The sequence below is a fragment of the Esox lucius genome, chromosome 7 (assembly GCF_011004845.1).
Source record: "Esox lucius isolate fEsoLuc1 chromosome 7, fEsoLuc1.pri, whole genome shotgun sequence".
Lineage (NCBI taxonomy): Eukaryota > Metazoa > Chordata > Actinopteri > Esociformes > Esocidae > Esox > Esox lucius.
Genome location: NC_047575.1, coordinates 4,577,123 through 4,721,301, shown reverse-complemented (window position 1 = coordinate 4,721,301; position 144,179 = coordinate 4,577,123). Strand labels below are relative to the sequence as shown.

General features: G+C 43.0%; 6 protein-coding genes and 1 long non-coding RNA gene across 18 annotated transcripts in view; 4 read left to right on the top strand and 3 right to left on the bottom strand.

Annotated features, from left to right (window-relative positions):
* LOC105008750 (odorant receptor 131-2-like) overlaps positions 1–947 on the top strand; it is a 1,646-nt gene extending 699 nt beyond the window's left edge. Inside the window, exons 2-4 of the mRNA XM_034293367.1 lie at positions 1–6; positions 338–415; positions 569–947. The exon at positions 1–6 is cut by the window's left edge and continues 163 nt beyond it. Of these exons, the coding sequence (XP_034149258.1) occupies positions 1–6; positions 338–415; positions 569–947 (463 nt within the window). The remainder of the gene's footprint in view (positions 7–337; positions 416–568) is intronic.
* Positions 948–26,866: 25,919 nt separating this feature from the next.
* LOC105008749 (transmembrane gamma-carboxyglutamic acid protein 3) lies at positions 26,867–33,847 on the bottom strand. Its single transcript, XM_010868106.4, has 4 exons — positions 33,724–33,847; positions 31,095–31,140; positions 28,947–29,107; positions 26,867–28,851 (listed from the first exon to the last, which is right to left on the bottom strand). The coding sequence occupies exons 2-4, from the start codon at positions 31,102–31,104 to the stop codon at positions 28,261–28,263; spliced, it is 762 nt and encodes a 253-aa protein (XP_010866408.1). The 5' UTR covers positions 31,105–31,140; positions 33,724–33,847; the 3' UTR covers positions 26,867–28,260.
* Positions 33,848–47,172: 13,325 nt separating this feature from the next.
* On the top strand, positions 47,173–47,524 carry LOC117594708. The gene is made up of 3 exons (XR_004575922.1): positions 47,173–47,203; positions 47,291–47,402; positions 47,489–47,524. It is a non-coding gene; the product is annotated as an uncharacterized LOC117594708 (long non-coding RNA).
* Positions 47,525–56,053: 8,529 nt separating this feature from the next.
* On the bottom strand, positions 56,054–71,043 carry ripply1 (ripply transcriptional repressor 1). 3 transcript variants are annotated; one of them, XM_010864923.5, is made up of 5 exons: positions 61,474–61,558; positions 59,186–59,613; positions 58,734–58,812; positions 57,527–57,615; positions 56,054–57,297 (listed from the first exon to the last, which is right to left on the bottom strand). In XM_010864923.5, the coding sequence occupies exons 2-5, from the start codon at positions 59,275–59,277 to the stop codon at positions 57,096–57,098; spliced, it is 462 nt and encodes a 153-aa protein (XP_010863225.2). In that variant the 5' UTR covers positions 59,278–59,613; positions 61,474–61,558; the 3' UTR covers positions 56,054–57,095. The 3 variants fall into 3 exon arrangements, with proteins under 3 accessions (XP_010863225.2, XP_010863226.2, XP_034149331.1); XM_010864924.5 differs by lacking the exon at positions 61,474–61,558 and adding an exon at positions 60,912–61,074; XM_034293440.1 differs by lacking the exons at positions 59,186–59,613; positions 61,474–61,558 and adding an exon at positions 70,973–71,043.
* A 2,709-nt stretch (positions 71,044–73,752) lies between these two features.
* cldn2 (claudin 2) lies at positions 73,753–75,950 on the top strand. Of its 3 annotated transcripts, XM_034293404.1 has the most exons (3): positions 73,753–73,933; positions 74,069–74,164; positions 74,805–75,950. In XM_034293404.1, the coding sequence occupies exon 3, from the start codon at positions 74,816–74,818 to the stop codon at positions 75,587–75,589; it is 774 nt and encodes a 257-aa protein (XP_034149295.1). In that variant the 5' UTR covers positions 73,753–73,933; positions 74,069–74,164; positions 74,805–74,815; the 3' UTR covers positions 75,590–75,950. The 3 variants fall into 3 exon arrangements, with proteins under 3 accessions (XP_034149295.1, XP_034149294.1, XP_034149293.1); XM_034293403.1 differs by having other exon boundaries at positions 73,754–73,910; positions 74,069–75,950; XM_034293402.1 differs by having other exon boundaries at positions 73,754–73,933; positions 74,069–75,950.
* A 1,822-nt stretch (positions 75,951–77,772) lies between these two features.
* rbm41 (RNA binding motif protein 41) lies at positions 77,773–96,670 on the bottom strand. 3 transcript variants are annotated; one of them, XM_020048237.3, is made up of 7 exons: positions 96,457–96,670; positions 91,609–91,725; positions 85,283–85,484; positions 83,299–83,503; positions 80,912–81,435; positions 79,954–80,101; positions 77,773–79,591 (listed from the first exon to the last, which is right to left on the bottom strand). In XM_020048237.3, the coding sequence occupies exons 2-7, from the start codon at positions 91,722–91,724 to the stop codon at positions 79,383–79,385; spliced, it is 1,404 nt and encodes a 467-aa protein (XP_019903796.2). In that variant the 5' UTR covers position 91,725; positions 96,457–96,670; the 3' UTR covers positions 77,773–79,382. The 3 variants fall into 3 exon arrangements, with proteins under 3 accessions (XP_019903796.2, XP_034149292.1, XP_019903797.2); XM_034293401.1 differs by lacking the exon at positions 96,457–96,670 and adding an exon at positions 94,889–95,064; XM_020048238.2 differs by lacking the exon at positions 96,457–96,670 and adding an exon at positions 92,678–92,769.
* On the top strand, positions 95,667–138,710 carry klf8 (Kruppel-like factor 8). Of its 6 annotated transcripts, none has more exons than XM_010864928.4 (7): positions 95,667–96,237; positions 118,452–118,667; positions 127,579–127,881; positions 128,254–128,491; positions 131,723–131,834; positions 134,379–134,521; positions 134,873–138,710. In XM_010864928.4, exons 1-7 carry the CDS (start codon positions 96,211–96,213, stop codon positions 135,052–135,054), a joined length of 1,221 nt encoding a protein of 406 aa, XP_010863230.1. In that variant the 5' UTR covers positions 95,667–96,210; the 3' UTR covers positions 135,055–138,710. The 6 variants fall into 6 exon arrangements, with proteins under 6 accessions (XP_010863230.1, XP_010863229.1, XP_010863231.1 ...); XM_010864927.4 differs by having other exon boundaries at positions 95,668–96,237; positions 127,576–127,881; XM_010864929.4 differs by having other exon boundaries at positions 95,671–96,237; positions 127,576–127,860.
* Positions 138,711–144,179: the final 5,469 nt, after the last annotated feature.

Sequence of the window (144,179 nt, the reverse complement as noted above, 5' to 3'; positions counted from 1 at the left end):
AGAAAGGTATGTTGGCCATTTTTTTCAAGCAAACAATGATTTAGCTTTAGTTGAAATGGTATTTTATTGTACATGAATTTACAGTTAATGTACACATATACAGTATCACTATAGTATAATTGTTATGCAGAGAGAGATCAAAATACCTCACAGGATAGTGCATTCTATGCAGCTATTTAATTTACATTTTGTTTGATGGCTTGATGTGATATGTATAGTCCTAGAGTCCTGGGATAGATGACCAGTTGCTGAGGGCCACCACACAGAAATAAAATTTTCTGGTGGACCACTAGTGTATTACTTTTGACCTGGACTCATTTCAAATTCTCTTTCCCAGGTATGTGGCTATCTGTTACCCTCTGCGGCACAGCTCTATTATCACCCCCAGGACTACAGGCCTTGTCATCGCTGCAATGTGGGCTTTATCTTTCTTAAACATTATTACCAAGCTTACCATGCTATTGGTTCTCGAGTCTCTGCCCCTTGATCAGGTTATGAATGAATACTGCTCAGGCAATAAGCTATTCAACCTTGGGATTCATAGCCAAGTTGACAATGTCTTGCACAGCATCCTTTTCACAATTGTTGGTTTTATTATCATATACACCTACATCACACTGATGCTGATAGCCAAGTCCGCCTCCACAGATAAGGACTCAAACAACAAGGCTCGCAACACAGTTTTACTGCACTTGATCCAACTATGCCTGAGTCTCTCCTCCACTCTCCATCATAATATAGTATCAGCCTTGAAATCTATGGGCCTTGATAAAGCCTCACAGATAGAGTACATCTTGTTTATCACTGTGATTATCCTGCCCAAGTGTCTGAGTCCTCTGATCTACGGCCTGAGAGACAAGATGTTCAGACACATCCTCATATACCATCTCACCTTTGGTTTCAGACCCATATTCAATTCAAATCTAATTCAAATATATAATCATTAATAACACTATGTTTTATTAAATTTTTATTAACTACAATTATAAAAATGTATTTACTAACAGCAAAAAGAGTTCAAATTTTTTATTGAAAACCGTCTTACATTTTTTTAAATTAATAAAAACAGAAGAATACCTGCACAACACCAATCTCAACGTCAAGAGTGAATAAGTGACTCTGGTATGTTGTCCTTCTAGGTTGCATAGAAAAAGCCATATCTTAGACTGGTCAATAAAAAGAAAAGATTAGATTGGCAAAAGAACACAGACACTGGACAGAGGACGAACTCAGCCTACAAACCCAGCATCCCGAAGTTGCCTCTTCACTGTTGTCGTTTAGACTGGTGTTTTATGGGTACTATTTAATTAAACTGCCATTTGAGGACATGTGAGGCGTCTGTTTCTCAAACCTGACCCTCTAATGTATTTGTCCTCTTGCGCACCAGGGCCTTCCATTCCTCTTTCTATTCTGTTTAGAGCCAGGTTGTGCTGTTCTGTGAAGGGACACATCGTGGTACAAAATATTCATTGTCTTGGCAATTTCTCGCCTTCATTTCTCAGAACAAGAATAGACTGATGAGTTTCAGAAGAACGTTTTTTGTTTCTGTAATTACCTGTAATTGAACCCACAAATGCTGATGCTGAAGATAGTGAACTGGTCTAAAGGCCAGTTTTATTGCTTCTTTCATCAGCAAAACAGTTTTCAGTGGTGCTAACAATTACTAAAGGGTCATTGTCATTGGAACACAGGAGTAATGGTTGCTAATAATGGGCCTCTGTTTGCCTATGTAGATATTCCTTGGAAAACCTGCAATTTCCAGCTACAATAGTCATTTTGAAGTATGGTAGAAGCACACAAATCTTAAAACCAGCAACGTAAATTAAACAAATAATTTTGGCCATATTAGGCTCACTGCTACGGTACTATGGGAAGTTAGATATTTATTGACCCCCACGTCAGCCTCCATATTAGCAACAGTACAATTTATTAGGCATAACGAATTGAGGACGATCATGAGCTCAAGAATTAAAAAAAATATTGTATAATCTGCCATAATCACAAGCCTTTTGGAGTGGGTTCCCAGGCAGGTGCTAATCGCTCTGAATGGGCGATACCCCGAGATAAAAGATCATGCTCCTTGTAGATGAATGTGAATTAACTTAACAATGACCACAAAGAGGTGTACTGTTGATGACAAAGTTGATCAGTGTAAATCACAGCTGCAGGACATTCCAAATAATTAATTTAACCTTTTTTTATTAGTAAAGAAACAAAATCTCAAACATATCATCTGTCAAAATGTAGGACATTTCACTGATCATTTTATCGAACTGCAGAGTGACAATAATCCTGATTCATATGTAATAATCAAATTGTTTACACTAATTATTGGTGAAAGTAAAAAAAACTATATTTTTGACTATGTTTTAGAACTCTTAGATAGTATGTTAGCTTTATTCAAATAGTTCTTTACCTGTATTTCGCCTAGTAATAGATGGACAAAGCACAGTTTCATCTCTTAAGACTTTAACCATGGAGGATTCTCATTTTATAGGTTTTGGAGCCTTACAAACAAATGAAAATGCTATAACTTGTGTTGAAAATGATTTCTTTCATATTATAATGTTTCATAAGATCTTCAGTAAACAAGGAAGCAGACACTCTCGAGATTCAAACCTGGGTTGTCCACATGAAAGGCTGCAACGTTTACCTCTACACCATAGAGCTAAACATTTGCCAGGTGTCAGTATAGTATCTTGACGTTATATAATCTTGTAACGCATTAATGTCAAGCCAAGTTTGAATATTTGTGTTAAACTGAGTAACATTTCTTATTAAGTTTACCTCCACCACAAATAGCATCTATGAACTGTATGGCTTTTGCAACTGGCTGTTTTAACAGCTTATTAGCCGTTCGTGAAGGACATTGATACAATAACTACTGTATCAAAATGGTGACGATAACATACTATTTCGTCTAGTGAAAAGACGAGAGAATTGTGTAACCAGTGAAGTGTTTGTCTATCCTGAAGAAATCCTAAGACATATTTCTAAAATCCATCAGAAATAGTGGCAATATAACCGTAAACAGTTTTATTTTAGTCTTCCCATAATGTAGCTACTAAAACTTAGAGCCAACAAAGTTTTGTCTATCCTGAACAAATCCTATTTTGTCACTGGCTATTTTAACAGCTAATTAGCCATTTGTGAATGACATTGATACAGTATCTGCCAATATAGTTGACGATAAGTGACTTTTTTTGTCAAGTGAAAAGATGAGAGAATCATGTAGCCAAGTCTATCCTGAACAAATCTTAATATCCACCAGAACGGTTTTATTTGAGGCTTCCTTATTACGTAGCTACATATGGTTGTACAGCCAGCAAAGTTTTTGTCTGTCCTGAACCTCAGCCATAATATGTTTTGACGGTTACAGAAGTCGAACACGGGACCTGTTGTTCCGTAGCCCGTGTCTCTAACCACTACACTATTTAACAAGGGACAGTCAGTCAATCAGTGACATTTGCTCTTCTAGGCCGAGTTCATTGTTTTTACACGGTCCGGCAAAAACAATGAAATTCGTCTTCTGAAAGGCCTGGAGTTTCTAGTGTTAACAACTGATTAGGCAAGTAACAGTACCATTGTTAATCTTGTAACAGGTGCAATGGCTCATCTGTCTGTCTCATTAATTTGGAGCAATTAACAGTAATTCAGAAACTTTTGCCTATAACAAAATAAACTGATTTCATTTTTATTATTAATTCATGAAATGCTTAATTATTTACTAGTCAATATATTAATGAAACAATTACGGGTTAAACATGTAGGCTATTGCCCCTATAACAACTGGTGTTATGAAGAATTCAGTACCATACCATACCATCTTCTTCCGCTTATCCGGGGCCGGGTCGCGGGGGCAGCAGTCTAAGCAGGGATGCCCAGACTTCCCTCTCCCCAGACACTTCCTCCAGCTCTTCCGGGGGGACACCGAGGCGTTCCCAGGCCAGCCGGGAGACATAGTCCCTCCAGCGTGTCCTAGGTCTTCCCCGGGGTCTCCTCCCGGTGGGACGGGACCGGAACACCTTCCCTGGAAGGCGTTCCGGAGGCATCCGAAACAGATGCCCAAGCCACCTCAGCTGACCCCTCTCGATGTGGAGGAGCAGCGGCTCTACTCCGAGCTCCTCCCGGGTGACCGAGCTTCTCACCCTATCTCTAAGGGAACGCCCAGCCACCCTGCGGAGAAAGCTCATTTCGGCCGCCTGTATCCGGGATCTTGTCCTTTCGGTCATGACCCAAAGCTCATGACCATAGGTGAGAGTAGGAACGTAGATTGACCGGTAAATCGAGAGCTTCGCCTTGCGGCTCAGCTCTTTCTTCACCACGACAGACCGATACATCGACCGCATTACTGCAGAAGCTGCACCGATCCGTCTGTCAATCTCCCGTTCCATCCTTCCCTCACTCGTGAACAAGACCCCTAGATACTTAAACTCCTCCACTTGAGGCAGGCACTCTCCACCAACCTGAAGTGAGCAAGCCACCCTTTTCCGACTGAGGACCATGGCCTCAGATTTGGAGGTACTGATTCTCATCCCCACCGCTTCACACTCGGCTGCAAACCGTCCCAGCGCATGCTGAAGGTCCTGGTTTGAAGAGGCCAACACGACAACATCATCCGCAAAGAGCAGAGACGAAATCGTGTGGTCCCCAAACCTGACACCCTCCGGCCCCTGGCTGCGCCTAGAAATTCTGTCCATAAAAATTATGAACAGAACCGGTGACAAAGGGCAGCCCTGCCGGAGTCCAACATGCACTGGGAACAAGTCTGACTTACTGCCGGCAATGCGGACCAAGCTCCTGCTTCGGTCGTACAGGGACCTGACAGCCCTTAGCAAAGGACCCAGGACCCCATATTCCCGAAGCACTCTCCACAGGATGCCGCGAGGGACACAGTCGAATGCCTTCTCCAAATCCACAAAACATGTGGATTGGTTGGGCAAACTCCCATGAACCCTCCAACACCCCGTAGAGGGTATAGAGCTGGTCCAGTGTTCCACGGCCCGGACGAAAACCACACTGTTCCTCCTGAATCCGAGGTTCTACTATCGGCCGTATTCTCCAAGAATTCAGTGACCACGCAAATTCAGTGTGCCTCTTGAAAGTACGCAGGCAATACTATCGAATATTCCTTTCTGTCAATGGAAGCTTGTTGCAGCTCATTCTCAACAGTGTCTTCCTTCCAAAAAAGGATTCCAAAAAGTGTGTGGTTACCGAAGCTTCTTTGCTCTGCAACATGAACATTTTGATCTTTGCAATTCTCCATCCATACATTTAAAAAGAAAAAAACTGCAGCAAAAAACAAATATATTTTGTTGTTTTTATGTGTAAGTAGTACTGTTTTGCATTAGCCAGCTCAGCCAGTCAAAGCAACTGTGATTTAATGTCAACAAGCCAATTTAATTTGTTGGACTTCTCTCAATATTAACTAGCTACCCATATGGAAAATAAATGTATTTTAAATATATTATCTGAATACATTTGGTAAATATCTGTTAAAGTGTTGCTATTGGCCACTTAAATATATACATAAAAATGTTTTAGTACAAATGTATGGCTGTGATTCAAACCTGCAACCTTCAGCCATCCAGTCGGGCACCCTATCCACTGCTCCAAACAATAATTTGTATTACAGTAGGAGCTAGTAGTGGTGTTACAAAGATTGCTATGTGTATGAATAAATTTTGGCTGCAGTATATGGAGAAGGAATTGCTTCTAAATTATTGCAAATGTGCAGACCACAATTAAAAAATTTATATTACAATGTGTAAACAGAAAATACAATTTACAAATGAATGTAACATCCACTAACAAATGTCTCATGATCTGCAAATCCAAACATAATCCACAAATATATTTCACTACCCATAAATAAACTCCTTTCTACTTGTATCTCAAAGCAAGGATTTGAATATATGAAGACCTTTTAGCGATTATCCCTCACACCTTTGAACAGTAAATTCACTATTTGCGGATCACATTATATTAGTGTACATGGATGCTATTGACCACTGAACATGTCTGGGGCATGGTTTAGCACATACAGTGGGAAGTATTTGATACACTGCCGAGTTTTCAGGTTTTCCCACTTACAAAGCATGTAAAGGTCTGTAATTTTTATCATAGGTACACTTCAACTGTGAGAGACGGAATCTAAAACAAAAATCCAGAAAATCACATTGTATGATTTGCATTTTATTGCATGACATAAGTATTTGATACATCAGAAAAGCAGAACTTAATATTTGGTACAGAAACCTTTGTTTGCAATTAGTGTGTTACTAATGGTTTTCTTTGAGACTGTGGTCCCAGCTCTCTTCAGGTCATTGACCAGGTCCTGCCGTGTAGTTCTGGGCTGATCCCTCACCTTCCTCATGATCACTGATGCCCCACGAGGTGAGATCTTGCATGGAGCCTCAGACCAAGGGAGATTGACCATCATCTTGAACTTCTTCAATTTTCTAATAATTGTGTGCAGTTAATACTGGTAATGAGTGGAGAACAGGAGGGCTTCTTAAAGAAAAACTAACAGGTCTGTGAGAACCGGAATTCTCACTGGTTGGTAAGTGATCAAATACTTATGTCATGCAATAAAATGCAAATTAATTATTTAAAAATCATACAATGTGATTTAATGGATTTTTGCGATACATGTTGCCTGACAATACAGTGACAGAGAGGTTTTTGGAGTTTGTGGAAGTCAAAGATAAAACTGGACTTGGCCTCTTTAATAGCATCAAGGATGTGCTGAAACCACTGAAGCTGGGAGAAAAGCTGATCGCTCAGACTTATGATGGTGCCTGTAATGAGTGGAAACGTCTGAGGGGTACAGACGCTAATGAGTAAGACATACCCACATGCCCAGTTTGTACACTGCTATGTTCACCAGCTGAACCTGCCCTTGCAGCAACTTTGTTCAGCAAGGATGAGCATCCCGAAGGTGTTTTTTTCAGATTTAACTGCTTTTGCCACCTTTTTCTCTGGTGCTCCAAAACATATTGCAGCACTTGCTGAGGCAACACAGAGACGCATTCCAAGGCCACCCGCTGTACGATGGAACTTTAAAAGTAGAACCATCAATACAGTATGGGAAAACCGCGTTGCACTGCTCCTGTGTATGGAGGACATACACACACACACACAACCAGGATGGGATGAGGCCACCATAAGGTATACGGCCTGTGCAAAAAACATTTATACAACACTCTGCAAAAACGGAGCATCGATGCATCTGGGATTAGCAGTGCACTCACCCGTTTCAAGGAGAATGTCCAGAATATGTGGAAGCATATTCCACGATGGAACAGACGAGCCAGGCCGACGAGTAACCAACACAGCGCCAGTGATGAAGGAGGCATGCAACACAGTCATCTCCCAGGTGGAGCAGAGGTTTTCACAAAGTGACCACCTGATCGCAGCCAAGCTGGTTGACAGCTCGCTCTTCCCACAATTTGTCCTGTCATTCCCTAAATCTGAGCTTGACGTGAAACTATAGCCTCTAGAAAACGAGGAAAGGTTGAAGACTGAGCTGACAACTCTGTACTGCCACACTGAGCTTCACACTGGTAAGTCTTTTGCTGAAACCATCACTGCTGAAAATTATCATAACACCTATGACGACATCTGAGTCAGAGAGTAACTTTTCCACCTTGAAGAGGGTAAAAACCTTTACTCGCAATACCATGGGACAGCCACGACTCAGCGCCATGTTGTCCATCGAAAGCCAGCTGATTCAGCAGCTACATTAATTAATTCCCCAAGTTATTGAACATTTTCCCAGAGGAAGAACCGCCGTGCCACCTTTCTCTTCAAGTTAGCCCTCAGGCTTGGTAAGTGAAAGCATATTTTATCATCCTGCCTTTGTGGTGCTGGTCCGTGCATTGGTCATAATTTTGTGATCGATTGATATAGATGGTCACGAGTGTGTGTCCAAGCTTATCAATTTAGGTTGTTGTCATAGAATGGATCTGTATCCCTAACAAGTTGTCTTTCCGCTTGTTGTGGCCTTCAGTGGTGTTGAGCTCATTGCTGTTCGCGTATGGCCCTGTAGGCACATTGGTTCTGAGCTTGGTTGCATTCCTAATTTAGGTTTGTAAATGTGACAGTGGTAATTTTACATGTGTAGGAGAGAGAAGGAGAGCAATTACACAAGGTCTCTCTCTCTCTCTCTCTCTCTCAATCTCCAGTATGTGTACTACAACACCTGGTAGAAGCAAGCCGCTCTGTCGTTAAGTGTTTTGGGGATCCACGCTATTTGTTGATGTGTTAAATAAACACATCAGTAGCAAGAGGGAGTTTTGTAGCTTTAATGGTATGTATCCTGTGATAGTAATTTTATCGATCAGAACTCTTTAAGAAGAAAGTACAGAGATGAAATACTCTTGGCACAAATTAACAGTTTATTTATTACTTGCAAATAAGAGAGACGCATCAAACGCTTACCAACTTAATCGTCTGAGGAGTCTCTTACTCCATACAGGTCAATCAACAGTATATATCACATAGAAAATGGGTGTGGTTGTTGCCCGTCTGTCTTGTCAATGAAACACATTCCCTCTGTTCTATCACCTGTCCTGGGCTTGACACAAGTCACATGTTGTCCTCCCCCATCTGGTTAACTTTCAAGCCTTGAGGGGAACATAAAGACAACCTACAGATAGATGATTAACCCTATATTCTACTGTGACCAATCAAGAATGCCCCCTAAAACATATACCAGATCCCCCTCTCCTACATTAACAGAAAGGACTGACACCCTTCTTTGTCTAGGCAGGAGGACATGGCCCAAATACCTAATAATACTCTGATATTATACAGACATGTGTGTCCCAATCAAAGTAAAGATTTTCATACCAGCCAATGGAAAGACAGACATTTCTCAAATGCACCTTAATTCAAAATTTCCATAACAATCCTATATTTTGAAATGGTTAGTGCCCCACCAATTTTTTACATATAAAAACGCCGCTGCGTAAGACTAAAGGCACGTGCCTGATTCGCTGGAGCAAATTTGCGAAGAAAGTTTGCGAAGAGATAAGTAGGGAATAGCCACAATAGCCACAATAGCCACATAACCCTATGGTGACATCACTGAAATGGGGACAGATCACTGTGGTCGTTTTGAATGAGGAACATTGAAACTAAAAGGGCGGCAAAAACTGAAGTAGCCAAACACATTCGTAGATCACCTGTGCAGGGTTCTCCTTGGGGTGAGCATTTTCAGTTGTTAACAGACTTAGTAACAAGCTCCAGGAAACACAGTCATGATTATTAGTCGTTTCAGTGGGCAAACAGTGTAACTGGAGCAAATAATTCGGTTTGAGACTTGTTTTTGATTATTTGATATCATATTCTTAGAATCATGGTTAGGGCAGCTATAGGTCATTTGAGGCTTAATGCCATTTGTGGGGAATGTTCCAGCACTTATCCAAAATGATAGGCAAAGGAGACTACTTGAGATGCATTATGTGCAATTTATGTAATGTAAACATAGACAACTTTATCCCAAAGCTTGTTTTTAATTAACCAAGACTAATCTGAGATCATGCAGGAGAACAATGGGGAGACTGTCTTTTAAGACTGCTATTTTACCCATCAACGTGTGCATGATGCAAAACGTAGTGAAACACTTGAAGTATAGATGAAACATTAACATACCCTCCTTGAGAAGTGCTGGATATGATGCTCCCTTTAATTTGATGTACTTTCTTTCTTTGGTATTGCACTTTGAACATCATCTACTACAAAATGACAAATTGGTTAAATGCATTTTTAAATTCTGTGGAATGTCATATAGACTCAACCATTAACAGCGTAATTTAATGCGGGGGTCTGGACTTTGAAATTCTTCAAACATTAATGCATTTGCGTTAGCCAACCAACAATAAATATGTTAGGTCTAAGTAAAAATGTATTTAACCTGCTGATTGGCCAAAGTCACATATTTTCAATAGTCTCACAACAGTAAGCAACGTAACTCTCTGGCATCTGCCAGGTGGCAAACCAGTTAGCACCTAGCTAGCATGGTAACTATTTTTTATGTTCTGGTAAATCGCTCTAATTAACATATTTAACTTAGTTTAGTTATATAAATTCTTTATAAAACATTACATTATTGGACCCAGTGTATTCAGAGGGTTTTGAAGTTCACATACAAATATGAATAAATTAAAGGAGCGAGCAGCGTTTCAGGGGGCCAAGCGGGGCATTGGAAGCATCTCACTGCATGCTCTCACTAGAGAAATGTTTTGCTATTTAAAAATGCCCAATGCTGCTAGTAGTCAGGATGTCCAATCGAAGGAGTGGAAATCAAAACAAAACAAAAAGACCTTGAATCCAGAAAAGGAACCAGGCAATCCTAGTTCAGCCGATTAGGATGGATGAATATTGTTGTGGCTGGCAGGTTTCAATTCCTGGTTTTCTATGTGGCAGACTGTCATTATTCATTACACTATTTAAACAGCATAATGCAACTTTTACCTCAGCCATTACATTTTTGCTGAAATAACATGGACAAAATAACATTTATTAATGGAACTAAAGAGTAGTCTTGCAGAAAGACTATATAGCTAATAGCTATACATCCTACTTATAACGAAAACAATGACTCCAATCACTCCATGGCTGATTTTTGTCTTTGGAAAACAATAACAGTATATAAGGGTCACGTAAAACAATTATTCTAAATATATGAGAATCATGGTATTACAGAGGGTATATATATTGTTGTGCGAAGGCTGAAAAGTACAGAGTGGATATACATTTCTGAAATACAATATTTGGAACATCTCAAAGGGGAATCAAATCTGGGTCAGAATATTGCAGAACAGGGATGTCCCCACTACACTACAGGGGCTACTGGTTGTCCTTACAGCTCTCTATCCCAGTGTCTCCCAACCTTTTTCAGTTACTGTACCCCCAAAATGTTTTTGCACTGCTTTCAGTACCCCTGAAGTACCCCCTCATGTTAATTTCACTAGTAAGTATATGGTGTCATGAGTGTTTTCAAGTCCCCCTGTGGAGAGGCCAAGTACCCCCAGGGGTCCTAGTACCCCTGGTTGGGAACCACTGCTCTATCCTCTCCAAATGTACATTTTACCCCAGCCATTACAATTTGGCTGAGATAAAGTGGGCAACAAAACGTTTGTAACGAAACTAAAGTGTACTGTTGTACAAAGATTATTATAGATGGCTAGCTAATAACTATACATCCTACTTATAACAAAATCAATGACTCCAATCACTCCATGGCTGGTTCCTTTCTTTGGAAAACAATAACAACATAAAAGGGTCACGTAATACAATTATTCTCGCAAATAAATGGCAATCATGGTATTTCAGATATGTATTGTTGTGTGAAGGTTGAAAAGCACCTAGTGGAAAAGCATTTTTGAGATACAGAATTTGAAATGTCTGAGAAGGGAATCGAACAGGGGTCACAATATTGAAGGACCGGGATGTTCTCACTACACCACAGAACCAGCTGGCAGACTGAATTGTCTCATCGGGTTGTGATCTATAATACCCGATATAGCACACAAAGATGCATATTTTGAAAATCCACCAGAAACATTTACAATAATATCACATTAAAAGACAATTGTCCAGTCGTCCTATACACCAATTGTCATTCAAATCCATCCAGCTGTTGAGGAAATGTTGTTTAAGAGTGTTTTTATCAACGGCAAAATCGTGAGAAACATCGGTTATGTTTATAGCGCCCCCAAGCGGTATTTCTGTATGGGAGTTTTCCTGTCATTTCCTAGCAGACACATTTACAAGTATGTTTTGTTTCGTAGCTGTTTGATGTTCCATTTGGGTTTAATGGACATCTAAAGTCATAGACCCGCCCTGCTCAATTTCATTTGCTGATTTCGGCCATATTGTTTGAGATATCAACTTTCCTTAAATAACATTTACAGATAATGGTTCAAAGGTCCTTCTCACCAGACGGCATGCAAATCCGTTCAACAGTCTCGGAGGAGATGTTGTTAGCGAGTTTTTCACAGAAGTCAAAATGGAGGCCATATTGTAGTAAGATATCACCTTTTCTAATATAACTTTTAAAGACAATAGTCCAGTGGTCCTTTACACCAATTGTCAACCAAATCTGTTCTGTGTGTCGTTTAAGTGTGTTTCTATTAACGGCAAAAATGTGAGAAACATCTGTGATGTTTATAGCTTCCCCAAGAGGTATTTCCGTATGGGACTTTTTCTCTCTATACTTGAGAGACACATGTTCTAGTACATTTTGTTTCATAGCTGTTTGATGTTCCATTTGGGATTAACCTTTTCACGCGTGAGTTTCAAATATTCCTTACCGACCCCCCAGCGTGTGTTTTTTTTGCACGTGACTTCAGTACTCTCCAGCATTTGAACTCACGCCAGCATTTGAATAGTCACCTTGCTAGGTAAGGAACACTACATGCATTGCATTGCAAGCTTCTCTCATTGACTCGAATTCTAAGAGCTGCAAAAGTTGGTTGATTTATAACTGTAGCTAGCTAGAAAACGTCAGCTAACCGCTAACAAATGTCAGCTGCCCGCTAGCTAACAAATCGTGACCAGTAATTCAGTGCAGTGAAAATGAATAAACTATATAAAATGCATACAACGGGTAACGTAACTTCTATAAAGTTTTTGCAATGGTTTTGATCGGTAGTAGTTGCTAATATAATTTGTTTTTGTGTATTAGTGTTGGCTGTCTGTTGGTACGTAAGTAACACTTCTTGTCCTGATTTGAATGCTTTCTACCTGGTTAATATCATAGTATGGTCTTGAAACAATTACAATCAGGAAATAAAGTTATAAACACTGTTTGAGCTAAATGTGAGTAAATAACAGTGCGGTCTGACCAGCCATTGTTACGTTACTTGTAGCTAGGCATGCTAATGGTGCGTTCTAAACATGACATTCTAATCACACCGGTGTGATCGTACACTTCAGGGACCACTCTAGCCTGATCACACTGGTGTGATCGTACGCGTCAAACGGTTAATGGATGTCTAAAGTCATAGACCCGCCCAGCTCAATTTCATTCGCTGATTTCGGCTGTACTATTTGAGATATAAACTTTCCTTATATACATTTAAAAGATAATAGTTCAAAGGTCCTTCACACCAAACGGCATACAAATCCGTTCAGCGGTCTCGGAGGAGATGGCGTTAACGTTATCTGGAACTTGGTTGCATGTCTCTACGACATTCGGTTCATGAGATCTGAGCTTCACTTTTTCCATTTTCGACTGAATGCTACAGCGCCACCATGAGGAGTATGGGTACCATGATGGCCAAGGTCTACAATCAGGCAAAGATTGGAGCGTTTTGAACCAGAGGGAACCGAGCTATGGACCTCTGAAAATGGCCCTGGAGAATAATAATAATAATAATAAAACTTACAAACATAAAAGCGTTCCAGCAACTTTGTTGCTTGGCCCCTTAATAATAATAAAACGTACAAACATAAGAAGGTTCCAGAAACTACGTTGCTTGGCCCCCTAAATATATATGACATAAATACTTTGCTACACTGGCGTTGTGTTAGCGTTAGCTAGCTAATGGAAAAACAAAGTAACGTTAGCAAATATTACAGAAAAACTACTAACATTAAGGAATTAACAAATAAAGCTTAATACTCGGGATGGCACCGGGAAACTTTGTCAGCAGTGTTATGGGCATTAGTTCAGTCAAGTTGGTCTGGGTCATTACAGTAAACTAGAGTCTGCAAACAGAACATAGCTATTTTAAAATTATCATATTTGACTTGATGATTTCTTATCTGCATTCTTGCGGAGTAGCTAAACAAATACCGCCTTCTTTCAATGTTCATCCAAACTAACTGCCTGCTGCAGTTGAACTTGACGCATTCAACCCAACCAATGAGAGGACTTTCAGGAGTGTCCAATATGATGTTGAGCAGACGTAGCTACGTGAAAATGCGGACCGGAAAGACTCAACCAACAAACTAAGTCTCAGAGGAGTTCATCACCTCAGAATAAACATTAAACCAAAATGCTACTAAGAAACCACAGAGATGTATTATTCCACCCTGAGAAGTGTACATTTATCAATTATACTCCAAAGTGTATAAAAGTATACTCCGGTCATCACTACTCTGGATTCCTGAGACTTTGGCATTTGCTGTGTGAAGTACATGAGATGATGAGAAATATTTTGAGGTCCGTGACATTGCCCGGTATGGCGCAGCCGGGGCCCCACCCTGGAGCCAGGCCCGGGGTTAGGGCTCGTACGCGAGCGCCTGGTGGCCGGGCCTTTCCCCATGGGGCCCGGCCGGGCTCAGCCCCCCCACAGGAGGGACCATAAGGGGTCGGTGCGGAGAGGATCGGGCGGCAGTCGAAGGCGGGGGCCTAGACAACCCAATCCCTAGACACGGAAACTAGCTCTAGGGACGTGGATCGGCAGTGGGGATGAGAATCAGTACCTCCAAATCCGAGGCCATGGTCCTCAATCTGAAAAGGGTGGCTTGCCCACTTCAGGTTGGTGGAGAGTGCCTGCCTCAAGTGGAGGAGTTTAAGTATCTAGGGGTCTTGTTTACGAGTGAGGGAACGATGGAACGGGAGATTGACAAACGGATCGGTGCAGCTTCTGCAATAATGCGGTCAATGTATCGGTCTGTCGTGGTGAAGAAAGGCGAAGCTCTCGATTTACCGATCAATCTACGTTCCTACTCTCACCTATGGTCATGAGCTTTGGGTCATGACCGAAAGGACAAGATCCCGGATACAGGCGGCCGAAATTAGCTTTCTCCGCAGGGTGGCTGGGCGATCTCTTAGAGAAGGGTGAGAAGCTCGGTCACCCGGGAGGAGCTCAGAGTAGAGCCGCTGCTCCTCCACATCAAGAGGGGTCAGCTGAAGTGGCTTGGGCATCTGTTTTAGATGCCTCCGGAACGCCTTCCTGGGAAGGTGTTCCGATCCCGTCCCACCGGGAGGAGACCCCGGGGAAGACCTAGGACACACTGGAGGGACTATGTCTCCCGGCTGGCCTGGGAACGCCTCGGTGTCCCCCCGGAAGAGCTGGAGGAAGTGTCTAGGGAGAGGGAAGTCTGGGCATCTCTGCTTAGACTGCTGCCCCCTCGACCCGGCCCCGCATAAGCGGAAGATGATGATGATGATAAGTACAGGTGCTGCTTTTCCTTTTTGACCAGGGTTTAAGTGTTCAGGTTCCAGGAGAGGTCCTCAGAGATGTGGACACCCAAGAATTTGAAGCTAGGTGCACGCTCCACCTAAGTGCCATTGATGAGAACTGGGGCCTTTGGACTTCCTGTAATCCACAAAGAGCTCCTTGGTTTTCTTTGCATTGAGGGCCAGGTTATTGTCAGTGAACCATGCCACCAGGCACTTGACCTCCTCCCTGTAGGCTGACTCGTCATTGTCACTGATCAGGCTGACCATGTGGTTTCATCTGCAAACATGATGACAGTGTTGGAACTGTGTACATGAATGCAGTCATAGGTGAAGAGAGAGTACAGGAGGGGGCTCAGCACGCATCCTTCTGGAACACCAGTGTTCAGGATCAGGGTGGAGGAGGTGAAGTTGTCTAACCTGACAAACTGGGGTCTGTTGGTTAGGAAGTCCAAAGTCCAGTTGCAGAGAAAGGGGCTGATCCCTAGATCATGGAGTTTGTTGTCCAGCCAGAGTGGATGACAGTGTTGAATGCTGAGCTGAAGTCTATGAACAGCATTCTCACATAGGTGTTGGTTTTGTCCAGGTGGGTCAGGGCGGAGTGTAAAGCTGTGGAGATGGTGTCCTCTGTAGACCTGTTCAATTGGTAAGCAAACTGGTAGGGATCCAGTGTTGGGGGGAGGCAGGACTTAAGGTAGGCCAAGACCAGTCTTTCGAAGCACTTCGTGATCATGGGGGTGGGTGTAACAGGTTAGTAGTCATTCAGGCTTGATGCAGTCGACTGCTTTGACACTTGTCTGGGGGAGCTCAGCTTTAATGGCTGGATCTTTGTTATGCCTGTTGAAGCGAGCTTAGAACTTGTTTAACTCGTTGATGATGGAGACGTCGCTAGCTGGGACAGTTCTTTGGCCAGTAGTCTCTGATGGCTTGGAAGCCCTGCCACATGCTCCTCAATTCCGCAGTTTATGTTTAGCCATCTTGATGCAAATTTTCAGGTTGGTCCTGGATGAGCTGTAGGCCTCTGCTTCGCTGGATCTGAAAGCAGCGTCACGTGTCTTTAGCAGTTGTCGTACCTCTCTGTTCATCCACAGCTTCTGTTTGGGGAAGGTCTTTAATAGTTTATGGTTGGGGACATTGATGCAGATGTTGATGTAATCCAGAACGGAAGAAGCATATGTTTCAGTGTCTGCATGGGATTCAAGGGCATCCTGAGTGGCAAACAATCTCCAGTCCATCTGTTGAAACTGGTACTCTATTAATGAGTCTGATCCCTCTGGCCACAGTTTGACTGTCCTCACTGATGGTTTCACATATTTACTGAGGGGTAAATACTTGAGGATTAGGAACAGTGAAAGGTGATCAGACTGTCTCAGGCTGGGGAGGGGAATGGCTTTGTAAGCCTCCAGAATGTTTTCATACACGTGGTCTAGTGCACTGGTGGGGCAGGAGACATTTTGGTGGAATTTGGGAAAAACTGTTTCAGATTTGAGTGGTTGAAATCCCCTGCAACAATAAAAGCATTATCCAGATGTGCAGTTTGCTGTTTGCTAATAGCAGCCTGCAGTTCTTTCTGGCATGTACAGTATATGAAGGGAGTGGTGACATCCATTAATGACTAATTATACTGTAAAATACTTCAGAATCTGGGGTGTAAATACAACATTTAGTTTTTTCTTTAGCTCTGTGGATCCTAGGATAATGGAGAAGGAGGTGAAGGTGAGAAGGATACATTTGTATCAGTCTTTTGTTTGTTTATGTACATCCACAGAAAACGGTTTCTCCTCTCTTCTCCCCACTTCTCATATTTTTCATCACCAAGCACTCCATCTTTTCATCCCTCACCTTCCCATTTACCATCAAGTTCTTCAGCCGTAGTTAATGTGATGGGTTGTGAATGGAGGTAGGTAGGTATGGTGCAAAAGTATGTGGTTGTATTATATTTTTGGGGTCACACAAATCAGTGTTATTCAATAAAAACAAATAAACAGAAAGAAAATGAACAAGTCTATGTACCACTGATCCAATATTCTCTTTCATAGGGCTCCACTACTTTCCTCCCATAATGCAGATGATCCCCTTCTCGCAAGTAAATCACAGGTAAGTACTCCGTTCTCCTATTCCATTGGATCCCTGAGTTCTCACTCACTCTCGAGCATGTCCCCCCTAAGGGTGCCGATCTTTCGCAACAGACGTTTTAAATAGGGAAGAGAGGTAAATAGTAATTGGGCACAGCTGGCTTCATTCAGGTAAGTACAGAGGCCTACCCCCAGTAGATGGCGATAGAACTTCATCTCTCTGGCCCGTTACGGCACCAGCGGTCAACGTCATCGGTCTACTAACTGCCACCGCCCTCTTTTACATTATCCAACCCCGGACTGTTATTGTCATGTCATCCCACACACCTGTCCCCTGTCCCATCACTATCATGTGTATATCTGTTCCTTCTGCTTCCCTTGTCTTTGTGCTTTATCGTCTCATGTTGCGTGTTCTTTTTATGTTAGACAACAGACCAGCTGTTGGCTGTCGATCTGTGTCCAGGCTCTGCCTGTTGATCATATTTTGTGTTCAAAGGGCTGCGTTATTATGCAGTGCATGTTACCCGCACTACGTGTTGGAAATTGTGTAATAAAAACACATTTCTTCCTCAAATTCCTGCGACTGGCTCCTTCTCCACCTGCACTCGCAACACACTTCAGATTAGATACACAGTCATATGTGTTAAGTATTGTCATGTAAGTCATCTGAACATCATCCAGGGCCTACCACAACACATACATTCTTGCAGATTCCGGGATGCAATGGTAACCCACAAACTGTATAAAAAGAATTGAACTTCAGTCTGGAATGTACTCAAGATAATCTCCTCACTGACATTTTCCTTTGACATACAAATATGGCCAAGTTCTAGTCATGTTTTGTATAAAAAAATCTATGTTCTATGTACATTTATTAAATATTCCACTTTCTAGTTATAAAATACTTTGTCTCAGATAAAGGGATGACCTCCTAGCGTAGCAGAGTTTGTTTTATCAATGCATTAACAGATGTTGGAATCACTCCTACCACAGCCTGAAGACTTCCATACCTAATATGCCTATGCCTATTTAAGTCAAGTCAGTGTACTCCGTCTGCTGCTCTGCTGGCCTTTTAGCTTACAGTTGCTAAGCTAAGAAATGTTCTTGTCAATGTCCTCCTTGAGCTGTCCTTGCTAAATGTGAGATCCTTGTTGGGAGATGATTCAATGATTATTCCATTGGATCCTATTACAGATAACAATAGGTGTTTGGGGTTATTATCGCGTTGTTGTTTGGCGAACCAATAATTATTTTGATTCAATTTTGGGATATGTCAAGGATCTTGAATGTTTTATGCTCCCAGGAGAAAGTGCTTCCATCTGGTTCTCTCAAAAATGTTTTATTCTTATTACTGCTGGAGTTGAATTAGTTGGATTTGGTGTGTTGTGCAGAGAAACCCTGTAAAGTTTTCATGGTCCTTGTAATCTCCAGATTGATGCCGTACCTGCTGCTTTACAGGACATGAAACCATTCTTAGGTTTCATGACCTTGGGAATTACAACTTTGGATATCTTTGGGTAATGTCAATAAGGTAACTGCTGAGGGAGAACTGCTCTTCACCAAAACTTGAAAGAAGCCCAAATGGTGTGGCACCTCGTTCTGTTCCCTCTCGCATGCATACTGTCCTGTTCAGTGGACGCAAAGGGAGGATCAAGAAACGAAAGCAGGTCAAAGGCCAACATCTGATAGGAATACAGATTCTTAGGCAAGAAGGCCAAGTTAGAAGTCAGGGCCAAAAGCAACGCTGTGATAAAAGACAAAATCCGATCAGGCACCGACTGAAGAGGCTCGAACGGGGCTGAACACAAAAATCAATACTCAGCAATGTCACAGGATCTAAATGATGACAGAGGATGCTGAGCTTAGAATGTCATGCCAAGGGGTCAGAATACTTACATAGAGATTATAAGATATTAAAGTTTTTATTTTCAATACATTACTTTGTCATTATGTGGTTTTGTGTGTAGATCAATGTAAAAAAAAATATTAACTCAACAACATTTTGAGAAAATAGAGGTCCCTGAAAACTTTCTGAAGGCACTATAAACGGTAATCAATAGAAATTATTATAAGTTATTTTCTACCCATGAAAAAAATCAAACACATCCACAGTGGAGCAAAGGCACCTTGTTTGTTGAAGACCTTGCTGAGTGAAGCAGGAAGGCCACCCAACCGGTGTAAAATATATTGTTTTCCCCTGATGTTTGCACCAGATTTTATCCAATGTAACAAATTACATTATTTCATATTACCATTTATTGTGTAAATAAGCACTGCAGATCCTCTGAAATAGCAATATAGTCCATCTGGTCAACATGGTTCCCAGTGCCACAACATCATACTTTGCATTTTTTTATTTGGTTGAGTTTAGGCCAAAACATTACACTATAACTATAATGAGTTACCTAAAGCAACAGTCTGTATGTTTTCCAAAAATACAAATAAAGAAACAAATTAGATTCAGACTGATATTTAATAAAAGGAGTTTTACTTGAGGAACCTCATGATTCCTGAATTTCTTGTAATGCACTTAAAATGTCATCCATTCCAACATTTGGCCACCAGATGGAGTCAATGTGCTGGTTATGCTCTGAATCTAGCGATGCATAATTTAATGTTCACTATCTGTGACACTTTCATGTCAGTGCTAAACCATCCCCTAATCAAATAATTAGATAATCACAAACATTCCAAGGACACAAAAAGAAGAAAGAGACATCGGCACTTATTATGGTAAACAATGTGACTATTGAGTGATGTTATCCACACACTTTGATTAAAAAAAGATATGGGAACAGCATGTGTCCCAAACCATACATATTGATAAAAAAGGAACAGTACATGTGTCCAAAATGGTACCCTAGCCCCTAAGAAGGTGCATTACTTTTTCACAAACCCCCATGAGCCCTGTTCAAAAGTAGTGCATTATAAAGGGAACATAATGCCAGATGGATGCAACTGAACTATCCCATTTCAACATATATAGTGCACAAAGATATGCAGGTAGTGCAACCACATGGTTTATGTTGGAAATTGGGTTAGCAGCAACCTATTTGAACTTAATCGTATTCCATAAAAAGCATCACCAAACTCCACTGGGTCTGTCTTATCATGATACCCGTCCCTACATACAACAGGCTGCTTCGTGTACTGACCTACATTCAATATATTCACCAGAACTGGGTTTTATAAATCTGGTTTACTTAATAAATCAATATGTTGGCTCTCAAAAGTATTCACCCCCCTTGGAATGTATTTATTGTGATAACATAAAATCTAAATTGATTTAATTTATAATATATATAAACAAAATCTACAAATGTTTCTAAATTAATAGACTCCAGAGATATTCAACACCTTGGACATTTTCTTATATGCTATCCCTGATTTGTAAGAACCTTGTTCCTTTGACTTCTTAATGTAGTTTTTGTAATAGTATTAACCAACTATTAGACCTCCTAGAGACAGGTGTATTTAACCTGAAATCAAATGAAACACCTTAATTGACACAGATGGACTCATCTAATTCATCTAATTATATGATTTTGACTTTGGAAAATTGGTTGCACCACAGCTCATTCCAGTCTGTCATAGCACAAGGGATGAATACTTAGGCAAACAATAATTTTTCTGTTTTTTAATTAGCTTTATTTTTCACTTTGACATAATTCCGTTTTTTTATGTTGAGGCAAACACCCTGGATCCATTTTGATTTCATGTTGTAACAATAAAATGTGGAGGGGGATCAATACTTTTGAGAACCACTGTAATATTCCCAAAACTGCAAACCCCACCCACCTGGCACTAAGGAATACTGAAGCAATCACTCTATGCATTTGGAAAATAGAAAGCAAAGGTATCTACAGTATACATTCTTTCTCTGGCCCACACTTCTTCCTGGTCCTTTTCAGACTTGGGTTTTCTGGGAATGATAATAAAGCTATTGTAAAATAAACAGTAAAATTCAAACTGCAGTGAGTAAATGTTAAAACATTTGACAAGAATCAGTGACGGGAGAGGGAATAGACCCATCGTCAGCTTCAAAAAGGTGGCAGAGCAGATCATCTGTACATTCTTCTGATCACTGGGGAAATACAGTGGGACAAAAAAGTATTTAGTCAGCCACCAATTGTGCAAGTTCTCCCACTTAAAAAGATGAGAGAGGCCTGTAATTGCTCCCACAGTTGATTTCTTCACACCAAGCTGCAGATTGCAGATTCAGTCTTCCCAGCCTGGTGCAGGTCTACAATTTTGTTTCTGGTGTCCTTTGACAGCTCTTTGGTCTTGGCCATAGTGGAGTTTGGAGTGTGACTGTTTGAGGTTGTGGACAGGTGTCTTTTATACTGATAACAAGTTCAAACAGGTGCCATTAATACAGGTAATGAGTGGAGGACAGAGGAGCCTCTTAAAGAAGTTACAGGTCTGTGAGAGCCAGAAATCATGCTTGTTTGTAGGTGACCAAATACTTATTTTCCACCATAATTTACCAATAAATTCATAAAAAATCCTACAATGTGATTTTCTGGATTATTTTCTTCATCTTGTCTCTCATAGTTGAAGTGTACCTATGATGAAAATTACAAGCCTCTCTCATCTTTTTAAGTGGGAGAACTTGCACAATTGGTGGCTGACTAAATACTTTTTTGTCCCACAGTAAAAATGTATATAGCAAGTCAGACTATGGTTTATGTTACTGTATGTAAACAAAATGAACATTTTAGGAATTCTGATTTGTCCAAGGTTTATTTTGTCAAATTTAGCCCTACTTATTTGCTATCTACTATACATGAAAAGTCAACATGTACAGTAGATATATTTGGCTGATTAGGACTGATACAGGAAATGTGTTTTCATCCTGCTCATGGTTACATTTAGACTTGGGCTCAGGTCAGGGAGACAATAATTTTTTTGACTGCTTTTTACTGACTGTTTATAGGAGTTAGGATTACACATCTTTGAACAATCTCACCCACCTGCTCAATTGTCAGGATAATGAAAGTAACATTGAGGTGAGGGGGGATTTGTTTTTCATTGGTGAAAGTGAGAGTTGTCTTGAAGTATTTCTTTATTAACATGTTAACTATGGGAGTATGTCTATGTATAATGATGTTGGTCAAAAAGAGGAATAGGATAACATTTGATTGCAGTTATTTCTGAATTGAAGTCAAACCATGTGTTGACTAGCAGTAATTAGCAAACGCGGTTGTTAGGAATGGTTTTGCTTGTGCTATAAAATGCTCCCCTCCCAGGAAGCGCAAACACCTTTCACCAACATATAAAAATATGTCAGGAATATGTTGGAGTACAGAGTTAGTACTATGGGAAGGTGGCACTGTAAAAACTATTACATTGAGAAGGTCTGCAGTGAATCTTCAAGATGTTTTGCAAATCAATTGCATTATCAATACATCCGTAGACCTATCAAATCTTTCCTTTTCTGGGTTTTTGCCTCTCCCTAATACAATTTTCTCCTGTGGATTTCTGTGAGGGAGAGACAAGAAACCTAGAAACAACATATCATGTAGAAAGGCCAGATATTAGTTCATTTTTATATATAAAGCTGTACTGCAGAAAGGTCACAGCTTGATTTCTATGTATAAATATAGGTGAAATAACAATAAAATGTGAAAACACGCATACACACTCACACATTTACTCAAAATGTCAAATGTTGTTCTGAAGACTGTGATTTATATACATTTTGTGTTACAGGAGTAAGCTACAGGAATGGCTAATAAGTCCATGTTAGAGCATAAATATATGAATTGCTCCCCATTTCAAATAAAGACCTCAGTCTTTCTATTAATAGTAGGAGTCTTTAAAGATACACACAGTTGCGGCTAGCAGTTTATAATACAGTGCTTTGTAGGTTGCTCAGAGTATAGCTGCATGCACTGTTGGCTACAATGTCCTACAGGCCCAGGACTTGGAATGAGAGCACAAACAGGCCAGCACTCAGGCTTATTACTGTAGAACCACTATGAGACAATTGTCCAATAACACCAATCTCTTTTTTTCTTGAGATAGTGAAAAATAAAAATTCTGAACAGGTTTAACTGCTGCCCCCTTATGTGGGACTTCAGGGTTAAACATTCTTACCCAATGAACAGCAGAAACAGTATCACAAAGACGGGCACTACACTACTGATGTACAGCAGGCTTAGATCCAGATGGCTGATATAGTACAATACTTTCACCCAGACCTTTAGGTAGTGTACTATATAAATAGTGAGGGAAACAATTATTTGATCCCCTATTGATTTTGTATGTTTTCCCACTGACAAAGAAATTATCAGTCTATAATTGTAATGGTACGTTTATTTGAACAGTAAGAGACAAAATAACAACAAATAAATCCTGAAAAACGCATCTCAAAAATTTTATAAATTGCTTTGCATTTTAATGAGTGAAATAAGTATTTCATCACCTCTCAATCAGAAAGATTTCTGGTTCCGATGTGTCTTTTATACAGGTAACGAGTTGAGATTAGGAGCACACTATTAGGAGTGCTCCTAATTATCAGCTTGTTACCTGTATAAAAGACAACTGTCCACAGAAGCAATCAATCAGATTCCAAACTCTCCACCATGGCCAAGACCAAAGAGCTGTCCAAGGATGTCAGGAACAAGATTGTAGACCTACACAAGGCTGGAATGGACTACAAGACCATCGCCAAGCAGCTTGGTGAGAAGGTGACAACAGTTGGTGCAATTATTCGGAATGGAAGAAACAAAAGAACTGTCAATCTCCCTCGGTCTGGGGCTCCATGCAAGATCTCACCTCGTGGAGTTGCAATGATCATGAGAACGGTGAGGAATCAGCCCAGAACAACACGGGAGATGAGACCAAAATCAAGCTCTTTTGGCATCAACTCAACTCGCCGTGTTTGGAGGAGGAGGAATGCTGCCTATGATCCCAAGAACACCATCCCCACCGTCAAACATGGAGGTGGAAACATTATGCTTTGGGGGTTTTTTTCTGCTAAGGGGACGGGACAACATCACCACATCAAAGGGACGATGGACGGAGCCATGTACCATCAGATCTTGGGTGAAAACCTCCTTCCCTCAGCCAGGGCATTGAAAATGGGTTGTGGATGGGTATTCCAGCATGACAATGACCCAAAACACACGGCCAAGGCAACAAAGGAGTGGCTCAAGAAGAAGCACATTAAGGTCCTGGAGTGGCATAGCCCGTCTCCAGACCTTAATCCCATAGATAATCTGTGGAGGGAGATGAAGTTTCGAGTTGCCAAACGTCAGCCTTTGGCAACTCGAAAAGTCAGCCTTTGGCAACTCGAAACGTCAGCCAAAACCTTAATACTTGGAGAAGATCTGCAAAGAGGAGTGGGACAAAATCCCTCCTGAGATGTGTGCAAACCTGGTGGCCAACTACAAGAAACGTCTGACCTCTGTGATTGCCAACAAGGGTTTTGCCACCAAGTTTTGCAGGGGGGTCGAATACTTATTTCACTCAGTAAAATGCTAATCAATTTATAACATGTTTGACTAGCGGTTTTCTGGATTTATTTGTTGTTATTCTGTGTCTCACTGTTCAAATAAACCTACCATTAAAGTTATAGACTGATAATTTCTTTGTCAGTGGGCAAATGTTCAAAATCAGCAGGGGATAAAAAAAAAGTTCCTCACGGTAGAAAAGAGTGCCATTTGGAATTTAGACTTAGCAATGAACCCAAGTCATTGAAACAACTCCCAGATATTCATGCATCCATTAAAAAAACATTAAAAAACATAATCTGGAGTGTGGCATATATTTATATATATGTACATGTACATACATGAATATATAAGAAAGAATGGAACCCATCTTTTATGTGGGCTATTCTTATTTTGGTGAAGTTCATTACATGTTTTTGGAATGTGTTTCAGCACAAATACAGGTGCGCGCACGCACAAACACACACACACACACACTTTTCATTACCTGAATATAAACCAACGCAAACAGCAGAGTAGATGAAAGAGCCTTGGATCAATAACTCACATTGAGAATGAACGGGCAACATCCAACAAACAATTGTCAAGAACAGGTCATAATAAATCCATAGTATGTATAAATCAAAATAATTTAGACAAATAATGAATGTAAGTGTACAGTGGAATCTAATAAAAAGCATGTGAATATTATGTTACATGATTTGGCTTGTTTGCACTAAAATGGAGAAAGTGATTTGGCTGTTTATAGGAAGACTCCAGACAGTTTTAGGTATTTGCGGCTTTGGCCTATTTCCATCTAAGTACCATGGGAAATGAATTCCTTAGTGCTGGAATGAAAGCAAACGAGCACTCAGCACGCACACAAACAAAAAAAGAGCTATGTTGACAAAGAACTATGTTGCACACAAGCTGTAATCCCTAAATCATCAATCCATCTACACAGGTTCAACACACATATCATTACACAAACAATAAGGGCTAAGAGTGTTGTGTAGTGTTGATTAGCTTTTCCTTCCCAGACTATCCTAATGGGATGAGTAATTTCACTGTCAGAACAGGCTAAGAACCATTGATCCTGGCTGACTACTGGAGGCCAAGACAATTGGTGTGGAGGGATGAGGGCAGACAAGGACCAGGTGACAAGGGGAACGAGTCGACAGCCACACCAGACAGAAGCAAACAGACAGTGCTCAGGTTTTCAGACCAAGACGGACAGGACCTGCACTATTGGAAGCAGACAGAATTCACTGATCTAGGTATTGCAGTAAAAGTTATTTTACAATCCCATTTTGTTCATCCATTGGCAGTGATTAATAAGTACAGTATAACACGGTGCTGGCATTGCAACCTGAGCAGATACTGAAAACCTCCTGTTGCATGTACTGATGGATGAATGAATGGATGGATACCTGGTTGAACGAGGTCTATACACCAGCAAAATAAACAACACTGTTTTTTAAAAGCAGTCAAAAGGCAAACAACAAAATGAGAAGCGTGAAGATGAGAATTCACACCCTTTAGCTGGTTCACAATAGTCTATTCAAGGGATTTTTAGGAATCTATTGAATCGACATCAAAGTAAAAAATGTAAACAGTTTTTCAACTCACTCTGAAGCATTGACAGAGATAGGCAGAGGGTTGACTGGAATGTTGTTGGAGCTATTGATCGTGCGTGTGGGTGTACGTGTGTGTAGAAGATAGAGATTATATTTGCTAGTAAGCTTAAAGGACTGGTACCAACTCCACACCATCGTTTCCCCAGTCACAGATTAAGCCTAGTTCTGGAATAAAAATAAAGGAAAATCCATGGGAATTCATTTTTACTTCTGTACTAGGCTTAGTCTGTGTATGGGAAACAGCCCATACATGTCTTGTGAGAGCTGTCAGGTCATCCAATAATTGTATTATTTGACATAAATTTGAATGCTTCAGTGCCTGACATTTTGCACCTTTTTTTTTTAGATAATATGTGTGTTCTTCCTATCATCTACTGGGATTTCACACAATTCCATCAAAAAAGTTCACCCAAAATCCAGTGATTCCATTAACTAAAACTGGTTCAGTCCTACTCTCTCTCTGTGTAGTTGCACTGAAATGGTTGCAAAATGGGATGTAGGTTGCTGGACGTTGGGTTGATGTATGCCTTGCTCTGCCCTGTTGCCAGTGAATTATGGATTTAGAAATCAACAAATTCCTCGACACATTTGTTGTTTATTGAAAATATATAGCTTGTTTACCTCACTTCCAAAATAGTTTAATCTGAGACATCAAGCTCCACGTAAGTGCTTAACATTTTGTGGTTACATACAACAGTGATATAAAATCATCCTCAATGTTTTCAGAGGAAAATTTAAAATGTCTTCACTAAAGATCAATAATACTTGTTCCAAACACTAATTAATACTCTTTAAATACAAAAATTCAATGTTTCCACATTTTGTGAATTTCTTCATCAGGAACTAACTAGCTGTGGAGCAGAGAGAAGCATACATCCAAGAATCACGAGAATCGTTTTTGCAGATGTTTCAGAACAGAGCTACAGTGACAGCAGGAGAGAGGATTTTGGGTAAACTGGCAGTTGAAGAAAGAAGGCCTAAAGCATTTTTGGTTTAGACATACATTGAAGAGGACAAGTTGATCCCAGTACGTTCGCTGTCACACTGGCATCTGTTTCTTTATGATTAACTTTTTCAGGAACTGAAAGAATACATAATATTTCTTGTATTATTTCCTCTCCTGGTTTTTTTGTGGAGTGCAGCCAGAAGGTAGTGCACGCAATCAACAGTGCACATTTGGCAAAGCCACACTGCTCTGTATATCCGGTCTTTTCTAATGAGCCACAAAACTCAACCTTCTGAAGGGCGTAGTCATAATTAGGGCTCAGTGACTTCCTAAATGCCTTTATCTACACAGTTCCAAACCCCCCTCAGGGAAGGGACTTGGCAACATTGAATTTATCTAAAACTCAGCTCCATGTTCCAACTGAAACTTTCATCTCTACATAGTGCACTTGTTCAAAAGTATTGCACTCTATAGGGAACAGACTTCCATGTCGATGTCTTCGTTACCGTGATAAGGCCTTGGCTTGCAGGTTTAGTGGCATGCCTCAGTCAGGAACGGGGCATGGAAGTTGTGCGGTAATATTCCGAGTTTAGGAGAGTAGTCAGTGTGAGGGAATGCTTTTTTTTCGATGGGGGACTAGCTGGTAGAGAGACGCAAGTGGTCAATACTGGCACCAACACGCAGCTATTACTGATATAACACCTCACTGCAGAGTCATAAGCACTAGTACATAGTGACGACCACATTCAGAGTACAGCGAGAAACACTGATGCATAACGGCAACACAAAAACTTTAGAGAAGAAAAAACAACACATCGCCCACACTGGCACTGGCAAGATAGATGTACAGATGGTCTTCTCAAGTGCAAACCGTGTACTGTGGTCAGTTGGTGATAGATACAAGTGCCTTCCTTTCCCAAGGAAAGTGAGGCTCTCGTCAGCCCCTTTAGGCCAGGAATAGATGTAGGGCAGGAGCGGATTGGACACAAGAGTGTGGCCCACAGCCCACCCTCCCTCCTACCTCCGCTCACTTCTCCTTGATGATTTCCTCGTATTTAGGTGGAGGGTCGCTGTACGGCGCCGACACCTCGTCACTGCTACTCTCCAAGTGTCCTGTCACCTCCTCATAGGAAGGGGGTGGTGTCGCGCCTGACAGACGAGACGTCACCGACACTGACGGTTCCTGGACGTACAGGGAGGAACGGATGTTCTGAGGGGGATGCGAATGGGATTGGGGGTCCTGGGGAGCACCGGCACAAACCAGCGACCCTCCACGCCCTCCACCTACGACCCTCTCCACACCGCTCACCACCACGCTGGGCCGGGACGAGTCTGGGTGGGAGGCGGTCTCAGAGTGGGACGGTGTGTCCCGGTGAACCAGAATGCGCGGCAGACTGCGAGTGTTGCGGTTGTTCAGGTAGCGGTTATGGGTGTAGGCGGGCCGCCGTCGGGTGGCTTTCTGCAACTGGCACCTCCAGATGAGGAAGAGGGCGATGATAAGGAGGATGGCTACGCCCAGCAAGGGAACCACCATGTAGAGGTGGCCCTCCGAACGGCTGTCCCGGTTCTGCTCGTGGCTGCTAACCGTGTAGACACTACGTGTCTTCCAAAACTCCATCTCGAGGAGAGAAGAGAGGGAAAAACCTAAATTTACATAGTGTAATTGAATTCATCAATCCGGTTGTATCTACAGTTGAGTGTGATAGGATTTACCGTTCTCTCCTTGTTTTCGAACACTTCGTTGGCCTCCTCGAAGCTGCAGCTCTCCTCCACGCATTCCCTCTCAATGTTACCCTGTCTGAACTCCTCCAGGAAACTGTTGGCTCGGGGAAAGCGTTTGAGAACGGAGTGAGCATCCTTCCCATTTAGAAACGCTACAGAGGGATAGAGAGTGAGTACTCTTTCCATCTACGAACATTACAGAGGTAGAAAGAGAGACAGTAGAGAGAGAAAAGATAGTGACTATTGCAATTTTGGAATACGATGGACAGTCAGACAGGAGGGAGTGACGGACGTGTGGAGGAGAGTGAGCATCCTTCCCAATTAAGAAAGCTACTGATAGAGATTTGCACACTGCAAAAACAAATAATATGAAAACAGAGCTGCACTTCCAAACTTCTTGCCAAATGTATGATCACATTAGAGACACATTTCCAACCGATCGTACAGACCCACAGAGAATCTGTTAAACTCTCGCATCTGACAGTGTCACACCCTCAGGTTTTCACCTGTTTTGTGCTCCCTGCTCCCACCAGGTGTCTCCCATCTTCCTATTATCACTTGTGTTTTTAACCAGTGTCCTTCGTTTGTTCTATGCCAGTTCTTCTTGTGTCTTGTGCCAAGGATCCCTGAGTTTTATCGTCTGCCAGTTCTGCAATCCTTACTGCCTGTGTACTGAACCTCTTCTTGTCCCTGACCAAGTTCCAGCCTGCTGCCTGCCTGTTTTCAAAGATCTACCGCCTGTGTACCGAACCCCCGTCTGCCCGAACCTGCTCTTGCCCAATCCTTTTCCTAAATAAACTATTTGCACTGTTTCAACCTGACTGCATCTGGGTTTAATTTTGTACCTATGTCTTTACAGTTAGGGAAAATACCAAAATCATAATCACAGGAATTACATGCATTTGTAACTATTTTGGAAACTACTACATTTAGTATGAACCTATCAGCAGTGCTATTACATTCAATATCATCATATCCAAGTGCTATTGGTCCTTAAACAATTCATGACTACGAACAGTGTCAACATAGTGTTCTGTCTTTACAAGTTTGTTTCCAGCAAGAGGTGAGATATATTTTGTTGGAGAATTGTGTTGGTTACATGCATTTTTATGTCTTTGTAATCTTACCCTTAACCAGCATCCTGACCCTAACCTATAAAACATTGCATGGACTTGCTCCGACTTACCTGGCTGAATTGGTCCAGCCATACATACCTACAAGTAACCTAAGATTGCAAGATGCAGGCCATCTAATTGTACCAAGAATTTCTAAACAAACAGCTGTAGGCAGGGTTTTCTCTCATAGAGCTCCAATGATCTGCTGATTACGGTTAGATATGCAGACTCAGTGCAACCCTTCATGTGCCTACTAAAGCCTCATCTCTTCACCATGGTCTATGACCCAGGGGTATGAAGGTGAACGGAAAGGCTTGGATACTGTCCACCCTTGCTGTCTTTCCTTGTGGGCTCTCATCACCATTGGCATGCCCTCTCTCCAATGCCATTCAGGGGCGGAGTCACTGGCTTACTGTTATTTCTCTGTTGCTGTCCTTGTGTAATGGGAGTGAACTCTGGGCGATACTCAACCCTATTTCAGGGAGGTTGCAGTTGCTTGGTGTCCCTTTGGTGGGTGTAGTTACTTCCTGCCTGTTGAGCCCGGTCCAGAGTTACACTCAGATAGGGCAAGAGTGTCACTGGACCCCCTGTCACAGTCCCAGTGTTTTACGCTGCTATATTATTGTGCCGGGGGAGTAGGGTCAGTTCTCCTTCTCCATTGTATATCCTTGTTAATCTAAGGAATGTGCTCTCTAAATGTTCCTTGTCTCCTGCTCCGTTTAAGGACATGAGGTCTTGGACAACACCTCAGGAGTACCAGGCTTGAATGACTTGTAGCATCCTTGTCCAAAGTCCTCCTAGTGGTGTTGCAGATCAAGACGATACCTGACCAATTCAGCTGCCACTCCCCTGACCATTCCCCCCACCATGCTTCTGACCTGGATTAGGTTATATAGACTCTGGTCACAGCCCACATGCATGTATTAATTACTACAATTTGTGCTCTTAAAATGTCTACCCGGCTTTTTTTTAGCAGAACAATCTCCTGTCTTGTGGGGTGGAGCAGGTCACGCATTGCACTTACCTTTCGCCATGCTACCACGCTGCTTCTCAGACCAAGACCCTCTGACCTGGGAGAGGAACAGAAGGGAGGCAAAAATATGCAGCATTTATTCACATTATGTCAAAAACTGTAGAAATGTACAGTGCCAGTCAAAACTTTGAAACACCTACTCAATCAAGAGTATTTCTTTAGTTGTATTATTTTCCACATTTTAAAATGATAGTGACGATATCAAAACTATGAAATCTGTTCTGTTGTGACAAGCAGGTCCGGTTCTAGGCATAAGGGGAGAGAGGGACCCAAATCAGATTTTGCTTACAGCCAGCACTGGTGACAAGGCAGGGTTGGTATACAGAAGACTATCATTATATCTGTATTGTAGTACTCCATATTTTGGTAAGAACAGCTCAAATAAGTCAAGAGAAATTACAGTCCATCATAACTTGAAAGATTGAAAGTCAGTCAATCCGGAAAATCGCAAAAAAAACATCAACCACTATGATGATACTATCTCTCATGAGGACCACCACAGGAAGCCCCCCGGTTAACTCTGCTGCAGAGGATATATTCACTGGAGTTACTAACCTCAGATATCATCAATTAACTGCACCTCAGATTGCAGCCAAAATAAATCACAGAGTTTAAGTAACAGACACATCTAAACATCAGCTGTTCAGTGAAGACTCCATGAATCAGGCCTTCATGGTTGAAAGAAACCACTACTGAAGGACACCAATAAGAAGAGACTTGCTACGGCCAAGAAACATGAGAAATTGACAATATACCAGTGGAAATATGTCCTTTGGTCTGAGGAGTCTAAATTTGAAGATATTTGGTTCCAACCATGGTGTTTTGAGAGACGCAGAGTGGGTGAACGTATGATCTCTGCATGTGTGGTTCCCAACGTAAAACACAGAGAAGGAGGTGTGAGGGTGTGGGCATGCTTTAATGGTGACACTGTCTTTGATTCATTTCGAAATTCAAGGCACACCATACCAGCATAGCTAGCACAGCGTTCTGCAGCGATACGCCATTCCATCTGGTTTGGAATTATTATTTGTTTTTCAACATGACACTTACCCAAAACACACCTCTAGGCTGTGTAATTTGACCAAGGAGAATAATGTAGCGCTGAATCAAATTACTTGGCCTCCACAATCACTCGACCAAAACCCACTCCTGATAGTTTGGGATGAGTTGGACCAAAGAGTGAGAGAAACACAGTGCTCAGCATATGTGGGAACTCCTTCAAAACAGCAAAAACATTCCAGGTGACTACCTCATGAAGCTGGTTGAGAGGATGCCAAAAGAATGCAAAGGATGATGCATCATCAAGGCAAAGTGTGGCTACTGCGCTTTGTTTAACACTTTTTTGGTTACTACATTAAGTGTTATTTCATCATTTTGATCTCTTCACTATTATTCTACAATAAAAAATAGACAAAATAAAAAATACCCTTGAATGAGTAGGTGAGTCTAAACTTTTGACTGGTACTGTATGTCTTGTCCTGTGAAATAGGCCTTATAGGCCAAATTGTGAAAACAAACCATGATAAAAACATTAACATTAACCATAAACTGCTGATAATTGCACACAACAATTTGTAAGTTTGGGGAAAAAAAATCCCAGACCCATTATGGCTACATCTCTTTAATTCATATGTAGGCTACAAAAGGCTATCTCTAAAAAAAACAGAGAGCTGTGAATGTTTCAATATGGTAGGTTTCCCTTAAAATGGCAGTGACCTTTGCAATTCATGATGGAAGAGCATGCTCTCACACTATAATGGATGTATATAATTTTGTATATGTCTACAGACCACCGGACCACCATGATGTAGTCAAGGCCAACCTTACAGTAAATATTCTACGTATAAATGTGCCAGAGAAGGAACCCCTGGGAACGGGTGGTTCCCATAGCAACAGAGGTTAGAGATGAACAGTCGCGCGAGAGCTACTGCACACACTCCCAGATCCTGGCTGTTTCCAAAATTCAATAATTACGGGAAAGCGTGTGATGGAGATGGAATATTAAAACTGTGTCTGTCTAGACAGCAGGGTTTTATGTAGCCTAACGCAAGCGGCACGCACAGCAGTCGCACCGGCAATCTGCCATAAGAGCAGCACGTGATAAACGATTCCTAAATCAGTCTGGTGTAGACCAACGAGACATATGCTTGTAAAGGCATCAGTTTCCCGGCTTGCGTACACCATCTGAAATAGCCTGATCTCGTCATGTAAAAAACGGTGTAATACATTTCAGAATACGCCTGTTTGAAATTGCGCTTTTCAAAAACAAAAAATACGACTTTACATTATCCAACAAACATTGAAATAGGCCTATCAAAAAATTACATTTGATGGAAAAAAATAAAACGTGTTATTCTAGTGTTAAAAGTATCGCAGCAAAGGAGCTATAGCTGCCACAATAGCACATTAAATATTTATAATGACTCGTGTTGAGTTTGTCAATTTTTCAGAAAAGGCAGACCGTTGCTGTCCGCCTCTCTTTACTCACTCACTTTATCCACCAAATGTAGAGAACATAACTCTAAGAATAAAATAATGGATTTTTATTAAATTAGACCGTTTCTCAATATCAATTGAAAACTTGTTTAGGTTTTTTTTTTTAAATAAGAAGAAACCCTACCTTGCACACAACGTTTACAGCAAAGTATTCTCCATGTCCATCCCTGTTTCTTTTACAAGGGAGTACCCCAACACATGAGTCAGTAGCACACGGTGACCGAAATTCCACTCATCCAATAGCAGAAAAGGAATCCCCGGAATTAGCCAATGAAAGCACTACTATGATTTTTCAGACATCCCTCAATGTAAACGGAGACTGACGGGTGGAGTGGGGACATAAACGCGTCTCTGGCTACATAATATTGCTTATTTGGGGGAAACGTATATAATTTAACCTACGTCTGTGAGATAGTACTAATAAATGTTTTGCTGTTGTTTCGTTCATATGCCTATTTTGTATACGCCGAGTGAAAACCCCCGAAGTCAGTTATACGCCACACCTTATACCAAAAGACTTCCTATCCCAGAATTCCATCGGTTGGTTTTCCACTGTGTTTTCTTCATGGCAATGAGCAGGGGGATCCTTCTAGCTGACGTCCTCCAAGACTGAAATAGTCGACACGTCATAATCCCCATAAAACCTAGCGGAAAATGCGTTACTGGCGGTTACGGTTTTTTCGCATTTCACCAGTCATTTTTCCCCTAAGGAATTTAAGAATCGCTTCAAATAGGCGAATGGCTGTTTTTCGTGTTGACTTAACCCTGCTCTGCGTTGTGATAACCGTGTACATATTCTCAGGACAAGGTGAAAACCCAGTTAACAATTTTCCGTTGTCAAAATGTGGTTACGACGGTACCTGTTGACCGAAATTAGGTAGCACCAACGTTGTCAGTCACATTGTCACAACCGGAAACGTAAATTTCCTTTTTGTCGCCACCATAGACATCATATATAAAGGCTAGATACCTTGTCCGCGCTAAAGGCTAATTGAGGTCGACGTCCGCACATGGCGGCCATCTTGCCACAGGCCGCTCGCTCACTCGTAACATTGTGTTTTATGGTGCATGTACTTTTAAATAACCATAACTTGCACATTTTTCTACCGATTTTCAAACGGTTTGGTTTGTTATAAACGTCAGAGATAAAGTTATGACACTGCATACATATGAACCATTAAAACCATGGACTTCCATATGAAAATATCCTTGAACAGAACGAGATAGGTGTAATGAATATACAAACAAGGTATGTATGTTAAATCAATAAATAGGCTACAGAATGGCAACAAAACATATACACTTTTGTACTATTATAATAAAATTACTATTATAAAATAATTTTAATTACTACATGTTTTTTCTTTATGCCGGATAACAAGCATCTCTGAACTGACCACATTTCAGCCCTCTAGGTCACTTGATATGACTTTAGAAACAACTGAGCCCTAGCACCAGGTCTTGTGAAGCTGTGTGCAAAAGCAGATCAATATAGAATGAAATGTAGTACTTTCGACCATTATTTGCCAAGGTATGGTCATGCGTATTGTAAAATGCCCTATGGAAACTCTCCATAGGACTTTGTCAGACAAAATGCTGACAATAAAATGCTTACTGTGGGGCAACCTCTTCGTGTAGAAGCATAATGAAATCAAATCAAATGAAAGGTAACACTGATGTTACTTGTAGAATATTTGGATTGTATGTCAGGGGTTCTGATATAGAATGACTACAAAAAATATGTAATAATTACACAAGTCTCTATTTTTAAACTATTATAAGTGTGACATTTATTTGCACACAAAAAATAGGTACATGATTCCCCTTTACAAATATAAATAAATCATTTATATATACACAAATAAATAAATGCTGTAGAGAGCACTACACTACTGTTGAAGTAAAAGAGGACAGTACCTTGAAAACACATACCTTGGGCTAATGCCCTTTGAAAAGGACAGTTTTATTAAGTTTGTCGCATGTTGTTGCTCTGTAAGCTGAGGATTGTAAAACTTAAAAAACAGGGACAGAATTATTTTTAACAGCCTATGGTGGTGGATGTCTATCCCAACACAAACATCCTCTGAACCGATCCTTTTTCAGACAATGTAAACAACCTCAAGCAGTTTGATGGGCTGTGATTTTCTGGTACTGCCTGATGACTGCCGAATGACCCACTCTACTGCCCTGATGACACTCATGGTTCCCTCTGATGGAATCACCAGACCTCCATTGTTTTTTAAATTCAGCATGTGGTAGCTCTGGTCCTTGATGGCAGATGCAGCTTGTCACCAGGCTGGCACGGCAGACATCACACGACAGCTTCTTCAGAGCCTGTCGCACAACAAATCTTGAAATATTAGTTAGTAATATCATAACTAATAACAATAATCATTAATAAGCATGGGGAAATTAAGGGAACACTTCCCTTTTTGGACAATCGTGAGATTGTTTTCCCCAGATTGTGACTATTGGCACTTTTGGTTATAGGGAAAATCGACTTTCAGTTAGCCTTCACCTGAAATGTACATGAGAGCGTTGTCCACAAGACCATCGAAGTGGACGGGAAGGTAGCTGTGATCTTGTACTAGGACAGGAATGTCAGCAAACGGGGATGGAAGATCTTCTCCTCCTGCTGCATAGGACACATCTACAGCTGACAGGCTGGTAGAGGTGTCGATGACAGCTGGTAGGGACTCTGTGTCATCCTGTGCCGTCACATTGCCTCTGCATGGTTAAACAACCTGGGCCATCAGCTTTACATCCTAAAGATGTACTTGAACTGGCTGGCATTAGGGTTGTTATTCGTTTAAGGAAAAAAAAAGATATACAAGAATTGTACACAGATATTCAATACATGCTTTAAAATGTTTTATGCTTAAAACATTTTTACAAAAAAAGACTAATTAGAACTAGCCACCCCTGAATGATCTTTCCACATAAAATAGGTTGAATGACATTATCATAAAATTCAGACTGTATCAGTGATGATAAGTTCTGCAAACAAATAGTCAAACACAGGCATTTTTCTAAATACTCAAAATGGTTTGTGACACTTCCAGGTATTGTGTATGTCTTAGGGTTAGGGTGTATGTCTGCAGAAAACACGTTACCAAAAGTAAAAAAACATATGGACCGACAACTGAAAACAATACAAGTCACTTAGTGTTGCGGCTGGTAAATATAAATTATGAACCCTACCAGATACTCTGATGGAGTTGAAGAGAAGCTCCAAGTGGTCCTGGCTGAACCTGTAGGTCAGGACATATTGCTGTCGTTCAAGCAACAAAGGAACCAACCGGATTGAAAAGCATGTGCAACTTTGCTGGTTAGCAGCTAAACTGTAACGTTAGCTGCCATAGGTCTCACTCAAAGCTTATTGTTATTAGCCAGCAAATAACTACAACCACATCCACAAATATTGTAATTTAGACAAAAGATTAGATGTCATAAAATCGTTATTGGTGTCAGTAAAACCTCTAATCGAACAGCTCGTTTGTGATATCTGCCTTGCTAACTTGAGCAAGTAGCTGTGATCCAACTATGCTGCACGATTTAGACGTTTTTAGAATAGAAAAGCTGCAATTTCAACATTTTCAAGCATTCAGAATTATAGCCACGTTAATAACATTTGTAAGAAACCAAACTGTTTGTAAATCCGTCAAGGTTTCAGCGAGATAAGAGTATTTGTGTTAGTGCTGATCACTCACCTTATATTAGGTACCACAGAGCCCGACAGGAAGCCTGCCTGTGACAAGATGGCCGGTGATGCCGGAAGGGAGTGCGCCTTGAGACGTCTAGCCTTTAAATAAGATGTCTATGGTCGCCACAACGTAACTAATTGACGTTGTCAATTGGTCGCTAGCATGTCGTGACAACGTGGTATCTCTAAGGTTGTCGGTTGGTAACCGTGAACCGAAGTCATCCTATCCAGTTGACCATTCATTGCCATTTTACTCTTACATCTTTTTATATTCATACGTACAGCTAGAATATGTACAGCTAAATTCGTTTTTGCCCCGTCAACAACTTGACAGTTTTCTCCAACCTTGTGTTTACCTGCTCTAACTGTTCCATGAACTCTTAAATGTGCACAACACATTTCAGCAGGGTCCTACACCGACGTTTAGTTTTACACTGAGTTGTTATGTATAAATATTATACATTTATTTTATCAACCCCTTCCCAGATATAATAATGGCAATGGTGTTAGATCATCACTTTTACAATTCTGTCAAATGTTTGTTGAATCAGGACTTGTGGAACTCATAGTAAAAATCTTTACTTTAACTACTTGTGAGGTGACTCAATGTTCATCTATGTTAGATATAAACACTCAACTCCCTTCTCAGATTTCATCATTCCAAGGTCATGTACTGAGGTGTTCATCCCTCTTATACCCCAGTGGCCAACAAACAACTTAAGCAAACATTTACTAGCAGAGCAGCAGGAAGTAGGGGTGCTGGGGATACTGCATTGACAGTAACACAATGTGTTTGTCCGTTCAATATCAGTCTCCCCTCTCTGTTCAGCTGTACTAAAAATCCCCTGATCAAAATATGTTTAACTAGAAAGGATGTGTTTTTGTTTACATATTATTTGTGAATTTTGAGCTCTCATTTTTTGATTGCTAGAGACGCAACCCAGTCGTTTAGTCTTCGTTCTCCTTCTACAGATACAACAAAGTTGTTCATTACAACATTCCGTTGCCATGCTGGCTGCGAAATATACAGGACACCTAATCATAATGTGAATGCCACAAAACCACTGAAATTACAAATGATAACAACACACAGTACATAGAGTTTTTTTTACATCATGATTAGCTGTCCTTTATATCTGAAATTAATGTCCATCCATACAGTGAGGGAAAAAGTTATTTGATCCCCTTCTTATTTTGAATGTTTGCCCACTGACAAATAAATGATCTATAATTGTAATGGTAGGGTTATTTGAACAGTGAGAGACAGAACAAAAAAATTCAGGAAAAAGAATGTACACATTTTTAAAAATGGATTTGCATTTTAATCATCATCACATTCCGATTATCCGGGGCCGGGTCGCGGGGGCAGCAGTCTAAGCAGGGATGCCCAGACTTCCCTCTCCCCAGACACTTCCTCTAGCTCTTCCGGGGGGACACCGAGGCGTTCCCAGGCCAGCCGGGAGACATAGTCCCTCCAGCGTGTCCTAGGTCTTCCCCGGGGTCTCCTCCCGGTGGGACGGGACCGGAACACCTTCCCAGGAAGGCGTTCCGGAGGCATCCGAAACAGATGCCCAAGCCACCTCAGCTGACCCCTCTCGATGTGGAGGAGCAGCAGCTCTACTCTGAGCTCCTCCCGGGTGACCGAGCTTCTCACCCTATCTCTAAGGGATCGCCCAGCCACCCTGCGGAGAAAGCTCATTTCGGCCGCCTGTATCCGGGATCTTGTCCTTTCGGTCATGACCCAAAGTGAGAGTAGGAACGTAGATTGACTGGTAAATCGAGAGCTTCGCCTTGCGGCTCAGCTCTTTCTTCACCACGACAGACCGATACATCGACTGCATTACTGCAGAAGCTGCACCGATCCGTTTGTCAATCTCCCGTTCCATTCTTCCCTGACTCGTGAACAAGACCCCTAGATACTTACTCCTCCACATTAGGCAGGCACTCTCCACCAACCTGAAGTGGGCAAGCCACCCTTTTCCGACTGAGGACCATGGCCTCGGATTTGGAGGTACTGATCTTCATCCCCACTGCTTCACACTCGGCTGCAAACCGTCCCAGTGCATGCTGAAGGTCCTGGTTAGAAGGGGCCAACACGACAACATCATCTGCAAAGAGCAGAGACGAAATTGTGTGGTCCCCAAACCTGACACCCTCCGGCCCCTGGCTGCGCCTAGAAATTATAAAATATTAAAAAAATTACGAACAGAACCGGTGACAGCCCTGCCGGAGTCCAACATGCACTGGGAACAAGTCTGACTTACTGCCGGCAATGCGGACCAAGCTCCTGCTTCGGTTGTACAGGGACCTGACAGCCCTTAGCAAAGAACCCAGGACCCCATATTCCCGAAGCACTCTCCACAAGATGCCGCGAGGGACACAGTCGAATGCCTTATCCAAATCCACAAAACACATGTGGATTGGTTGGGCAAACTCCCATGAACCCTCCAACACCCCGTAGAGGGTATAGAGCTGGTCCAGTGTTCCACGGCCCGGACGAAAACCACAGTGTTCCTCCTGAATCCGAGGTTCTACTATCGGCCGTATTCTCCTCTCCAGTACCCTGGCATAGACTTTCCCGGGGAGGCTGAGAAGTGTGATCCCCCTTTAGTTGGAACACACCCTCCGGTCCCCCTTCTTAAAAAGAGGGACCACCACCCCGGTCTGCCATCCCAGAGGCACTGTCCCCGACCGCCACGCGATGTTGCACAGGCGTGTCAACCAAGACTTGAGGTACTCAGGGCGGATCTCATCCACCCCCGGTGCCTTGCCACCGAGGAGTTTCTTGACCACCTCTGTGACTTCAGCCCGGGTGATGGACGAGTCCACCTCTGAGCCGTCATCCTCTGCTTCCTCAATGGAAGACGTGACAGCGGGATTGAGGAGATCGTCGAAGTACTCCTTCCACTGCCCGACGACATCCTCAGTTGAGGTCAACAGCTGCCCACCTCTACTGTAAACAGCGTTGGTAGGGCACTGTTTCCCTCTCCTGAGGCGCCGGATAGTTTGCCAGAATCTCTTCGAGGCCAGCCGATAGTCCTTCTCCATGGACTCACCGAACTCCTCCCAGGCCCGAGTTTTTGCCTCCACAACCACCCGGGCTGCAGCCCGCTTGGCCTGTCGGTACCCATCAGCTGCCTCAGGAGTCCCACAAGCCAACCAGGCCTGATAGGACTCCTTCTTCAGCTTGACGGCATCCCTTACTTCCGGTGTCCACCACCGGGTTCAGGGATTGCCGCCTCGACAGGCACCGGAGACCTTACGGCCACAGCTCAGAGCGGCCGCTTCGACAATGGCAGTGGAGAACATGGTCCACTCGGACTCAATATCTCCAGCCTCCCTCGGGATCCAGTCGAAGCTCTGCTGGAGGTGGGAGTTAAAGATCTCTCTGACAGGAGACTCGGCCAGACGTTCCCAGCAGACCCTTACAGTACGCTTGGGCCTGCTGAGTCTGTCCAGCTTCCTCCCCCGCCATCGGATCCAACTCACCACCAGGTGGTGATCAGTTGACAGCTCCGCCCCTCTCTTCACCCGAGTGTCCAAGACATACGGCCGCAGGTCAGATGAGACGACAACAAAGTTGATAATCGACCTGCGGCCTAGGGTGTCCTGGTGCCACGTGCACTGATGGACACCCTTATGCATGAACATGGTGTTCGTTATGGACAAACTGTGACTAGCACTAATAACTGAACACCACTCGGGTTCAGATCAGGGGGGCCGTTCCTCCCAATCACGCCCCTCCAGGTGTCACTGTCGTTGCCCACGTGGGCGTTGAAGTCCCCCAGTAGAACGATAGAGTCCCCAGTCGGAGCACTTTCCAGCACCCCTCCCAGAGACTCCAAGAAGGTTGGGTACTCTGCACTGCCGTTCGGCCCGTAGGAACAAACAACAGTGAGAGACCTATCCCCGACCCGTAGGCGCAGGGAAACGACCCTCTTGTTCACTGGGGTAAACTCCAACACATGGCGGCAGAGCTGGGGAGCTATAAGCAAACCTACACCAGCCTGCCGCCTCTCACCATGGGCAACTCCAGAGTGGTGAAGAGTCCATCCTCTCTCAAGGAGTGTGGTTCCAGAGCCCAAGCCGTGCATAGAGGTGATCCCGACTACCTCTAATCGTAACCTCTCAACCTCACGCACGATCTCAGGCTCCATCCCCGCCAGCGAGGTGACATTCCACGTCCCTAGAGCCAGTTTCCATGTCCAGAGATCGGGTTGTCTAGGCCCCTGCCTTCGACTGCTGCCCGATCCTCTTCGCACCGGCCCCTTATGGTCCCTCCTGTGGGTGGTGAGCCCACGGGAGGGCGGCCCCACGTCGCCCGTTCGGGCTGAGCCCGGCCGGGCCCCATGGGGAAAGGCCCGGCCACCAGGCGCTCGCATACGAGCCCCAACCCCGGGCCTGGCTCCAGGGTGGGGCCCCGGCTGCGCCATACCGGGCGACGTCACAGAACTCAAAATCTTACGCATCATTAAGGGGGTTTTGAACCGCTCTTACCTGTCACCTAAGACCTGTTTGCCTTGGGAGACCCTACCAGGGGCATATAGCCCCAGACAACATAGCTCCTAGGGTCACTCGGGTACTCAAACCCCTCCACCACGTTAAGGTGGCAGTTCATGGAGGGGATTTTTTTAATGAATGAAATTTTTTTATTGATCCCTCTCAATCAGAAAGATTTCTGGCTCCCCAGGTCTTGCAACGTTACTTGATCTGATTTAGCTCCTGGGGAATTGTGGAAGATTTGATGACATCTAACCTAAAGCGTAGTAAAGTAAGATGGCAATATCAGCAGCGAATGAACATTCCATTGATTTTTGGCTAAATCTAGCCTTAGCAACTAATTAGATGACAGCCAGCTGGTTTGGCATTCTAGCTAACTTTACACAACGTGTGATTTGAAATTTCCATTTGTGTACACTATCCTGCCCGTGGTATTACTATATAGCTTTTTGTATACATGCCCTAGATTAGTGGCCCAAAACAGGGAAAGCTTCCTAGGATTGCCTAAGACCGAGGTAAAGTTGGTTTTATATTCAGATTCAAAAGAGTTTCTACAGAGATTTAACAGACATTCAAAGTAAACATCTAAACATTAAAAACTACTTGCATTCTTCACTATTAACTATCTAAATATTCTAAATATTGGGCTGGACAACTTTTACAAGCCTTGATTTGATCAAATAATCAAACCTATATTATATTGCAATAACCTTTTCAGAAAATATCAAAGAAACCTCATTCCAAGTTCGAAATATTCTGTATTTGGCTGGTCAACTTTTACAACCATTGATATTTGTGGAAAAAATTAATCACACCTAGATTGTATACACATTAAACCCAATATTCAATAAAAAATACCAGAAAGACATGTTGAAACTGAAAATGTGTATTGTTCCTTGAAAATATATGCCCACCTTGAATTTGATGCCAGCAACATGTTACACAAAAGCTGGGACGGGCAACAAAAGACTTGAAAAGTTGTGTAATACAAAAATAGGTGGAACATCTGGTGGAACATCTCACAACTAATTAGGTTAATTGGCAACATGTCAGTAACAGGGTTGGGTATATACTTTCAGAAGTAAAGATGGGTGGGGTACACCACTCTGTGAAAGACTATGTGGGCAAATAGTGCAACAATTTAAGAATAATGTTTATCAAAGTAAAATTACAAAGAATTTTGGCATCTCATAATCTAAGGTACATAATATCATTAAAAGATTCAGAGAATCCAGAGAAATCTCTCTACGCAAGGGACAAGACCAAAAAACAATATTGGATGGCCGTTATCTTTGGGCACTGCATTAAAAACAGACACAGTTCTGTAGTGGAAATCAATGTGTGGGCACTGCAGAAGTGTATGAATGCATGCTTGCTATGTTTAGAATACAACAGAACATCTGTTTATCCATACACAGGACGTCACGTTCAGCCAAAGCCCGACAGCAATTAGCCAGTGGGCTTACAGTACTGTGTTGTGTATTCTGGAATGCAATGTCTATAAAGTAGAGGACAACGGGCAGTTCTTTGAGATGAGATCAAGTTTGTAAGACAGAGTAAGATCGAGTCTGTAACATCATGAAAAATAGACTATTAAATGCTGCAATAAATATTTTAATTACTCCCTCCCTTGATGACTGGGTAGGCGATCATTATTTCAATATACGAATGGCTGATTTCTAACAGGAAATTGATGCAAGTGATCTCCGACATTGTCGGAGATCACTTGCATCCACAAATGCAAGTTAAAACTCTACCAAGCAAAGACAACCCAGATATGAACAAGATCTCTGGGCCCAAGTTCATTTAAGATGGACTGAGGCGAAGAGGCAAACTATCCTGTGGTCTGACAAATCAAAACTTAAAATAATTTTTGTGAATCATGGACACTGGGTCTTTTGGGCTAAAAAAATAAAGGGACCATCCGGCTTGTTATTAGTGCAGAGCTCTAAAGCCAACATTTGTGATGGTATGGGGGTGCATTAACATGGCATGGGTGTCTTGTGCACCTGTGAAGGAACCATTAGTGCTGAACAGTTAAAAAAATTATTTGCGATATAACTGTGTTTTTGTTTGCAGGATGTTGAAGACTATAGGTGTGATAAAAAAAAATCTAATTATAGGTGGTAAATGCCTAGAATATAATATATTGAAGTTGGACTGAAGTTTACATGTCAATTTTGGAAAACATTATTGCAATATGAGAAATTGTATATAAAATCTAGGTGTGATTATTTCAAACAATCTATGATTGTAAAAGTTGTCCACCCAAATATAGAATATTTTGAACTTGGAATTAAGTTTCTATGATACTTTTTGGAGAAAAAAATTGCAATATAACTGTGTTTTTGTTTGCAGGATGTTGAAGACTATAGGTGTGATAAAAAAAAAATCTAATTATAGATGGTAAATGCCTATAATATAATATATTGAAGTTGGACTGAAGTTTACATGTCAATTTTGGAAAACAATATTGCAATATAAGAAATTGTATATAAAATCTAGGTGTGATTTTTTTCAAACAATCTATGATTGTAAAAGTTGTCCACCCAAATATAGAATATTTTGAACTTGGAATTAAGTTTCTATGATACTTTTTGAAAAAGATATTGCGATATAACTGTGTTTTTCCGATTTTGCAGAATTTTGAAGACTTGGTGTGATTTTTTGACCAAATGAAAGGTGGTAAAAGTTGTCCAGCCTAGTGTAGAATAGTTTGACCTTGGATTTAAGTTATGATACTTTCTGATAATGTTATTGTGATTAAACTGTTTTTCAAAGTTTACGTAATTTTGAAGACTAGGTGTGATTTTCAGATTAAATCAAAAGTTGTAAAAGTTGTCCAACCTAGTGTAGAATATTTTGACGTTGGAATTAGTGATGAGTCGTTCGTGAACAATTCGTTCTTTTCAAAAATATATTTTTGGTGAATCGTGATTCATGATTCATCTCAGTAGGATCTTCGGATCTTAGAATCTCATTCACCGGAAGGAACGATGAACAGTGATCCATGGCTCTTTTGGATCTTCAAGTCTTGTTCACCGGAAGAAACAATGATCCATGGCATTTTCGGATCTCCGAATCTCGTTCTCCAGAAGGAATGATGAACAAAATGATCCATGGATCTTTAGGAACTTTGGATCACCTGAGAACAATGGAAGGCAAACGACTAATGAGGAAATAAGTCTTTCAATCTTTCTGATCTCCAAGTATCTCATATTATCTTCCTTAATGTTCCAAAGTAAGAAATGTTAGTGACAATATATTTTAAGACAGTTGGCTGTTATTCAGCTGTCAAGTGATTGTCATGTACATGTCTATTGTTAATTGCCTACTGTAACTGTCAGGCAAAAGATTATACTGCTCAGTTTTATTAATCAACTTTTTCTAATGGTCCTTTTCATCTTCTGACTGACTCAAATGAACGAAATTTGTCAAAAGATTTGGTCATTAATAAAAACAGCCTAAATAATTAGGTGTTTTGTTGAGATAATTACATGACATAATGCTATTCATCTCACCTCGTCAAATTATGTGGTTTTGAAATATTTTTGTTGGATAAAACATTCCTCAGCAAGTTTTTTTCTGTCCAGCTGTCTCAGTGTTTGAAAAAGTGTGTCTGCTGCATACATCCACAGTGACATATCCGTTACTGATAGTGTAACTGTTACATAAAAGAATGATGTACATTACCGTTCTGAATTTAGGGTTTGTTAAAAATTTTCCTTGTTTTTCAAAAGAAAAGCAACTATTTTGTTCATTGGAATAACATCAAATTTATCGGAAATACAGTGTAGACATTGTTAATGTTGTGAATTATTATTGTAGCTGGAAATGGCTGATTTGTAAAGAAACATCTACATTGGTGTACAGAGGCCCATTATCATCAACCACCAGTCCTGTGTTCCAATAGCATGTTGTTTATCCAACATGCTATTATAAACTTGCTTATCCAAGTTTATAATTTTAAAAGGCAAATTTATCACTACAAAACCCAATTGCAATTATGTTAGCACAGTTAAAAACTGTTGTGCTGTTTAAGGAAGCAATAAAACTGACCTTTAGACTAGTTGATTATCTAGAGCATCAGCAATTGTGGGTTCGATTTCAGGCTCAAAATAGCCAAAAAATAAAAACTTTCTTGTGAAACTCATCAGTCTATTGTTGTTCAGAGAAATTAAGGCTATTCTATGTGAGAAATTGCCAAGAAACTGAAGATCTCGTATGACGCTGTGTACTACTCCCTTCACAGAACAGCACAAACTGTGTCTAACCAGGAATAGGAGGACCCGGGACACAACTGAGCAAGAGGATAAATACATTAGAGTGTCTAGTTTGAGAAACAGATGCACACGTCCTCAAGCTTAGTAAATAGTACCTGCAAAACATCAGTCTCAACATCAACAGTGAAGAGGCGACTCCTGGGGCCTGTTGGACAAAACCAGGATAAGGGATTAAGCCAGGATATCCAAGTTATCCTGGATTAATTTAGCTTTGACTTGGTTGCACAAAAGCAGGCTGAATTAAACCCAGCCAAGTAACCATGGAGATTTATTCTTTGCAGCTAGCCTGCTCAAGAGCAGGCTAACAGCCAGGCTAAGATTAATCCTGGAGTCTTATGTGTTAAATCAGCTGCCGCTCTGATCCGAAATAAACGTCTTTAACCGTTGTTCCGTTGTCTTCTGAATGTTTTCTACTTTATTGTTAACATGCATTACTTGTCACTATTGCTGTGACGAGTTTGATTTAAATCCTACTATTGCAGTTTAGATGGTTTGTAATGGTTGATGAATTTGCAACGGGGATTTCAATTAAATCAGTGATGAGGGCAATATATGAAGTCCCATTCACCTGCGTTTCTCCCTGCACCATGGCATGCCCATTTCTGAATGACGTTTTGGATGAAGAAGCGCTGATATTTAGACGTGCTTTCAAACGTGAGAGGGTGTTTCGGGACAGATCAAACCCTTTATCTTTTCCCGACGAGTACCTGCATGAGAGGTATCGATTTACTGGAGATGGAATCGGTTATTGTGTTTTTAGAAGCGGCATGTTTTTATATGCCGTGGGACATGCCGAAATTCTAAATAAAGGCACTATTTGCCGTTGTGTCAGAAGTGTGTTTGGCACTGAAATCCTTGGCACACTTCTTTATTACATTCGCTGGCCACAGAAGAATGTGCTTCATCAAAGAGATTTCTACAAGATTGCAGGTAACATGAATTACAGATTACGTGTTACATTACAACAGTCAAAGGATATACTCAGACTATTTTGTGTTACACCTTTCCCTAATGTCATTGGTGCGCTGGACTGCACACAGATCCGCATTAAACGCCCCTCAGGGGCCCACGAGGGAGATTGTGTCAACAGAAAATCCTTCCACAGTATCAATATTCAGGTAAAAATTATTTAGTTACTGTCAACTAGCCCAAATGTATTCTGTGCATGACATGTATACTGAATAGGAAACATTGCATTGTTTCAGATGATCTGTGATGCTGCCTGCATCATTACCAATGTGGAGGCAAAGTGGCCTGCGTCCGTCCATGACTCCAGAGTTTTAAGGTCCAGTACCATTTCCCAGCGACTATCACAAGGTAGGCCACACACATTTCACTGATAAACACAATTGTGTCAAAGGTTTTACTTGTGTAGTTGTAATGATAACATTTTGTATTCTCAGGTGAATTCTCTGCCGTTCTGCTGGGAGACAAGGGTTATGCCTGTGAGACATGCCCTTCTCACTCCCCTTGCAGACACTCACTCCCCTTGCAGACCCTCAGACAGCAGCACAGCAAGGATACAATCTTGCCCATGCAAGAACAAGGGCCTGAATTTAGATGGCATTTGGCCTTCTCAAGTCACGATTTCAGTGTCTCCACCACCTGAGGGTCACCCCAGACAGGGCCTGTGACATTACTGTAGCCTGCACGGTCCAACACAATATTGCCTGTCTGAGAAAGGAAAGGGGTCGAGCAGTGGCACCGGAGATTGAGTGGGACAATGCAGCTATATTCCCAGATGACATTAATGGCAGGCTGGTCAGAGACCAATACATTATTTCAGATGAGTGATTTCATTGTCTTGTCCTTCTCCAATAAAGGATTGTTTGTGTTACTCCTTAATTAGGCCTAATGTTTTATTCAATATTATAGTAGCTTACTTTGGTTTCATAACCTCAATTTTCATCTCACCTCACTGAACTAATAACTTTGCATAGTGTAGTGTACATTCATCACACAGGGAACGCCACAATGCTTCCTAAGCTTTTTATTTTAGTGCTGTCACTTGTCAGTTTGGAGCTTGGGAGAGAGAAAGAAAAACATGATTAATACATTGTTTTACAGATGAGCTAACAGTGGGGATTGAAGTCACTTATTTTTCTAGTTTCTGGATTTTCCTCAGTGTTCTATTCTTGATTTCTATACCAAGGTCCAGATACTGGAGAGTCCTTTTACTCACAGCAATATGTGCATCTGCCAGCTCTATTTGCTTGTTCAGATGTCATGTATACAGACATCTTACAGTTTGTGAATTCTGTAAACCACCCATTGATTAGCACAGCAGGAATTGTGCATAATTCAGATTTCCATTAGCCCATACTTACTATGTTGCCAGGCTGGCTGTCATACTGTACTGCGTCTGGATCCTGTTACATACAGATCCTTCCATCACAGGCCTTCCTTGGTTCAAATCAAGGGCCATTTCCTCAGCTGGGGTGAAGTCTGGAGCTGGCGGCCCCAACCCAGTGCCAGACAAATGAGTCTTCTTAACAGCTAAAATACGTTTAGATAAAATATGTGAGCAGGAATCTTGTAAGTAGTTTCTACATACCATTTGCGCACTGTTAAGAATTAAGGCACTTACCAGCTTGCAAAATATTTTTATATTTGATCTTTACTTGTTGCAAGGTTCTTTTTTGCCCAGTCACATTTGTTCTGTATGAACATTAATTGTAGGAAGATATTTAGACTTAGACATAGCTTCTAGAGATTTGTGCACATGGTTGTAAAACATTCTCGCATGAGAGTTTGAAATTAAGCCTAGTCTTTAGGGTAAATTTCCTGAGGAACATTAATTCCCTCTGCTCACTTTTATGGCAAAGTAGGCTGAATAATATAATGTTATTTATATTGTGCTTTACATGTTGGGCTACTCAAAGACACCTACAGTACAACCAGCACATTTAGCACACAACGAGATACAGCACTGAAACCGACACATAAAACAAGCATATTGAAAGCAATTAAAACAGTGTACAACCTTTCTAGAAAGTAGATATTTTTAAATCCTTACGCATTCAGTCGGTCCGCTATTGTCTGCCAGGCTTTTTCTCAGTTTAATAACAGCCACCGTATTTCCTTTTCTGCACATTATATGCTTTACCTCCTCATAACTTTCCATAATGAGTTGCTGCTCCTCGGGTGAAAAATATGCCGCACGGGTCTTCTCCATCAGTGAATCTGTGATCGATACCGTGGTCTATTTCAGAAAGCCGTGGACGTGCACTTATCCCGACTATCTACACCTGGCTTGACATAGCTTCACCTTCTCATCCTGGCTCGGCAAACGTGCAACCGATTAAGCCGCGATGAGCGGATCACGCTAAGTCAAGCTGCGCTTTTTCAGTTATCCTGGATTTCTTCATTCTACTTTTGTGCAACAGGCCCCTGGCCTTCTAGGTAGAGTTGCAAAGAAAAAAACATATCTCAGACTGGCCAATGAAAAGAAAAGCTGGGCAAATGAACTCAGACACTGGATAGAGGAAGATTTGAAAAGTGTTATGGACAGACGTGTTATGGACTAAGCTTGAAGTGTTCAGATCAAGAAGAATATTTGTGAGACTCAGACCAAATGAAAAGGTGCTGGAGGAGTGCTTGACGCAATCTGTCAAGAATGGTGAAGGCATTGTGATTGTCTGGGGCTGCTTTGGTGGTGGTAAAATTGGAGATTTATACAGGGCCTTCAAGTAAGAAGACTATCACTCTATTTTGCAATGTCATGCCATACCCTGTGGGCGGCACTTGACTGAAGCCAATTTCTTCCCACTACAGGACAATAACCAAAAGCACAGCTCCAAACTATGCAAGAACTATTTAAGAAAGAAGCAGTCAGCTGGTATTGTGTCTATAATGGAGTGGCCAGCACAGACACCAGATCACAAATCTATTGAGCTGTTGTGGGAGCAGCTTGACCGCGTAAGAGGTACTCATCAAGCCAATCCAACTTTTGGGAGGGGCTTCAGGAAGCATGGGGTGAAATCTCATCAGATTAACTCAACCAATTGAGAACTAGAATGCCAAAGGTCTGCAAGGCTGTAATTGATGCAAATGGAGGATTCTTTGACGAAATTATTAATTCAAGAAGAAATATTTTTTTACAATCTTAATTACTATATTTCCTATTAATTTTGCTATATTTCCAATTCAAAATAATTTAATGTACAGTATGTTTTCATGGAAAACAAAGACATTTCTAAGAGACCCTAAACTTTTAAACGGTAATGTACACTCACCTAAAGGATTATTAGGAACACCATACTAATACTGTGTTTGACCCCCTTTCGCCTTCAGAACTGCCTTAATTCTACGTGGCATTGATTCAACAAGGTGCTGAAAGCATTCTTTTGAAATGTTGGCCCATATTGATAGGATCGCATCTTGCAGTTGATGGAGATTTGTGGGATGCACATCCAGGGCACGAAGCTCCCGTTCCACCACATCCCAAAGATGCTCTATTAGGTTGAGATCTGATGACTGTGGGGGCCATTTCAGTACAGTGAACTCATTGTCATGTTCAAGAAACCAATTTGAAATGATTCGAGCTTTGTGACATGGTACATTATCCTGCTGGAAGTAGCCATCAGAAGATGGGTACATGGTGGTCATAAAGGGATGAACATGGTCAGAAACAATGCTCAGGTAGGCCGTGGCATTTAAAAGATGCCCAATTGGCACTAAGGGGCCTAAAGTGTGCCAAGAAAACATCCCCCACACCATTACACCACCACTACCAGCCTGCACAGTGGTAACAAGGCATGATGGATCCATGTTCTCATTCTGTTTACGCCAAATTCTGACTCTACCATCTGAATGTCTCAACAGAAATCGAGACTCATCAGACCAGGCAACATTCTTTCAGTCAACTGTCCAATTTTGGTGAGCTCGTGCAAATGGTAGCCTCTTTTTCCTATTTGTAGTGGAGATGAGTGGTACCCGGTGGGGTCTTCTGCTGTTGTAGCCCATCCACCTCAAGGTTGTGCATGTTGTGGCTTCACAAATGCTTTGCTGCATACCTCGGTTGTAACGAGTGGTTATTTCAGTCAAAGTTGCTCTTCTATCAGCTTGAACCAGTCGGCCCATTCTCCTTTGACCTTTAGCATCAACAAGGCATTTTCGCCTACAGGACTGCCGCATACTGGATGTTTTTCCCTTTTCACACCATTCTTTGTAAACCCTAGAAATGGTTGTGTGTGAAAATCCCAGTAACTGAGCAGATTGTGAAATACTCAGACTGGCCCGCCTGGCACCAACAACCATGCCACGCTCAAAATTGCTTAAATCACCTTTCTTTCCCATTCTGACATTCAGTTTGGAGTTCAGGAGATTGTCTTGACTCGGACCACACCCCTAAATGCATTGAAGCAACTGCCATGTGATTGGTTGATTAGATAATTGCATTAATGAGAAATTGAACAGGTGTTCCTAATAATCCTTTAGGTGAGTGTATATGTTAAATACCTAAGCGACGTGAAGTCTGTGACAAGTGAGGAGGTCAATGAGCGTGTTTTGTTAACACGCAAAGTAATACCATAACTTCGTTGGGTAGTCCACCCATAACAATTTACTGTAGTAGCAGCCCGGATCTTGCATTGATAAAGTAAATATTCCAAAATCATTGTGACATTTTTTTACTTTCTCTTACTGTTTCACTTACAGCTCTTGAAAAAATTAGGGGACCACTGCACCTTTTTCTTTCCTTTCCAAAAAAGTTGGAAAGGAAGGTTCTGAGTGAGGAACAGAAGGGTTAAAATTAAGAGACCACTGAAAAATTAACGCTTCTGTTCCTCACTCCAAACTTTCCTTACTTTCCACCTTTTTGGAAAAGAAAGAAAAAAGGTGCAGTGGTCTCTTCATTTTTTCCAGAGCTGTACAAGTTGTAATCAGATTTAACTTTACTTGTTACAGTGCTGTGAAACAGCCCCCTTCTTTATTTCCTCCATTAATTGATACACAGATGAGCCAAAATATTATGACCACTTACAGGTGAAGGGAATAACAATGATCATCTTCTAACAAGGAAACATGTCATGGTCTGGGTAAATTAGATTGTAAGCAAACAGTCAGTTATTGTAGTCAACATGTTGGATGTAGGAGAAATGGGCATGAGTAAAAACCTGGGTGACTTTGACATTTGACAAATTGTTATATCTGAAACAGCAAGGCTTTGTGGGGTGCTCCCGGTCAGCAGTGGTGAGTACCTACCAACAGTGGTCCGAAGAAGGTCACCTGGTCAGATGACTCCCATTTTCATTTACATCAGGTGGACGGCCATGTACGTCGTTTACCTAGGGAAGTGATTGCACCTGGATTCACTGGGGGAAGATGACATGCCGGTGGAGGGAGTTTGACATTCTGGGCATTGTTCTGCTGGGAAACCCTGAGTCCAGGCATTCATGTGGATGTCAATTTGACACGTGCCACCTACCTAGACATGGTTGCAGACCAGGTACACCCCTTCAATGGCAGTGATATTCCCTGATGGCAGTGGCCTCTTTCAGCAGGATAATGTGCCCTGCCTGACTGCACAGATTGTACAGGAATGGTTTGCGGAACATTATGAAGAGTTCATGGTGTTGCCCTGGCCTCCAAATTCCCCAGATCTCAATCCAATTGAGCATCTCTGGAATGTGCTGGACCAACAAGTCCAATCCATGGTGGCTCCACCTCACAACTTACAGGACTTGAATGATCTGCCTCTGTCTTGGTGCTAGATACCAACTTCAGAGGTGTTGTATAGCCAATGCCTCAGTGGGTCGGTGCTGTTTTATTGTCACGCAGAGGACCAACAGCATTTAGGCATGTTTTGGCTCATCAGTGTATACAGTGGGGAGAACAAGTATTTGATACACTGCCAATTTTGCAGGTCCTCCCACTTACAAACATGTAGAAGTCTGTAAAATGTATCATAGGTACTCTTCAACTGTGAGTGACGGAATCTAAAACAAAAATCCAGAAAAATCACATTGTATGATTTTTAAGTAATTAATTTGCATTTTATTGCATGAAATAAGTATTTGATACATCAGAAAAGCAGACCTTAATATTTGGTACAGAAACTTTTATTTGTAATTACAGAGATCATACGTTTCCTGTAGTTCTTGACCAGGTTTGCACACACTGTAGCTGGGATTTTGGCCTACTCCTCCATACAGACCTTCTCCAGATCCTTCAGGTTTTGGGGCTGTCGCTGGGCAATACGGACTTTCAGCTCCCTCCAAAGATTTTCTATTGGTTTCAACTCTAGAGACTGGCTAGGCCACTCCAGGACCTTGAGATGCTTCTTATGGAGCTACTCCTTAGTTGCCCTGGCTGTGTGTTTCGGGTCATTGTCATGCTGGAAGACACAGCCACGACCCATCTTCAATGCTCTTACTGAGGGAAGGAGGTTATTGGCCAACATCTTGCAATACATGGCCCCATCTATCCTCCCCTCAATACGGTGCAGTCGTCCTGTCCCCTTTGCAGAAAAGCATCCCCAAAGAATGATGTTTCCATCTCCATGCTTCACGGTTGGGATGGTGTTCTTGGGGTTGTACTCATCCTTCTTCTTCCTCCAAACACGGCTAGTGGAGATTAGACAAAATTTTTGCACTGGCTTGAGCAGGGGGACCTTGCGTGCGCTGCAGGATTTTAATCCATGACGGCATAGTGTGTTACTAATGGTTTTCTTTGAGACTGTGGTCCCAGCTCTCTTCAGGTCATTGACCAGGTCCTGCCGTGTAGTTCTGGGCTGATCCCTTACCTTCCTCATGATCTTTGATGCCCCACGAGGTGAGATCTTGCATGGAGCCCCAGACCGAGGGAGATTGACCATCATCTTGAACTTCTTCCATTTTCTAATAATTGCGCCAACAGTTGTTGCCTTCACACCAAGCTGCTTGCCTATTGTCCTGTAGCCTTGTGTAGGTCTACAATTTTATCCCTGATGTCCTTACACAGCTTTCTGGTCTTGGCCATTGTGGAGAGGTTGGAGTCTGTTTGATTGAGTGTGTGGACAGGTGTCTTTTATACAGGTAACGAGTTCAAACATCTCCATCTCATCTCATCTTCATCCGCTTATCCGTATCAGGTCGCAGGGGCAGTAGCTCCAGCAAGGGACCCCAAACTTCCCTTTCCCGAGCCACATTTGCCAGGTCTGACTGGGGGATCCTGAGGCGTTCCCAGGCCAGTGTCGAAATATAATCTCTCCACCTAGTCCTGGGCCTACCCCGAGGTCTCCTCCCAGATGGACGTGCCTGGAACACCTCCTTAGGGAGACGTCCTGGGGGCATCCTTACTAGATGCCCGAACCACCTCAACTGGCTCCTTTCGACGCAAAGGAGCAGCGGCACTACTCCGAGTTCCTCACGGATGGCTGAGCTTCTCACCCTATCCCTAAGGGAGAAGCCAGCCACCCTTCTGAGAAAACCCATTTCAGCCGCTTGTACTCGTAATCTTGTTCTTAGGAAGGAAGATTGACCGGTATATCGAGAGCTTTGCCTTCCGGCTCAGGTCTCTTTTCGTCACAACGGTGCGGTAAAGTGAATGCAATACCGCCCCTGCTGCTCCGATTCTCCGGCCAATCTCCCGCTTCATTGTCTCCTCACTCGCGAACAAGACCCTGAGATACTTGAACTCCTTTACTTGGGGTAACGGCCTCATTCCCTACCCGTAGAAGGCACTCCATTGGTTCCCTGCTGAGAACCATGGCCTCAGATTTAGAGGTGCTAATCCTCATCCCAACCGCTTCACACTCAGCTGCAAACCGGTCCAGTGAGTGCTGAAGGTCACAGACCGTTGATGCCATCAGGACCACATCATCCGCAAAAAGCAGCGATGAGATCCCCAGGACACCGAACTGCAACCCCTCCCCACCCTGACTACGCCTCGATATCCTGTCCATAAAAGTTACAAACAGGATTGGTGACAAAGCGCAGCCCTGGCGGAGGCCAACCCCCACCTGGAACGAGTCTGACTTACTACCGAGAAAAACTAACAGGTCTGTGAGAGCCAGAATTCTTACTGGTTGGTAGTTGATCAAATACTTATGTCATGCAATAAAATGCTAATTAATTATTTAAAAAGCATACAATGTAATTTTCTGGATTTTTGTTTTATATTCCGTCTCTCACAGTTGAAGTGTACCTATAATAAAAATTACAGACCTCTACATGCTTTTTATGTGGGAAAACCTGCAAAATCGGCAGTGTGTCAAATACTTGTTCTCCCCACTGTATGTGTGCATGCATGAACTAGTCAGGGGTGTTACAATGGTGGGGGTGCCAGGGGTTTCTATGTGACAGGTCAGGTGGTTAAACTGACCTCAACAGAGCCTTCCAGTGAACCTTGACCCCTGAGAGCCTACCCTCCGACCCCAGTCCTGGGTGCCCTCTTTCTGCCCTCTTTCTGCTTTCCATCAAATCAACCCCTGCCTGAGACAACTCCTGAGTATGTCATAAATAGCACCCTATTCCCTACATTGTACACTCCTTATGACCCAAGCCCTATGGGTGGGTTGTAGAGGTCTGTTCAAACCTACATGGACCCAATAACAGGGAATCGGGTACAATTTTGGATGCAGTCTATGACACAGAGCAGACCTACTCTGTCCCCAGCCACAGAGAAGTAGCAGATTGAGGTAGGGATAGATAGAAGGGTCAAACCTGTGTGGAACCTGATTCCCTCAAAACAACAGTGATAATGTGCACACACTGAATGGCACCATGTGTAGTGGACATCTATGGCCCCCTACTTCCCTTACTGGTTTAGTTAAATTTTGCAGTATGTAGGGAACAGGGAGCCATGTGGGATTCTGAGGATTTGTAACTATGTCTTTGATCATGTTATCAACTAATAAAGATCAATAGAAAATGATCTTCTTTGATTTGATTTTCCCAAAATATAATTTTATTTCAACAGCTGCAGTATACAATATACAAATAGAAGATATAGAAAAATAGAAAATATATAAATATATTGTACGCAAGTATATACAACTGTACATTATAAGTTATAAATGTAAATAAAATGTGAATAGATTGTATATACATAAACAAGATTCAGATCCTGAGATTTGTTTGTAAACAAAATAAACTATCCCAAAGTGGGATTTTAAATCCTTCCACTACCCCCAAAGATGATTATTGACAACAGAGAATGACTGTACATATTACGGTTTACAGCTTAGTTTCCATTACATGGAATAGTCACTTCAACACATTTAACTCTTAGATTTACAGAGCCTTTGCCAACATAGCCCCAGTATAAGATAACGGTTGAAAAACCGGCTTCAGAATTCACATTTGGCTGTTATGGATTTAAGAAATGTAATCTAGAATATATAAGACATTACAATCAGTTCTCTGTGCGGCATGCTATGTACTGAACATATGACATGAATTGTGTTTGACATTCTATGACTTTGACTGACAGTCAAAGAGATCACAAAGAGAGATTTTTACACTATGATTTGTTTTATCCAGATGATCAAAACTTGTATGAAGATTTTCATTTGCCAAAAAAATATACTGTAAACAGGTGAAAATCTTAATTATTGCACACTACCTTTCTGAGGTTAAGTGGTACACTTTGCTGACAGATATTCTCTGTGTCTGTTGGAGTGGAATGAGCAGTAAAATATAAAGTCTGGTCCTGCACCATACACAAAACTGAATAAGATAAACAATTGTCGTTGGGAAGCTACTGAAAACAACTCATATTGGCACCAAAACAATTTTGCTTTCACCAACAATAGCACATGTTTGACAAAGTGCTCTATGGTATTTACCAGGAAAACAATATAATCAGGGAGTATATATATGCTTTCCAGGTCAGTGATCTGGCCTAAGCACTTTTGCATGTGTTTCGCTATGTTGGCCCAGCGCAAGTTATTTGTTGCTAGTGTTTTATTTTACTTTGAAGTTAATGTTATTTAAATCAAATTATTTTCTGTAAAACCCCCAACGTGTTAAAAGCCCCAACGGGATGTTCTGGAATTTTCAATGTCTTTCATCAGTGCCCCTTAAAACTCTAGTTATAGCTACTGAAGTGGGACTGAGGTTTTAGGCACTCTTCTTCCTCACTGTCCGCCTCTTCCTCCCACTCGTTGTCCTCATCCTCACTGTCTGACTCATCATAGAAGCTGATGGTCGCCTGGACAGGGAAGTTCCTCAGGAGAGCCTCTCCGTCACTGTACAGGTAGTCAAACGACTTGGATTTGGGCCAAAACAGTCTGGGGTGGAAAGAATTAAGACATTTGAATAAATGTATCCCTTGAAACTGACTAAAAGCTGACAAAATAAGCTATTTGACTGAAGTAAATCATTCAGGGATGATCCTGATATGTCAGTAATGTACATAGTTATAATTTGGCTATAACCAATACAGATACATTATCTATATTGACAGATTACACTGTTGTGGAGCAGTAGGAGTGTAGATTATTGGGACATGATACTGACCTGACAGGATGCTGGAAAGACTGGGACTTCCCACTAAATTGGACAACACTTGGAGCTGTAGGGTTGGATTCTGTTGGACTGGAGGAAGGCTGTAAATACGCAGAGAGAGGGAGAGAGATCATCACGACCTGACCTCTTGCTTGGTCTGAGTAAAACCAGCACCAACCACACTGTAGCTGGTTACCTTACTGGCAACTAGGGTGCTGAAAACATCCGGGCAGTCAAAAGGTGTTTCGCTGTTTGTGTAGTGCCTGTGGGAACCTATGTCAGCCTGTCTCCCAAGATGACAACCCTAGCTGAGGTGTCCATTTTACTGTTTCTCTGGCAAACAGCAGGAAAGTGCTAAGTTAATAGGCTGTATGTAATAGGCATTACTCTGTGGCTGTCACCTTAAGTGTTGGTTAGATGTGAGGTGGGGTGTGGGGTGTGGGGCCGGGCCCAGCTCAGGGGGAGAGCCGCATGGCCTCCTAATCGGCATTCCCTATAATGTGCAACAGACACCCTATGAGCCTCTTTTCATTGGCTAAGTGACAGGAAAAGAGCTAAACCCTCACACCTTCTACTTTGCCACACTGCTTCAAGTGGTAATAACTCTCCGTCAACAAGGCTGGTGGATACCACCGCCTAGAATGCTGTCACACAGCTCCTATCTTGCTTCAGTAAAATGGTACACAGATGCAGGCACAATCTTGTAGTCTATATCCACTTGCCCAAAACACACATGTAACCAGGTTTTTATTTGCCATCCCAGAATCTGAAAATAATTGTATTTACTTTACAGTATTACATAGACCCATGATGACATTCAACTCCATTCCATCTCCTACATAATATATGAATGTATGAGTGACACCACAACTTTTCTCAGTGTAGTGTCACTGTACAGGACATGTTTTTGTTCTATTAGTAGTCTTATTTAATATGGCTTGGTCCTTGAGCTGTTCTGGTCAAATACTGTTCTGTATTATGTCATATTTTATATTTTGTTGACCCCAGGATGAGCTGCTTTAGCAACAACAAATGGTGATCCTATAAAATATACTACAAATGCTAAATTAAATTCCAGGCATATACTGCTTTCTCAACTGTCATATTTTCCTGTAAAACAGGTGACCAAACTGAAGTTGAGCTAATTGTTTCTATTCTGAAAGAAACTTATGTGGAAAAAAAACATAAAAAAATATAACATAAATACATATAGACTTACACATGACTGTCTGCTTCTCTCGCATCCCCTCTGCGGAGCATTCCTGGTTGGGAGCCATGGTCTCCATAGCGAAGGAAAACTGTAGAGGAGAAAGCAAGAGCAGGACGGTTACTGTCAATCAAACAGAACTCATTAACATTCTAGGATGTGAAAGGAAAACGTGCTTTGAAGAATGCAATGCCTCTGCTGGAAGGCTAGGAATGTATCCTATTGTACGAACCCACGCATGTCAACGTTATATAAAACACTTGTCTACACATTATATAAATAATTTTAGGTTACATTAAATAATTTAATTTAGCACAATTGTAAAAAATGAAGCCTACTAATGATATTATCCGAGTCAGTATATAAGGGCTATTATACAAATTAAATTGGCCTACTGCTGCATTACGTGATCATCTAAAGCGCTTTGTTTCGTGATATCTAGTTATCTTCTTTGTGGCGCTTACCCATCGTTTGTCTGCGAGTGAGTGTCCGTCACTGCCGGTCGCGGAGCAACACAGAAGGGCATCTGTTTGACGATCAGGCATGCGGTACTCATTTCTGTAGCTTGTATCCGGTTGGCGAAAGAATAACGGTATTTCCCTTTATGTTATAAACGCGGGGTTATCTATTCTCTGCTCTGGCTCCTAAATAAGCGACAAGCTTTTGTATCCTAACACGGCGACGAGAGGAGCCTTAAAGGACTGTCCCACTGGCAACACCGCTAGAGGCTTATAAAGACCTCTAAACCTAAAGGGGGTGTGGGGGATTTGAGCTGCCAAATGACCAGTGGCAGGGGGCGAGCCTGTCTACCAAATGATTGGGGTCAGGGCAATTTGGTGTGAAGAGTTCTCCAGTTGTCCAAACAGCGGTCCGCAGCGTGAGGGTGAGAAATCTGGTACCGCAGGGTTATTGGAAAAACACAGAGGAGAAAAGAGAGACACCATCTGTGAGAAAGACAGCGGGGGACAAATGATGGGAGTCCTAAATGTTTACCAATTAACGAGGACCATTACAGAGTCTATGGCAGCATCAATTTGGGTATTGATACGCAACTGAGAGAAGATTAAATTGTCTATAAAACTAATAGGACTGAGCAGGGTACGGAATCATTCAATCGTTCATACTTTTTTACTAAATTCTGGCGCATGTCGAGATTCTAAGGTTTGCGTAACATTTGGAATTGATCAATTAAAATACTGCATGCAATATGTTTTCTGTCATTTAGGGTCACTGGTAATTGTTTCAGCATATAGTATATCCAAGGTTCATCCAAATGCCCACAAATCTGACTAAGCCTCTGAAGCACCTATATTGTTCTGTCATGAAGACAATATGCGCATACAGTGGTGTTTTACGTTCCGTATTAATAAAAGCCATGCGTGATCACGTAGTTTACAAAAAGTGTAGGCTAGTAGTATTTCACGCGAAGGGCTGCTATGATTCATTATTGTCAAAATGTGCTGCTGTTGTAGGGATCTAACTAGCTTGCTTCAGTAAGGAGAGACAACATTTCATTGCACGATGGAATTTCACTGTTTTTCAGATTGATGTAAGCTTCCTTGCCTTGAAAAAAGTACAGGACCTAGCCATTCCAACCTTAAACTGACTTGAGACAGGAGAGTTAGGACATTAAATAGTATGAGTTATAATCCCCATTACATATTGATGTAAAACTAAAAAGCGTCTAATTTCGCTTTTATACCTACCATTAATTTCTTCCGAAGGGAATTTTTAGATCAACTTCGAATAAGATCAGTTTTTCGTGTAGGCTTACACCACCTTACCATTTTGATAATTGTTAAAATAGGACAAGTGGACTTCATACAATATTGGCTAAATATAAGCAAAAATATATTTTTTAATGTTAAGTAAAGCAAATTTGACAAACGTGACATTGGCCTGACGAGATTTACACAGTTATTAAAATGCAAAACCGTAAACCTAAACAAAACACAAGTCTTAAGTTGAAGTGATTCTAAAATTCCTTATGGGATAAATGAATGGTGAAATGCGAAAACAACCAATTTGCTGCTGTTTTAAAATTGGATTATGAAGTGGCTACTACTTCAGTCTGTTGCTTGTCTCCCACGTTTTGGTGGAACATTGAAAACAAAGATAACCTGCTTGAAACATTAATATGCCTAGGACTACTGCATAAACCCACAGGAAACAATCAATTGTGGTACATACCTCATATATTTTGTTAGCCGTAGGTCGCGAGTTTAAAGTGACTTTTTCTAAAATCTCCATAGGCTCCTGGTCGTGCACAAAATGTATTTTCGAAAGCTCTACCCTACTCCACGATAGAGAGAGTTGTGTGCATAGACAGTCCAACAATTACTTCAAGCGATTTGTGACTTAGAACTTCATTAGAACGAATTAATCGTTATTCCTCTTTAAAATAAACTTTTCATATTTTCAGGTGGGCAATGTTTGATGTCGGTGTCAGGTGTTTTGTGTGTTTTCCTCGCAGCCTACAAGTCTTTCCCCTTAGTATATGTTGTAATGTCCAAATCACTGTTAAAGTTTTGTTTTATTATAGGCCTAATAACTCTCGGTGGGTACTGGACAGTCGAGAATCAAGATGTGAATCGTGAGAATATTTTGCCTACAATTTATCCAGGCTATGAACAGAATCATACGGTATAATATTAAACCACATTTGTTGGTATTGTGACACTCATACAGCCATAAGATGTGGATGCAAAATTGATGCAAATGTAATAGTAAAATGTTAGCAAGTTACATTTACCCTGTTGGTTCAAAGTTATCGCTAGCCCTTATCCTGCGTGCACGCGTCACGGCCAAAGCCTCTGGCCAGGTGTGAGAATCCTCACCACAGCGTTCTAATGAAGTCCTAATTGTTCTAACTGCCACGTGATGTACTCTGCTGCTGCTGTTTCTTTTAGAAAAGCAAACCTGAAGCTTAGCAGCATGACGTCCCATAGAGACAGCAAACCAGCGCAAACGGCACAAATGGACGGAGACATGTGGAGTTATCATTAGGCTACGCAGAACACATAAACGCGTAATCATTTGCTAAATTTCAAGAGGACCCTGTGTATTCAGGTCGCAGAATGCACACACGTTATTTGGTGAAATACATTAGCTAGTAGTTATTATGAATTCCCTTTCAAAGAGCAGTGCAATTTTAAACAACGCTAGTGACATGATTTGGACTAGATGTAGTCATATCAGATAGGATTGGTTAAAATGGCCACAAGTGCCACACCACAGTAGCCTATTCTGTATGCTACGCATATAATTTATTGGATATTTATATTATGTTTAATTTAATATTCGCAGAATATGATATTATTTGTGAGCAAAATTCCCAGCTATGGCGAACGGGTTTCAACAATTTGTAGAAAAACGAACCAAACAGACAACCCTAAGTAGACTCATCAGATTTTTTTTATTGGAACTGTCATATTCAAAGAACATTCTCAGAAGATGACCGAGGTCTTACACAAAATAGCTCGATTAATGCCGATGTGCTGTAGCGCAGTCGTTCCTTAAATATTTAGGATCTATTTTGGTATATTTCTATTCTATGATTAGAATGTGCTCTAGATGGCTGGAAATTTGTTACCAGCCCAGTTGTCGGACTTCAACCATTTGAATGGGAGCTTTTAGACAAAATCTGTCTTGGGATCCAAATGTCTGAACTCTTATATATAACTTGACAAAAACAAGGAATGGCTCAGCATGTTTACCTTGCTCATCTGTTTGTATGTGTGTCCCACTGTTTTCACATTTGCTGATAGATAGTACATGCACAGAAAGCCCCTCCCTTCTTGCCAAATGCCTATCCCCCCTCCTGGTGTGGAATGCCATTAATTGGTGATCAACTGCTCTCTGAGCTTGTGTACATATTTTTCTTTTACAATGTCAATCTGACCCATTTCTAAGAGAAAACAAAAATACAAAACGAAATTAAGAAAATAATTGTGATGGTGATAACATTTTGAGCTATACTAAGCTTAATGTACTTGTATAATCCTCTTGGTCCCTTTTGGGACATACACACTTCTGGCAGGCCAGCTACATAAAAGCATATGAGATTGGTGTAGTTGGCCTAGTAGTCTTTTAGTCTTGGCTAAAATGTGTTCAATGATGTCTGTGTATGAAAGGACTTAATTATTCTAGTTGTGAAAGTTTCAAACAACAAACTCTCCAACTTGTCCACACTGATCACCCTGGAAGGAATTTGGGTTAACAGCCTTGATCAAGGAGAGATTTATACATTTATTTTATTCATTTTGTCAGCTTTGTGATTCAGTCTAGCTACCCTTTGGTTCCTGGCCCAGCGTTCCAAACTGTTACGGTACCGGAAACACATGAGGAGGGAGATGTTTTATGCAGTACAAGGGCCTTGGCACTGAAAGAAAGGGGATTGTTTGAGCCCTACATGTAAGAGCAATTGAAACTTGAATGTCCTAGCTATCCCCAGGGCCTACACTGATTTAGGCAAAACAGCTTTTGATTACACCCCCATATTCATGGAAGGCCTTGCAGTAAACTTACGTTAGAAGCATTGATGCCAATAAGGCAAATGTCTGATACAAGACCTTTTCACTGTGATCAGTCAAATGGTCTTAAGTGACACATTAAGTGATTGCTTAATGTGTATGCTTTCTGTCCATGTGTTTTCTTGTGTTTTTTCAATCTAATTTTGGCTCAATTGTACAAGAGACCCTGGTAAAAATAATAATAATAGGAATGTTTACTCTTTCAAAATAATTTGGTCTGTTGATCTGGAGTGTTGTAATATTGTGGCAGTAATTACACATGTTTCAGGCAACATAATATGATGATATTATTAGTAATACATTTTTCTAAATAATATAACTTATAAATACAACCGAAAACATAGCACATTGTAAGCAGACAACCATCAAAGATATATACTTAAGATATTATTAGACAGATATAATTGCTGACAGATAAAATCAGTGTCCATCTGTAGCTCTGTATGTATATTTATCTTTTTAGAAAGGCAAATTATTTTAAACAAGCTTCCAGTCCAGGTGAATTATTTTATATTAAATTAATTCAGGGCTTTTAATGAAATTGAATTATTTATCTTAAAAACAGATATGTATTGAAATTCTAGCAAATGTGAATATCTTGAATTGTTTGAATAAAAAAATAAATCAATATGACCCAAACCCTGGTGACTGGTGTTACTAAACCTCTTGACCATGCTTCACACCCCTGGCATTATTTGGAGGTGGTAGGGTGTCACATCTAATTTCTTTTACCCCATTTGTTTTGCTAATGGCAACAAGGGAAGTGCAACAAGGGAAGGCAACCATATTCAATAACTAACTCCACGTACCTGGACAGTGATGGCCAATTGCATCACCCTCTAGCTGGTTCAAATCAGTTAAATTCAAGTGCATAATTGGCTTGTGAAACATCTATTTACATTGCTGAAAAAGTGGGAAAAAAATAATAATAATAAAAATGATGAACAAAAGGGAATTCTCCCTCAATCTGTCTCTGTGTCTTTTCTTACACCTTGGTAGAGCCAGACTCACCCTCAGAATAAACACTATGCCTTTCTCAGGGTTCCCACATCAGCACCTAAGCAACCCACTCTACTGTTACCTACAGAGTTTAAGAGACACAGGCATGCCTGAGCATGCTCTTTCCTCTGTGTATGACCCTGCCTCAGGCCCTCCTGACCATGCCTCACACATCAAGTCTCATCTGGGGAGGTGTTGGGGTGTCAGGTCTGCCTTAGCCCCTCTACTCACACCTTCACAGGCACCCTCCAGGACTCTGGGCCTTTCACCCTACTACTCTTCTCTTGCACTTTGTTAGAACCAGTCCCACCCTCAGAATAATCACTTTGCCTCTCTCAGATTTCCCACATCAGCGCCTAAGCAACCCACTCTTGCTCAAAAGAGGGAAGCACACTGGCAAGCCTGGACATGCTCAGAAACAACATTTGAGTCACTGCACTGATGCTGTATACATTTCAAAGATTAACAGTAGAAGTCAACTTATAAACAACAACATAGTGCATATTCTGATACCCTGGACATCTGGACTGGATAAGAGTGATTTGTAAACTAAAATCCTCAGATTTATTCATGTTTATTATTTAAGATCAGTTTGCAAATTACATTTTTTGTAGCTTTGGTACAATTATCAATAGTAGGTTCTGGCCTTCCAAAACTCTAAAACTCCATACTGATCACATTTGTAATTCATTAAATCCTGCATTTAAAACAACTGACTTTGCTTTAATTTAATCTGTAAACATCTTTCACCACAAGATCATTGATTCAATGATTGAAATTAGGTCAAATATAAGGAGTACAATTTTCTAATTTTAGTCAATTTAACAATCAGTTAGTCCAGGAACAAACTATGTAAGACACATGCTTCAAAATGACTATTTGAAGTATTAAAGTAATCTGTTTAAACAGTTTATTGCACTGGTTTCACATTAGGCAAAACTCTTACTGTACACTACCCATCACAGCTGATTCTATAATCAAAAGTGTGATCATTGAAGACATCTACAATAATTGATGCAAAAAAGTTTATTGCAACATTTGTCTAATCAGTTGTAACAAATACTATCAGAATCAAAGAAATGTCAATGTTTAGCACACTCTAAATTAATTTGCTGAACTATCTGCGCTCATGAATTTGCATAAATTCTGTCTTTGGCATTTGGCCATGACATCATGTCCATGTCACAGGGAATATCCTCATTTTTCATGCAAGGCAGAAAAAATATTTTGGCATGGTGAATCCAAACCTGACAGTGGTCACCAGTGATGTCATGACATGGCATATCAATGAGCTGAAAGGAGGGTGACATTCTCATGTGGATGCTAGTTATAGACTTTTCACCTCCAAGATGAAAAAGAGATTATGGGGCCAGACCCAGGGTCAGGAACCAGGGATTAGCCCAAAACCATTCCTTAATCAACTCTAAATTGATGATATCCACATAATTTAATTGAGGAACATGAGGTGTACAGACCCATCATTGTTATACCCCAAAAGGGGCTTATGTCCTACCATTTTCAAGATATGGCTGCACACATGGATACATTTACCCATGTTGCCCAAGCACATGGAAATTTGCCAATTATATTACACTGTCACTGTGTCGCGTTTTGGCCAGGTAGAACCTAGCTTTATCAACAAAGATGTACTTTGCACAGTTTGGAGTAATTTTGAAACACGTCTCTTACATTGTTTGCTCTTGGACTAACTGATTGTTATAATGTCAAAACTGATTGCACTGTTATTTTAACAAAATTGCACTGTTATGTTTGGATGACTTAACTAGTGTATTCATTACAATTCCCCAAACCCTTAGTGTTTGAATGAGAGCTCTTGTGGTGGAAGATGTTTACAAACCAAATGAAAGCAAAATCAGTAGTTTTGAATGCAAGACTTAATGTGTTACAAGTGCAATCAGCTTGGAGTTATGAAGACTTTTGAAAAATCACCAAATACTATTGACAATAGTACCAAAGACACAAAAACAGAGAGGTGTACTAATTTAAGTGTATTTCTTTATGTTTAGTATTTTCCACATTGTTGAATAATAGTGAAGCCATTCAAACAATGAAATAACACTTATTTGGAATCATGTAGTAATCAAAAAAAGTGTTAAACGAATCAAAATACAGTAGGTATAGAAAGAAACCACCCCCTTTTAAAATGTTCACCTTTTGTTGCCTTACAGCCTGAAATGAAAACACATAAAATAAGTCCTTTTTCCAGCTTTATTTACACACAATAGTAGTGGTTTCTTTGCAGCAAATTGACCATGAAGACCTGATTCATGTAGTCACCACTAAAAAGTTTATGTTAAGATGTGTCTGTCTTTTATCATTTATTTGGGTTGCAATCTGCTGGTAACATTAATGAACTTACAATATCTTCTGCAGCAGAAGTAACTTTTCCTTTCCAGGAGTGGTATCTAGGAATCTAGTGCTTGATGGTTTTTGTGACTGCACTTGAAGAAACTTTCTGGATGCTTTCCTGATCTGGAGCATCTTACGATTAAATGTCGCCTTTACTATCCCGGGAGTTAACATCAGTAATTTAACAGCTGTGTACATCCCAAGCCAACGCATGGGCTGCGCTTGACGAACTTTTCGAGTTATTGATACGCTTGAAAGTTTACATTGGGAGGCTGCCTTTATTGTTGCTGTCAATTTTAATGTCGCCAATCCGAAGTTTAAAAAACACATACATTTCCCGAAACGCGGGAAAAACACTCTGGATAATGGCCGTTTATCAATCTGCGTTTTTGTCCGTTCTTGTGAACTCGTATGGCATCATTTTTCCTGGCCCAAGTATGGTTCCAATCCAAAGAACGCAAGTTACCAAGAACCCCTAAAATGCCCGGATGTGTACTTGATCCGCCTCTTTTATCGAGGATGCATGGGTTGGTGACTTGTTCAGCGAGAACGCATCTGATATCCCAGAAGTCATTTAAAGATGTCAGGAGAGCAGTGAAATCTCCACAACTGTACTAAGTTTTACCTTTTCTTATTTCAGGTATATGGTACCTGGAAATCATAATCTGAAAAAAATTTGACGAGAAATGGGTATTGTAGTCGCTGAATATTTGCTTATTTTATTTAATGAATGGCTAATTTATAAATTAGCTCCGACTTTTCGATCAGTTAGCCTACGTTATTCAGGGCAGTGGAGAGGCTAGTAAACGTTAGCTAAGTTAAGTAATTACAGTACCAGTAGAGGGACAGCTTTTATCGAATTGCAGTTGATTTTCATATACAAATGTCATATCGTATGATTATGGCTATAGTCTCCATACAACCTTCTGCAGTTCATCTTCAAATTCATATTTTATTCAGGGGCTACTGGTGAGGTTACAGCCCTCATAGACAGTGTTGCCAACTCCTCAGTAAGGAAAGTCGACACTGGCTTTCCTAAATGTCGCTAGAAGTCGCTAAATGACGTCATCGTCTAATTTGCATAATTTCCATCAGCATCATTAATGTATTTTTTTTTTAACATACAAAACTCTCTTTGGGGAAAATAATATACATGCGTATTTACAAATGTTGTCCATGTACAAGAAATAATCACCTGAGCAAAAAAACTAAGGGGGCGCTATTTAAGTCAAAATCAAAAGGCTAGAAAGAAAATAAACATTTAGAGCGACACACAAGGGGAGATATCATCATTGTCATGGATTAATAGAACTGCACAAACTGCACGTGATTGACGCTGCCTGTAGGAGAGGAATAACGTCGTAGGATAGACAAAAAGTGAGTAAAAACACCCAAAATATGTTCAGAACTACAAATTAACTTTCCCCTCCTCCTTTATCCGGGCTTGGGACCTGCAAAATTTACCCCAAAAAGACACTCCGGCGGAGCGCATGCGCAATTCATTTTCAGTCTGGACGCGGAGGTGTTAACATCTCCTACTCTGACTGCAGCTCGGAGGAACTGCTGTGCGAGGACTGGGCCTCCTGTGAGTGCTTTCAGATGGGGGAGGGGCCCACGGCGGCACCCGCTGCTCGTTGAGAAGAGTAAGAACAAGTCTCCAATAACACCACAAAAAGTTGCTAGATTTGTCGCTAGTCACTTTTTTGAAAATAAGTCACTAAGGGGGTCTGAAAAGTTGCTAAATCTAGCAACAAAGTCACTAAGTTGGCAACACTGCTCATAGAGTGGAGGGGAATAGCCAAGTACCCATGCATCTCAATCCAGATAGGCGCATTCTCTGTCCTCGCGATCTTGCAAGACAATTCTCGCAAGGACGCTTGGCAAGAACGTTCTTTTCAAGGAAACAAGTATGTTCTTAGCGTACTTGGAATTGATAAACAGCCAATGTCTACTCTCCATTTCCTCCCCCGTCCTGCTTTTGGCAAATCAGACCACGCGTCGATATTGTTTTGCTCCCTTACAGGCAGAGGCTAAAACAAGAGAAGTCAGTGACGAGGTCCATTCAAGCATGGGCGGAAGAATCGGACACCGATTTACGTGACTGTTTCCTCTCCACAGACTGGGAAAAGTTCCTGAGAGGCGTCTGGAGGCAATATCAACGAATAGTCTATGACTGGTTTTATTAGCAAATGTATTGACGACGTTGTACCACGTACTACTACTAAATCATTTCCTAATCAAAAACCATGGGTCAACAGTGGTATCCGTGCCATGCTAAAGGCATGGACTGCAGTATTCAACTCCAGCAGCAGGGACAATTATAAAAATCCCGGTATGATCTCAGGAAGGCAATAAAAACAGCAAAAAGTCCATACAGAGTCAAAGTAGAATCTCTCTACCAGGAACATGTGGAGTGGTCTGAGAACCATCACTGACTATAAAGGCAATACAGGTAGTGTGGGGTGAAGTTTCGGCTTCTCTCCCAGAGGAACTGAACTCTTTCTATGCTCGCTTTGAGAACATCATCCCTGGCATGGATCATCCCTTTCCAAATGACCAGGTCAGACGTCTGTAAAGCCCTAAAAAGGATTAAAACCTGGAAGGCTCCTGGACCAGATAACATCTCAGGCCATGTTCTCAAGGTCTGTGCTGACCAATTGGCTGATGTCTTTACTGATATCTTCAACCTATCGCTACATCGGTCAGTGGTCCCCACCTGCTTCAAAAAGTCCATCATTGTTCCTGTACCAAAAAAGCAAAAGGTCCTCTGAATGAATTACTACCGCCCTGTAGCACTCACACCAATCATCATGAGGAGCTTTGAGCGGCTAGTTAAAACACACATCACAGACACCATGCCTGCAACACTTGACCCGCTACAGTATGCCTACAGACAAAACAGATCCACAGAGGACGCCATCGCTCTGACCCTCCACTCCACTCTCTCATCTGGACAAAAGGAACACATATGTCAGAATGCTGTTCAATAACTATAGCTCAGCCTTCAACACCATTGTGCCCCACAAGATGGCGGTTAAGCTCAGGGATCTGGGTCTAGACTATGTGCAGATGGATCCTGAACCTCCTGACGGGCAGACCCCAGGTGGTGCGGATGGGCAACGCCACCTCCTCCTCAGTGACTCTCAGTACGTGCTCCCCCCAGGGTTGTGTGTTGAGCCCGCTCCTGTACTCTCTCTTCACCCACGACTGCCTGGCAACTCACGTCTCCAACACCATTAAGTTTGTTGATGACACCACCATCATAGGTCTGATCTCTGACAATGACGAGTCAGCCTATAGAGACAAAGTAAGGTCACTGATTTCGTGGTGTCAAGATAACAACCTCTAGCTCAATATCAGCAAAACGAAGGAGATGATTGTTGATCACAGGAAGAAGCAGCGGGGAGACCACGCCCCCATACACATCAATGGGTCTGCAGCAGAGAGTTCAAAACATCAGGTTCCTCTGGGTCAACATCAGTGATGACTTGACCTGGTCTCATCACTCTAACATCATGGTGAAGGAGGCCAGGAAACGGCCCTTCTTCCTATGCCAATTAAGGAGATTTGGCATGGATTCCAGGATACTCACCAACAGATGCACTATCAAGAGTATCCTAACCAGCTGTGTCACCACCTGATATGGCAGTTGCACCGCCCTCGGCCGCAAAGCATTTCAGAGGGTGATTAAAACAGCAGAGAGCATCACAAGGTCAGACCTGTGACATAATATGGACTACTACAGGACAGACATAATGATGGTCTTCTGAATACCACAGGAATGGGCCCCCACCCTCTCTTTGTGCAGCCCTCAGATGAATTCGTAAAAGTGTAAAAGGATGTATACATAAAAAATCAATCAAAAAAAAAAAAACAGATATACGGTAACAAGCATCTAGTGTACTTTTAATGCTTTTTTTTAATTACATACATGGACATGTGTGTGTTACAAGTTTTCTGCGGCCCCCTGATGAACAGTACATCAATTCTTTGGCCCCCATCCAAGTTGCCCATCCCTAGTATACCAGCTTTAACTTGTCACAACACAACTGATTGGCTGAAACACATCAAGGGAACAAATTCCATAAATACACTTTTTACAAGGCACACCAGTTAATTGAAATTAATTCCAGGTGACTACCATCTGAAGCTGGTTAAGAGAATGCAAAGAGTGTGCAAAGCTGCTGTCGCGGCCAAGGGTGGCTACTTTCAAGAATCTACAGTATGAAATGTATTTTGATTTGATTACCACTTTTTTGGTTGCAGGTTGATTCCATGTGTGTTCCCCCAGTGGGTCTACTACCATAGGCCACAATTATATGCACATTTACCTATGTGTGCCAAACTCACCTTGTATGCAGGTGGAACATTGGTGGGGTGCCAGGTCCTGGAGTGTGCCTGGCGAGGTGTGAGAGGAGGGGGATAGGGCTGACCTGACACTTCAATACCTCCCCAAGGGACACCTGAGGTGTAAGGGATGGTAAGGAGGTGAACAAGCAGGGTCACTCTCTGGTTACAGAGAGTGACTCAGGTTCACATGAGAACATACTAAAGCTACCTATAAGCAAAGTTGCTTCCAAAACAGATGTACTGTATAATGTGAATATTCAGTCCTATCTTATGCTTTTGAGACTAAAGCACCCTCTGGTGACTTCACTCAGGAACTACATCCAAAACCATTTCATTAATGATGGGGAGGCAGGAGGGGCCTAAATGAGGTCATTGCTGTAGGTTTACCTTGTAAAATTGGGACATTTCTTAGACAGAAAGCAATTGACCCTAAACAAACATTTTAATAGGGCAAAATGTAATAAATTAAGCAAAACCCCAAAAACTCCCAAGAAACTATCAGACTGTCAGCAATATGACAATCAGATGAGGTACATTGAAACCTCAACTGCCTGGCAGCTTTCCATTTCTTTAGATTTATTCTCCCTGACCAGGAAGCCATTGAATACCCTCGCAGGTAAAGAATCAGAGACTTGAGTATTCAGTATTAGCTGGAGTTAGTGTAAGGACGTGGAGCTAATGCCTAATTAGCACTATGCCGTCATAGTGCTGTAATATTCCGGTAAACTTGTAACAAAAGGAGTCTGTCAGTTTCTGAGTCACTTTGGATGAAGTTGGGCTCGACTGGCAATACTGGAAGTATGAAAAAAGGATGTCATGTCGATTCACATAATGTAGTTTCCTCATACAAATCAGCAGCCAATCTTCCCTGAAGTTAATGCCCCAAACTGGTAACATATCCTGGTAAACAACCCACAGAAAACTTTAAACCCATTGAGATCCCAGCTGTGATGTGGAACCACAATGTCACCGAGCATGACTATCTTTTTATACGCTTTAGTTTGGCCATGTTGGTCCAATGGAAATACCCTTTGTGGCGCAGTATGCCCGAATAAACTCTACTGCTGGAAATGAAGCTGTGTTTCTGGTGCATTTGGACCTTGGACTTCTACAATAACTCACAAAGGTGAGTACACCCCTCACATTTTTGCAAATATTTGATTATATCTTTTCAACACTGAAGAAATGACACTTTGCTATAATGTGTAAATTGTATAAAAGTGTACATTTTCTGTCCCCTCACAATAACTCAACACACACCCATTAATGTCTAAACCACTGGCGAAAAAAGTGAGTACACCCCATAAGTGAAAATTTCCAAATTGGGCCCAATTAGCTATTTTCCCTCCCCGGTGTCATGTGACTCATTAGTGTTACAAGGTCTCAGGTGTGAATGATGAGCAGGTGTGTTAAATATGGTGTTATCGCTCTCACACTCCCTCATACTGGTCACTGGAAGTTCAACATGGCACCTCATGGCAAAGAACTCTCTTAGAATCTGACAAAAAAATTGTTGCTCTACATAAAGATGGCCTAGGCTATAAGAAGATTGCCAAGACCCTGAAACTGAGCTGCAGCACGGTGGCCAAGACCATACAACAGATTAACAGGACTGGTTCCACTCAGAACAGGCCTCGCCATGGTCGACCAAAGAAGTTGAATTCACATGCTCAGCGTCATATCCAGAGGTTGTCTTTGGGAAATAGAAGTAGGAGTGCTGGCAGCATTGCTGCAGACGTTGAAGGGGTGGGGGGGGTCAGCCTGTCAATGCTCAGACCTTACACTGCACACTGAATCAAATTGGTCTGCATGGCTGTCGTCCCAGAAAGAAGCCTCTTCTAAAGATGATGTACAAGAAAGTTTGCTGGTGGTGGGAGTGTCATGGTCTGGGGCTGCATGAGTGCTGCCGGCACTGGGGTGCTACAGTTCATTGAGGGAACCATGAATGCCAACATGTACTGTGATATACTGAAAGAGAGCATGATCCTCTTCCTTCGGAGACTGGGCCACAGGGCAGTATTCCACCCTGATAACGACCCCAAACACACCTCCAAGACAACAACTGCCTTGCTAAAGAAGCTGAGCGTAAAGTTTATGGACTGGCCAAGCATGTCTCCAGACCTAAACTCTATTGAGCATCTCTGGGGCATCCTCAAACGGAAGTTGGAGGAGTACAAGGTCTCTAACATCCACCAGGTCCGTGATGTCATCATGGAGGAGTGGAAGAGGACTCCAGTGGCAACCTGTGAAGCTCTGGTGAACTCCATGCACAAGAGGGTTAAGGCAGTGCTGGAAAATAATGGTGGCCATACAAAATATTGACACTTTGGGTCCAATTTGGTGTACTCACTTTTGTTGCCTGTGGTTTAAACAATAATGGCTGTGTGATATGTTACTTTGAGGGTACAGCAAATTTACGCTGTTATACAAGCTGGGCACTCACTAATTTACATTGTAGCAAAATGTCATTTCTTCAGTGTTGTCACATGAAAAGATATAATCAAATATTTACAAAAATGTGAGGGGTGTACTTACTTTTGTGAGATACTGTATCTCTCTTTCTTTCCCTCTCCTTAACTCACTACCTTTGCCTCACCCTTCCTCCCTTGCACCTGCTCTCTCCCTCTTTAACTCATTCCCTTCTTTCTTTCTTTCCTTTCTCACCTTCTCCCCTCATTTTAAATCTTTCAAACTCTCCTTCTCTTTCACCTTCTCTATAACACTCCCTCACCCCCCCCACCCCTCTCTTTCCCACTCTCTCCAGCTCTCTGCTCAGCTGAAATGGAGTGAGTGGATTGTATGCTAATCCCATTACGCCGTTTGGTGACATGTGAGCACAGATTAAAGCAGATTAGGAGCAGAGCACCATTCTCACTTAGACCGAGTATGAAGTCACACTTGTCTGTTCCCTTAAAGGAATAACATTTACATCTTTCAAGTAGGTGCAGGGACATTGTGACGGTACGTGTGTGTCTGATGGAAAGAGACTGTGTGTGTGAGATTGATTTTGTTTCAATCAGTAATGTAATGTTAGAGCTAAGATATTTTTTTAATGGGCTCCCGTTCCTAACATAGAAATTCTATGTTTACCCTCAGTTCCATAGAAGTGGCGGGAGGAGACAGAAGTGCTGCTCTCCTTGGCCTACCCTGTCCATCAGCTGGCCTTGTTGTGGCCCGGACTATGTACCAAAGGTCTGATTTAGGACAGAGATATGACTGCATGAATGTTTAACCAACTGTGCTAATAGGGATATCAGTGTGTGTGTGTGTGTGTGTGCGTACATGGAGAGGTGAAGGACATGATAGGTTAGAGTGACAGTGGCTTCACAAATACAGAGGGGCAAAACCTATACTTATCAGCAGAGAGACCGAGAAAACAGTAATGACTGCAGCTAGTGTAGACCTAGAAACTTTGTTATATTCACTCATTAAAAAAAACATATCTTTGACCGAGCTGTGGCAAGCTAGTGTGATGCTCCATTTAGAAGGTTTACAGGGTGGCTTAAGATTACTGGAGCACTGCTAATTCAAGTTTATAGGTAAGTTTTGTTAGTTTGTTTGAGGTTCCATGGCTAGTTGCAGTCTTGGAAATAGCATTGAGTTTAGAAGATTGCAACAAGGAACAGTATTGTGGGAGCAGTCGCTGAGGTACAAGTGTGACACATAGAGTGTGTTTGTGTGGGGGCTATTGACAGTGTATGAATTGAAAGGACCAAGATATTGTGAAAGTGAAGAGGAACAGCCAGAAGGTTTATCTACATCCTTATCACTGCCGCCACCACCAACACAGCCATGGCCAACGCTGCTCTAGAACTTATGGGCTTCTTCCTAGGTCTGCTCGGCATGCTGGGGACGCTGGTGTCCACTTTGCTGCCTTACTGGCGGATGTCCGCCCACATTGGGTCCAACATCGTTACGGCCGTCACAAACATGAAGGGGCTCTGGATGGAGTGCGTTTACCAAAGCACCGGGGCATTCCAGTGCGAGACCTACAACTCCATGCTTGCCCTGAGCTCTGACCTCCAAGCCTCTAGGGCCCTCATGGTGGTCTCAGTGGTCCTTTCCATCCTGGCCATTGCTATCTCTACTGTGGGCATGCAGTGCACTGTTTGTATGGAGGGCACGGCGGTTAAAAGCCGGGTGGCCGGTACCGGCGGATGCCTTTTCCTCACGGCAGGATTCCTGGCTCTTATCCCAGTGTCATGGACAACCCACGAGGTGGTCCACAACTTCTACCAGCCCGCTGTGCCCAGTAGCATGAAGTACGAGCTGGGGGAGTGTCTGTACGTGGGGCTGGCTGCCGCTATGCTCTCCATGCTGGGAGGCGGGCTGCTCTGTGTGTCCTGCTGTGAGATGCAGGACAGGGGGCACGGCGGAGGGAGAAGGCACGGCGCAGGGTACCCCTACCCGGGGGGGCCCACTGGGGGGGCCAGGAACAGCTCACACACCTACAGGAGCCCAACACTCCAGATGGCAGCCAGCGCTGCCGCCAAAGCGACAACTCTGGCAAGGAGTCACACTAGCACTACGACCCAGTCCAGCAGCCCCGCCCAGGGGGCCAAGAATAATCCACGACATAACCCAGTGGCGGGCTATGATGTTACTGGGTATGTCTGATCGCACGAAAACACACCACGCAGACTCTTACATGGTGCAGGGAATAACGAGCGTAACTGGTGCATGTTCGGAGCTAGCATTGTGTGGGTGGGGGGGGTTTGTGACAAACTATCGTGTGACAAGACTTGTACAGCACAAGTGAACTTCTGATGAATTATCTCAATGAACTTCTGATCAATTTGTACTACATGTACAGTGAGGCATTTTTTTTTTGATCCTTTGCTGATTTTGTACGTTTACCCACTGACAAAGAAATGATCAGTCTATAATTTTAATGCTAGGTTTTTTTTAACACTGAGGGACAGAGTAACAACAAAAAAATCCAGAAAAACACATGTCAAAATGTTTGCATTTTAAGGAGTGAAATAAGTATTCAACCCCTCTGCAAAACGTGACTTAGTACTTGGTGGCAAAACCCTTGTTGGCAATCACAGAGGTCAGACGTTTCTTGTAGTTGGCCACCAGGTTTGCACAGATCTCAGGAGGGATTTTGTCCCACTCCTCTTTGGAGATCTTCTCCAAGTCGTTTCGAGCAACTCGAACCTAAAGCTCTCTCCACAGATTTTCTATGGGATTAAGGTCTGGAGACTGGCTAGGCCACTCCAGGACCATAATGTGCTTCTTCTTGAGCCACTCCTTTGTTGCCTTGGCCATGTGTTTTGGGTCATTGTCATGCTGAAATACCCATACACAACCCATTTTCAATGCCCTGGCTGAGGGAAGGAGGTTCTCACCCAAGATTTGATGGTACATGGCTCCGTCCATTGTCCCTTTGATGCGGTGATGTTGTCCTGTCCCCTTAGCAGAAAAACAGCCCCAAAGCATAATGTTTCCACCTCCATGTTTGACGGTGGGGATGGTGTTCTTGGGGTCATAAGCAGCATTCCTCCTCCTCCAAACACGGCAAGTTGAGTTGATGCCAAAGAGCTCGATTTTGGTCTCATTTGACCACAACACTTTCACCCAGTTCTCCACTGAATCATTCAGATGTTAATTGGCAAACTTCAGACAAGCCTGTACATGTGCTTTCTTGAGCAGGGGGACCTTGCGGGCGCTGCAGGATTTCAGTCCTTTTCAGTAGTGTAGGATTTCAGTCCTTTTCAGTAGTGTGTTACCAAATGTTTTCTTGGTGACTATGCTCCCAGCTGCCTTGAGATCTTTGATCCTCCCGTGTAGTTCTGGGCTGATTCCTCACCGTTCTCATGATCATTGCAACTCCACAAGGTGAGATTTGCATGGAGCCCCAGACTGAGGGAGATTGACAGTTCTTTTGTGTTTCATCCCTTTGTGAATAATCACACCAACTGTTGTCACCTTCTCACCACGCTGCTTGGCGATGGTCTTGTAGCCTATTCCAGCTTTGTGTAGGTCTACAATCTTGTCCCTGACATCCTTAGACAGCTCTTTGGTCTTGGCCATGGTGGAGAGTTTGGAATCTGATTGATTGATTGCTTCTGTGGACAGCTGTCTTTTATACAGGTAACAAGCTGAGATTAGGAGCACTCCCTTTAAGAGTGTGCTCCTAATATCAGTTTGTTACCTGTATAAAAGGCACGAGGGCTAGAAATCTTTCTGATTGAGAGGGGATCAAATACCTATTTCACTCTTTAAAATGCAAATCAATTTATAACGTGTTTTTCTGGATTTTGTCTCTCACTTTTCAAATTACCCTACCATTAAAATTATAGACAGATTTCTTTGTCAGTGGGCAAACGTACAAAATCAGCAGGGGATCAAATACTTTTTCCCCCTCACTGTATTCAGCGCAACAATAATTTAAAATGGAACTCTAACTCTGAAACATGTTTGATAGAAAATTAATGTGTTTGTCCTAAATTGATTTGATTGCTCTCTTATATATTAAGGGCTCTTAAAAATAAACACACATTTAGAAAGTCAACACACACAGCAAAATGTACCTCTGCAACCATGCACTTCTTTCTGTCAACCTGGTATCTGTATTATGGCCCACTGGTTTGCTAACAGCAGTACAGAATCCCACAGCCAAATAGGTCTTCATGTTTTATTAAAATCACAAATGTTCATGATGAAATGCATTGTCTTCTAATACTGCACGTTTAATCCTACCTTCCAATTTGCAAATTTTTTAAAGAGATTTAATGAGATGTACAGATTGGTTTTCATGTCGGTTTGTGTTTTAAAAAAAGATTTCTAACACTGTATAAACAAACTTTCCATTTAATAACATTGCACTGCACTGAAAAAAACAATGATTGAGCTAAATAAAATATATTGGGATCTTCAAACGGTCATTCTATTGTCTTTATAACTGAAGTGACATATTGACACTGGAATATAATCTTCTGCAAAAGGGACGCTTATCTCCCTCCAATTCCAAAAACAGCCATGAACCATGGATGAAAGACAAACAAGAAAAGGGAGCATATAAACACATAGCAAAGTTTCCCTAATCAACAGTTGGTGTCTTTGTTGGTGACTCAGGGTTACTGGGGTTGAGGTTCTGTGAGAGGATATTGGAAAACAGGTTAGAGCCTGGTTTTTGTCTAGAGAAATTCTGTAGATAGACAAGACCTTTGTTTCTTTGTATCATTGGGAAAGCAAAGTAACAATGAGATTTGGTTCAAATAATTTATTGTCCTCAAAAACTGCTGCTGTCCAACAAATCCCCCAGATTGTAACCTACTGCTGGAGGGAAAGAAAATTACATTCTGTTCTCAGTATGTGATTATACTGTTACATTCAAACTTAGTGTGTTTTGAGGGTCTGGCACTTTACCAGAATACAACAACCCTGCAGCTGGTTCCTTTTATTTATGAACTGCCCTTCAATTCGAATTACTTAAAAACCAAGCATATCTTTTTACCGTTTTTAAGCAATCATCACAAATGGTAGTTCTATTTCTGGACTGATGAATCATGCTCTCATTGACCCTTCAATAACATAAGTTGTAGTTTAATTGTATGTCACTCCAACACAAAATGTCTGCTTTACTCAAAGGTTTGTATATGTAAACCCTCAAAACATAGTAAAAGCTATGATTTTGAGCTATCATGGATGGTCAGGTCCTGGCTACCATTTCAGTATCACATTTATTCATCCTCATTCCTCTGGTTTTTAAAAGCCAGGACTGTCAAACGTTGCTGTTTGAACTGCTGATTGACACTAAACACAGCAGATAAAAAACCCTAATAGTGATAACATCTGTGTAGCTCAGGTTAATTGGTAAAGCATGACACTTAAAATGCCTGGTTTGTGGGTTTGATTCCCATCGGGGCCAATATAAAAATATGCATTCAGTTATTTAAGTCGCTTTGGATAAGCACAGCGGTTACATTTTGTAATAAGAGGTACTTATTTGGACTTATAGGCTAGGAGAAAAAAAATTGTGGGAAAAGAGAAAAGAATACCATGCAAAACTCACTTAAGTGTTCCCTCCAGAGACATACATGAAGACTAAAGCCAAACAGAATCCCTAAACACATTAAAGTGGCATTCTTGTTAGTGGGACCAAGGGAGAATCACTTGTGACAAGCAGTGAAGTGTATTAGTGACCTCTAGTGAACACCAGTGGAATGACACTTTGGAGACTGGGAGCAAGATTTCTAAAACTCTTCAAATATAATTATTTTCATAATCAGATTTCATATTGTCAATGCAATAATACATTTAAAAAAATGCATGAATTCAAATTTTCATTGACCTTCAGACACCCACCAAACTGCACAATAACCAAAAATGTCAAACCAGTGGTTCCTGAAAAGCACCTAGACGTCTACCATTGTCTTCCTTTGACATGTGGTCAGTCTCTTATTCACGTCCCGACCGGTGCTGACGCTATATTGTCAGCAGCACTGGGATCAGGGAGAGACTGCTCGCTTCCTTCTTTCCTTTTCTCCCCCTCATTCTCCCTTTTCAGGTCCTGCTCCACCCTTCGCTCCCGGCTGAACTCTATAACCAGAGGTTTCCCTATTAACCGGTAGCCATTCACCATCTCCAAAGCTCTTCGGGCTGTTTCTGTGTCTGGAAAATAATAACACTTACCCCACTGTAATACGATGTAGCATGTAATAAAATGGTTTTAGGATGTCTTATATTTAATGTGTACAATGGCAAACATTTGAACAGGCATGTTGCCTAGTGATAGAAGAAGAGGGTGAGTATGTAGACGCTTGGTTAGTCAGTCACCTTAGATACAGAGAAGGAGAGTGTATACAAGCAATGTGAGCCTACCTGTGAGAACTAGAGCGTGTTTGCGTGCGTGTGTGCGTGCGAGGGAGACAGAGAGCGTGAGAGAGGGAGTGAGAGAGTAAACTCAGTCTGTCATCTGATAGTGTCTGTGTGAGTAAACTTTGTTATCTAATAGTGTGTTGGTGTGCATGTACCTGATAGTGTGATGAAGGCCTGACCCTTCAGTCTGCCAGTGAGCAGACGATATAGCACTGGCCGGTCGACGTCATGATCAAACCTGGAGAACAGCGCCACCAGCTGGGACACAGAGGCATGAGCGCTCAGATTCTTCACGCACAACACCTACAGTGACAGGGAGCGTGAGGCAACAGGTATGAGATAGCATGGAGTGACCCAGGCTGCAATTTCCATTATATTTTGGATGACAGTTATCTGTCACCAATCTGCGTGCACTGCTGCAGGGTCATGGTTGCTTTGCTAAATCACCATGCTCGTTACAGCAAGCATCAACAACCAAACATCATATAGTGAAGAATCCACATTACGTAAGCACTGACTGAACTGTATAAATCTGTCCTGTCTTTGGTCAGCTGTTTAATTTTATAATGGCTGTGACAGTTATTACACTTTCTCGATAACGTTAATATGAAACATATTAGTATGCTTTGAAATATTTGAAAAGCAAAAGTGCCAGCCATAGGTGAGGTTGAGTGCTAATTTTGGCTATTTTAGTGTTTTTAGTTAAAATAACTCGACAACAACTCTGGACAACCAGCCAACTGATGTGGGAAAAGGCTATCCAAATGTGTACATGATGCAATTGAGAGAGAACCTAAATATGAATGATTAAAAAGCAGCCTAATAGGATTTATTACTCTGTATTTGAACTACATTTTACATCAAGTGCATTCATAAAACCTTGTCCAGAGTTTTAGAAGACAAATAAAAACTGAAAGTAGATACTAAAATAGCTCCCAAAATTACAGGTGGGTTGACTTAAAAAGTCTCAATAAACTATTTTTTCATTTCATATAGATGTTCTGTATTTCATACAAGTCTACCTGATGTGTTAAGTGAGTAATATGCTCTCAGTGAATAGTTATTAAAAATTAAATGATATAAACTGATTTTTTTATGTTGGTAATCCAGTACCTTTGATGGTACCCCTGGCTGGTAGCTGCAGAACCGTGGAATGTTCCGGATCCCTTCCTCTGTTTCGCGGTTCTTCTGAATCTCTTCCTCTGAAATCTCCTCTACTTCGCCCTGGACCATCATTGGTCCCCCAGTGCCTGATTTTGCCACACCACACAGGCTACCAATTGGCTGCCTCACATTGATACTCTTTGGAGCTGCCAGTCGCTTGTGTCCAGGTCTGTCTTGAGCTTGTGATTGGCCAGAAGCCTCACAAGTTATGGCTAATTTGTCAGAGTCCTTGATCCCGCCACTCAATATATCAGATTGACAGACAGGCAGGACATGTGATTGGTCAGTGATTTGGCATGAGCTCTGTGATTGATCAAAGTCAGTCTGTGGTCGAGGTTGAGGCAAAGATGAGTCTCCTGTGGACTCCTCTGATACAGCTTTCTGTTTTCTCCTGTCAGTAAGCACATCTCTGTACAGGGAGTCCAGGGGATCTGAGGAGGATGCCCCCTGCTGGTCAGGTTGTCCATCTTCCTCTGTAAGGGACATTTAAATGTTAGTATGTCAAGTCTTTCTTTTTTTGCTGGTATTTTATGCTTTATTAGATAGTATGTGCACTAGAGGAAGCATCCCAGACCGCGGGAGTAGGCCAAGCCACAAGTGTTAGTACTCCATGATCTTTCCCACTTCCCACATTTCTATCAATGAAAGCATGAAATATCCAAAATATACAATGCTTGTTAAAAGTACTCTTTTTGATAATTCCATTTTAATGTACCGTTTATGTTTAATATGTCATTTTAAAACACTGACACTCAAAATGTATTATTGTATTCTAACATATGATGTATGATTTTTTAAATAAAGCAAAATACACTGAACAAAATTATAAACGCAACACTTGTTTTTGCCCCCATTGATCATGAGCTGATCTAAGACTTTCTCTTCGTACACAAATGCCTATTTCTCTCAAATATTGTTCACAAATCTGTCTAAATCTGTGTAAGTGAGCATTTCTCCATTGCCGAGATAATCCTTCCAACTCACAGGTGTGGCATATCAAGATGCTGATTAGACAGAATGATTATTGCACAGGTGTGCCTTAGGCTGGCCACAATAAAAGGTGTTTATAATTTTGTTTAGTGTATGTTGCTTCCATGAATATTCCATCCCCACACATTTATATTTGGTAGAGACACTTTTTGCTTCAATAATAGCTTTAAGTCAGGTATTCTGTGGTCTTGTAATGGTTTCGATTCCGGCCTATTCTTCTTGGCAGAGGATGGTCCAGTTGGAACGTTGCTTGTGTCTGCAGTTTTCAGATAGTGCCAACGATTCTCAATGGGATTGAAGTCTTTCATCAGGTCACTATAGGACATTCAACTTTCTGTTCTTGAGCCACGTTGCTTTTGCCTTGTGCTTGTAATCAGACCTATTGACAGGTGAATTTCCTCCAACGCTTCATTATTTTTTGCAAATTAAGGCAGGGTCTCTAGCATTATTTCCATGCATCTTGCCCAACCTTTCTTCCTATCAACAAGATGCCAAACACCTTCTGAAGAGAAGGATCCCCATAGCATGCTGCTGCCATCGCCATAGTTCACTATAGGAATGGTTTGTGTTGAGCATGTGTTGGGTCACATTCATGTTTTCAGATTGTGTTTTTTCAGTTGTTGGCCTCTCTGTGGTTTCTCTCACAAGTGTCCTTTGTTAATTGCTGTGCTTTGAGGGATAGTCTTTTCCTGCCAATGTCTGAGTGGTGTAACGCAGATTCCACTTTCTGATTATTGACTGTTCTCACTGGGCTATTCAATGGGGCTGTCATATTGATAATGAGCTATTCATAAGCAAAGTTTTCTCCTTCCTATTTTTTTTGTTTAAATCTCCCCACCTTGTTATCATGCTCATTCCCAATGAGGCTGTTAGCAATCTAACCAGGTTGCGCTAACATCATTCACTCTACTGTTGCTAGCATCAACTCATCAATTCTTATTTTGGTCAGCCCTGAGTGTTTTGCGTGCTGACATTCACAAAGCGGAGATGGTGTCAATTATACTTGAGGTCCGATTACTAGCTTGCCCCTTGGGGTTTCAGGCTGAGAGTTCTGTAAAAGCGCTTCATAAATACATTTGATTGAATGATTAATTGACTTGAGCAACACAAGCTGACCAGTTCTTCGTTTTAACAGCGTTTGAATTACACAGAGAAAAACAGAACCAGCATACCATCTACATTGTGTAGGTGTGGTAAATGAAATTATTTGGTATCTGGGTAGTGGATGTAGTCATAGAAAATAACGCAACATGTTTTGGAAACTGATATGGAACTTCAGCTAACTCCTTTTCTACCTTAAATGTTTTTGCCAGGCACTAGGTATAATACATTTCCTAATGCCTCACCTTGGTGATAGAGAGCAGTCAGGAAGCCCAGGCGGTCATTGCCATGGAACAGGGCCTTCTCAATCTCCATCTCTCTGCGGGACAGAGGTCGGCTGGCTGAGAAACGCTGTGGGCGGGACATGAGTTCCGACCTGGCGTCTATCTTATTCTGGATCACCTGCAAACGCTGCTGTCTTGCCCCAGGGGCTGCACACACTCCATGACTCTGTGGGACCGAGAAAAAAACATGGCTACCTATATCACATTGCCCAGAGTGCTCGCAATTGCACTATGATGTATGGAGGGAAAATGTATTTAATCTCTCAAAACGAATTAGTATATGGTTGAACATATTTGCCTCATCCACACAACCCATATTGAGGACCTGTACTAAGCCATCCTATTGGCTACTACTTCATCGATTTACGAGGACGTTACAAATTCAATCCATATAGTGAGTGATTTTTCTTTTTGATCCCCTGCTGATTTTGTATGTTTGCCCACTGACAAAAATGAGCAGTCTATCATTTTAATGGTATGTTTATTTGAACAGTGAGAGACAGACTAACAACAACATAATCCAGAAAAACTCATGTCAAAAATTATATTAATTGATTAGCATTTTAATGAGTGGACCATAGTCACCAAGAAAACATTTGGTAACACACTACTGAAAAGGACTGAAATCCTACACTACTGAAAAGGACTGAAATTGTGCAGAGACCGCAAGGTCCACCTGCTCAAGAAAGCACATGTACAGGCCCGTCTGAAGTTTGCCAATGAACATCTGAATGATTCAGAGGAGAACTGGGTGAAAGTTTTTTGATCAGATGAGACCAAAATCGAGCTCTTTGCCATCAACTGGCCGTGTTTGAAGGAGGAGGAATGCTGCCTATAACCCCAAGAACACCATCCCCACCATCAAACATGAACGTGGAAACATTATGCTTTGGGGCTGTTTTTCTGCTAAGGGGACGGGACAACTTCATCACATCAAAGGGACAATGGACGGGGCCATGTACTGTCAAATCTTGGGTGAGAACCTCCTTCCCTCAGCCAGGGCATTGAAAATGAGTTGTGGATGGGTATTCCAGCATAACAATGACCCAAAACACATGGCCAAAACAACAAAGGAGTGGCTCAAGAAGAAGCACATTAATGCCCTGGAGTGGCCTAGCCAGTCTCCAGACTGTAATCCCATAGAAAATCTGTGGAGGGAGTTGAAGTTTCGAGTTCCCAAACGTCAGCCTCGAAACCTTAATGACTTGGAGAAGATCTGCAAAGAGTGGGACAAAATCCCTCCTGAGATGTGTGCAAACTTGGTGGCCAACTACAAGAAACGTCTGACCTCTGTGATTGCTAACAAAGGTTTTGCCACAAAGTACTAAGCCATGTTTTGCAGAGGAGTCAAATACTTATTTCACTCATTTAAATGCAAAACAATTCATAACATTTTTTTAATGCATTTTTCTGTATTTTCTTGTTGTTATTCGGTCTCTCACTGTTCAAATAAACCTACCATTAAAATTATAGACTGATAATTTCTTTGTCACTGGGCAAACGTACAAAATCAGCAGGGGATCAAATAATGTTTACCCTCACTGTAACATATCATACATATTGGGTGGACGTAAGATCGTGGAGTCCATCTTTACTGTGACAGCACAGGCACCTTTCTGTTCCAGCGGTGCTGGGTGGAAAGCAGAAGTCACATTTCGGTGGGACTCAAATGAAAACAAACATAATGCAATTCCTCACTTGAACCCATAATTTACTCTTGCTTATTTACAGTTTGGATGGGTGTCTGGGTGACTACAGAGACCCACAAATCAAACCATCAATATCAAGCTACACAGCCAGTTCTTTTGTGTGTCTTGACAAAGACTTCCTGTGAGAACATCTTATTGTTACATTCCTTCCTTCCTTGATAAGAGATGAGGGATAAGGGTGTAACCCTGTAATGGTACTGAATATGATCCAAATGTTCCAAATTATACAGATTTACCTTGTCAGAGCTCTCTGCTTGGTGTCTGTTCAGCCACAGTTCTACTTCCAGGTCTGTGAGCCCCAGCTCCCTGAGACTGGCCAGCTCCCTCTCCCCATCCTGGAGAGCCTGAAACTGCGATAGACTCCTCACGCCGGCAGCCTGCTCTCCGAAAGGCTTGTACAGTGCCGCAGGGGCAAAACACTTCCTCTTTGCAAAACATCTGGGACAATATGTTAGTGGTTTCTAAGCCTATTAACGAAATACAAGAGACTAGGAGTTCTAACATTATTTTCAGCAATTTCATATGAATGGGATGGTTTAAAGGTGGGCTGCAGTCACATGATTGTTCCATTGAAATACTGCCACAAGGTGAGGGAGATGGCTTGGCAAAAAACTACTGACAGATTAAATGCATAAATCATACTAGACTACTTATTGTTACATTTTTAATTAATGAACATTCAGATCACTAGATAAGTAAGACTGGCTATATTATCAGGCTAGATGATACAGTGAGGGGGAAAAAGTATTTGATCCCCTGCTGATTTTGTATGTTTAACCATTGACAAAGAAATGATCAGTCTATAATTATAATGGATTATTTGAACAGTGAGAGACAGAATAAAAACAACAAAATCCAGAAAAACGCTTGTCAAAAATTTAAATGACTGAAATAAGTATTTGACCCCTCTGCAAAACATGACTTAGTAGTTGGTGGCAAAACCCTTGTTGGCAATCACAGAGGTCAGACGTTTCTTGTAGTTGGCCTCCATCAGGAGGGATTTTGTCCCTCTCCTCTTTGCAGATCTTCTCCAAGTCATTAAGGTTTCGAGGCTGATGTTTGGCAACTCGAAATTTCAGCTCCCTCCACAGATTTTCTATGGAATTAAGGTCTGGAGACGGGCTATGCCACTCCAGGACCTTAATGTGCTTAGTCTTGAGCCACTCCTTTGTTGCCTTGGCCGTGTGTTTTGGGTCATTGTCATGCTGGAATACCCATACACGACTCATTTTCAATGCCCTGGCTGAGGGAAGGAGGTTCTCACCCAGGATTTGATGGTACATGGCCCCGTCCATCGTCCCTTTGATGCGGTGAAGTTGTCCTGTCCCCTTAGCAGAAAAACAGCCCCAAAGCATAATGTTTCCACCTCCATGTTTGATGGTAGGGATGGTGTTCTTGGGGTCATAGGCAGCATTCCTCCTCCTCCAAACACAGCGAGTTGAGTTGATGGCAAAGAGCTCAATTTTGGTCTCATCTGACCACAACACTTTCACTCAGTTCTCCTCTGAATCATTCAGATGTTCATTGGAAAACTTCAGACAAGCCTGTACATGTGCTTTCTTGAGCAGGTGGACCTTGCGGGCTCTGCAGGATTTCAGTCCTTCACGCAGAGTGTCTTACCAATTGTTTTCTTGATGACTATGTTCCCAGCTGCCTTGAAATCATTGACCAGATCCTCCCGTGTAGTTCTGGGCTGATTCCTCACCATTCTCATGATCATTGCAACTCCACGAAGTGAGATTTTGCATGGAGCCCCAGATTGAGGGAGATTGACCATTCTTTTGTTTTTCTTCAATTGCGAATAATCACACCAACTGTTGTCACCTTCTCACAAAGCTGCTTGGCGATAGTCTTCTCGCCCATTCCAGCCTTGTGTAGGTCTACAATCTTGTCCCAGACATCCTTGGAGAGCTCTTTGGTCTTGGCCATGGTGGAGAGTTTGGAATCTGATTGATTGATTGCTTCTGTGGACAGGTGTCTTTTATATAGGTAACAAGCTGAGATTAGGAGCACTCCACACCTGGGAGCCAGAAATCTTTCTGATTGAGAGGAGATCAAATATGTATTTCACTCATTAAAATACAAATCAATTCATATCATTTTTGACATGCGTTTTTCTGGAATTCTTTGTTGTTATCCTTTCTCTCACTGTTCAAATAAACCTACCATTAAAATTATAGACTGATAATTTCTTTGTCAGAGGGCAAACGTACAAAATCAGCAGGGGATCAAATTATTTTTTCCCACACTATATCTATATGATATAATTTAAAATTATGTTGTAGGCTAAGTTACATAACTGACATAACATAGCCAAAAAATAACATGGCAACAGCTTTGATATTAGATATCAAGCAACTTCCCTCGCAGATCATCTGATAGCATAGAGGGTGACCACTGATGTGGCACACTTTGTTTAGCAGAGCATTCATTTTAAATTGCTCAGCATGACTAAGAAGAGTTGATGCAATGGTGTCTTTCAAAATGTAAATTCCAGTTACAAATTATCTTAACATTGCTCATATACCAGAATAATATTTTTTACTTTGGGAGTGACATTGTGTGAGGTTTCATAGGCCTTTTGCAGCTACATGTTAGTACTATGACATACTTGGTTAGGAAAGGAAATACCAGTTTTTTTCTGATTGATCTGCAAATGTGCATCCAAATCCAATTATTACTATTCTGCCTGACAGTGTGTGGACATATCCCCCCAGTAGATACCTGTACGTTTAGGTTATGGAAAGATTTCCATTTGACATAGTCTGCCTCCACAGGTCCAGATGGGGACTGGGTGTTTCTGTAAAAGCACTTTGTGACAACTGCTGTTGTAATAAGGGCTTTATAAATACATTTGATTGATTGATTGTCTCAACATTACATTTAGTTGTGCATTAATATCACCCCAAGTTTGAATATTTAGCCAGACACCATTAATCAGTGTTAAACTGATTAACGTTTCTTACGAGGTTTACTTCCACCACAAATAGCATCTAGGAACAGTATGGCTTTTGCCACTGGCCATTTTAAAAGCTTATAAGCCAGTAATACTAGCATGTTTGTACTTGGAATAGTCATAAGAATTGTGACTATTCCAAGAAAAGATCAACTTTACACTACCAAAGCTATTTCAGGGCACAAGAATGTTCGACATTGATTCAATAACTATCAATGTAGGTGACGATAACTGACTTTTTTGTCAAGTAAAAAGACGAGACAATCGTGGAAACCCTTCCTCTTTCACAGCGCAAGTAGTTGTGGTGTATATTACCCTAAAAAGCATGCATGGGTGCATACTTAGAAAATCCACTAGAAATAGTAGACCATCCGGGAACATTTGGGATACTCTTTTCTGCAGACAATGGTTTGAGACATACTATTCTGGCATACTATATAGTATGCGATTCAGCATATATAAGCAGTGCCTCTAAAGACCAGCGAGTTGCCACGCTTATGGCATGTCCATTCCTCAACAACCCTGTGGATAAAGGTGCTCAGATTCTACACAGAGCGTTTACACCACCAGGCCCAAGCGTCTTCAGACACAGAAGTTCTCCACTGGGCTTCCCTGATGAGTGTCAGTGGGAGAGGTACAGGTTCAGTAGGCCCAGCGAAGTTTACCTATGCAGTCTGCTGGAACCACACATAAGGAAGCACACTCAATGCAGCCAAGCCTTGACCACTGTTCAGTCTGTCTGCATAGCTCTGCGTTTATTTGTATTTGGACATTCTTGTACAGTGTTGGTGATGCAGAAGGTATTGAGAAGGCAACTGCATGCAGGTAAATAAGGGTAGGTCTTGCTCTAAAGCAGTATCTGAATATTTTCACTTTCCCTGGTCATCTCGAAACAAAAAGAATCAAGGAGGCGTTTTATTCTGTTGCAGGTATGTGATAGTTAAAATAAATGTAAAGTACACTGCGCTGACAATTATTAGGCAAGTCGTATTCCTCAAGATTTATTTTATTGTTGAACAAACACAATGCTCTCAGTTAATCCAAAATATCACTGAACCTCAAACCTGAATGTTTAACAAAGGAAAAGTGAGTTTTGATCTTTCTCAGGGGAATAAATAAGAATTATTAGGCAACAATTGGTGTGCAGAATTATTAGGCAACTAATAAAAAATAAAAAATTCTCCCAACTCATTTGTTTATTCAAACAAAATTATGTGTAACAAATAAGTAACACAGAATGAGAATTAATTAAAATGTTTGTCCTTATATTCAGTGACCAATATAACCACCCTCTTTTCAATAACTGCCATGAACCTTCCATCCATGGAGTCTGTCAGTTTCTTGAATTGTTCTCAAACAACTTTTGCTGAAGCAGCAACTCCCAAATGCTGTTCAAAGAGGTGTATTGTCTTCCCTGACTGTAAATCTCATGTTTGAGAAGGGCCCACAAATTCTCAATAGGATTTACATCAGGAGAGGAAGGGGGGGCCAGGTCATTATTCGGGCATCTTTGTGGCCCTTGCTGGCCTTTGCTTGCCTGCCAAGCAGTGGAGTGGTATGCATGTGATGGAGCATTGTCCTGCATTAATTCTGAGGATTTCTTCCTGTACCACTGTTTGAAGAAAGTATCATATCAGTCCATCTTCAACCCAAAAGGTCCAACTACTTCATCCTTAATGATAGCAGTCCATACCAGTACCCCTCCTCCACCTAGCTGGCGCCTGACTGAAGTGGTGCCGTGTGTCCATTAGTGATCCAGCCACGGGCCCGTCCATCTGGTCCATCAAGAGTCACTCATTTCATCTGTCCATAAAACCTTAAAAAAGATGTCTTCAGGTATTTCTTTGCCCAATCTATACAGTACATTTAAAATATTATTCAGTGGTGGTTGTGTTTCAGCCTTCTTGACCTTCGCCATTTGTCTCTGAGCACTTGACACCTTGTACGTCTGAACACACCAGGTAGGTTGCAGTTCTGGAATTTGATGCCACGGGAGGATAATGGGTTCTTGGTAGATTCATGTTTAATTCTTCTCAAGTCTTTTGCTGTTAATTCCCATCTTTTCTTCATGCGTTTTTTGCACCCCAGTTGACTATTCGCAACAAAATGTTTGAGTGACCGGTAGTCACGCCTCAATAGTTTAGCTATTTCAAGAGTGTTGCATCCGTCTGAAAAGCCTTTTACAATTTATTACTTTTCAGTGTCAATTCAATAACATTTTTGGCCCATTTTAGCTGAGGTCATGAAGCTGCCTAATAATTATGCACACATTGATATAAGGTGTTATTCACTGTTGCCACACCCTCCCTCATTACACCAATAAATTTTACCTGAAAATGATTCAATCCAATGAGCATTCACGTTTATATGTTTTGCAGTTGGAAAATGTGCATAGAAATAATTTATACGATCAGAAAACTCACTTGCCTAATAATTGTGCATGCAGTGTAGCCTAAAGGTTGACAAGCCTGTGTATTAACGTCATCCTCTTTTTCAGGCCTCCCCAATATTATAGGCGCAAAAGACTATGTGCATGACACAATATTATGACAATGTAGGTCCCATTCAGTCCCAATACTGGCATACTTACTATAAACTAAACAGAACGTACTACCATCACCTGCGAAGTACGTACTGTACTTGTAGTACTTAGTATGCGATTTGAGATTCAGCCATAGTCTAGGCCTATGTCAATTAACTATTGGCTTTTGAAGACAGTGAAAGAGGTAAGACATGCTTTTCTTAACTTGTTTATTTCTATTGATATGTTCTTTGGAACTAAATTAAAGACATCAATTCATGCTTGGTGACAATGACAGAAAGAATTCCGAACGTATGTTTCCGACCACGGACAGGACAAAAGTGATACGAGTGAGAAAATACATGGAACAGTCTTTTGGGATTCTGTTTCCGCCAGTTGGACATTCTTTAAAACACCACTAAATTAAGCTTGACAGTTAACTTGCGAGGGAGCAGGCTAGTTCAGAGGTATAAGTTACCTTGGTTACTGAGCAGGGACTCCTATAAGCTACAGTAATGGAACGGAACTCTAACTTAAATTAGCCAGACTTTTTGAAATATGCCTGGATTTTCCTTTATCTGCCTTGACGGAATACCCCCCTCCAGGTCATTTGGGAAGGATGTGCTGCTCTCTGTTTTACAAAGGTAGAATCTGTTGTCACGCTTGTTTTGTCATGTTAATTAACTATTTGTTTGCAAGGTGAGACAGTTCAGCTAAAAAGTATTTCTGATGGATGATCATGTGTCCTGAATGCACCTTTAAGGCAAATTCTGCAATGTGCTGATGAGTTAATGTTGCTAAAAGAGTCTAAAGAACTAGCCACTTGTGTCTTGATGTGGATAACTCACTGGCTGTCTGGCAGTGGAATGCAATGGGGGACGTCACCCTTAGTTTTAAGTGTGTAGTAAGAGAATATGCAAATAGTATGGCTGTGGCAGTAGGAGGTGGTGTATGATGTTACTTACTAGGTAAAGCTACATGAGCTTTCAGTTGGCAGAAAGCCCCTATATAAAACCAATTGAGTAGAAGTTTTGCCAGTAAACTGTGCGGTTGGTGCTATTGTAGATTTGTGCTTGAAGGCTCACCTGTCTATGTTAACATCCGTGTCCAGTTGCTGCAGGAGCAGGCAATGAAGCTGTCTCTGTCCCTCTGTCTCCTGTTCCTCCAAAACTGGACCATCCTCACATGCATGACGGGTCATACTGGAACACACACAGTATAAAAATGTTTACTATTGGTCTCATACACTTATTCCATCAAAAGAATAATAAAAATACATTTTAAGTGAATGAAATGTATGGATTGGTCTTGAGATTATAAAGAAAGGATATCCATGCATTCTCTACTAAAGTTATCCAGAGCAGTTCAGGCCTACTACAGTAGCTATGTTGGTCTATTGTACCCGAAACAACGTAGAGACAGGTTGCTTAGAATTAAAAAATACTCAAACATCCTTCTTCAATACTCTTCAGGAGGATAATGGATTTAGTGCCACCCTATTAAAATATTGTTTCTACAATGGTTTTGGTCAAAACAACTACCACACCAGCACTGCTACGCTAACAAAGGTTTTAGCACCCTTTATGTACAAAATGTTTGTTTATCATTAGGATGACTGTATTTCTTTGATCTACAGTGGATATCAAATGTCTACACACCCTGAAAATAAAGCTTTTTTTCTTGAAATCAAGATAAATCATGTCAGACCATATGTTACACTTTATTAAGATCCTGTCACCAACCAAAACAAAGTGAAGTGAATAACAAATGGATAATTTCCCCCCCAAAAATGAAAAAACACAAAACAAATGGTTGCATAACTGTGCACACCCTACAACTAACACTTTTTGGAAGTACATTTTGCTTGGATTACAGCAGTAAATCTGTTTGGATAGGTCTCTAATCTTTCTATAGGTTTGAGGTGAGGGCTCTGACGGGCTATTAAAGAACACTGATGTTCTGTTGCAGATAGTTAGGCCTATTGTAAATGTATACTGTTGAATCTTTATGGCAAAAAGAAACAAAAAATATCTTTAAGCTACATATTAATTCATCAGAAGTAATTAACTTTCCATTGATCAGCACAGCAACTGAACAAGAGGACTGTGTTGGCAAAATAGGTTCTGGGCTTACAGTGGATTGCAAAATATTCACCATTCAATCAATTGTGCACATTATGTATTGTTACACCCTGGAACCAGTGCTTGACTTGAGCCGGAACAGTCCGGAACAGTGTTCCCGGTACTTCTAATTTTAGGCAAACAGCATTCCGGTTCCTATTTTAGGCAAAAGAGCAAGCCTTATTGGTTAAGCCTTATTAACACATACATTTTGATGAACATATTCTAATGCGTGATTTGGCAGTTCCTGCACTTAAGTCAAGCGCTGCCTGGAACTATTGCAGAATATAAAAAACTACCCAGATTAAATTACAACTACAAAACTAAGGCTCAAATGCAGATATATTTCAAATAAATATTTTCCATTTTAAAACAAAATGTAATGTCGGAACTAAAGGCTCAAAATAAATGTATAACATTTGAAAGATTCAACCTTTGACCACTTGGTTCACTTATTCTGTTTTGCACTGGCCTTTACAATGTTTCAGATAACTATATCTCAGGAAATATTTGTAACGGAAATGAACAGTAGGTACATCATTTTCATGTTATACATTTGCAGACAGAGAAACCTATGGAGCAGTTACTTACACATGGAACTTGAAAAATGAATAAAAGACATGCAATAGAAGAGTTGACATGTAATGTTCAATTACCATGTATGATCTATTCCAAGAATGTATCCTTCAAATCAGGATGACAAGTCATTGTTTTGTTTAAAGTTAGTTAGAAAGCTAGCAGTACCTAGTCAGTTTACATAATGTTTGCAAAACCCTGGTAGTGGGAGGGACTGGGCTAAATCAGGAAGCATCACCTCACTAGAGTTGGAGTCTTTTAGAAAGAAGAAAAGTGTTTGTACATTTATCAAGATATCTACTGACAGGAACCTCATTGAAAGGCTTCCAATGGCTCTGTCCATCAGGGACAACCACAACGACACACAATTTGACTGGTAACACATCTATATGTCATAAAGGTAAGGGCTGCACGATTAATGAAATTATGATAAAAATTAAGATTTTGGCATTTGCAATGCCAAAACTATCACAATTATTTTGGCTCCAAAAACAGGTGAATGAGACATGCATCACACGAGCCAATGGGCACATGTTGTCCGTCTCATCTTTTCATGTAGGTGGTCTATTGAAATTTTGTTATGCCAGATATTGTCCCGCATCTCTCCACAACAGCATGGTCATTAAGATTTTCAGCTTCAAGGTCAGAGCCTGAAAACATAATTGATACAGAAGGGTTGAGAAAGTTTATCCAATTACCGGCAATGATGCAAACCACATTATATTAAATGAGTATTAGGTTTTAGACACAGGTTATACCTTCAAGTTGGTACTGATACATGTTTCAAATGTTTCAATAATTACATTAAACTATTTTGTTTATTCAGTTACGCTGTTTACACTCAGATATTTGCACCCAGGCATTTTTCTATATCTAATTAACTCTGCTGTTTCCATACTGTATATGTATATAATGTATCACATGAAGAGTGTGTAATAGATATTAGCATACTGCATAAGTATTCCCCAACTTTACTCTAACATAACCTCTGGTTCAGACAATTGTCTTCAGAAGTCAAAACAGTAATGGAAGTACAGGAGATAATTATGGGTGTGCCTTGTATATACTGTGTAGTATCCTAAAAAAAGGTACACAAGAAATGTAACATCATCCTTTGTAGGTATGGGTATTATTCTACACATTGATTTTGACAAGAAATTAAAGTATTGTCTTATACCCTACTGTTAGGATAGTGGAAAACCTTGCATAGTTGTGTTAAAATATATATATATACATCGAAAGTGCTCCTAAAATTTCAAGATGTTGTGGTTGGGCCTGGTTACATGAGTCTATTTCTATGGAAAGGCATCAGGGCATGGGTAGAGGAGCATGTCAAAGCGACAAATAAAAGGCAACAAAATTTTCACTAAGACGGCTCACACACATGCACACAAAAAGCACAAAGATTCCATAAAACTTCCTTTAGCTTTATCTACAACTGTCGTCAGCAACCAATTATACCAGTGCTACTGGACTTGCTGGCTAAGGTTAGCGAACGAGTAAATCGCATTTCAGCTATACATTGTAATTAATGCGACAATAACGTAGTTATTAGTTACAGTATTATTTAAACAGTTATATTTACACACAATAAAGTCAGTCAAATAAAACCACAATAAACATATGTAAAAACATTTGCGAGCTAGGTATTATTATTATTTTTTTTTACCGTCGCATGTTTTCGTGTGGTTCTTCCTTGTAGAAAGGAGTTTGGGACTCTGCGCGGAAACATGGGAAATGTAGTGAAAATTGTGATAGATCAGTTTCACTCTCGAGATCAAACAGAATGTTTGTAGAAATGATTAGTAATGGAAGTGGAAATTGATAAGTGGAAAACTATGAGGACAGAAGCCATCCGCGAGGGTTTAGGTTTACTGCATAAAACTTGTTTTCAGGTTTTCAATGTGTCATACTCAGTGTCCTCTCTCCTTGTCTTCCTCTCACAACCCATTGGGTGAGAAATTCTTACGGCAGTATAGGGGAAGTCAACTAAGGATTATGAGTTTTAGGTTCCTGCTCATTCCACTAATAACCTTAGTTGGCTTGTAGACGCCCAACTCGCCTGATGGATTTGCTAGACAGTGTAAGTCGCACAAGTTGCCGCAACACCAAGAGCCCCTGGAGGATATAGTCTAGAGTTGTGAAAGTGTACCCAGAATGTATATATTGGTTTAAGAACTGATGTCCATATCCACCATGTTGATTTGTTTCAATACTACAGCATTGCTTTCTAATGTACTGTATGTGATAATTGTCATAATTTAGTGTCCTGTACCTTTAAGAAAATATTTTTTCATAGGTACCACACCCTTCCTACGTCATGAATGAGGGTGTGGTAGAGAAGCCCCCTCTTAGCACATAATAGACAGGATATAATAAAAACACAAACATTTAATTTTGGGTCTTACTTTGACTACACTGAATAGGTTCCAGGCTAGTAAATGACTGCAATGCAATATTGAGGTCGGTCGCTACATTAACCTGATTGACATCCGGTACAATTTACTTTACGTCATAATTACGTTGACATTGTGTCAATGTATTTGCTTTACAGTAGCTACATGGAACATTAAGCAAATGCATGCACATTTACAGTGTGTAGTTTTCGGGCATAGTTAGCTCGGTAGTTCTCTACTCTGCGGCTGGCTGCTCAGTTTCTGATTGACAGAGTTGAGGGGTGGGGACGCAGGGTGGGGTCACAAGCAGGGAGAGGCGGAGGAGAAACGAAGAGAGCGAGAGCCCAACCCAGTAGGCTACACGGCAACAACACACCGACAGAGACGCGACTGGGGAAGGAAATATCTAGACGACGCAGTGGATATGATCTAAAATAATAACGGACGAGGCAAACAATACAACTTTGTCCCAAATAGCTAATTGATTCCTAAGGTGGAAAACTGCCAACAAGATTACTATTATTCAAATTTACCCCACCCGATCGACCCCCCCTCTACTCCACCCCTTCACCGGCGCTGCACCCTAGCCACCGAGATGCACACCGAGACTCGAAGCAAGAAAGTAAGTCCAGTCATGACCGTCCGTTAACTATTGACTTTACTCTGTTTAGCCAACTGCGGTCGTCCGATTTTTAAATGTTGACATTGTCACATCAACATGTGCCCGTTTAAACAAAACTGACGTGTGTGACAAGGGGTAAGGCAGTGGGTGTATATGGATTTCGCGTTGTACTCCATTAAATATCTGGGCAACGATTCTGACAATAATATAGCATGTTACCATAGGAGACTGGCGCAGGCTACTGAGAGATCTATCGCAGACCGGGATGTTGCCTCAATCCTTCCACATAGCTAACTGTACTCTCTTCTGTTAACGTTGACAATTAACGCGCATACAGATGGAGAAACTGGAACCGGCTAGCTTAGCTATGCAATCCTTCTTGTGACTCCCGCTCTCTATCATCCGCTCTCTGTATAACTGTACGTGCTTGTGGATACGAGTTTTGAAGCGTACTGAGTGTCTGTGTGAGCGAGGCAGGAAGGAAATAGTCACAGAAACTGCATCTAGAGGAAACCATCTTAGTTTCTTAAAGGGACAGTAAAGCTCGCTCACATCCCATTCCGAACCCTGGGAACGAGCCAGGTGCACTGCCTCGAGCTGAGGGACAGTGTATACGCACCTGGCTTGCGACGAAGTCCGGTTTAATAGGGAGGCAGGAGACACAAGACAATAATTCCTTCATAACCGAGGATAGGAAAGCAAACCCATATATCGGTTGCCTCAGTACCTGTGTAGACGGTTTTTATATCGTTTCTCCTTCTAGCTCTGGAACCTCGGTATCAGTTACCATTAGCCAATCTACAAACGTTAATATGATGTCAAAATTGTTAGTCTTTTTACTCAGAAATTGCAGAGTATTTATCGCTATTTCTGACGTTATTCGCGATATGTATTTCTAAATATTGTCATACATATACAGTTCATTATGTTGCTAGCCACTGTAATAATGCTGGATCAACTGACGTGTAGGGCAGTAAGGAATGCTTTTATTGGAGGCGAACAATGTACACATTATTTAAAACTTTTTGGGTAGTACATACTACTGTGCCTAACGGCAGTAATGGTATTAGTTGCTCTGACCAACTCCATATTTTGGTAACCAATGTATTATTGTCTTTACAACGCTAGGCAATAGTAGATTCTGTTGGAGAATACTGAGCTCAGGATAGAACCTGTTAAAGAAATCCCGTCCTACGCTCTGAAGGTACTGAGGCAGTCGGAGGTGTCAAGACTTCATCATTCACAAAATCATTATCATCCAACGGCAATAACAATAGGCATTCAATTATAATTGTATAGCCTATTAATCTATTATTGTACTGACAAAAAGTACAAAAGTCTGCATTTGCATCATCTCTATTAATCATCATGCTATCATTTTCAATTATGTATTTTCCAGCTGCTTCTTCACCTGCATGAGTTCTGGCCCCAATCCATCTTTTTCAGACCTGCTCATGGATGTGGATTTGGTAAAGGGATGGGGGGGAATGTCAATTCTCAACTAGGCACACAACTAATGTCTGTGGTTGTGGCATAGTGTTTGGCTGCAGCTAGGAGCCTGGGTAGCCAGACAATACTTCCATGGTGTGGATTAGGCCAGCTCTGAAGGTGTTATCTACTGTATAAATAGGGTCTATAGCATACTGAGCTGAGCAGGGCTGCAGCCTCAACAAGCCTGTTGGTGAGCCATGAAGCCTGTGAAGGGAGAGGCCCTGTTATTTATAAGACAGTGGTGTGTGTGCCCATGCGTGTGCTTGGGTGCCTGTGTGTGGCTCTGGCCAGGGTGTGCCAGACGGTAGGCAATGATTAACAACGGAGAACAAACTTTGCTCAAACTGGTTTAACTTGGTGACGAGGGGTAAACGCAGCAATCGTGTGTACAGTGTCTTCGGAAAGTCCTCAGACTCCTTGGCTTTCTCTACATTTTGTTGTGCGATAGATGGATGAAAAAAATTAATTAATTATGCATTAAGTCTATCTACAGGCAAATACCCAATAACGACAACACAAAAACAAAATTTTAGATATACAGCTCTGGAAAAAATTAAGAGACCACTGCAAAATTATCAGTTTCTCTGTATGTGTTTGAGTAAAATGAAACTTTTGTTTTATTCTATAAACTACTAACAACATTATACCCAAATTCCAAATAAAAATATTGTAATTTAGAGTATTTATTTGTAGAAACCACAACTGGTCAAAATAACCAAAGAAAAAGATGAATTGTTTTCAGACCTCAAAGAAAACAAATTCTTATTAATTTTTTAACAACTAAATACTAATGTGTTAACTTAGGAAGAGTTCAGAAATCAGTATTTGTTGGAATGACCCTGATTGTCAGAGCAGAAGGAAGCAGGTGTTCTTCCAGGATAACCTTGTACTTCACTTGATCCATGTGTCCTTCACAAAGACAAATCTGCCTGATTCCAGCCTTGCTGAAGCATCCCCAGATCATCACCGATCCTCCTCCAAATTTCACAGTGGGTGCGAGACACTGGCTTGTAGGCCTCTCCAGGTCTCTGTCTAACCATTAGACGACCAGGTGTTGGGCAAAGCTGAACATTTTACTCATCAGAGAAGATAACCCTTACTCCATTCCTCTATGCTCCAATCCTTATGGTCTTTTGCAAACTTCAGCCTGGCTCTTCTCTGCTTCTAATTGATGAAGGGCTTTTTTCTAGCTTTGCATGACTTCAGCCCTGCCCCTAGGAGCCTGTTGTGAACCGTCCTCGCCGTGCACTTCACCCCAGCTGCTGTTTGCTATTCTTTTTGTTGGTCACTTGATGTCATCCTACAGTTGTTGAGTGGCATTCAAATTAGTTGGAGGTCATCTCAGTCAATGGACAGTCGTTTTCGCAATCTGCAAGTCTGTATGTTTGTTGTCCCCAATGTCTGTTCCTTGATCTTGTTCTTATGAACCGCAGTCTTTGACATTTTCAGGATGGAAGCAACCTGACCCTCACTGTATCCCTCTGCCAGTAAAGCCAGAATTGAACCCTTCTTTTCCTCACTCAAGGCTTTTCTTTTCAACTCTTGTCACGCTGAATAGTTATTTTTTTATTTAAATTACCTTTGAGGTACTACTTGCACTGTTTTTGCCATCCAGCTGGTCCTATTGCAAGAGGATAGTGATGACAACAGCAGTAGTTTTTATACCTTTCCTTGTTAAATTAGATTTGGTTCAGGTAATCACCTAATCAGTACCTCATTAAGTAAAAGGAGGTGTGCCTGTGTTGGAATTTAACCGACACTGGAATGGAATGGCTGCTATACATGTAGAGATGCTGATTTAAGAAAAAATAGGAGTAGTTTCATCATTTTTTTCAGAGCTGTATGTGCATATTTATTGAAACTACAAAACATCTCATGTAGGCTGCATATGTAGTGAGGTCCTTTGTCATGGCACACCAGATTGAGCTCAGATGTGTCCTGTGATCATCCTTGAGATGTCTCTAGAACTTGTCCATCTGTGTCAATTTAAATTATTTGGACATGTAGAAAGGCACATGCATGTCTATGTAAGGTCCTTCACTTCCTTGGGCATGTCAGAGCAAAAGTGTCTTCAGGCACGAGTCTGTGAATGTCCTTGAGAGGCCCAGCCGAAGCCCGAATATGAACCGTGTTCAACATCCGTGGGGAGACCTGAAGATCACAGTTCACCAACGCTCACCATCCAGTCTGACTGAGCTGGAAATCATCTTAAGAATGGGTGAACTGCCCCAAATCCAGGTGTAGATTTTACAGTTTGTTGTGTGTTGAATCATGGCAAACGTTTTGTGTGAACAGTTACATTGATTTGATTAATTGTGTGTTACACAGGAAAATGTGGAGAAAATGTAGGGGTCTGAATACTTTACGAAGGCATGGTACGTATGTCCTGGCCAAAAACATAGGGATGAATCTATCAGAGTGACTTGTTGGTGTCAATAGGTACACAGTGATTGGTGATGCCAAGAAATTATATGCTGTAGCCAATATTGTCTTGGTAACCTTGGCCTTCCCAAAATATAAAGGCTGGAGAAGTCCATGGTTAAAAAAAAGGGTGTAAATCAGTTACATTTGCAATGCGCCAAACCTTTTTTTGGGTGGAGCTCTTACTGTGCTTGCTAGTTTAGTGTCGTTGTAGGTGCAACAGTGCATGACAATTGCTGGGACATGCCTTTTAAAACGTCAACAAAATGTTGATAGGGCACACTTCTGTCAAAACCAAATTCAGTTTTTCCTTCAGGGTTTAATCCATTTTCTGCAATGCTGCAAACCAGCATATAACACCACTCTCTGCCAGGTGTGTTTTAGAAATGTGTAAGATCCTGTGGAAATATTGCTACTGGAAGGCTTTGTTCCATTTACACCTTTTTGACTTAATTCAACATTTTCCAGACCTTGATTGGCGGCGTGACAATGACATTTGGAGGTATGGCTACGTGTGACTAGATCTAGACCTGAACCTTACTGTTCCTGCATTCAGCCTTGCCAGCTTGTCACCTAACCATACTAAACAATGACAAATACAGCACCCAGACTGATTTTCTTTACCTTTTCCATTGCTAGGACAATATAAAGGAGTCGTCCGGTCCAGTTTGTGTTACAGAACTGTGTTGCTTTATTTGGGTGTAAGACGGATAGCTATGTGAAATAACTGGGGCAGCCAAGTGCCTGTTCTGCAGAACTTACCTACTTGATATCGCCTATCGGATAGGATTACATGCAATAGCAACACAATGAATAGAACTGACCAGTCATCCACTTGAATGGGGAACTGCCGTTCTATTGATTCTATTTCTGTGCCGTTTAATCTTATTGAATGGGCGAAATCCAGCAGGTCACATTTGGGGGGGGGGGGGGGGGGGGGGGGGGGGGGGGGGGGGGGGTTGGGGGCGGCGAATGGACGACACTCTCCAGTGGGTCACACGGCATGATATTGGAGTAAGAGCGATAATCATTCAGTAGGGTTTCACAACATGGGTGGAAGATAGAGGTGAGGTGACCCTGACTATGAGATTGTTTGCGGGACACCCTGTCACCGCCAGTCACATGGTCCTGAGATGGGGGGGGGGGGCTTTACGGATGGTGTCACAGTCCCAGGGATATTCGTTTGGAGGAGAAGGGCCAGACAGGACAGCCACAGGAGGGTGGGGTTTGGGTTGGGTGGTTTTACAGCAATATAGGCTGGTTTGGAAATACAGGATGGTTGGTTGGTGCGGTTGGGGTTGGGTGGTGTCACAGGGATATTCTTTGTGGAGGGCTAAGGCAGTGCTAAAAAAATGGGAGTGTCAAGCGTGTTGTCGTGTTTAAGGTCGGTGCTTAGGGCCTGTTCAGCGTTGGTCCCTATTTTTAGGACCATGCCACCATTTTATACTATGAAGTCAGACTGGGTCTGAGGTAGGGGTTGAGTTAGAGGGGTGTGGCTAGGGCAAGGGTTGGGACCTAGGGGTGGGGTGAGTGGCTTAGGAGCTTAGGGCGAGCTTTAATGCTCAGCCAACTGGATGGATTTTTGGGGATAGGGTGTAGCTCACTTGGTAAGAGCATGTAGCTTGAAACATCATGGGTTCAATTCCCACAAGGGGCCAGTATAAAAAATGTAAGCACTCACTACTCTAGGTTGCCCTGGAAGAGAGCATCTGCTAAATGACTTAAATGTAAAAAAAAGAAGAAGAAAAAAAAATGTATGGGTTTTAGCCTAGGGTTATTGGGTGAGAGGTTTGGGTGTAGTTGGGGCACTTTTATACCTGTGTGAATAGCAACCATTTCATAAGAAATTTGTTGACACAAGTTTTCTTCTGTCCGTGCTGCCTGCTATGCCTTGAGATCCATTCTAGTTCTATTCTGGACATTTCAGTAAGGAGCAACAAAGTTTCGTCACATTGTGGTAGGCACTCCTAGACTGTCTCCTCTCTCCCCACCCTTCTCCTTTTGTCTCTGCCCCTCCCTTAAGCAGGCTCCCCCTGCCCAACACGCAGAGGAGTGGCAAACTGCAGACGTAGTGAGAAGAACACTGCCTGGAGTTTCTGGAAAAGAAACTCTCCCCAACAAATAACAAGGATAAGCCATCTTGCTAGCCTAACCCAGCAACCATCCTGGAATGCATGTGTACACCAGTACTCTGTTTCTGTCAAACTAGCTACACCACAAATGGCGCCCTGTTCAATATTTTTGGTCAAACGAGTACACGACACAGGGATTAAGGTGCCACGTTTGGCCTAGTCTTCCGAAACGTGTGAAGAGGAAACGTTGGACCCCTTTCATCTCGTTTTTCTGTCAGAGTAGTCATGGCTGTGTTCACATGTGTCAACCTGCTCAGCATGATGCTGTCATGAACGGTGTGGAATTTTCCAGCTGATTGGGCCTACAACTTTTATAGCTGGCACTGTCATCTGATATGGGCTTATTGAGTGACACAAACACACAGACACAAAAACTTTGTTTTGCCATACTGATATGGAAGTTCCTGAACTGATGTGTTTTTGTGTTCTACAAATGTGTAAAGGAATTACTGGTTTAAGTATTGAGTTAATGAAATGGTACTGAGTCCCTGTGAATAACAAAATGAAGACTGTTGGTTGTGTTGTAAATGTGGGAAAAGGTGAATGAGGTGTAGAGGTAAACATATACCTTTTGTCAGGTAAGGAACATATGTTGTTTTTGTAGTACGACCATGCAGATTCTTACCCCCACCCATTCTTGTATAAGAATTTAATATATTTCCAACTGACCCCAGAGATATCTCACGGTTAGCTCTGTAAGATTTGATACCTCCCTCCTTGCAAGAAGTAAACTGCTGATTGTGCCATGAGAATTTAGTCTCTGTACCTACTTCCAGAAAAGTTCTGTTTGATGGAATTACCAACACTATTCCGTAACCTTAACCCCCCGAAAAATAATTGTCATTATGTAGCTATCCCCAAATGTAACATTTCCCCGCAACCCATTGAATTATATTTTTTTTCTGCATGTCGACCGGCTCAATGTCTATTTTCTTTGTTTTACTTCCCTTTCTGGACATTTTGGTCCCAACCAGTATAGTAATACCTATGTACACATGCACACAGACTGAAATGTGTATAAAGAGACAGTAAGAGTGCGCTAAGTCATCCTTTTTATGTTACATTAAAGGAGTCTCCTCCACAACCTTTAGGTCTTTATTGCTGCTTCACAAATGGCCCTGTAATTCCCCTTATTTCACGAGTTTTGACCTGGGGAATAATAGGGTGCCATTTAGAACTCGCTGTGTCTCTTTCTGATTATGTGTCTGGAGACCATTCCTCACCATCAACATTCATCATAGACATGTCAGCACTTAAACAGGATACAGTGGGGAGAACAAGTATTTGATACACTGCCGATTTTGCAGGTTTTCCCTCTTACAAAAAATCCAGAAAATCACATTGTCCATCCATCTTCTTCCGCTTATCCGGGGCCGGGTCGCGGGGGCAGCAGTCTAAGCAGGGATGCCCAGACTTCCCTCTCCCCAGACACTTCCTCTAGCTCTTCCGGGGGGACACCGAGGCGTTCCCAGGCCAGCCGGGAGACATAGTCCCTCCAGCGTGTCCTAGGTCTTCCCCGGGGTCTCTTCCCGGTGGGACGGGACCGGAACACCTTCCCAGGAAGGCGTTCCGGAGGCATCCGAAAAAGATGCCCAAGCCACCTCAGCTGACCCCTCTCGATGTGGAGGAGCAGCGGCTCTACTCTGAGCTCCTCCCGGGTGACCGAGCTTCTCACCCCATCTCTAAGGGATCGCCCGGCCACCCTGCGGAGAAAGCTCATTTCGGCCGCCTGTATCCGGGATCTTGTCCTTTCGGTCATGACCCAAAGCTCATGACCATAGGTGAGAGTAGGAACGTAGATTGACTGGTAAATCGAGAGCTTCGCCTTGCGGCTCAGCTCTTTCTTCACCACGACAGACCGATACATCGACTGCATTACTGCAGAAGCTGCACCGATCCGTCTGTCAATCTCCCGTTCCATCCTTCCCTCACTCGTGAACAAGACCCCTAGATACTTAAACTCCACTTGAGGCAGGCACTCTCCACCAACCTGAAGTGGGCAAGCCACCCTTTTCCGACTGAGGACCATGGCCTCAGATTTGGAGGTACTGATTTTCATCCCCACCGCTTCACACTCGGCTGCAAACCGTCCCAGCGCATGCTGAAGGTCCTGGTTAGAAGGGGCCAACACGACAACATCATCTGCAAAGAGCAGAGACGAAATTGTGTGGTCCCCAAACCTGACACCCTCCGGCCCCTGGCTGCGCCTAGAAATTCTGTCCATAAAAATTATGAACAGAACCGGTGACAAAGGGCAGCCCTGCCGGAGTCCAACATGCACTGGGAACAAGTCTGACTTACTGCCGGCAATGCGGACCAAGCTCCTGCTTCGGTTGTACAGGGACCTGACAGCCCTTAGCAAAGGACCCAGGACCCCATATTCCCCAAGCACCCTCCACAAGATGCCGCGAGGGACACAGTCGAATGCTTTCTCCAAATCCACAAAACACATGTGGATTGGTTGGGCAAACTCCCATGAACCCTCCAACACCCCGTAGAGGGTATAGAGCTGGTCCAGTGTTCCACGGCCCGGACGAAAACCACACTGTTCCTCCTGAATCCGAGGTTCTACTATCGGCCGTATTCTCCTCTCCAGAACCCTGGCATAGACTTTCCCGGGGAGGCTGAGAAGTGTGATCCCCCTATAGTTGGAACACACCCTCCGGTCCCCCTTCTTAAAAAGAGGGACCACCACCCCGGTCTGCCATCCCAGAGGCACTGTCCCCGACCGCCACGCGATGTTGCACAGGCGTGTCAACCAAGACAGCCCCACAACATCCAGAGACTTGAGGTACTCAGGGCGGATCTCATCCACCCCCGGTGCCTTGCCACCGAGGAGTTTCTTGACCACCTCAGTGACTTCAGCCCGGGTGATGGACGAGTCCACCTCTGAGCCCTCATCCTCTGCTTCCTCAATGGAAGACGTGTCAGCGGGATTGAGGAGATCCTCGAAGTACTCCTTCCACCGCCCGACGACATCCTCAGTTGAGGTCAACAGCTGCCCACCTCTACTGTAAACAGCGTTGGTAGGGCACTGTTTCCCTCTCCTGAGGCGCCGGATGGTTTGCCAGAATCTCTTCGAGGCCAGCCGATAGTCCTTCTCCATGGCCTCACCGAACTCCTCCCAGGCCCGAGTTTTTGCCTCCACAACCACCCGGGCTGCAGCCCGCTTGGCCTGTCGGTACCCGTCAGCTGCCTCAGGAGTCCCACAAGCCAACCAGGCCTGATAGGACTCCTTCTTCAGCTTGACGGCATCCCTTACTTCCGGTGTCCACCACCGGGTTCGGGGATTGCCGCCTCGACAGGCACCGGAGACCTTACGGCCACAGCTCCGAGCGGCCGCTTCAACAATGGCGGTGGAGAACATGGTCCACTCGGACTCAATATCTCCAACCTCCCTCGGGATCCAGTCGAAACTCTGCCGGAGGTGGAAGTTAAAGATCTCTCTGACAGGAGACTCGGCCAGACGTTCCCAGCAGACCCTTACAGTACGCTTGGGCCTGCCGAGTCTGTCCAGCTTCCTCCCCCGCCATCGGATCCAACTCACCACCAGGTGGTGATCAGTTGACAGCTCCGCCCATCTCTTCACCCGAGTGTCCAAGACATACGGCCGCAGGTCAGATGAGACGACAACAAAGTCGATCATCGACCTGCGGCCTAGGGTGTCCTGGTGCCATGTGCACTGATGGACACCCTTATGCTTGAACATTGTGTTCGTTATGGACAAACTGTGACTAGCACAGAAGTCCAATAATTGAACACCACTCGGGTTCAGATCCGGGGGGCCGTTCCTCCCAATCACGCCCCTCCAGGTGTCACTGTCGTTGCCCACGTGGGCGTTGAAGTCCCCCAGTAGAACAATAGAGTCCCCAGTCGGAGCACTTTCCAGCACCCCTCCCAGAGACTCCAAGAAGGTCGGGTACTCTGCACTGCCGTTCGGCCCGTAGGCACAAACAACAGTGAGAGACCTATCCCCGACCCATAGGCGCAGGGAAACGACCCTCTCGTTCACCGGGGTAAACTCCAACACATGGCGGCAGAGCTGGGGAGCTATGAGCAAACCCACACCAGCCCGCCGCCTCTCACCATGGGCAACTCCAGAGTGGTGAAGAGTCCATCCTCTCTCAAGGAGTGTGGTTCCAGAGCCCAAGCCGTGTGTAGAGGTGATCCCGATTACCTCTAATCGGAACCTCTCAACCTCACGCACCAACTCAGGCTCCTTCCCCGCCAGCGAGTTGACATTCCACGTCCCTAGAGCCAGTTTCCGTGTCCAGAGATCGGGTTGTCTAGGCCCCTGCCTTCGACTGCCGCCCGATCCTCTTCGCACCGGCCCCTTATGGTCCCTCCTGTGGGTGGTGAGCCCACGGGAGGGCGGCCCCACGTCGCCCGTTCGGGCTGAGCCACCAGGCGCTCGCATACGAGCCCCAACCCCGGGCCTGGCTCCAGGGTGGGGCCCCGGCTGCGCCATACCGGGCGACGTCACGCTACTCAAAATGTTTTTCTTCATTAAGGGGGTTTTGAAATTGTATGATTTTTAAGTAATTAGTTTGCATTTTATTGCATGACATAAGTATTTGATACATCAGAAAAGCAGATCTTAATATTTGGTACAGAAACCTTTGTTTGCAAATAGAGATCATACATTTCCTGTAGTTCTTGACCAAGTTTGCACACACTGCAGCAGGGATTTTGGCCCACTCCTCCATACAGACCTTCTCCTGATCCTTCAGGTTTCGGGGCTATCGCTGGGCAATACGGACTTTCAGCTCCCTCCAAAGATGTTCTTTTGGGTTCAGGTCTGGAGACTGGCAAGGCCACTCCAGGACCTTGAGATGCTTCTTACTCTTTGCCCTGGCTGTGTGTTTCGGGTCGTTGTCATGCTGGAAGACCCAGCCACGACCCATCTTCAATGCTCTTAATGAGGGAAGGAGGTTGCTGGCCAATATCTCGCTATACATGGCCTCATCCATCCTCCCCTCAATACGGTGCAGTCGTCCTGTCCCCTTTGCAGAAAAGCATCCCCAAAGAATGATGTTTCAACCTCTATGCTTCACAGTTGGGATGGTGTTCTTGGGGTTGTACTCACCCTTCTTCTTCCTCCAAACACAGCGAGTGGAGTTTAGACCAAAAAGCTCTATTTTTGTCTCATCAGACCACATGACCTTCTCCCATTCCTCCTCTGGATCATCCAGATGGTCATTGGCAAACTTCAGACGGGCCTGGACATGCCCTGGCTTGAGCAGGGGGACCGTGCCATGTCCTGCCGTGTAGATCTGGGCTGATCCCTCACCTTCCTCATGATCATTGATGCCCTACAAGGTGAGATCTTGCATGGAGCCCCAGACCAGAGGGAGATTGGCCGTCATCTTGAACTTCTTCCATTTTCTAATAATTGCGCCAACAGATGTTGCCTTCTCACCAAGCTGCTTGCCTATTGTCCTGTAGCCCATCCCAGCCTTGTGCAGGTCTACAATTTTATCCCTGATGTCCTTACACAGCTCTCTGGTCTTGGCCATTGTGGGGAGGTTGGAGTCTGTTTGATTGAGTGTGTGGACAGGTGTCTTTTATACAGGTAACAAGTTAAAACAGGTGCAGTTAATAAAGGTGGAGAACAGGAGGGCTTCTTAAAGAAAAGAGCCGGAATTCTTACTGGTTGGTAGGTGATCAAATACTTATGTCATGCAATAAAATGCAAATGAATTATTTAAAAATCATACAACGTGATAGGTACACTGAGAGAGACGGAATCAAAAAAAAGAATCCTATGATAAAAAATTACAGACCTCTACATGCTTTGTAAGTAAGAAAATCCTGCAAAATCGGCAGTGTATCAAATACTTGTTCTCCCCACTGTATGTAACACAGCAGGCTTAGGACATGCAGATCAGACCTGCCTGCCCACTTATGTTGTCGCTGGGTCTGGTTGGCGGGTAGAACCACTGTTCCACCGAGTTTTAGCTGAGTCTGTGTGGTGGAGAGATGTGTTTCTTCCAAACACAGTGATTCACCAATACCGGGCCTTAAATATTTTCTTATTTGGCGGTTGTGCATATGACATAATGGGTAATCCATGTCAGCTACATGCTCGTATTGGACTCCCTGGAACCTCTGTCTGGATAAAAAGTAACATCCTCACATGCTCATTGGATGGACTGAATGCCCATAATGTCTCTGACATTCTATCCTATTCCACATCGTTCAGAAGTGTCATGGAATGAGATATTAATGACATTGTGCATACATTTATCAATGAGCAGTGCAAGACTGGCGCTCGTGAGAAACAAGCCTATTTGGACATGATTAATATGCATTATTGGTAGCCATTTTAGCATGTTCACTAATTACAAGTTGTGTGAGAAGTTTGAAATTAAGCGAACTGAGTAAATTGCCTATGGTCATACACATTTGCTAACACCTAAAGCCTTCTGTTTCCTTAGCTAGCTAGCATCACAGAATGCTCCCAGAAATCCAAGAATGTTTGGTTGAAATGGATTTAGTATTCTGTTAGTCAATTTAGCTTGTGGGAAGCTAGGAGTTAGCTTTTCAGGGCAGATGTGAAACTGACTATAAATGGTCTTGTGCAGCTTACTTGGATGGAGCATGGCGACTTCTACTCTCGGGTTCTGGATTTGATTCCCACGGGGGACCAATATGAAAAAGCATTGAAGTTTACACGCTCACTAATTCTCTCTGGATGAGAGGGTCTGCTAAATGACATGAATGGAAATGCTCAGCTGTATCTATACAAACAGAAAAAATCCTGGTAGATGCACTTGTTTCTGACTGTCGTTCTGGAATGAAAATGTTTCTGTGATTCCTATTTGAGCTAAATAGATTATTCTTTCCTCAGAGAACTCTACGTGGAACCTGAAAGTGTTCTTGCTGGCACACATTAGAAATTATTTAGAATCTTTTTTTTTTTGTTTCCAAGATTGTGGGTCTGTGTGGTGCATAGAACTACTGTTCCATTGAGTTCAAGCTGGGCCTCTAAAGACTCTGTCCTACGTCACAGGACTGTGGCGCTACTTCAAAGGGATGGGTGGCTAAGACAGACAGACACACACACACTAGATATTATCAGCCGGTTGGAGGTTTACTTAACGAGAGCCACTAGCTGGAGGATTTTGAGGAACGTACAGTATAGTGTGTGTTTGTGTGTGTGTGTCCATTAGAAGAGAATTAATGTTTTTTTTTTTGTTGAGGCTGTGCGTGTGAATGTGTTCATTAGTTCGTGGTTGTATGCGTGTGTTATGGGTGGGTGGCAGCGGTTGGGGCTGGAGTGTGTGTCGTTTGTGTGCGCGTCAATTAATGTGTGTGTGTGTGGTGGAGGGGATATTGTCCGTGTCTTTCCAGATTAGGGCTGATGTGACGGAGTGACCCCCTGCCATTCACACCACAATCATTAACCAACGAAAGAATCCTGTCCCCATAGCAACCCGTGCAGCTCTGCCAAATGCACAGAGCCAAGCTGAAAGGGAAGAGGAAGGGAGGTGTTGAGGGGGTGGGGCGGTGGCTTGGGGTGGGGAGGGTGTGTCTAAATGTGTGAGCGGTGTGAGTGTGTGTGGGTGTATGTGGGGAGATCTATGTAAGCTGCTCAGTGCTCTTATTTGTAGGGCAGAGAGAAGAGGAGGTAAAGAAAAGAGCAGAGAAATGTAATTGAAAGAGAGTGGGGCAGACAGAGCGAACAAGGTGAGGTGTTGACCATTTGTCATGCGTTTGTCCGTTGTTGTGTTTTGTGGTCATGTGCTCTTTCAAAGACCAACAGTGGGGCAGGTCTTTTTCTGTAACCTTGTCCTCCCCCTAGTTCAACTCTGAACCTGAAGTAATTCTTTATCCAAAAAAATCCTATTTATTATTTACTGTTATTTCTGTCAATTAGCCAAGTATGAAAACAACATATTATTTACAACAACAAGTGATTAAATGGTCTTGCACAAACAGAATGAATGGATTTTTCACCTTGTCAGCTCAGGGATTAGAACTTGCAACCTTTCGCTTACTGGCCCAGTGCTCTTGACCACTAAGCTGCAGTACTTTGCCACCTCTATTAAATTGAGTTATTAGGTAATAGGCTTTTGAATTTGAGTAAATTTTGTTCATAAGTCCTCACAAGTATAGTCAAACACTTGTGTGTGCTTTTTGGTTGAGTTTGTGTGAGAAAACAAATGTGTCGGACTTGTTCGGTCAAACCTCTTCCTCACCGTATGATTAACCCTCCTTTCGGTTGATACCCACATTTTCTTACATTTACATGAAAGTTGAAACAAAACCATTAAGTTGAAACTGAAACAACCAATGTACATTTGACCATGCTGATTGATAGGACTTTTAAAACCATTGACAGTTCATACAATGCCCCAACATCATTGATGATAGATGAAAACATATTAAAAATAGAATATTTCATAGGAAATGTTTTGGAAGAACACGCCCTTCCCATATGGACACCCAAAGCAATTTTTCCTTCCTGGTCCTAAAGTAATAAAATGAGTACATGAAGGGAAGTTACTGCTTACAAGTTCAATAGGAAATTGGTGGATGTGGACTTACCAACATTGACTATAGGCTGAACATTAAATGGCTCTGTCCGCATTACAGAGTTGGTTCTTTGGCGAAGCAACAGTAGCTGTCACTAGACTTCCCTTCCTGTATCCAATATGATGTCAACATGCCACATATACTGCTTGAATCCTAAATGCAGGAGTGTAGTACTGTTGACCGGAGCCCTGCGCAGGGGAGTCGGTGCTGTTTGACTTTGGGCTGTTGAGACCATCTGGGTTGGATAGGGATCCTGCTTGGGAAGGAGCCGCAGGACATTGGAAGGAGTCTATTTCTTGACTTTTACAGCAGGTTTGTGTGACTCCGTGTGCCCCCCCACTCTCTCGCTGTCTCCCCTTTATGTGGGACTTAATCAGCTAGGCAGATTGGAATTCAGTACTCAAACCCGCTGATCTCTTCTATTGAAGCCCAAACCCATTCGTAGTGTTTTGTTTGGGGTGTGGGTAGGTTTCTGTCTGTGTGGATAAGAGTGTGCTGTATGTGGCGCCTCAGTAGGGCGTGTGGAAAGTGGTGGCCAGCCTTGCGTCAGCAGGGTGTGGTGCGATAAGACCAAGGACTCCCCTCTCCTGCAGTAAGCTCCACTGCGAACCAAAAAGGGGACACTCCCATGATTTCTGTGTACACTGACCCATCCGTTTGGTGACCAAGCCTGCTGAAGCCTGGAAACAAGATGATTGTTCCATTTACGTTTTTCGATGTTTGACAAAGTGAATGCCTTTGTGAGGGTGCCTTTTCTTGTGTGTCTGTGGGTGTCTGTGGAGTCTGGTCTGTCTGGTGGAGTAAGCACTTATATTTTTTTTCTACTCTAGTTTTTTCCTTCTGCCCCTCTTTATTTCAGTCTCTCCCTGTAGGTCATTGCCAAATAAACAATAGCCAGTTGGACATTCTGACAGCATGTTGCGTAATCTGCAGCAGGTGACCTTTCACCCCTGGTGTCTCTGTTCCTGCCCCTACTAATGTAAGGAGAGAGGTGAATACCCTAGTGTTTAGAGCATCTTACCAGCAACAACAACGTTTTTGGATAGAATCCCCAACCCGGCTAGGTGAAAAATCTGTCTTTCTTTCCTTGAGCAAGAAAGTTAACCTTAAATCTTCCTGTACGTCATACTGCTGAATTCATAAATTGTTATATTATAATAAACAAATCCTTTAGCACTGATATGTCAGCTTATAATAGTTTTTTAAATTTCTGTTAGCCACAACTTATACACCGATCAACCATAACATTATGACCACTGACAGGTGAACTGGTCACTGATAATAACACTGATAAACATTGTGTCCTCAAGGTTGATCTGTTAGAAGTAGAAAAAATGGCCATGCGTAAGGATCTGAGCGACTTTGGCAAGGGCAAATTGTGATTGCTAGACGACTGGGTCAGAGCATCTCTAAAACTGCAGTCCTTGTGAGGTGTTCCTGGTCTGCAGTGTTCAGTACCTATCAAAAGTGGTCCAAGGAATGAAAGCGGTGAACCGGCGACAGGGTCATGGGCAGCCAAAGCTCACTGATGCACGTGGGGAGAGAAGGCTGGGCCATGTGGTCCGATCCAACAGACAAGCTATTGTAGCTCAAATTGCTGAAAAAGTGAATGCTGGTACTGATAGAAAGGTGTCTGAACACCCAGTGCATCGCGTTTTGTTGCGTATGGGGCTGTGTAGCTGCAGAACAATCAGGGCGCCCATGCTGACACCTGCCCACTGCCTACAATGGGCATCAGAACTGAACCACAGAGAAATGGAAGAAGGTGGCCTGGTCGGAATGAATCACGTTTTCTTTAACTTCACGTGGATGGCCGGGTGTGTGTGCGTTGCTTACCTGGAGATCACACGGCACCAAGATGCAGTATGGGAAGGAAGCAAGCCAGCGAAGTCAGTGGGATGCTTTGGGCAATGTTTTTCTGGGAAAACGTGGGTCCTGCCATTCATGTGGATGTCACTTTGACCCGTACAACCTACCTGAGCATTGTTGTAGGTCATGTGCACCCTTTCATGGCAACGGTATTCCCTGAAGGCATTATCCTGGCCTCTTTCAGCAGGATAATGTGCCCTGCCACAAAGCAAAAAGGGTTCAGGAATGGTTTGAGGGTCACAACAACGAGTTCAATGTGTTGACTTGGCCTCCAAATTCCCCAGATTTCAATCCAATCGATCATCTGTGGGATGTGCTGGACAAACAGGTCCGATCCATGGAGGCCCCACATTGCAACATAGAGGACTTAAAGGATCTGCTGCTAACGTCTTGGTGCCAGATACCACAGCTCACCTTCAGAGGTTTAGTGGAGTCCATGCCTCGACGGGTCAGGGCTGTTTTGGCGGCAAAAGGGGGAACTACACAATATGAGGCAGGTGGTCATAATGTTACGGCTGATCGGTGTATAATATAGCATAGTTGGACAGCTTCTCAGTGAAGTTCTGGGTCGATATGTGTTAAGAGGAGTTAGGCAGCCAAAGCTAAGAGCTCCAGCCCTCTCTTTTTGTAATTTACAGTCTTTAGGCCAAATCTCCCCTCCTCTTTAGAAAGTATATAAAGACACTTGTGCGAAACCTTGATTTGTCCAACGCGTCAGAACCAAAGCTGCTCGTTATCACCTGTGCACTGTTGTTTAGTTTCAGACCCTCTTCATCGTTTACATTAGGAGTGACACCTCCGCCTGAGCTTCCCCGCAAAGTCCCAGCCCCAGGGGGAGCGAGGCAGGCTGCACAAGGAGAACCCCTGGCAGGTTAAGCAATGCCAGTCAGGGTCTGCACCTTTAAGAACCAATGGCAAAGCCTGTGAGAGAGAGAGAGAGAGAGATACGTAAGGTCACAGCTGGCTTGGGGGGTGTTGGTACGCGCAGCGGACAAGGGAGTCAGTGACGCAGTGGTGCTCTCCCGGTCTGTGTTCTCCTCCTCGCTCCCTGAGAGCCCACCTCTTCCCCGGCGCTCTCCCTTTCTTGCTGTGTGTCCATCCAGTGGGCCATATGCAGGACAGTGAAAGCAGGGAGGGAACGGGGTGGGGTTGGGGGATGGCGTCGGCTGGTACAGAACGCTGTGAGCCCCGGGGCATGGCAGCACGCAGCGGGGAGGGGCTGCCCTTACACACACAATGCACATAAAACAACAACGCACAGACACAGAACCAGGCTGACAGCATGCGCACATGTTTCATGTTCTTTATTTATCACATTCATTCAAACAGCACTTCAAATGCTTATGGCGTTTGTATGCATGGACACTTAGGGGGAGTCTCTTCGACCCCTAGCACTTCAACCTTGATTTGTGTAGGCGTGCAATCTGAAGTCCACGTACTGTCAACCTGTGAACATAGTCCAGACTCACTAAGTGGCAGCAACGCACGTTTACCTTGATAACTAATGCTGTTCATGTGTAAAATGAGAGGCTGGTTTTTAAAGCCTGTCGGCCAAAGCCTTGCTCATTGTAGCGGTACACTTAGCAACCCTAAGCCTTCCCAGCAACAACCGCATTCGGTGTGTTGGAGACACCAATGAGAACACCGTCAAGCATCGTCCCAGGGAAGGTTGTGTTCTGCCTGGTGTTCTGTGGGACTGCACAGCTCCGTCTACGACTGATCATCTCTGCAGGACTTGTTGTCCGTTAACTTGTACCCCTAACTAATAAAGATCCGGTGGTCTGACTTGCTGTTGTTGTCCGTAGAGGCACAGTCGGCCTTGAATGTGTTGGATGTGTTTAAGGAGCCCTAAGTAGCCACTTGAATTTTCATGACCTTTCAACGCACGTGCATGTGCACAGAACACATGCACGCACGCGCACGCTCACGTGACACCCCGAATTTAGATGATACGGTGTGATCACATCCGTGTGTGTGTCCTTTCTGTCCTCTCGTGTCACATCCGACCCCCACCACCCCCGACCACACCGTCCCGTGGCTTTGTGCCCCCACGCCGATCCTCCTGTCACTCAGAGCCCCCACCCCGGAGAGTGAGTGCAACAGAAGGCCTGGTAACGTGTGTGTGTGTGTGTGTGTGTGTGTGTGTGTGTGTGTGTGTGTCGGCCCACATCAACCAAAAGAGCTCAGTCCTGTTCCCCTCACTTTAGCCTGTTGCAGTGGGAGACCCAGGTCCATGCACACACCCTTGGCCCACAGCCCAGTGGGTGGGGTCAACGCCCGCCCCCGGGGCCCCTCCAACAGTGGGGGTCCTCTCTGGCCTCTTTAGGTCCCAGCTGGGTAGGGTGGTGAGTGGACTCTGGCCCTTCCCTGGACCCAACGTCTCTGGTTACAGGGATTGTGCAACTGGTCGCCATGAACCCCCGCTTTTCCTGCCCCGTTCCCCCGCGCTCCCTCTTCTTCGTCTTCTGCTCTGCTGTGGTCTTTCTTCGTACTTATTTGACCATTGTGACTTCTCTCCTGACCCCACCCTTCTCTCCTGACCCCACCCTTCTCTCCTAGTGTTCTGGGCTTCGCATGGAGGAAACGATAACTGCTTACAGATTAGTGTTGTCTGGGGCTCTCCCTCCCCCTCTCTATCTCTCCTCTGTTTCTCTCTTTGGTGACTGGGCTGGCTTTCTTCATGGGCCTGTCCTACATGGTAAACAGGACGTTTTCTCTCATAATAACAGTGTGTTAATCAGCTACTGTCCACCCAAAGACTGTGTGTGTGTGTGTGTGTTTGTGTTTGTGTGTGTGTGTGACCGAAGGGAGTCCAGAGTTCCTTGAATTTATGTGTGTGTCCAGAGTGCCAACCGCAATTATGCTGTTTATTCACTATGACCGCAAATAAGAACCCATTGAGGTCAGGGGTCAGAGTGAAAGAGGTTATGGCAGCCAGAGGCAGGAAGCCGGCAGGGAGGGAGCAAGGCCCGGTCACTCTGTGTGCACTTGGTTTTGTTTATGTCACATGTGCAGTGTCTCGTAGTGTGTGTGGGCAAGACCAAGACGGGGAGTTTTATGTCAGAGTGCTTTCCTTCTCCGTCAGCTCAATGCTGTGGCATTCTATTTGTGGTAGCAGTGGTGTCATCTCTGAGTTGGGAAACTGTTTCAGTAAACACTCCAACCGACAGTGTCACGTCGCAGTTACACCAGACAAAATGCGCTGTCACTTCCTCCATTCTGGGACCACACGGGCTTCGGGACCTAACCCAGTTTCCTCTCTTCACAGTCAATGGCGATGTGCCCCGGTATCAACGTGTGACGTTGGAGCTGCGTTGCTCCCAGAAACCACGGTGTGCAACGGTGTGTCCGCGGGACATATGAGAGGAGTCTTTGCGTGTGTGTGTCCCAGATGGCGGTCCGCATTGTGCCCATGTGCTGGATGAGGACACAGGAGGGGGTGGAGCCACTGGGGTGTGGGAGCAGGAGAGGAGGGCCCTGACCCAGATAGTAACTAAACCCCCTGCCATAATATCCTCCCTTCTCTCACTCTCATCTATCATCTTTTTGTCTATTTTCTTTCTCACCGTTGATTTTTAAGTTCAGTTTGAATGGGCATTGGCACAAGATGCATTTCCCACAACGAATGAAAAAAAGTGAAAGAAAGAAATGCCAAAAATGTGTGTACTCTTTTTCCAACTCCCTCCTTCCCATCACATACCTCTTTCCCTGTAACTTCAAATGGAGGGAAAAGGAGAGTGGGACACACCTTTTTAATTCCTGGAACTCCCCAACAGTGTGAGGTCACAGGGGAGGGGGGGGGGCAGACACACCCGTCAAGCTCTTAGATCTCATAGCCCCCCTGGAGCGCTCCCTCTCTTTCTCCCACAATCCTAGATGGTTACCTCCAGTGCTCGAGAACTTTGCACTCTCGACCTGCATCACTCACGTCCTTCACTGGGGGAGCACAGGAAGTAGCCTAGAACAGATGGGAGTCAAGGGAGAGGAATAGGGAAGCGTTGCGAGGGGGTGCTAGCCTGGGTAGTCGCTGTGCGCCTGTGAGAAATCCTGACTGGTTAAGTATCGATCCAAGAACTTGGAGTATGTTGTGGTTAGCGACTGTCGCTAGCCAGAGGTGTCACATCACATTGAGCTCAGTGCTCACCTTTGTTTGTGGCAATAAAGGGGTGCCTGTCCCTTCCACAATGGCTGTTCGGAAAGGGCATTTTGTGTGTGTGTGTGTGTGTGTGTGTGTGTGTGTTGCGGGCAGTAGTGTTTCTGTTTTACTATTTAGTAAAACAAGGAAAATTAAGCAACATTATGACATTTGGCTGGTCTTCGATTTTACAATAACCTGATGTTAAGGGTTAGAATTTGTCTTAGAATTAGAGTTAACCCTAACTCCTGAACCGTAGTGTCTAAACTTAAGTTAAAGGTAAAGGTCGGTTTATAAAAATTACGTTTAAGGTCAGGTTAAATTATAATTTTTTTAATGGTACTAAATTGTTCGTCCTTAAATTGAGAGTAAAACCTTGTGTTTGTTTAGAGTGGGGGTATTTAGTTAGTGTTGGGGGCAGGGGTGTGTGTGTGTGTGTGTGTGTGTGTGTGTGTGTGTGTGTGTGTGTGTGTGTGTGTGTGTGTGTGTGTGTGTGTGTGTGAGACAGAGAGGAGCCACACCCAGGCTGATTGGGGAACCACACCTCCGTGAGGAATCTGCTGCAGCTGGGTCACATGTCCAGCCATTCCCTTGCCCCACCCCCACAAATAAAGCATTCCGTATTCCAGCCACCTCTCTACCCCCTCTCCCTCTTTCTCTCTGGGCATTTTCCATTTAATGATCTTTATTGGCATTGAACATTTGTGTATATTGCCAAAGCAAGTTCAAAATATGAAAAATGAAAGACATTCCGAATGTTATGTTATTACCTATGTAATGTTTTGTAATATGGCAAGGAAATTAAATACAGATACATATTTGTTGTGTTTACAGTGTTATTTGTGCTTCATTGGTCGTCCTCTCTCTTCTCTCGCTTTCACTCAGCTGCATGCTGGCATTCTTAGGAGCTGGGTGGTGGCACTGGGTGTGTGTGTGTGTGTGTGTGTGCGACTGCGAGAGAGAGCGTAACAGAATGTGTGTGTAGATTGCTTCTGTGTCTTACTCTCAATTCAACCCCCCCTACACTCTCCCCTCGACTTCTACAGAAGGGTGTGACCGCCTACCAAAAAGGGAGGGGACGGCTCTGTGGAGCTGCTCCTCCCTTCATCTCTCTTTCTCTTTCGCTCTCATTCCCTCACTGGCAGCGTTCGCTTTAGGTTTTGTCTCTCTCTCGCTGTCCTTCTACGTCCACTCGTCTTTTCATTTCACACAGGCGTACTCTTAACTTATAGCTCTCTCCCCTTCAAATGAGCATTTCTGCTAGTTTTCTCTCAGCTTTTCAGAGGCCTACGGTGTGAGCTGAGGTAAAGGCCGTGTGTGTTTGTGTGTGTGTGTGTTTGTGTGTGTGTGTGGGTGGTTCTGCTCTGGTTTTGTCATTTCCTCTTGTCTTACCTGTCTCTGCTCCCCTCGACTCCTTTTATGGTGAGGACATGGTGAGGTTGTTTCTTCTCTAGATCTTAGCTCTCTCTATCTGCAGATCTTCTCTATCTCTAAACTCTCTCCATCTTTCTCTCCATCTCTCTGTTTCACTCTCTCTATTATTTTAACATTGTCATCTGTTCCAATGTGGCTGTATCCTCCATAAACCAGTGCTGGCTAACAGTTGGATCTCTCGCTCCTCTCCACAGTGCCTGTCGAGTCCTAAGAAGGCCAGTGGTGGTTCCGGCTCCCAAGCACAACCCAAGGAGCCCCAGCCCAAGAAGGAGACCCAGGCCCAGCCGCCCAAGGTGCCCAAGAAGGAACCAGAGGCCGAGCCCCAGACCCAGGAGGAGGGAGAAGGAGGTGAAGAAGACGACATGCCCTCAATACAAATCAAACCCGAACCAGAGGAGGTGGAGTGTACGGTGAGAGAGATGGACAGAGGCGGAGGAGTTGGGGTGATGTGAGGTGTTTTTGGAGGGGTAGGGAGATGTTGATGATGATGATGTTCATGATGAAGAAGAAGGGTGGGATTTAAATTACGGAGAAATACAGTGAGTTACGGACAAATGGGTGTATTGGGTGGGGCTACAGGAAACGGACAGCGAGTCTGTCACTACATCGTTAGACAGGGTGGGGAAAGAGCATAGTGCAGGCAACTAGCTGGAGAGGAAAGGGAGGAGGGTAAGTAGGCAGGGTCGTCCAAAACTGGCCCGCAAAGTGGGGGTGGGGGGTTGGGGGTTGGAGCAGTTCCCAAGTATTCTCATGATTGTGCTTCCGCGTAATCAACAACTTAAGTCTATTCATGGTCAGTTTGTAGTGTACAGATATTTGGTTTTAATCATGTTCCGGACCCCCAAATGTTCGGCCCGCAAGAAAAAATTAAGCCTTAGTAAAATCAAGGGCTCAGGCTGGCTCTGCGGGTGACTAGTGAGATGGTGGGTGATGGGGGGGGGGGTGATTTGTGTGTGCATTTGAGTCAGGGGAGCCGCCCAGCAAGAACGCAGCGGGATAGACGGTTTCCTGTCCAGAGATAAGGAGTGTATCTCAAATAGACCCCTATTCACTGGAAGTGTGCCCTGCTTTTTCCCTGGAACCAGAGCCCTACAGGCCTGGGTCACAAGCAGAACTTGCTACTTGTTTAGTTTATTTGAGCACTTTTAATTTGAGAACCCAGAACAAGTACTTCCATTGGTCTTTTTCAATGGGTATCTCCGGACAAAACAGTTTTACCTCACACCCTCAAACTCAAATGCACTCCTTTTATATTTAACCCAGGAATTTTGGGGGGGAAAACATAAACATGGAAAGACACAAAGTTGAACATTCTAAGTTTGAATACTTTCTTCCAATGTATGGAAACATTATTGAGATATTGCTTTATTAAAGGAGATGAGCTGCAGGCTGGGACTAAGTTAAAGCCACAGTTCCCAGATGACCGGCTGCTGCATGAGCTCTACTGCACTCTGTTGGACTTCTCCACAGGCTCTATTGTGCACAGTTTTTTTTTTATCTATCTGGAAAAAAGAACAGAGGCCCAAAGGTTTTGGCTACATTAACTCCAGTGTGACACACAGTCTCTTAATCTGAATGACTGACTGGAGTGACTGGAGTGAAGTGCCTCGCTAGTTGGATTTGACCAAAGATCTTTAGGTTACCGGCCCGACGCTTTAACTGCTAGGCTAACTGCTAAGTTTAAAACATTTAGAGTAAGGGGACAGGGATAGAGTGAGGGGACAGGGATAGAGTGAGGGGACAGGGATAGAGTGAGGGGACAGGGATAGAGTGAGGGGACAGGGATAGAGTGAGGGCAAGCATGAATGGACAGGGGAAGCGTGAAGGGACAGGGGAAGCGTGAAGGGACAGGGGAAGAGTGAGGGGACAGGGATAGAGTGAGGGGACAGGGGAAGTGTGAGGGGACAGGGGAAGAGTGAGGGGAAGCGTGAAGGGACAGGGGAAGCGTGAGGGGAAGCGTCAGGGGACAGGGGAAGCGTGAGGGGAAGCGTGAAGGGACAGGGGAAGAGTGAGGGGAAGCGTGAAGGGACAGGGGAAGAGTGAGGGGAAGCGTGAGGGGACAGGGATAGAGTGAGGGGACAGGGATAGAGTGAGGGGACAGGGATAGAGTGAGGGGACAGGGATAGAGTGAGGGGACAGGGATAGAGTGAGGGGAAGCATGAATGGACAGGGGAAGCGTGAAGGGACAGGGGAAGCGTGAAGGGACAGGGGAAGCGTGAAGGGACAGGGGAAGAGTGAGGGGACAGGGATAGAGTGAGGGGACAGGGGAAGTGTGAGGGGACAGGGGAAGAGTGAGGGGAAGCGTGAAGGGACAGGGGAAGCGTGAAGGGACGGGAAGCGTGAGGGGAAGCGTCAGGGGACAGGGGAAGAGTGAGGGGAAGCGTGAAGGGACAGGGGAAGAGTGAGGGGAAGCGTGAGGGGACAGGGGAAGCGTGAGGGGACAGGGGAAGCGTGAGGGGACAGGGGAAGCGTGAGGGGACAGGGGAAGAGTGAGGGGAAGCGTGAGGGGACAGGGGAAGCGTGAGGGGACAGGGGAAGCGTGAGGGGAAGCGTGAGGGGACAGGGGAAGCGTGAGGGGACAGGGGAAGAGTGAGGGGAAGAGTGAGGGGAAGCGTGAGGGGACAGGGGAAGAGTGAGGCAGAAGGGGGAACTTAAGGATTAGAGAGTCAAACAGCTCCAATGGTTCCCAGGTGTGTTTGGAGTTTGTGTGTGAGTGCATGGAGGTGAAAGGTTGCTGTCTTTCTTCTTATCTCTCTCTCTCTCTCAAAAAGAAACCCATAAATAAGGAAAACATTCATTAACTCTTTGTTTGTTTGTCGGTCCCCTACTCTCCCCTCTTTCAATCTCACACTCTCTCGCACTCTTTCTTGCTCTCTCTCATGTTCTCTTGTTCACTCTTTCTCTTTCTCTCTCAATGAGTCGCATAAATAAGGTAGACATTCATTCACTCCTTGCTTGTTTGTCTGTCCCTTACCCCTGCTGGCTTCCTCAACCTTTCCAGGTCTCTTCTCTGTCATTTGCTGTCTCTCTTCTCTCTCCTCACCCCCCCTTTTCTCTCTCTCTCTCTGAGTCTCGCCTAGGCCCCTAATAGGATATATCCAGGGAGGCTTCCGCTCTCGGGTAGCCATGGCAACGGGGCTCTGGCGGGAGTTGGAAAGACTGTGATGTAGCCTGCCTGCACCCCTCCCTAGCCCCCCCCATACACACACACACACCCCCTTACCCCACCCCCTCCCCCACAACACACCACTGCAGCCAAAGGCACACACACACACACGAAAATACACACAGTTTAACAAAAACAAGCACACATACTTCCAAGCACAGAGACAGAATACCTGCTGGCAATTCACCCTGTCATTTGGATTCTCTTGTTCTCTCACACACACGCACACACGGTGAGGCACTCACGCAGTGTCCATGTGCGTGTCATGCATGCATGCACATGGACAGGGTCTTGTCCTCGAGCTAACGGGAGTGCTCATGCATACCCACTTTACCCCTCCCTACACACAAACTACTGTCATATCCCTGGGATGCAGCTAGCTCTCTCCATTCCTTCATCAAGTCCTGGTGCAGAGTGATGATGTCATCGTTGGTCGGCACTAGTACGTTTGCCTCCCGGCTTGTCGTCATTCTCCTCGTGGCACACTAGTCTCCACGTTGGGCACTAAATAGGGGGAGTGCGTTGTATGGAGGGGCGTCTCATTGGCAGGGCCGGCAGTATATGCACATGACCTAAAATCATTTCTTGTTATAACCAGTCTTATTTGCATTGTGCCTGAGTCATGCAGGGCTTCACATTGACATGCTTTGTTGTCATCGGGTTTGACTGACGGCATGCCTGTGTGTGTGTGTGTCTGTCTGTCAATCCACTTAGAATCTGCTTCTTTAACTACTGTAGCTAATGTCAACAGTGGGTTCCTCCCTGCTTTAAAAGCACAGGTTACTTGGAGGTTAAGGTAGGGTAATTTCCAGGGTCAGGTTGGTGGAGTGAAGGCCCAGCAATGGGGGATCAATGTCAATATTTTGTAAAGTCATACAAGAAAAGAAAAATAAATATCTAGTATATACCATTAAAAAGACATCCTTACCCCATTTCAATGGGTATTTCAGGATTTACTTACACCTGTTAGAAATGTAAATGAATATTATCTGCTCCCAGTTGGCGCGACACTCTAAGGCATCCTGTTGGAGGGCCCGCCAGTCTACCTCAGTCTGGCTTCAATGCGGCCAGGAGTGGCCCAGGGGGGAGGTTGACGCCATCAGCAGATCCGTTGTCTACGTACTGACACATTTTCAGGGAAAGACCTTTGCCGTGTTTGTGTGTTTTGCGCGCATGTCAATAGACACACAGGCAGATGTTGGGCGTCTGATAAAGTCCTCTGGGAGAAGGGAGGAGTTTGTTGGCAAAGCGGGGTCAGACAGGGTGGACAGGAGTGGCTGATTTATGCAGTGTGGAGGGTGCAGTTAGGGTGAAGGGTGGAGTACTGTGTGTGTGTGTGTGTGTGTGTGTGTGTGACCCACGCCCCTCATGCAGGGCAGGGCTGGCTGCGTGCTCCGCAGCTAATATCACTCCCAGCTGTTGTTTTTCCTCTCCACCTACTTTGGTTCATATCTCTGTCATCCCACCCCGCCTTTGGGGCACAAGCCTACTGGCACACACCTACAACGCACGCACAACGAGGCGCCCACTGGAGGGAGGTAAAGAAACGCACCAAGCCAGAGGTGAATGAATGTCCCGACTAGACAAGCTGTAGATTAACTGCTGTAGGTGTCAGTGATTGAAAGGCACCAGTCAATATGTGACGACGTCCGCCTTCGCTATCTAGTCCGTTCAGCTCCACATGGAACGGATACCTGGTTCACTCAGTCCTTATATGGTCAGATAGTTGACCTTGACCAGGAATGGCGCCCAAGCCACCTCGGTCTGTCCGCACCTATCCATCCCTGTCTGTAGGTCTGTCCGCACCTATCCATCCCTGTCTGTAGGTCTGTCCGCACCTATCCATCCCTGTCTGTAGGTCTGTCCGCACCTATCCATCCCTGTCTGTAGGTCTGTCCGCACCTATCCATCCCTGTCTGTAGGTCTGTCCGCACCTATCCATCCCTTTCTGTAGGTCTGTCCGCACCTATCCATCCCTGTCTGTAGGTCTGTCCACACCTATCCATCCCTGTCTGTAGGTCTGTCTGCTTCTGCTGTCTGTCCTGTCAGTTGTCCTTATCTGTCCCTGTATGTCTCTGGCAGTCCATCTATCTGTCTGTGCGTGTGAGTATTTGTCAGTCTCTCTATGTAGAATTCCAGTGATTGGATTCACCTCAGACCTGAGTCTAGACCTTCAGGGCCACGGCAGAGAGCTTAAGCCCAAAGAGACTTTTGTATCTGGAGCAAGATTAGATGGAGTCGGGGAGGGAGGTGGAGAATGAGGTTAGAGAAATAGGTAGAGTTACCCTTGCTTCTTCTTTCATTCCCACTATCTTACTCCTCCAGCACACACACACACACACACACACACACAAAGCATTGTTACTGTCACCTTGCGACTTATTGATCCTCTCTACAGAATAAGGCAGTGACTCTGAAGGAGCCTATCGGAGTTCACGCGGGTGAAACACCGTTACCACGAGTTCTCCCGCGGTTTCCCCACTGCCATAGTTCTCCCGCGGTTTCCCCACTGCCATAGTTCTCCCGCGGTTTCCCCACTGCCATAGTTCTCCCGCGGTTTCCCCACTGCCATAGTTCTCCCGCGGTTTCCCCACTGCCATAGTTCTCCCGCGGTTTCCCCACTGCCATAGTTCTCCCGCGGTTTCCCCACTGCCATAGTTCTCCCGCGGTTTCCCCACTGCCATAGCCTCACTGCAATATTAACTCCGGCATCACAGCACAACAGCATTAATGAATGAGCACGTTAGTGTGCCGTAGGGTAATGTATCTGGTAACAATACCGTGAGGTCATATAGCATTGCCATTGAGGTTGAAATTACATTAATGAATGATTGTATGGGGTGACCCATTTCAGGGGTGGGTTGTTGAATTAAAAGTGAGTGCAGGGTAAATATTTCTCTTGTCAGCCTTCCAGGGTGGCGCTGACACAGTTTTGCAGTCATTCAGTTCGGTTAACGGGACCTCAGTCGCATCCTCTCCCCTCTTCAAAACCCATTGGATGAGAAAGCCAGAGGTCACTCCTCTCTGACCTTCTCCTCCAATGTGCGATTGAGATTCTACCGAATTGTGAAATGTCATTGTCACTCTTTGCCGTGTCACCTGGTTAATGGGCTTTCTCACACTCACTCACTCGCTCTCTCGCTCTCTCTCTCTCTCTCACCCTCTCACCCTCTTTCTGTCATTTTTTGTCTCTCTGTGTATTTCTGTCAATCTCTGTCTCTCTCTCTCACCCTCTTTGTCTTTCTCTCTCTGTCTCTCGCTGTAGTGATAGTGGGTGCTGCAGTGCAGGGCTGGAGGCTTAGCTGTTATAGAGAGAGGGAGAGAGAGAGAGAGAGATGTCTAGCTGTTAGTCAGCTGTGAGCAGCCTACAAGGAACGAGAGCTAGAGAAGGGATGAGTGCTCCAAGTCACAGTACGGTGATGTAGAAAAGGGAAAGGGTGCAATAAAAGATGGGAAGATACATGCTCTGGACGATGGCTGTCAGGCGGTATTGAGAGGGATGAAGAAACGGCTAAGAGCATGCAAAGGACCAAGTACAGGGATGAAGACCGTAAAAGAAGGTTAGCGCTTGGACAGCCTTTGAGGATAAAAGTATGGCTGTGAACATACTAGTGCCCCAATGTTGTGAAAAATGAAAAGCAAGTCGAACTATTGGGTCCGTTTAGTCCCTGCTTCATGTTAAAAAAAAATCTGTAATTGGGAAGATGACGTAATGATGTGCGGCAAATGGTGTAGCGGCCTAGGGCTCTTGATTCAAATCCCAGAGCCAACGAAGGGAAACAAATGGTGTGGTGGTGCCCTTGAGCAAGGCACTTAACCCTGATCGCTTCCATACGTGTATGCGTTTAAGAGAAAAAATTGGTTGTTTCCGACATTAAGGCTCCAGTAAACGTCACTCATCTCTTTGTTCAAGAGGCTGCTTTCGTTGCTGCTGCACTAAAGCCCTACTACACATTGCTAAGCCTTATAAGAGTGCTCACACTGCATTCAGCCGTGGCTGTGAGACTGTTTACATTGAACCCTATTGCTTTTGACCAGAAAGCCCTTATAAAAATGTATATGAATAGTAACGCTGACAGACCACCCTCTCCCTGTCTGTGTCAGAACAGGGCCAGGGTGTCGTCGCTAATGGTTTTCACAAGCCCCATCTGAACCGTTTCAGCACTGATTGGTGGGCGGGTCAGAAATATGCCTGTGACGCAAACTATTGTAAAAGGGGATATCAGAGAGCACTGGATGGAGGGAAAGGAGAAACTATTGTAAAAGGGGATATCAGAGAGCACTGGATGGAGGGAAAGGAGAAACTATTGTAAAAGGGGATATCAGAGAGCACTGGATGGAGGGAAAGGAGAAACTATTGTAAAAGGGGATATCAGAGAGCACTGGATGGAGGGAAAGGAGAAACTATTGTAAAAGGGGATATCAGAGAGCACTGGATGGAGGGAAAGGAGAAACTATTGTAAAAGGGGATATCAGAGAGCACTGGATGGAGAGAAAGGAGAAACTATGGTAAAAGGGGATATCAGAGAGCACTGGATGGAGGGAAAGGAGAAACTATTGTAAAAGGGGATATCAGAGAGCACTGGATGGAGAGAAAGGAGAAACTATTGTAAATGGGGATATCAGAGAGCACTGGATGGAGAGAAAGGAGAGACGGCACAGAGGACTCACAAAACCGGCATAAGAGGGCGAGGCGAAAGGGTGTGGAACCTGAAGGAGCGCAGCGGAGGAGGGAGCAGGTGGGCGTGAACCGATAGAACGAGGGAGAAAAAGCAACTCCGCTGATAACTCCCAGTTTCCATGGCAACCGAAGGCTTTTCCCGCCCACTCTGTCTTTCTATCTCTCTCCTCCACCCCCGCCAGCGCTGTCCTTTTTAACTGGCTTGTATGCTATTACCTACCCTGACCTCCCTCAGTCCCAATTTTCGGGGTCCACCTGGGTTCACTCTGTGGTCGTCTCTGTGATGGATGTCTGGCTGGTTCACATCGAGCCTGTTTGAGAACAGCCCGTTCTGCCTAGGGCGGTCGCTCACGGAGTTCCTGGCCAACGGGACCAGGGCGATCCAAACGCAGGGACGCCGTGTTTGTCTGGAATCGGCCGCGGGAACAATCGACCCACTCGCGCAACATTCATCTCACACGCAGATGCTGTGTACTGTCAGTCACCCAAAAAATGTGTGCTCGTATTAACCCAGCATCTGCTGGCACTGATGGGGTCACAATTGGCTAGGCATCTCCATAGTGTGGACAACGACTGGCTGGGATGTTATGTGTCCTCTGACTGGGCAGGGCTGGGCCACGTGTCTGTTCTGTTCGCTGTGCAATGTCTGCTTCAGTGCTCGGCCATGGCCGATGACGGGCAGTTTCTGTTCTTTTTTGTCTCCCTGGAATTCCTGGGTGCCGTGCCTCAGTGTTCGCCCTCGGGGTCAGTCAGGCAAGGCCAGGCCTGGCTGCTCGGCTTTGTCTCAGCACAGCTCAGTTCACCGCGTCTCTTTAGGTTTAGGTGCCACGCTTTGTGGGTCTTTGTGGTTCCACGCTTGAGGCTAGAACGCTGCTGCTGTACTGCTAGCCAGTGTTGTTCTGTCCCGAATATGTTCTATACAACCCTATATGCTGACCCTTTTTTAGTACCAGGAGCCCAAGTTCAAAAATATAGGCGCAGAATTTAAACCTGCAGCTATTAAAGTTAAAATCCATAATTTTAGTTTAAAAGCCCCGCTATACAGTGCGCTCTTGACTTGGTGAGCTAAAAGACTGCTGCTCAATGTGCACTTGCTTACCAGGGCAGGGCTTGACTGGGTCTGGGCAGGGCTGTTCTGTCCTGGCCGTGTGCCAGCTCCACCTCTCCCTCCGAGCTCCCAGGGCCCTACACAGCAGCCATTGTTCCCCTCACCCTGCTTTGCTCTGCTCTGTTTGTGCAGCCAGAGAGCACAGCTGAACTGAGATGCAGGGGGAACCGGGTCTGGGGAGGGCCGCGCGTGTGTACTGTGTGTATACTGTGTGTGTACTGTGTGTGTACTGTGTGTGTACTGTGTGTGTACTGTGTGTGTACTGTGTGTGTACTGTGTGTGTGCGCGGAATCATGTGCTGATCATGGCTCTCTCTTCCTCGCCCCTCTCCGCCCCACCCCTTCCCCCCGTTCTTCTTTGTAGCAGGCCGAAGTGGGCGAGGAGCGTCCCCAGCCCACCAATCTCAAGATCAAGACGGAGAAAAGCCAGCCCGCATCGCCCCCTCCCCTCTGCACGGCCACAGACATGACCACAACGGGCCGGACGACGGACAATGCTCCTCTCCCCCCAGAGGACCAAACGGAACCTGTCGACCTGTCAATCGGCAAGCCACGCCCCTCCCTGCCCGCCTCCGCGCCAACCACGACAGCCAACCCAGCCCCTAGCTCAGTGGCACTGCCCACGCTGTCGGCAACATCCATCCCCACGGTAACCTTTCTAGACACCATGGTAACCACGCCAGTTATTAACCAAATCGGTTTTGCTAGCTAGCGCCTCTTCATTGTGTGGGGGGTGATTGGTAGTGTAGTGCGTAAATGTGAAACGCACACACACATACAGTAGAAGAGGGTTTCCAGGAACCTGCATACGTTCTAAAGGCTATGTCTTTTAATAAGTTAATTTAATACCCTGCAACTTATTGGCTTAGGTGTTGTTTAAATGCAAATGTCTAATACGGCACCCTACTCTTCTTTCTCGCCAAAGCAGAATGGGAATCTGGTGCCATTTCAGACCATTTTTGTTTAACTTCACGTATGCCCATTCTAAGCCTCTCCCCCCTCTCCTCCACCTCATCCGACCATTCATCCATCCTTCTTCCAGATGCTCACGCCTGGCTCCATCCTGGCATCCACCCAGGGGGCAGGCGGTCAGCAGATTCTGCACGTCATCCACACCATCCCCTCGGTCAATATGCCCAGTAAGATGGGCCAGCTGCAGACCATCCCTGTTGTGGTCCAGTCGCTGCCCGTCGTCTACACCACCATGCCCACGGACGGCGTGGCCACCGCCGCCATCACAGTCCCCCTTATCGGGAGCGATGGCCGTTCGGAGGGATCTGGTGAGTTTCTGCCAGTTGATGTGTCCGTTTTCAGGAACGATCACAGTTCGATTGTTGTTGAGGACGACCCTCAACAAATTCAAATCCAAGACAGAGTTCAAATCCAAGTTACATTTTGGTTGGACCCTCACAACTAATTGAAATTCTAACCCTTGAGCAAAAATTATATTAAAACAAATTGTTTGTCACATACAGGGATTGTATCATAATTAGACATTCCCTTTAATTTAATTGTTACAGGTACGGACAATAATAAATACATAGAATTAACACAAAATAACATGAACCCAATATGATGAACCCAGTATTTAATGGCAAATCTATACACGAAACATTAAAACAACAATAGGAATGGATGACCCTATTGTTTCCAGTGAACAGACCATGGCGTGAGCCACTGGAGGTATTGACAATGCCTTTCTCTGACATTGGCCCCAGGGATGAACTCTGCTGTCCGCACCTCCCTCATTGGCGTGTGGTCTTAAGCGTCATAACTTCCACACCAAACTTTTTGACAATCTGATGGTTGAATCACTATGTCATTGTCACGCATGAGCTCCTTCTGACAGACACACAAACACACATGGTCTATCTCACTGGGACTTGCTCATTCTCTCACTGTATGTCACTGTGACATAAGCATTCTCTCACTGTATGTCACTGTGACGTAAGCATTCTCTCACTGTATGTCACTGTGACGTAAGCATTCTCTCACTTCCTCTCTGGGTCTCTAACATTTGACAGAGACCCATAGACATAAAAGCACTACTGAGGGAAAGCCGTGCTGTTTGTCGCTGGGTTTTAGTAACTTCCCATAGTTGATGACAAAATTGATTTACAACACATCTCAGCACTCAAACTTCTTACAGTACTGTTATCATATAAGATGATGTTGACCATACAGAAATGAGTTTAATGTATCTAGGACATAATTAATACATTCTATGATGTTTCCATGTCATTTCTAAGTTATCAGAAATACAGGAGATGCCACACAGACAAATAAAACGGTCCATTTTGGCTTTCTGACTACGGCTCTAGCTGTGCTCTTTGACTTAGTGCTTCTACTTCGGAAATATACATTTAGAATGACTACTGCTCTGGACAGGAATGCCATCCTTGGCGTTGATGATGAAGTATCTTCAACCTAAATATCGTTTAATTTGAGAAAAATTTAGAAAAAAAACGTTAGCCTCTGTAAACAAACACAGATGAGTATGTTGATTACGTTCATGAGTAAGTACAGATTTCCAGACAAGGTTGTAATACACCACACTTATGTCTGGAATGTTACTCTGGAGTTCTCCAGAGCTCTGAGTTCGAGTTTTATTATATGTTTTTTTGTTGGGCAAATCATTAAATTAAATGTTAATACATATTAATAAGTCCTCATCACAGTATGCTGGACATTAAAGGGTGCAATTATTTTAACGAAAGATGAAAAGATGCCAGTTTGACATCTTAAATGTAGACTTATATCGCAAAGGTATCTGAAATGGATTGTTGGCAACAAAGCCCATACTAGTATTTTCTCTAACTGATCTCGTCAAAATTGTTTGTCTGATTAGTAAACGTCCCCCCTTCTGTGACTGAACTTGTCTTTATTATTCACAAAGCTTCACAAAATGCTTTTAATGCAATTATATTCTCTCAATAAAAATTTGGTCCAAAAAGAATGTATGCTTTTAAATGTTAAGGAAATTTTGAATTGAGGGTAGAAAGTGTATTCAGTTAATGGTTCTTTTATTCGGCTGATAGGTTATCTGTCATCAGCCAAATAAACTGGAGTTTCAAAGAAGCAAAAGTATGCAATGGAGATGACATTCAATGATGGTGCTGGTAGGTTTTGTCGTTCCCCAGAATTTTGCTGTGGGTGTGTTTTATTACCTGGTAAAATAAGGTCAAAGACAATTTTCTGAAATCATGTAGGAGTTGTTTATTTGCATGGACAAATTTGACAATTCGATCTTTTCCACAGAAATACAATAATTACTTTTTTAATTAGGACATGGGCTATATACAACTACTTTGTTATGACAGTATCAATTTCAACCAGTAACATTAAACTCAAAATATTCTGTTCTTTTTGTTTGAAAATCTATTTAATTATAGTAAGACAATACCGTTCCTCAAGACCTGGGTACACAAATGAATAGGGCCTAATGGATTTCTTTGTCAAGCCAGCTCATAATTACCAGAACATCTGACAACATTTTGAATAGCCAACTTATTTATCCAACAGAATACATTGCACAGTAATTATGTGCACGTATGGCAAGCTGATGACTTACAAAGAAATACAAATTCTGATTTTAAACTGAGGAATTCGGAATTTGCAGCAGCTTGTCAGATTACCATGACAACAGTTGCAACAACAGGGTCAAAGTTGAAAGTCTCTCACTCCTTCCTGTAGAAAGCAATGGCTATTCAAAAGGCAGATGGGAAATAGGTAAAAATAGGCCTGTTTTGGGAAAAGGAAGGATCCTAAAAAATACATCTGATTCTATATTAAACCTATTAATGGAAATAAATGGAAATAAAAATTAATTGATCCGGGAGGGAAGGAATGTGAGAGAGAGAGGTGAGAAAGTCAGCAGGGAATAAGGGAGAAGAAGGCTGTGACATTAGGGGGAGGGAAAAGAAAGAGGCTGAAGGAGAGGAGATGGGTCACTTTGCCTTTGAATACAGCAAGTTTCATTTAGCAATAGTGCTGAGGGGTGGGGCGGATTGTCCCCATGCACAAAAGAGTTCTTTACCCCACCCCAACCCTATCGTCACAAAACCACTTCTCCCCCCGCTCTCAACCTCAGTTAAAATCAACTTTAAACAGTGCGGCTGCCACATTCCGACCCACTGAGAGGCAGAGGTTGGGGGAGGGAGGGCGTCAGCAAAAACAATCGATGGCCATCCGCAGGGTAGCCTACCGCGCCTAACCTTAACGAGCAACTCTTTCACAACATAGGCATTCAGATTAAGCTCTGCTTACCTTTTGTGTTGCCAAGTGCTGTGCGATACAGTCGTTTATGTCTGAATGGCTAACCCCCTTCGTCTTTCTATTCCCAAACCTTTCTGTCTCCCTCTATCTGTCCCGTTTTCTTTCTCACTTTGTCCCATTGCACTTTCTCCCCAAATCCTTCATATGCCTCCCATCTGTATCTCTCCTTATCTCCCTTTTCTCTGTCTCTCTTTCTGGCCCTGTGCTTCTCTGCATCCATCTCTCTGTTACTTCAGTGCGTATCAAGCCTGGCTCGGCTTCTCCAGTGGAGTACCAGAGCGACAGCGATGTGGAGAGCGGGACAGAGTCGGGGTCAGCTTCCCTCAGCACACCGTGTCCGGACACAGGGTGAGTGTCGTTGACCTAAAGGTGGGGTACTGGGGTACTGGATGAGGCCGGTGGTTTTTGTACCGTAGCGGAGCTCAGACCTCTCCTCTGGGGAGCCCCTGCGGTTCAGTGCAGTTGAGATATTTCCAAAGGTGGCACACCTGATTCAACTTGTTCAGTGAAACAGGTGAGCTAGTTCAGGGCTTTAACATAAAGAGAATGATGAGGGTGATGAGGGTAGATGAACCGATACTTTCTTATGTGTTCCCCTGTAAGAAATACGAGCTAGAGGGAATCTGCTCCTTCACTGTGGGGGTGGGGAGGTGGGGCTGTGAGCTGGGCCTGTCCCTTCTCTCCCCTCTCCTGGCACTAATTACATTACTGCAGCAATGCTCTGGACACTTGCATAACCCCTGAATGCTGGAGGAGTGGAGGGGAAGTGTGTGTGTGTGTGTGTGTGTGTGTGTGTGTGAGTGGGGCAGCAACAGGGAGAGGCCGAATGTGCAACTCTTTATTTTATTATTTCAGTGAGAGGAAGCAGCAGCCTCAACACCCCAAAGGCGTTGCTGTGCGTGATGAGAGCTCCATCTAAGCGAAATGCAGGGTGTGCGCTCGGGAGAGTTTGCTCAGCCCGTATGTGTGTGCGTCCGAGCGGGCGTGCAGTTTGCGTGCGTGTTGCTGGGCAGGGTTGTCCGAGAACCGGGTGTAAACAAGGTTACATAACGCAGTTCGCCGTCACACCTCCTTATAAACAGTTTCAGAGAGAGGGAAAAAGAGCAGAGGGCCAAGTTAGTGGAAGAGAAGAAGGATGCGGACGAAGGAGGAGTAATACACACTCTTTCTCTTTTTGCCTGAGTAGCTTGTTCAAGCCAATGGCTGAGCGGTGGGGGGGGGGGGTGTAAGGAGTGAACTAGTTGGCAGGCAGGGTGGAGAAAGGGGAAAGCCTCGAGTAACAGAGAGGATAGGAGGGAGAGACACAGGAAGGAAGTGGGGAGAGACAGGCAAAAAAGTATGGATGGGGAGGAGGGACAGGATTGTTGAGGAGCAGAGGGATTGTGAGAGAGAAGGAGAGACATCAGCTGTGAACTGGAAGCTGTTCAACTGTATAGGTTTTTGACAGTCACTCTCTAGCGCTCCCTGGTGGCTACGGCCTCTAACTTTACCCAGCGACTGTATGGCTATGTTTACACGGGCAGCCTAATTCTGATGCCAAACTGTCATTCTTCACGTCAGATCTTTTCACTGCTCATCTAATTGAACAGTATGAACAGTGCGCCAATGGATAGAATTGGCCAATCAGGCACACTTGTTACATCCCACGCAGTCATTACATCAGTAATTGTCCTTGTGGATTAGTTGGGGCGTAGACAGTTCAGGTGGGGTTTTGCGCGTTGAAGGTCATGTAGGACAAGTCTGTTCAAGTTGTACTGACAATAGCAGACCTGAGGTTATATATTATTAGAAATATGTCATTGGGTGGCTTAGGGTGGTCTGGGCCACCGCCGACAGTGCAATGGGCCTGCTGCAGCATAGGTTCCAGTCTGGTCCACTGCTCCGTCAGCAGAACATCTCTCCTCTATATCTTCCCACTGGCTCTATAAAAGAGTCTTGCTTACCCAATAAACAGAAGAAAAATGTGTATTGTTTTATTTCTGTTTATTACATTTAGACCAGACTTAATCTCAACGATTTTTTGGTTCATACTGCTAAGCACATACACCTAATGTCTGAGCCTGCGGTTTGTCTCGTAGCAGGATTACTATTGCTACAACACATCATCACTAGGATAAAAGTAACATGCCTGATGATGTAAAATGTAAAAGCTGGCTAGTAGTAGTATAGTACAGATGTTTAATTAGTGCCTAGGGATATAGCATCCAATGATTGATGACCGGTCAACAGTGCCAAATTACCAGTGTTTTGGACTCTGTGAGTCCATCAATCCATGATAAAATATTAAATAGTTTTTGAAAAACAGGTGTGTAATAGTATTTGAACCCAGGTAAGTAGCTAGCTTCTTTGTAGTTATCCTGATAATACAAATGATCCCCTCTGACATTCCGTTTTTTTTTTACTACATGCATGACTCAACTCCTGTAAGTCCAGCCTCACCCATAATAATGTCTCTCTCACTCTTCCATTGTTCACTTCATCCATCTCTCTTTCCGTTCTTCGTGCCCTGTCGTCATGTTTTGCAATTTACAGGCCCAAAAAGTCTTTGCCAACATTGCCAAAGCAAGTAGAATAATAAAAAAGAAATTACCAGGTAAGCTGGCACAAAGAGTGATTGTTTACAGCTACAACCTGGGAGTAATTTGTGTTAACTGTCTTTCACGCGTACAGACTGTTTTTTCACCATGTCGGCTGACTGAGATTCAGACTAGCAGCCTTTGGGTTACTGGTTGAAACCCCTCTGGGCTAACTTCCGCCTAAATGAAAATTGTGAATTCTAAGTAAACATTACACAGACAAATGTTTCAAAAGGATGAAGACATCAAATTTATATTATGTAATTTTATTAGCTATGTACAGTGTTGTAACAGCCTCTGCTTGTATCTCTGTCAGGTCGGGGATGGACATGGACATGCAGGCAGATCCTGATTCGCCAGATATGAAGAGGAGGCGTGTCCATATGTGTGACTATGATGGCTGTAACAAGGTGTACACCAAGAGTTCACACCTCAAAGCCCACCGCAGAATACACACAGGTAATCTACACCCCTGTCCCGCCCTTTAAACAATGAGTATCAGGGGGCCTGCAATTTGTAGCTAATGATTAAACAATTTACGTAGATCAATTCTATGCTATTTTACAACATCATCCTGAAGTTTAGGTTCTGATTCGATAATGAAGAAATATTGGTTACCAAGTCTGCTGCAGAAGGACAAGAGAACCATGATGAAATTAGTTTTGATCAGTCATGAAAAATTATGATTAGAATAAAAAAAACATATATCTAAAAACCCCATTGAAATTGTCATTCAGGCAAATTCATTGAAAGTGCTGCTTCTTTAACCATAATTGGCACAATCCACCAACCAATCATCTTCTTCTCTAGGAGAGAAGCCATACCAGTGCACATGGGAGGGCTGTACCTGGAGGTTCGCCCGGTCCGACGAGCTGACGCGACACTTCCGCAAACACACGGGCATTAAGCCCTTCCGCTGTACCGACTGTGACCGCTCCTTCTCCCGGTCCGATCACTTGGCCCTGCACCGGAGACGCCACGTCATGATGTGAAATGTGACCCCTTTGACATTTTACCTTCCGACCCTGGACCCTACCACCTATTGCCATTGCCCTTTGACCCGTCACCCCCCCCCTCCTTCCACCAGAACTCCAATGGAACTCAGAAGGGTGGGGCTGAAGTCTGAATGCCTGGAGGTTCTCTGCTGTTTTGTTTCCTGTGCCCCTCCTCGCCTTGCATTGCCCCGCCATCCATTTTGAGCTGCAGGTTGGTGCGGAGAGCACGTAATTGAAGAGACGGAGAATGAGTAGAAGAGTTGGTTACTGTTTTCCAGTTGCTTAGGGCCTAAAAGGTGTAGTTACGCCGCTCTCATCTCGAAACCCACAGTACAACCCGTCTCCCCCACACACCCCTCACAGTGGGCGAACAGCCAACAGCCTTCTACTTCAACAGTCCCCTATCCATCTGGGTGTAAATCCAGTGAAGCCTGATTGGGATATTGAAGACAGGACAAGGCAGGACAGAGAGAATGAGAGACAGGATAGACTTTGAAATGATGCAGGGATACCCTCAGCATTGAGGAAGATGAGGAGGGAGGAAGAGGGGCAAAGAAGGATATATGGCTTCTTTGTTTCATTTGTTGATTTCGGAAGGAAAGATACAGGAAGATACTCCTCAGCTGTCTGATAGCAACTGTTTACTGTATTTGCTTTCCCGTCTTCTGTTACCCAGCGTTGCGTGCATGAGCTGGCTTTCTACATGTGTGCGTGGGTGAGCGCAAGTGTGGTGTGTGCTATTTTAAAGACAGTTGAAGATGCACCATGTCCTCTCCTTCATGTTCCTTCTCAAGTGGAGTCACTGCCCCCCCTCCTCCCCCAGTCCCCTAAAACGGGAAGCTACAAGACTGTGAATTTTATGAGACAAGACTTCTGTTTTTTCTTCATTGTTTCAATCAGAGATGAATTCATGTTGACCTGCCCTACATTTATAACTCGTTGTTCAGTAACAGTATTTGTGTTGTTTAAAAAAAAAACAAATAATGCCTTCTGTCATCTTCTTTTCCCTTTCCTTTTTGTCCTTTCATTGTCTCTTAACAGAATAAGAACCCTGTTTTTTTTGTCTTTTTCGAATCCTTAGATTTAGTGTTTGAGGCTGTGAAAGTATAAGGAGAAAAAAGTTTGAGATTACAAACCAAACTCTCGCAGGGATCTAGGGGAGCTTGTGTATGTGTATGTGTGTGTGCGTTTGTGTAGAAAACATAATCAGAACTGATGATTTTAGTTTGTTGATGAAGTGTGTGTTTGTTGGAGGCAGCAGTGTGTTTACCTCTCGCCCGTTGGAGCCTTAATGAATTTGAAGTCAATCTACGAAACTCTGTTTAGAAACGCACGTTTGTTTCGGTCTTCAGGGTCACCCGGGAAACGGGGTCTTATCGCCCTGACGACACACGTCACAAGGAACACTCTCTAGTTACAAGCATTTCTACCCAGATCAGGGTCCGTATTTACAAAGACCTCCAGAGAAGGAGTTCTGATCTAGAATCAAGTCCACAGCGAATGAGTACTGATCTAGGATGACCCCTGTTGATATGAACATATAATTATATTTAAAAATGTTTTTAAAAAGGCAAAAAACGATTCTAGATCAGTACTCCTACTAAAAGGTGGCTGTTTTTGAGCTCCTGCTCCCTGGGTTCACTTGATTATGCAACCTCCACAGACCTCGCTTCTAGCGCTGTCCTGAAGCCAGCGGCTAAGTATGTGTTGCTACTAGGAACGTCCGAAAAGCTTGCTCCAAAGTCCAGACTGGAGTCATGGGTAAAGTATGTGTTGCCGAATGGACAGACACAGACCTTGCTCCTGTAAGCGCTGTTCTGAAGTTGGTTAAATACACTTTCCTCTGGCATGCACAGCTTCTGTGGTGCATACATGCAGAGGGCATATTAAAGGGCATGTAAACAAAGTGTTTGGCTATCGCTAGCAGTCACAGCCATAGTCATTTCAAATGCTAGCTAACAAAAACACAATAGCAAATATTTAGCTAAGATCCATTTTGTCTTGACAATAGAAAACAAAACTAAGTGCAGAAAATAATGCTCGTCAGACTCCAAACCCAGCCTTGGTGTTAAGTTGAGCGCATGCCTGAAGCAGCGAGATATCTTATTGGTCCACATAGAGCAATGCAATGCAATGTTCTGCCGATTTTCTATCATTCTCCGCTTTGACTCCTAACAATGTTACTAAGCACATCTTTCTAGAAAAGTATATGCATTTGATTGCAAATTTTCTTTTTTTAAACTGTTCATATTAGACATTAAGGACTATGAGAAATTATTAAAGAAGAATAAAAAGTGTACATATTGTATATATAATCAAAAAGTCCATAATAAATGTAACCGGTGGAGTTCTATTTTTAACACTGACTAGACAATGTGAAAAATATACTTTTTTTCCCCCTTTCCTCATTTGTAGGATGTATTTACAAATGAGATGTGCTATACATTTGTATTTTATTTCGTTCTCCTTTTTTATTTCTTAAAAAAATGGTCCCACTTGTTTTGTGCTCACTGTTGTTGCATGGAGGGTTGCATTTCGTTTTTTTTTGTGAAAGTTGGTGAGCATGTTGGTGTGATCCTGGGGCTCTAACTTAACATAATGACCTGCAATAAGCACTGAAAAACCACAACTATGGCTGATTCCTAAATGCCACCATTATCCTTATATAAGGACTGGGGTTCCATTTGAGACACACGCCATGTTGGAAAGTAAAATATTTGTTATAATTGATCAAATCCCTCACTGCATGGACATACCAATGCTGGTGATGTGTACGATATACCAAAACTCAATTAAAATAAACTAAGTGCCTGGTTTTCACTGACACAGATTAAGCCTAGTCCTGGGCATAAAAACTTGCCTCGATGGAAATCTCCATTGACCTTGATTTTTTAAGTCCAGTATTAGGCTTAATGTGTCTGTGTAACCGGCCCTATGTTCCCCTTTCATGTCCATTGTACCACAAAGAAGAAAATACAGTACAACTTCAAAAAAGTATGATACAATTTACCAAAGTGGCGGTCTTCTGGCCAACAAATACCACCGTAGCTCAATTGATGGTTAAAATGTGTCAGAATACAACTATAGTCTGGATGCTGTTAAACTCTCATCCTATTCTCTATTTAGTGTCCTATATTGCCCACCATAAAAATATTTTGACCACCGTCAAAGGTGGAACAATATTTGGAAAATATGCCATTTAGGGTGTATATTATTGTACTGTATAAGCACATTTTTCCACTAGTCACCTATCACTTTCAACAATATGGCACCGTATAATGAATGTGTGACTTGGTGGTCTGCGTGTATAACTGTGTGTGTTTGTGTTTATAAACGTACGAGTGGGTAAAGGTGTGAGTGTGCCTCTAACGTATCAAAACTCTTAAGAATCAGAATTTTAGGTATTTTATATTGAATGCAGTAACTTATGGGCCAGTACTATTACTATTACTCAGTGCAATGCAGTTATCGTTATAATACAAGTCATTAATATTATTTCTTTTGTATTTGTACAGAACAAATGTGTAAGGATCAGTGAGGAAAACGTGAGCTTTTTGATACTGTGAGAAATGGTGTTCCATTAAGTCAGTTTCCCCCCTGTACAGTTGTGATTTTCCCCCACTCCTTTTATAGAATAAAATGTTTTTGGTGCAGATGATGATGTAATGTCTTTTTTTGTTGACTGAGTGTGACATTGTTCGGCAGAGTGGCAGAAAATTGCCTGGGGTTGCAAAGAGAAGTAAAGCGACAAGTGTTGAATGTTAGCTAAAGAGACTAGTTTCCACCTGCATTAGTATCTGAGCGTTAGGCGACAGTATTAATATGACATTTTCTTCTATCCCACTCAGAAAGCACTGATGCAACTGTCTATTAACCAGCTTTGCAAACAGTATGTTAAAACTCGTTGGCGTTAACCAAAATATGCATAATATGCTAAGCAAATAAAGGTCTCAGAAAGTATATTGACTGTCTTGAGTTGCACATTACCAAGCGACCCAATTGAAACACACAACACTGAGTGAAAAGCCAAAGCACAAGTTTTACTATGAAAAACCCCACCGGGTCTGAGTCAAGCACACGTACCAAGATGTCACTGCCGAGTATATTAACTGTCTAATTGTTCTACAAACGTCATTACATTCCTGGTCAAATCGCTGATAAGCAGTGCCAGGCAATCACTTTTAAACCAGACCGTCACTGATACAAAACTGACCACTATGGTATCTGTCTGAAGCTCTTGTTCTCCCAAACAGCTAGAGGTCAACAAATTCTACAGTATCAAATTTACATGGCTATAACAGTGTTAACAGGTTATACCAATACATACAGTGGGTGGGCAGAATAACAGAAACACCTAACAAATATATTAATATCAAGGATCTAATAAGGACAGTTGCTCAATACCCAAAAATAACACACTTAAAAATTACCATAGAATAGAATCAGCACATCTGTGGCTCAGTCTAAATAAGTCGTGAGCTTCACAAAATGGGAATTTATGGCAAGGCTGCCATTTGGAAACTGCCAATACTGAAAGATCCATAACTATGTGTAAAGAGCACAAAACTTGGACCTCAGAGGAATTGAAACAAATAATTTGGTCTGAGGCGTCATCATTTACCCTATTTCCTACATTCGGATGGATTTAAGTAGGGAGAAAGCATAAGTATGGCTTCAGTACACAATGCCTGCTGCCAAATGGTAAAGATAGTGGGGTATCTGTAATGGTATGGGCAGCTATCTCGTGGGAGTCACTGGGTCCGATAATTGCTCTTCATGGTCATATAATGGCAAATGAATATGAGGCCATTTTACAGGACCAAGGAGCAAACAACAGTAGTGTTGGTAGAAGCCTGCTTTATCAACAAAGATGTACTTTAATGGTTCACAGCAGCTCAGTTTTGTCACGAATGGTGTAGTGGTGGAGAGGATGGAACCAGGCGCAGGCAGAGTGGCAGTTGAAGGGAATATTTAATTGAAAATAACACAGAGCACTTAAACACGAAATGAAAACAAAAAGCTGGGAGACGACGGGGCTGTCCGTCACCTCACCCATGTCCATTTGCTTGTTTTGACCCTGTCCATGTGCTGTATGATTTACTCCTCTGCCTTATTGTCTATCCTTCACAATTTTATAAGACTTGAGCTACCAAAATTTTGCCTCCAATTAATTGTTATTGGAGTCACGTGAGTGAATGTGTCAGTGTGGTCAGTGTGGGATACATGGCAGTGCGAAGCTGGTGTGAGAGCCTCTGGATGCCTCTTCGCTTTGAGACTAGTATTTTGAGGGTACTATTTAATGAAGCTGCCAGTTGATGACCTGTGAGGCATCTGTTTTTCAAACTATACACTAGTGTATTTGTCCTTTTGCTCAGTTGTGCACCAGGGCCTCCAACTGCTGTTTCTATTCTGGTTAGAGCCAAAATTGGACAGTTGAAGACTGGAAGAATGTTGCCTGTTCTGATGAGTCTCGATTTCTGTTGAGACATTCAGATGGTAGAGTCAGAATTTGGCGTAAACAGAATGAGAACATGGATCCATCATGCCTTGTTACCACTGTGCAGGCTGGTGGTGGTGGTGTAATGGTGTGGGGGATGTTTTCTAGGCACACTTTAGGCCCCTTAGTGCCAATTGGGCATCGTTTAAATGCCACGGCCTACCTGAGCATTGTTTCTGACCATGTCCATCCCTTTATGACCACCATGTACCCATCCTCTGATGGCTACTTCCAGCAGGATAATGCACCATGTCACAAAGCTCGAATCACTTCAAATTGGTTTCTTGAACATGACAATGAGTTCACTGTACTGAAATGGCCCCCACAGTCACCCGATCTCAACCCAATAGAGCATCTTTGGGATGTGGTGGAACGGGAGCTTCGTGCCCTGGATGTGCATCCCACAAATCTCCATCAACTGCAAGATGCTATCCTATCAATATGGGCCAACATTTCTAAAGAATGCTTTCAGCACCTTGTTGAATCAATGCCACGTAGAATTAAGGCAGTTCTGAAGGCGAAAGGGAGTCAAACACAGTATTAGTATGGTGTTCCTAATAATCCTTTAGGTGAGTGTACATACACAATAATATACGTAAACTAGCAGCAATTTTAATGATTGTAGAATGGGAAATATGAACAATATTGGTAGAAGTATTGAATATTATAAATATAATATAAGTGTAATATGCCTATGAATGGTACATTCAAGTATTCTAATGTATAGTGAATGTACATAGAATGACATAAGAGCATTTGGAATGTTCATGTGATCAATCAAGATCACCTTGGACCCCTTTCCATTTTAGATTAGATTAGATCCAACTTCGTTGTGGTTGAAGAGTACAAGTACAGTACAACGAAATGCAGTTAGCATCTAACCAGAAGTGCAAAGAGCTAACCTGCTTGTAAACTATTAGGATGTGGATTTCTCTCATTCCACTAGAGTGTAAAACTCACTTAAAGTAGCAATAAAGGCAAAAAAAAGGGAAATCTCCAGGTGAATTAAATAATTCAGAGCCAATATTGAACTTCCCTTTCCTGGACAAATTTCATCGGCAAAGAGGAACAGTCAAAGCTGACCGACAGGGATAGACAGCACAAAACCTGGACCCCTGAGCAATGGAAAAAAGTTATATGGTCTGCTGAGTCCTCTTTCATCCAATTTTCGAAATCTGGATGGGTCACCCTGGTCTCAGGACACTACGTAGACACATTTCTGTACATTTTAGCGGGGGGATTTCGTAAGATATATTAGGTTCAGTAAAAGAAAATTAGAGTTGGAATGGAGAAAAAAAAGTTAAAGTCATGTTTTGAAACAGCAACCTTCCGCATTCCAGACAAGTGCTCCACCCACTACTCCAATGAGGAACCTGTCAATGGGAAGGGCGAGTGGTGTTGTCAAAACATAAATATGTTTGAAGTGATTTTCTTTGTAATCCTAACACACACCATAACCCTAACCTTAACCTCAGTGCTGTGATATCTAACCTTAACCCTAACCCCAGTGCTGTGATGCCTTACGTTAACCTAACTTTGACGGTAAAATGCTTTTATAACATATTCCAGCGACCTTGGTGTATGTCCAGTGTCATTGAGTGGATAGGGTGACTACGTTCTCATCCGAACGTTGCTGGTTTGAAACACAGGTTGAACATTGTGTGAAAAATGTGTTTGTCTATATCATATGTTTTTCTGCTGTTTGTATGTTATTATATGTTTTAATAGCATTCGTAACATTTGATATGTTGTAATAGCATTCATAAGATATGTTACATTTGAACAATTTAGTTATGTATCATATGTTTTGGTGGCGCATTGTAATGTAACCTAACGTAACGTCACATATCATACGAAATTGGATGCCATGGATTTATGTTAAATAGTCTATGTAGTGTCCTGAGACCAGGTTGCATGTGTTTACGTAGGGAGAAATCCATAGGATGGCTTCAGCCCACAATGCCTGTTGCCAGCTATTAAACATGGTGTGGTATCCATAATGATGATAATGCCCTTTAAACACCGTACATGACCCACTCTATCACCAGATCTGAATATCGTTGAACCTTTATGGAAAGTTCAGGAGCGTGGAGGGCAAGGTATTTCACCACCTCCTTTATCCCACAAAGAAGTGGTGGGTTTTCTTCTTGAAGAATGGTTGTATCCCACAACAACACATGATAGCATTTCAAGGATTGGGGCTGTCTGAATGAAAATGGTGGAACTAGTCCTAACCCTGAATTTCAACCTAACCTAAACTCCTAAACTTTCCTCTAGCCATTTCAAGATTTTATCATTTACATTTTGGACAACACAAAAAACATTATTGTTACTTTCTTGTTACTTTCATTATTGTTAACATTATTGCACAATCAGCCTGTAGGTTTGATCTCTTTAGCAACCACAGGAAGAGAAATGGAAATAATCTTAATAAACACTAATGTTATATAATACTATGACAAGCATAATAGGTAATAAAAAATGACTGTTGGTGCAATGTGGTCTCACGGGACTATGTAGACTATTTTACGTAAAACCATGGCACCCGATTTCGTATATGATAGGTCACGTTACGTTAGGTTAGGTTAAAATAAAATGCGCTACCAAAACATATAATACATTACGAATTGGCTAATATTTAACACATCTTACAAATGCTATTGCAATGCATAATATGTTACGAAAGTTGTTAAAACGTATAATATGATATGAATGCCAGACACTTATTATGCATTGCAATATCATTCGTAAGATATGTTTAATATTAGTTAAATATCGCTACAATATGTAATAAATGCATTTTAACGTTACAGTTAAGTTAATGTTAAGTATCACAGCACTGTGGTTCAGGTTGGGGTTAAGGCTTGGTTTAGAAAGAAAATCTATTATGATATATTGATGTTGTAACACCACTACTCAAGGAGGTTCCTGTTTGGAGTAGTTGGTAGGGTGCCTGTTTGTAAAGTGGTAGGTCCCTGGTTTGAAACATGTTTTTTATTTTTTCTGGATTGTTACTCTAACCTTACTTTACCTAACGTAATACAGTGGATATAAAAAGTCTACACACCCCTGTGAAAATGCCCGGTTTTTGTGATGTTAAAGAATGAGACAAAGACAAATCATGTCAGAACCTTTTCCACTGTTAATGTGACCTATAATGTGAACAATTCAATTGAAAAACAAACTAAAATCTTCGGGAGAAAAAAAAACTGACCTGGTGTGCAAACCCTCTTATAACTGGGGATGTGGCAGTGTTCAGAAATAACCAATCACATTCATGTTAAATAGAAGTCATTACACACCTGCCATCATTTGAAGTGACTCTGATTAATCACAAATAAAGTTCAGCTGTTGTAATAGGAATTTCCTGAGATTTTCTTAGTTGCATCTCAGAGCAAAAGCCATGGTCCACAGAGAGCTTCCAAAGCATCAGAGGCATCTCATTGTTGAAAGATATCAGTCAAGAGAAGAGTACAAAATAATTTCCAAAGCATTAAATATACCATGGAACACAGTTAAGACAGTCATCATCAAGTGGAGAAAAAACAGAGACATTACCAAAAACTGGACGAGAAGAAAACTGGTCAGGGAGGCTTCCAAGAGGCCTACAGCAACATTAAAGGAA

Bases quoted from the DNA above. Each gene is read 5' to 3' on its own strand.
- LOC105008749 (XM_010868106.4), bottom strand. The intron at 28,852-28,946 runs GTAAATCCTATC...TCTCTCCTCGAG, and splicing joins TCGAAAACAAGGAGAGAACG to ATGGAGTTTTGGAAGACACG.
- ripply1 (XM_010864923.5), bottom strand. From the start codon at position 59,277: ATGAGTACCGCATGCCTGATCGTCAAACAGATGCCCTTCTGTGTTGCT. The intron at 57,616-58,733 runs GTAAGTCTATAT...GCGTATTTACAG, and splicing joins AGAGAAGCAGACAGTCATGT to CCTTCCTCCAGTCCAACAGA. The intron at 57,298-57,526 runs GTCAGTATCATG...TTTCCACCCCAG, and splicing joins TCTTTCCAGCATCCTGTCAG to ACTGTTTTGGCCCAAATCCA.
- cldn2 (XM_034293403.1), top strand. From the start codon at position 74,765: ATGGCCAACGCTGCTCTAGAACTTATGGGCTTCTTCCTAGGTCTGCTC.
- rbm41 (XM_034293401.1), bottom strand. The intron at 83,504-85,282 runs GTAAATCTGTAT...TCGGTCCCACAG, and splicing joins AAGCAGAGAGCTCTGACAAG to AGTCATGGAGTGTGTGCAGC. The intron at 80,102-80,911 runs GTACTGGATTAC...CTGTCACTGTAG, and splicing joins AGCCAGGGGTACCATCAAAG to GTGTTGTGCGTGAAGAATCT.
- klf8 (XM_010864927.4), top strand. From the start codon at position 96,211: ATGCACACCGAGACTCGAAGCAAGAAA. The intron at 96,238-118,451 runs GTAAGTCCAGTC...TCCTCTCCACAG, and splicing joins CCGAGACTCGAAGCAAGAAA to TGCCTGTCGAGTCCTAAGAA. The intron at 127,882-128,253 runs GTAACCACGCCA...TCCTTCTTCCAG, and splicing joins TAACCTTTCTAGACACCATG to ATGCTCACGCCTGGCTCCAT.